The sequence below is a fragment of the Amblyomma mixtum genome, chromosome 3, assembly GCF_055824585.1.
Source record: "Amblyomma mixtum isolate Tamu chromosome 3, ASM5582458v1, whole genome shotgun sequence".
NCBI lineage: Eukaryota > Metazoa > Arthropoda > Arachnida > Ixodida > Ixodidae > Amblyomma > Amblyomma mixtum.
This window is the reverse complement of record NC_143014.1, coordinates 344703742-344847920: the sequence shown is the minus strand read 5'-3', so window position 1 is coordinate 344847920 and position 144179 is coordinate 344703742. Positions and strand designations below refer to the sequence as shown.

At 46.4% G+C, this 144179-nt stretch overlaps 2 protein-coding genes and 3 pseudogenes across 2 annotated transcripts; 2 read left to right on the top strand and 3 right to left on the bottom strand.

The window, feature by feature from the left end:
- Positions 1-6514: 6514 nt before the first annotated feature.
- LOC149356210 (uncharacterized) lies at positions 6515-11839 on the top strand. Its single transcript, XM_089576280.1, has 8 exons — positions 6515-6530; positions 7560-7616; positions 7742-7843; positions 8148-8309; positions 8398-8445; positions 8614-8790; positions 9525-9644; positions 11823-11839. Exons 1-8 carry the CDS (start codon positions 6515-6517, stop codon positions 11837-11839), a joined length of 699 nt encoding a protein of 232 aa, XP_089432406.1.
- Positions 11840-27197: 15358 nt separating this feature from the next.
- Positions 27198-28826, bottom strand: LOC149356209 (calsyntenin-1-like; annotated as a pseudogene).
- Positions 28827-29298: 472 nt separating this feature from the next.
- On the bottom strand, positions 29299-79504 carry LOC149356208 (calsyntenin-1-like). The gene is made up of 4 exons (XM_089576278.1): positions 79292-79504; positions 31909-32048; positions 30961-31151; positions 29299-29531 (listed from the first exon to the last, which is right to left on the bottom strand). Exons 2-4 carry the CDS (start codon positions 31914-31916, stop codon positions 29299-29301), a joined length of 432 nt encoding a protein of 143 aa, XP_089432404.1. The 5' UTR covers positions 31917-32048; positions 79292-79504.
- Positions 79505-88433: 8929 nt separating this feature from the next.
- Positions 88434-89960, bottom strand: LOC149356207 (uncharacterized; annotated as a pseudogene).
- Positions 89961-129491: 39531 nt separating this feature from the next.
- LOC149356206 (uncharacterized) lies at positions 129492-138069 on the top strand (annotated as a pseudogene).
- The last annotated feature ends 6110 nt before the right edge of the window (positions 138070-144179 follow it).

Here is a 144179-nt window from a genome sequence, read left to right as displayed (position 1 = left end):
AGCTCTACTCAAAATTTTTTTTTCTCTTTCTCTCTACTGAGAATGCATTTTTCTTATAATTACAACCACTTATATTTCAGGGACCTTTTCTGCCAATATTTACTCGTTCTGTATATAGTACAGTTTCTTTTTCTCCTCATCTAGTTTGTGGTGCCCCCTGACATTTGAAGTGAGGGAGAAGGTGTAGGTTTACTGCATTGGTAACCTCCAATATTGTAGTCAGACAGTTGTGCTTTTTTCTTCCTATTTTTGCAAAACATTAAAATCGTTGTAAGCGTACACCGAGCATTATTTACTATTTTTATGTTGCCAGACTTTTAGATTGTCACAGGGTGGCCAGTATTTTCTGAAAAAAAAAACAAAATTGTGATGTAAGCTTTGGATCATATTTTGCTTATTTTGCAGTAAAAAACTAAAGGTACATTATTTTGTTTACTAGTTGTTGCAAATATTTGGAAATTAGGGACCAAAGGTACTTGTTGCCAGATGTTTACCGTAATTTCCGGTGTATAAGACGCGGTTTTTTTTCAAAAATTTTGCTGGTGCGTCCTATACAAGGGTGCGTCTTATATGCGAATTTTCCGGTTTTTTTTTGCGAGTTCAGAAATTACTCAGGTTCATGTTCAAGCTTCTTTCACCGAAAAAATATTACTACCAATAACGCGGTTGTAACATGGTTAATACTTCAATACGGGGACCGCCGTGCGCAACTTTTCTAGGTGAACTTTATCATGATGCGGCGGGGTTACCACTTCCGGGATCTTAAACACGCGGCTAGGGACGCGGCCGTTTAGGAGGCCACAAGCAAAGGCAATGTGAAATGCCAAAAGATGGCGACAGTCGCGCTTCTCGCCATTGTCAAGACAAGCTAAGAGAAGCCGATGTTTTTCTTAGTCACCCTTTGCAAGTACGTAGTGCGAAGAGAATGCTTCAGCCGCGTTGCCTTTTCGATAGCGCATCCGAAGATGAAGACTTTGAAGGTTTTATGTAAAAATAAATTGTTATGGACATAAAGAGAGTTCTTTCGCTCTTTTTTCTTTTGTGCTAAAACGTGGGCGGGTATGACGTAGTGTTGACTTTTTCGATCACTTAGCGTTGCTTAAGAACTTCTCACACGTACGGTGCATTTTGCGATGGCCGTATAAGCATGTTTAATTAAGCCTCACTAGCCTAACTGGGTAAATTGGGGTGCGTCTTATACATGGGTGCGTCTTATATACCAATTTTTTCAATGACAGCCTGCATATATGGCGGGTGCGTCTTATACAAAGGTGCGTGTTGTACACCGGAAAATACGGTATGTCAAATTTAGCCTAGTTTCCCAAGCTTGCAATAAAATGTCGAATGCGTTGAATGCTTATTTAAGACGCTTCGTTGGAAATCACGAAGAAAAGTGCACTGCATAGAGCTATCCAAAAAGGTTGTGTTTAACTTTATGCTAGCTTATGCTACGAATTGTCTAGTTAAAGGTGCCACTGCAGAACGGACCATCAAGCGTCGACTATAGTAACTGCAGCACAGTGAGCACATTTTTGCATGTGAGAACTGTGGACTCGAAGGACACATGAGCTAGAAAAACAATGGCTGTGGAGTAAATAGGGCCAACTGCCACACCCCGTAGCAGCAGTGGCAGACAGCACCATACTTCTTGATGCGACTAATTCTGAGACATGTCATGTGTGTGCAACTGCAGGGGTGGTGGGCATTTTCTCAAGTAAAAAATCTGGATGTTTCAAAAAGTAGTATAATCTGTCATTCATGTGGGAAATCCAGATGAATGGACAGTCTAATGTGAAATGCTATTCTCATCTCTGTTTGCATCGTTCAACCATTCGTCTATCTTCTCGATATATGGCTCTGTACAGTGCTCTCCTGGTGTAAGCAGAAATAATTAATATTGCGTCAAAATATTTTTGGCAAATTTTTTTATTGTTTGAGCACGTTTTATAGTTGCCCTCAATATGACCTAATTATCTGATGTCGTTCTCATATTTTTCCCTCGTATTATTGTGATTTGTACAAATGTGACAGCCTGTACATCTAAAAGAGCTAATTACAAGCCGAACTTACCATTTCGTTTCTGGGTACAATTTTTGGCAATGTTTTGTGCTAGTTATTTCATGGTTTGCCAGTGTGTATATCTTTTACATTTTTTTAGACTTGCAGACGAGGCAGGAAAAATATGCCTTTTAGTTTGGGGCACCACAAAGCTAAGATCATGCGGGAAACAAATCTAGCCAGTTTCAGTTAGTCCCAGACTGGAAGTGGTGGAAGGTACGGCTCTTTAACCAAAAGTGACATTGCTTCAACTTAAATCCGGGCAGTTCTGATTTTACCCGGGTACTCACAGTGATGATTGTTATGATGTGTCTTTCCTATAAGACATTCATTAATAGGATTCTGGGCAAGGGCTATGTCATGTTGAAGTCAACTGACAAATATTTCATATTAATCTCTATAATTCTAGCCAAAAGAGAGGTTTGGCAAGGGTGCAGAACAGCTACTGGTTTGCACACAAAGTTTAATGTTCTCTGAAAGAACAAAAAATGGTGCTAACATTCCTAGCTATCCTTCACTTCTCACCAGAGGAAATTGATTAAGAAGGCTCTTAAATCTAACTGCCAGTAAGAAGTGTTACAGAAATATGTGCCACCCCGTTATTTACATTAGCATACATCTTTTTAAACTAAATGAGTCGCTCTATCTCAAGCTAATGTAATATTCATTTTAGTAGGCACGTCAAATGATATCAGATCTGTGAACCAGCAAAAGAAGTTCTTACCCTCATGTCCTTCAAAATGCACTGCACTTTAGTGCCTTGGACAATATGGCGATCATTCATGGCACATGTAGTGATCGTCTTGTGTTACCCACTCCATTATTATATATATGAAAAAGTAGAAGCACACAGAGGAAGCTAAAACAGAATACGATCAATGCCAGCGAATCTACAGCATGGAATCTATATCAATCTTGCAAAAAAGGAAATTAACAAAGAGGGGGAGTACACTCTGGGGAAATGATCTTACGTGTATTAGTCTGCAGTTGGGAGATCTGTTCAAATGAGAAATGCAGTAAAGACAAATGAAATGACAAACAAATAGCACTAATGGCAGCAGGCAGAGAAGATGCAAGTGAGAAATGCCTCATAAAAAGTGGGATTATAATCAGTTAAAGCTATTCATCAGTACTAAAATGAAACAAGTAAAAGGAGCAATGCACAGGAGAGGAAAGAGGAAGCTATGAGCCGGTGAATAAGGAAATTAAGGAGGCCATCGAACATTGATGGGTGGCTTCAAGGGAACACAGTGAAGCAAAGAAAGCGCAGTTATCTCAAGAGGAAATACACCGAAAATGGGAATCTGATCAACAAATGAAGCAGCAAGTGCAGGTCCTCGTCCAGGCTAAAGTAAAGGACTCCACTGACCGCTGGCTGGCTGGAGTGCATGATGCAACTAAACAAGGGCCAAGAAAATTCTGGAACCATATCAGCTAACTGTGTAAAATGAATCAAGGAAAGCAGGAACAGATTCAAGATGCTGAGGGAGGTTTCTGAGAGGAAGACAATGCTGCGAACTACATTACATCATTTATAGTTGTGTCATTTTAGAGCGACGATAGTGTAATCTCCACAAATGAGAGAGGAACACAGGACAGCATAATAGAAAACAGCTTAGAACTGACCAGTACTAACAGGAAAAATGTGGAAGCAAATACAGGGTCTGTTCTGAAAGTAGCAGGACTTGTTTTTTCCTGGGAGAACGGGCAGACGAAAGGTTGTCTGCGAGTGCAGGATCGGTGAAGGGGGATATTGGGAACACTGGAGAAAATCAGCAGTCTGCTCTCGGCCGTTGAAGAGAGCAGATCGCTTGTACTGTGCACCCCTGTTGAAACGCCTCGTCACGCAGAATCATGGAGTGTTTACTGGATCAGCGATACGCGATCAAATTTTGTGTAAAGCTTAGTAAAACGGACCAAGAGACTCACGACATGATTAAGCAGGCCTACGGGGATGCTGCCATGGGTAGATCAGGTGTTTTTGATTGGCACAAGCTGTTCCAAGAAGGTAGGGAAAGAGTGAAAGACGACGACCACTCCGGACGCTCATCGACCAGCAAGACCAACGAAAATGTGTCGCAATGAAAAATGTACCTATCAGTGATCGCAGGATGAGTATCAGAATGATTGCAGATGACTGTAGCATTCCTCAAACCCAAGTTTTGAGATCCTGACAGAAAACTTAACCATGAGGAAAGTGTGTGTGAAGTTGGTGCCGCGAGTGTTGTCAGAGGAACAAAAGGCCAGCCGGAAAGTGATCTGCCAGGATTTTCTTCATCGCGCGAATGAGAACCCCGATTTTGTGGATAACGTAGTGACCTGTGGCGAGATGTGGGTGTTTGAATATGACCCAGAGAGCAAGTGGCAGAGCTCAGAATGGCCCACCCCTTTTTCCCCAACCCCAAGAAAGCACAAAAGAGCAAATCCAAGGAAAAGTACATGCTCATTTGATTTTTTGATCGACATGGAGTCACCCATAAAGAGTTCGTACCACCCGGACAAACAGTTTATGCAGTTTTTTACGTGGAAGTCCTCAGAAGACTGCGAAAATGCATTGTTCGTGTCCGCCCAGCCATCGCCAACAAATGGCGGCTGCACCATGACAACGCGCCGAGCCAGACAGGGTTCCTCGTAATGTAGTATCTTGCCTAGTACAAGGTGGCAACGCTGCCTCGCCCCCCCTAGAGCCCCGAGTTGACTCTGCCAGACTTTTTTCTATTTCCGAGAATAAAGTCGACGCTCAAGGAGAAGCATCACGGATAGGTAGAGGTGGTTCAACAGGCCGTGATGAGGGAGCTAAACAGCATTCTGGTCCAGGCGTTCCTGGAGGCGTATGAAAGCTGGAAAACTCATTGGCAGCAGTGTGTAGATGCGGAAGGGTGCTCCTTTGAAAAATTCTAATCATTTGTACTATTATCATGAATAAAATTTTGAAAAAGAAATCAGTCCTACTACTTTCAGAACAGACCGTGTATTCCTAAATGCATATCCGAAGTAGGATACGAAATCAATGAGTTTGGCCCTAGAAGCAAGGAAACATTTTTAAAAGCATTGGAGACCATCCCAACAAATAAGCAAAGTCCACACAGCTGGCAACAGGAAAAATGAATGTTATTTATAAAGGAAAAGGAGATATAATGCGAATAAATTATTTCACACCGATTACAACTGAATGTTATTTATAAAAGAAAAGGTGATAGGTAGCGCATAAAATATTTCACACTGATTATGACATCATCCGGAGTATACAAGATGGCAATCTAAGCGGTGAAAACAAAAATGCACTCATGGGTAGAATTACATAAGATACTTGGAGAACCTCAGAACAGGTTCAGAAGGAAAGGCGCTTGTATGATAGCCTGCTGTTCCTGCTTACCGAAGGCATAGATATAGCTAAGACAGAAAACAGACCTGTGTAGTCAGCCTTTTTGGACATAAGCAGTGCATACGACAATGTGAGCAGAGAACTCCGCTGAAACGTGTTAAAAAATGAAGGTATCAGTAACGAGGCAGCTGATTTCCTGCAGGAAATACAGCGAGATAATAAAATTTTTAAGATAGGGAAAGGTGTAAAAGAAAAACTGTTGAGGTACGTAAATAATTAAGGCAAGGTTGTGCTCCATCATTGCTAATGATTATGCTTTATGCAAAAAATATGGAAAGAATGCTACAAGAAAGTAATCTAGGTTATAATCTGGCGCACAGATTAAGCGAACAGGTTCTTGAGCAACCTCTCCATGATATTCTACTGTTAGCAGATAGCCACGAAGATTTCCAAACTCTGGTTTGTTGTAGTGAGGTCAAAAGAGGCAGTCTCCTCGTCTAGTTTGTGGTAAAGTCCCTGTATGAGCTTTTCTAAAAAAAGCTAAGTACCGAAAACGTTTGCGGCGCCGCCGACGCACACGATTGGACAGTGCCCACTTCCGGTTGGGAACTGGTTCCGTTCCGCCATGTTCTTCCTAAGTCGTCCGGCTGCATAGTTCGACGGCGCTTGCACGCTACTCGTATAGTTGTGCTGGCGACGGACATTCATCGGAGGTGACTTTTTTATATTTGTCGCTGTGTGCTGGAAGTAACTTTCGCTGTGCGCTGGAAGTAACTTGAGTTTTTCGGGCACTTTTTTGTGCCCGAGCAGCAGCCGAAATGCTGGGTTGTTGCGCCTTCGGGTGCTCAACCCAGTCAGGAAAAGCGCTGGCATTGTTTTCAGTGCCGCTTGCAAAAAACGACATTGCGCGACAGAAAGCGTGGCTCCACAGGATTGGGAGAAAAAATTTCAAGCCGACGAAGTCAAGCAAGCTATGTGAGGTAAGTTCAATTCCGGCTTTCTATCGTTGAGATTCGATGCTCTAGTAGCAAACTTCGCCTGGCGTGTAAGAATTGGTAAAGCTCCCAGCTCGCACTGTGTTTGCCGATTGTTTGATTATGCGCTGCTGACCGCCTTTGTCGTTTCGTAAACATGCATGTCAGTGCAAGTATGCACGCGTATTTCAGCCTACAGCCCCACTCCGGCACCCACTGCAGCTGGTCCATTGAGATTAAGTAGCCAAAACCTTTTAGCTCAGTAATGCGCACTGAAACCGTTGCCTCTTGCGAAGTGTTCTGCTGTACGCCCAGCCAATTCTTTAACAGTATAGTGCGACTGTCAACCAGCCTGCTTGTCAGCGCCTGATGACGGCGCAGAGCGGCAAAATGAGCGAGAATCTGTTCATCTGAAACTAATGCGCTTATTCTCGCTTGATTCGCGCTCTGCGCCGTCGGCTGGTCAACGGTTGCGCGATACTGCTAAAAAATTGGCGGTGTGTACATAACTTGCGCTCAAATTAGATGAATTTACTTGTGTTCGCTCTCGCGCATAGCATGTGTGAATTATTGGAGTGTTAGCTGTGCAAGTGCTCTACGTGCCAAAAGTTTGTGTGACGCGGGCGCAAAGGAATTTTATTGCTGTGCGAAACCAACGGCCAGTCTCAGCGTCCACTGCCCATAATATTCCTTTCATTATATTCCCGCCATACAAATAATCCGAAAGGCAGCACCGTAATTATTTCGTGCCTACCAGCCACCCGCAGACATCAGCTTCCCAATCTGTCCTAGAAACCCATCAAGGGACTTCAGTGTGTTCACCTGCACAGCTGGGTTTTTGTATTTTTCATTTTCATATATATTACTAATACGATTGCCCTTCTTTACAGCTCCATTATACTGAAGACCAATTCGAGCCCATAATTCTGAGGAAGCTTGGCATAAAGAAACTGAAATGCACTGCTGTCCCATCAATATTCTCTCACCGGCCAGCAAAGCTGCCCCGCAAACCACCACATCCTCGTGGTACTGTCCACGCCTCGGGTAAGTGGGGCCTCATTGTTAAGCGTTTTGAAAAATGACACCTAGCATGTTACCGAATTTCTTCATATTTTTATTCTGACTTCTGCATTACCTTATTGTCTAAGGCCAACATTACATAAGACCTAAACTAGACTGCACTGTTTGTTGCCGACACACAGCTATTCCTGCTGCTTGTTCTTCAGGGCCATCTGCTGAAGGCGTGCCGAATGTATCAGGTGAGAGAGCTGTGCATTATCAGTGTCCCGTCGAAACACTTTTAGTTCAATGCTTCATTTCTTAATGAGTCTATCGTTTTATGTGAATTGCCAAACTTAGAAGTGCATTTTGCCTTTCCTTGTAGCACTGGAAAACATTCCCAGCTGTTCTGAGCTAGGCTCTACAGCTGAGCGTGCTCCTGAACCTCCATCATATGTTCTACCTTCCCTGCAGTCATGCTCAGAAGGTATGCCATTCTTTATGTCAGTATCAACTTCATGCTATACAGGGGGTTTTGTATTGAAAATAATGTTTGTTGAACTTGAATTCACTAGAAAACAGCAAAGAATATCGGTCTTGCACTGGTTTATAATTAGCTGTCATTACTGGTTTTCAGCAGAAAGACACTATTGACCAGGGCAGAGAGTTTAAATCTGGCACTCTAAATCTTTCATCGTATCGTGTTGTGTGCTTTTTCCAAAGTTATAACACTAGCTTCTGCATACATGAAGAGACAGCCCTGGTGATGACATGTTTTTTCTTTTGTATAGAGGGAAACACATCACAGGAGGCTCCATGTGGCTTTGAGAATTCAAGCATTAATGCCCTGGCTGTGCAGCGTGTTATAATTGAGCATCCCAGGAAGACAGTGCTGATCTGTACATCTGAAAACGCAACATTTACAGTCGAGAAGTCTTCGTCACAAATGCAAGGTACATACTTATTACATTTAGTGTGCATTTCCTCACATGGGAAGACTCAGCAATGAGTAGAAGAGTCATAACTTGCTACTATTTGCAGGTACAGTCAGCCGTTCTCTTCTGAAATTCCAGAAGAAACCTGCCATGAGTAAGCACATTTTCCTTGGTCGGCCATTCTTCTCAGTTATCAGTAGTGGATGTGCCTGCTTTGCAGCGTAAGATAACTGCATAGTGCTATTTTCTTCACAGAAACCAGCTCTATTCTACCACCACAACTGCTAACCCCAAATGGCTGCAATTTATTTCTACTTTGCAGAAACTGACATTCACACGGGATCTAGTGACAAGCAGGCATGTGATAGTAGAGAATCGATGCCTAGCGCTGGTGCATGCGTGCAGAACTGCATCAGTCAGCCACCAAGCAAGAGGCGACGTATGGATACCCCTGGCAGCACAACAATGGCGTCCACGGCTATTTGTTCCTGCACACTTGGTTAGTGTTGATGAGTTTTGTTAAAATTAAATCTGCAATGTAGAGCCCTTGCCATGTGGCTCATGCAGTAAAGCTGTCTGTGCATCAATATGAAAAACATTTAATGACCTTCACAGGACCCACTCAAATATCAATTCCACAGCAATGTGTTGCAAGTAATGTTTGTCTTTTTACATAATGATCTTTGAATTTACATGAAATATAACCCTTTGACACCCAGGATTTCACATTGCTCCATGAGCTGACAACTTCCATTGTAATTGCCAGTGTATAACGAAGCAATAATATGGCACCAAAAATTGGCTAAATTCGCAACTGTACAATAAGACGATTCTACTGGGGTGTTTTTTTTTTGTTCCAGTCACGCTCAGAAGCCAATGCTGTACTGTGTTGATCACAATATTCAGCTTCCTTTTTACCCTCTTTTGATGTGACAGGAATAATATATTTATAGCTGTACAATGTTGTATTTTAACATTCATTTGCTGCTCAAATTTATTACCACTCTGTAATAGTTGGCCAACCTTCCTCATTCATGTTTCTTAATAAAAAAGTGAGACGTGCTGTCTCTTTTTACGTTATGAAGTTCAGAGGAGCTATTCTCAGAACAGATGTGAAAGATTTCAAACGAGGTAATATTGAAGAAAAATGTTCAGTTGTCATTCGTGTGAAATGTTGGGCTTTAAAGCATTAATGGCTGTTGTAAAGGTGATCAATTTCTAATTCTGTTTCAGATGATGCTGACCCTCAGGTTGAAAGTGTGCAGAAGGAGATGGAGACCTTAAAAAGAAAGCTTGCTGGATGTCAAAAGCGAGCAAGAACACTGGAAAGACAGAACCAGAAACTTGTGAAAGGTAATATCATTCCAATGGAGACATTAATATCAGTACACAAAAAAGGAAGGAGATTGCTAAAGGAATACAAAAGTTTTCCTTGCATGTTTTCTTCTTTCAAATGATGCATCAGACATTCGTATACACGAATCACAGTGTAACATTTGCATACGGCCGATAAATAATTTGATTGAATTCCTTGTTGATGCTGTTGCGATTTCATCTTGCTGAACGATGGCTGTGGCATGTAGTTGACCTTTAGATCACATAAGGCACAAAAAAGCAGGAATATATTGCTGACATATCATTTGTTGTCATTCCAGCTCCTGAAGCAAGCTGGTATGAGTGTTGTAGCGAATTGAAATTATGTAGCAGTGTTTATATCGCAGGTTTTTTCGTACCTCACTCAACCTAAAGGTCAACTACACGTCACAGCCATCGTTCGGTTCATAAAACCAGAATAGCATCAGAGTAAAAATACGGCTATAAATTATTTAATGGTCGTAGGTGAACACCACACGATGTTCCATCTATTCTAATATATAACCCATGATTTGCAGGAAGCATGCTACCAAAATTAGGTGTCTATAGTCCTTTAATACCACAGCATGTCTCCTGCATGGAAAACCTTCACTGATACACTCAGGTCTGTACTTAAAGAAGTGAAAATTCATATGTGGTAATTTCATATCTGTTCGAAGTGAGTTGTCCATATAAATGCCTGTTATCCATTCTACTTTGGTGTCGAAACAAAGCTTTGCTGTCTATTTAATGTGTGTACAGTGTTGAATAATAAATGAGCAGGCAGGTTAGCAAGGCTAAGGTGGAATATCATGCAGTAGCACTAGTTACTGTGGGCACCTAAGGTCCATATGCGCTGAAGGCATTTGACTTAGCCCTTGACCTAAAGTTGTTTGCCCTGAAAGCATTTTACTTTGAAGGACTTTGCCTAGGTGAAGTCATGCCAGGTGTGCACACCTAGCAGGTTGCCCACAACCCAGTGGGCAGGTGGGCTGCCTCATAAAGCCCAAAATCAGAAAATGTGCCTAGTAGTGCTGTCACACTAAAAGCAGAATGTTTTTATTATTTTGTACATTCACATTTGATCTCAAATGGCAGTGATGGAAGCTGATGGTGAAAATTGCCAGTGCAGGCCATGCGATTTTTGTTTCAAGCCCTCTTTGGGCATCCATCCGTATAGATACACCTCCGACTTTGCTGTGCCTTATATTCCCAATTATTGTCCTGTAGACATGCAGGCATCAGCAAATACTTCAATCAAGACCAGCTTCGAAGCCTCCAGATGAGCACGATGCAAGGCTCAACATGGAGCAACGATACTGTGGTGAAGGCATTGAAACTGAGGTTGGCTTGTGGATCGTGGGGCTACGATGTTGTACGGGAACTGGCCAGCCCGCTTCCCACAGAACGGACTTTACAATGAAGGATCGAAAGCTTCAAATTCAAGCCTGGGATCCTTGTGGAAATGATGGACCTGCTGAAAATAAAGGTTGGCAAACAAAAAAAAATTGTTTACGGAGAATGTTCACTAGCTCAAAGGTGTATGTATACCTTATATGAAAGTAGATTAGAGAAAGGAAAAGAGGGGCTTGTTATCACATTTATGATGGAAGCCAACAGTTACCAAAACGAAGGAGCATAGTGGGATATATATTTTTTAATAATTTGTGATGTTCATCAATGGAAGGCCAATAAGGTGATTACTTTTTTATTTTTGAAAAGATAATTGATTACAAACCAGAATAAAAAACAAGCACATGCCACTGGTGGGATCCAAACCAGTCATACTTAAGCGTACTACTTCCGCCACTACACATGAATTCCCCCGAAAGCAGAAGATTAGACAGCCATTGCCGTAGCCCAGTTGGCAGAGTACTGGACGTGGAATTCGAAGATTGTGGGTTCAGATCACACTGGCAACGTGTTTTTTTCTTTTGCTTTGTAATCAGTGATATTTAAAAAATAACCATTTTATTGACCTCCCTTTGATGAACACCACCAATTCCAAAAAAAGAACATCCCCTATGCTCCTTGGTTTCGATGACTGCTGGCTTCCGTCATTATTTAAAAGTAGTCTTTTATTGTAGCCATGCGCAGAAAATGTGTATATGGGTTCTAGTACCCTTTCTTTGTTCAGTGAGTGGCTTTCTAGACGTTCTTCCTATTGTTACTTTTCAGATCGGTCTTCTTTCTGAGGAAGAGAGGCATGCCGTACTCATGATTGATGAGCTCCAAATCACCAAAGGTCTGTCTGGATTTCGACCCATTGACCGGCCGGATCATCGGTGTGCCATCAGTTCCATTTGCGAATGGTACAGTTCCTGAAGACTGTGTGGCAACACATGGCCTTGTAATGATGCTTGGAGGGCTGTCAACACGATGGAAGCAGACAGTCGCATATGAATTTACTGAAAACAGCTTTCATGCTCCTACCATCAAAATGAAGATTGAAGCTGTGATAGCAGCATGTGAAAACATCTGCATAAAAGTGCATGCCATTGTTGGCGACATGGACCCTGCAACCAGGCACTATGGCAGTTTTGCCTTTCAGTGGGCAAATGTACTCAGCGGAAGTGTTATATAAATCATCCGCAGGATACTGCACAGCGCCTGTATTTCATAGCAGATGTGCCTCATCTGCTGAAAAACTTGAGAAGTCATCTCACAAGAGGCCAGAACATATATCTACCAGATGAAATTGTGGAGGCCAACAAACTTCCTACAAATGAAGTATGTCGCAAACCCATAGAAGAGCTGATAGAGCTTGAATCAGGGGCTGATTTTAAAGCAGCGCCAAGACTCAAAAAAGCATGCATCAGTCCAGGCCACTTTGACAAGATGAAAGTGGCGCCAGCATACACCTTCTTCCATCATGGTACTGCTGCAGCGCTCCGGTATCATGTGGAAATAGGGCACTTAGATGAGACAGCAGTCACAACTGCTTGGTTTGTTGACCAAATGGAAAAGTGGTTTGGTTTCATGACATCCAGAACAAAAAAGAAAGCCTTACTACACAGGAGACCAGATGGCATCCCAGTAAAAAAAACCATTGGAACCAATTGGATTTCCAATTGGTTCCAATTGGAATGGTGTTCCAATTGGATGGTCCAAATGGACTATGCAATTAGACAATTTGGTATTCCAATTGGTGAGCCCAATTGGTCTTACCCATTGCATCCAGTTGGTCAGCCGAACTGCACCCAATTTATCCAATGAATGTTGGCATGTTTGTCAAAAAGGTAGAACTAATATGGTACTTACAATAACAGTTATCAGCAGCTTAGCCTAATAAATTGTACTCATCACCTACACCACCACTGGAGCTGAAATTAAATTAAATATGTGCACTCAGTGGGCAAGCGCCACCGGCCCCAGCATAAGAGCCTAATAAATTGGGTATATAAGTTGGAGCAGAAGTGTGTTCTCTGGATGTACATATTGAGCTAATGTATGCTACTAGTGCCTGAATGTGCAGTGTTGCTTGAGTGTGATGTATATGTGTCTGTTTCCTTTGATATCCATAAAAGCATGTTAATTTCAATTCCGTAGAAAAATGTTGATTGGCACTAGGCAGAGTGTCTCCCTGCAGTCCTCATAAATCAGTTTTCTTTTTGCACATTACAATGTGTTAAGTTGTAGAAATATTCATCCAAGATCCTAGAGCATATTATTCAAACGTTTAGCTACCTTTCTCAATGAACGTAACATATTTTGTGAATATTTTCTGGGTCAAATAACTGCCTGGGCTAATGGGTCCAATTGGTTAGTCCTGTTAGATCCAATTGGTCGGGGGCTAGAAACACAGCTGGAACCAATTGGTTCCAATTGGGAAATCCAATTGGAAGCAATGGGAATGTCCATTTAGTTCCAACTGGAATGTTCAATTCGTTCCAATGGTTTTTTTGTGACTGGGCCCAGTAAAAAAAACCATTGGAACCAATTGGATTTCCAATGGGTTCCGATTGGTTCTAATTGGAATGGTGTTCCAATTCGATAGTCCACATGGACTATCCAATTGGACCATTTGGATTTCCAATTGGTGAGCCCAATTGGTCTTACCCATTGCATCCAATTGGTCCGCTGAACTGCACCCAATGTATCCAATGAATGTTTGCATGTTTGACGAAAAAGGTACAACTAATATGGTACTTACAATAGCAGCTATCAGCAGCTTAGCCTAATAAATTGTACTGCACCTACACCACCACTGGAGCTGAAATTAAATTAAATATTTGTGCTCAGTGGGCAAGCGCCACCGGCCCCAGCATGAGAGCCTCATGAACTGGGTATATAAGTTGGAGCAGAAGTGTGTTCTCTGGATGTACATATTGAGCTAATGTATGCTACCAGTGCCTGAATGTGCAGTGTTGCTTGCGTGTGATGCACGTGTGTCTGTTGGGTTTAATTTCCATAAAAGCATTTTAATTTAAATTCCGTAGAAAAATGTTGATTGGCACTAGGCAGAGTGTCTCCCCGCAGTCCTCATAAATCAGTTTTCCTTTTGCACGTTACAATGTGTTAAGCTGTAGAAATATTCATCCAAGATTCTAGAGCATATTATTCAAACGTTTAGCTACCTTTCTCAATGAACGTAACATATTTTGTGAATATTTTCTGGGTCAAATAACTGCCTGGGCTAATGGGTCCAATTGGTTAGTCCAGTTAGATCCAATTGGTCGGGGGCTAAAAACACAACTGGAACCAATTGGTTCTAATTGGGAAATCCAATTGGAAGCAATGGGAATGTCCATTTAGTTCCAACTGGAATGTCCAATTCGTTCCAATAGTTTTTTTTGACTGGGGTATGCCCCTGGTTGTCCTGACAGAAGATGCTTTCAGGCTATTGAAAACAATGGAAGCATTTTTTCTGAGCAACAGAGAAGCACTTCTTCAGAATTGCGCACGTATTATTGCTGTGAAGAAGGCGGTGCTTAAAGTTGTGCCTACCAGCATACCTGTGTGCCACAACGTTCCAAACAAGCTGCTCCATTGTTTTGTGCACTCACGGGTGTACTTGTTATTAAGGAAAGAGAATAGCCGTATTTCTGCCGACAAGCAGTCTGCCAGGTGTGGCAGCAAAAGCATCGGGATGCGAAAAGCAGCGGAGTCCATTGCTTAGATGTAGCAACAGCAAGTTCACTGGATGAAACTTGAGTGGTATTGCAAAGTTAGCAAAGCCATGCAGTGTGCAGATGGTTTCTGATTTGTGGGGTTCAACGTCACGAAGCGACTCAAGCTATGAGGGACACCATATATGTAGACTGGAAAAACGTTCACCACCTGGGGTTCGGTGTACACCGACGTCACACAATACACTGACCACTTGCATTTGCCTCAATGAAAGTGCAGCTGCTGCAGCTGAAATTAAATCTGCGATCATGGAGCCAGCAACCAAGTGCCATAACCATTAAGCCACTGCTGCAGGGCAATGTGCGAAAGTAGTGAAGTTTGGTGCTGAGGACGAAAGTGCAGTGAAAGACAATAGGGAACTATTTTTTCTACTTTGGAACGTGATAGCTGTTGCTTCACAAACCATTCGGGCCTTGTGAGGCACCCAAACTGAGAAGAAACTCCCAACACTGTGACAATTCTTCAGCATGGAATAGCACTACTAGCTGCAGTTAATTTCATGTTTGTTGCAGGTATTAACATTAATGTGTCTAGGACTTGTGCACATTAAAAACTGTCCAGCAGGAAGCAGCAGGTCAGTGTAATTGGCCCACTGGAGGTGTCGTTTTGGTCTGTATTCTAAGCAAAAGAATTGTTCTTGGTGTATTTATTTGTTAAAAAAAAATAAACATTGATGTGACCCTCACCACCTTGTGTGCTGTGTGAAATAATTATGTTGCAAGCAGGAACATTGCCTAACAATTACATGTGCTGCTTCTGCACTGCAGTAAGAGCTTGAGCCAGGTTGGCCAAACTGAGGCCCCTAAATGAGCTTTGCTTTTTTAGAAAAACTTAAGAAAGGACATTAAGTGAAACAGGGGTATAAAAACAGCTATTTGGCATTTAATGCAGCTTCTCAGCTGCTGAAGCAAGGCACATAATGCATCAGGCCTTTCTTGATTAATTGAATACCGTGGCAGGAATGAGTCCCACAAGTTCTTCGCAAGGTGGCCATACGAAAGAACAGCAGCCAAATATGTAAACTTGCAATACACTCTGGTTTCCACTGAAACCAGCTGACTGAAGCCAGCAAAATTTTAATGTGCATCTTTTTATTTGTGTGAAATAAACTGGTTGTGAAGCCTTGAATTTTTTCATCATGTTTTTCTTTGACCTCTAACTTCGGCAATACTGGTTATGTTATATTGTAGGTTCACCTCGAACTATGATTTATGCAAATTAGAGCCACATGTAGCACAAATCTGTGTGCAATGCACGCTTCGAAAGGCCCTGCATCAGAGTCTTTTTGAAAAGCGTGAAACAGATTCCCCTACCGACGGCAAATTTTATTTCGTGATAGTACGTGAATTTGACTGAGCGCGAGTGACGCTTCTGTAATCGTGCATTGTGGCATACTATTCAAAACCACGTAGTGGGGATGCTGTGTTGAAACAGCAGCATATAAGAGGTGCTGTAGCGGTAATAGTTTCATTGCAATAAAAAACAAAAAGATGCTTCCGGTTGCGGCAATTCCTACCTGATGTCTTGCGCAAATGAGCTGCGGCCGGTGGAAATAAAAGCAAAAGGGAGAACTCGGCAAGGGGTGAGCGAGAATGGACAGGGAAGAGCAATTACACTATTTATCAGGTACAAAAGTTCGCACCGTTCGGGCATGACTCTCCAGGCGCAGTTATGAATTCTACTATGTGCGAGTGACTGTTGGTAGTATTTAAAATAATACGCCATATATAAAGCTGCGCGCATGTCCGTGTTCTCTCGCGAACTTGGCCGCTGCACTACGACTGCAGTTTCACCGCACTCGCCGTCTCCGACAAAACTCAATGCAAATCACATTCGGAGCGCATTACTGGCATGACTCCCTTCTCCTCATACCAAGCTCATTTGCTACATTCTTTACTGCCCCTTACAGCAAAGCCGCGACTCTGCAAGGTCCGCCGTTCCAGTGCATACGACCGCGCCGCCGGAGCGCGTTGGGAAGAACATGGCGGACGACGCGAGCCGCAGGGGAAAGGGCGTTAGAAGAGGAGGGACTTGTCGCTACTTAGCAAAGCTGATCTAGGGACTTTAGTTTGTGGTGGCCCAGACATTTGAAGTGAGGGAGAAGGTGTAGGTTTACTCTGTAGGTAACCTCCAATATTGTAGTCATAGGCAATCGTGGTTTTTTTTTCCTTTTTTTGCAAAACATTAAAATGGTTGTAAGCACACACCGAGCTTTATTTATTATTTTTATGTTGCCAGACTTTTAGATTGTCCCAGGGTGGCCAGTATTTTCTGAAAACAAACAAAAATTGTGATGTTAAGCTTTGGATCATATTTTGCTTATTTTGCAGTAAAAAATTAAAGGCATTTTGTTTTCTTTACAAATAGTTGCAAATATTTAGAAATTACTGACCAAAAGTTCTTGTTGCCAGATGTTTATATCAAATTTAGCACAGTTTCCTGAGCTTGCAATAAATGTTGAATGCGTTGAATGCTTATTAAGACACTTTATTGCAAATCTCAAAGAAAAGTGTACTGCATAGATGATCCAAATAGGTTGTGTTTAGATTTACGCTAGTTTATGCTCCGGATTGTCTGGTTTAAGGTGCCGCTTCAGAATGCAGCGTCAAGCGTCGACTGTATTAACTGCAGCAGAGTGAGCACAATTTTGCATGTGAGAACTGTGGACTCGAAGGACACACAAGCTAGTAGCGCGGTGGCTGTGGAGCAAATAGTGAACGCCAACTGGCACGCACCGTAGCAGCAGTGGCAGACAGCACCTTCTCGACGTGACCGTTTCTGAGACGTGTCAAGGAAGGGAATTGAGCTGACATTGCGACTTGAAAATTAAAATGGTTTATTTTCATGGCCGCTTGTTTCTGATGTTGCTGGACATTCTTGTTGTGCAACATGTCATCTGATTTGCTGAACTGTGTGTTTTAAATGATGTGCTTGTAATGGATAATTCATTCTATATCAAATTAAAAATGATAATCATACAGGTACACAAAGCACTAAACCTGCCATGTGAGAGCATATTTATTGCAGGAATTAACATTGGCGATGACCAAAGTAAAATCACAGTACACTATACTGATTGGCGACTTCAATGCGAAGGTAGGCAAGAAGCAAGCTGGAGACCAGGCAGTAGGTGACTATGGCATAGGTTCTAGGAATATCAGGGGAGAGTTATTAGTAGAGTTCGCAGATAGAAATAATTTACGGATCAAGAATACCTTCTTCCGCAAACGAGCCAACAGGAAGTGGACGTGGAAGAGCCCCAATGGTGAGACTAAAAATGAAATAGTCTTCATAAAGTGCGCTCAGCCTGGCATCGTAGAGGATGTGGAGGTCCTCGGAAATGTCCGTTGTAGCGACCACAGAATGGTAAGATCTCGCATTAGCTTAGATTTGCAAAGGCAGCGCAGGAAATTAGTGAAGCGGAAGTCTATTAACGAGTCAGCATTAAGAGGGAAAGGAGAGGAATTCAGGATTTTGCTGCAGAACAGATTTTCCGTTTAACTGAAGATGACGACTGTAATGTTGAAATAATGAACAATCGTCTCACAGATATCATAACGGAGTGCGCCGTAGAAGTAGCTGTAGGATGGTTCGACAGGATATTGGGAAGCTATCTCAGGAGACTAAGGATCTGATTAAGAAACGGCAAAGCTTGAGGACGTCTAACTCCATAGATAGAATAGAACTATTAGAGCTGTCGAAGTTAATAAATAAGTGCAAGGTAGCCGACATCAGGAAGTTTAACATGGAGAAAATCGCGCATGCTCTAATGAGCAGAGGCAGCCTAAAAGCAGAGAAGAGAAAACTAGGCATAGGTAAAATCCAGATGCATGCAATAAGAGACAAAGAGGGCAATGTCATTAGAAATATGGATAAGATAGTTAAAGGTGCCAAAGAATTTTACACAAATCTCTACAGTAGCGATTGCAATCAGAATGTTACTGAGAGAGGCAGTGGAACACAGCAATGGGCCATCCCACCAGTAACGAAGGAGGAAGTAAAGAAAGCCTTGGGAGCAATGCAGAGAGGGAAAGCAGCTGGTGAGGATCAGATAACAGCAGATTTGTTGAAGGATGGAGGTGAGTTTGTGCTCGAAAAACTAGCCACCCTGTATACGTAATGCCTTGTGACCTCAAGCGTACCTAGAGCTTGGAAAAATGGTAATATTAGCTTAATTCATAAGAAAGGAGACGCCAAGGACTTGAAGAATTACAGACCAATTAGCTTACTGTCTGTTGCCTACAAGGTATTTAATAAAGTAATCGCTAATAGGGTCAGGACAACCTTAGACTTCAATCAACCAAATGAGCAGGCAGGCTTTCGTAAAGGATGCTCGACAATGAACCATATTCGCGCAATCAATCAGGTGATAGAGAAATGCGTAGAATATAACCAGCCCCTATATATAGCATTCATAGATTATGAGAAAGCATTCGACTCAGTAGAATCCTCAGCAGTCATGCAGGCATTGCAAAATCAGGGCATAGAAGAGTGTTATATGAAAATATTGGAAGACATTTATAATGATTGCACAGCTACCATAGTTCTCCATAAAGTCAGCAATAAAATTCCGATAAGGAAAGGTGTCAGGCAGGGAGACACGATCTCGCCTATGCTATTCACTGCCTGTTTGCAGGAGGTATTCCGGGGCCTGAAATGGGGACAGTTGGGGATAAGAGTTAATGGAGAATACCTAAGTAATTTGCGATTCGCTGATGACATTGCCTTGCTAAGTCACTCAGGACATGAACTGCAAAGCATGATCAATGAATTGGACAGGCAGGGCAGAACGGTGGACTAAAAATTAATATGCAGAAAACTAAAGTAATGTTCAACAGCCTAGCAAGGGAACTGTGTTGGTCAAATGTTTAGGGGAATCCCCCAAGGTGGAGTAGATTTGTAATAAGGGAGTAATTACTCATTGACGTCCACCCGAGCACAGCCATACGGCTACAAAGGAAAGCTATACAGCTTTCTCAGAAACTTCGTAGTTAAAAAAAAACAGCAGTTCGCAGTTGGTAGCCAGGTGCTGGTAGTAGGAGAATATGTCTATTTAGGGCAGGTAGTGACAGCTGATCCAGATCATGAGAGGGAAATAACTAGAAGAATAAGAATGGGGTGGAGCGCATATGACAGGTTATCTCAGTTCATGAATGGCAGTTTACCAATATCTCTCAAGATAAAAGTATACAACAGGTGTATCTTACCGGTACGCACCTATGGGGCAGAAACGTGGAGGCTAACAAATAGGGTTCAGCTTAAGTTAAGGACAACGCAGCGAGCTATGGAAAGAAAAATGATAGGTTTAACGTTAAGAGATCGGAAGAGGGCGGAGTGGATGAGAGAACAAACGCGCGTTAATGATATCTTAGTTGAAATCAAGAGGAAGAAGTGGGCTTGGGCAGGGCATGTAATGCAAAGGCAAGATAACCGCTGGTCCTTAAGGGTAACGGAGGGGATTGCAAGAGAAGGCAAACGTAGCAGGGGCGGCAGAAAATTAGGTGGGCGGATGAGATTAAGAAATTTGCGGGAATAAGGTGGCCGCGGCTGGTGCAGAACAGGATTAATTGAAGAGACATGGGAGAGGCCTTTACCCTGCAGTGGGCGTAGTCAGGCTGATGATGATGATGATTGGAAATCTTGAAGAAAAGTGTACTGCATAGACTATCGAAATAGCTTGTGTTTAGCTTTAGGCTAGTTTATGGTACAAATTGTCTGGTTTAAGGAGCCGCTGCAGAACAGAACCTCAAGCGTCGACTATAGTAACTGCAGCACAGTGAGCACATTTTTGCATGTGAGAACTGTAGACTCGAAGGACACATGAGCTAGAAGTGCAGTGGCTGTGGAGCAAATAGTCAATGGCAACTGGCACGCCTCGTATCCACAGTGGCAGACAGCACCATACTTCTTGACGTGACTAATTCTGAGACATGTCATGTGTCTGCAAGTGCAGGGGTGGTGGGAGTTTTCTCAAGTAAAAAATCTGGATGTTTCAAAAAATGGTATATACTGTCATTCATGTGGGGGATCCAGATGAATGGGCGGTCTAATGTGAAATGCTATTCTCGACCCTGTTGGCGTTGTTCAACCATTCGTCTACTTTGCTGATTTATGGCTCTAAATAGTGCTCTCCTGGCGCAAATAAAAATATTATTCCGTCAAAATATTTCTGGCAATTTTTTTTATTGTTTCAGCACCTTTTAAAGTCGGCCTAATTATGATCTAATTATGTGATCTCGTTATCATATTTGTTTAACTCGTATTATTGTGATTTGTACAAATGTGACAGCCTATACATCTAAGAGAGCTAATTACAAGACAAACTTATCATTTCGTTTTTTGGTACAATTTTTGGCAATGTTTTGTGCTAGTTATTTCATGGTTTGCCAGTGTGTATATCTTTTACATTTTTTTAGTCATGCGAGACGAGGCGGAAAAAAATATGCATTTTGGTTTGGGGCACCACAAAGCTAAGAAACATGTGGGAAACAAATTTAGCCAGTTTCAGTTAGTCCCAGATTGGAAGTGGTGGACGGTACGGCTCTTTAACCAAAAGTGACATTGCTTCAACTTAAATCCGGGCAGTTCTGATTTTACCCGGGTACTCAAAGTGATGATTGTTATGATGTGTCTTTCCTATAAGACATTCATTAATATGATTCTGGACAAGGGCTATGTCATGTTGAAGTCAACTGACAAATATTTCATATTTATTTCTATAATTCTAGCCAAAAGAGAAGATTGGCAAGGGTGCAGAACAGCTACTGGTTTGCACACAAAGTTTGATGTTCTCTGAAAGGACAAAAAAATGGTGCTAACATTCATAGCTATTCCTCACTTCTCACCAGAGGAAAATGATTAAGAAGGCTCTTAAATCTAACTGCCAGCAAGACGTGTTACAGAAATATACGCCACCCTGTTATTTTCATTAGCATGCATCTTTGAAAATTAAATGAGTCGCTCTTTCTCATCCAATATAATATTCATTTTAGTAGGCACGTCAAATGATATCAGATCTGTGAACCAGCAAAAGAAGTTCTTACTCTCATGTCCTTCAAAATGCACTGCACTTAAGTGCCTTGGACGATATGGCAATCATCCTTGGCACTTGTAGTGAGCGTCTTGTGCTACCCACTTTGCTATTATATATATGAAAAAGTAGAAGCACACAGCGGAAGCTGAAACAGAACACGAGCTACGCCAGCGAATCTATAGCACGGAATCTATAGCAAGCTTGCAAAAATGGAAATTGACGAAGAGGGGGAATACACTCTGGGGAAATGATCTTACATGTATTAGTCTGCAGTTGGGAGATCTGTTGAAATGAGAAATGCAGTAAAGACAAATGAAATGACAAACAAATAGCACTAATGGCAGCAGGCAGAGAAGATGCAAGTGAGAAATGCCTCATGAAAAAGTGGGATTATAATCAGTTAAAGCTATTCATCAGTACTAAAATGAAACAAGTAAAAGGAGCAATGCACAGGAGACGAAAGAGGAAGCTATGAACCGGTGAATAAGGAAATTAAGGAGGCCATCGAACATTGATGGGTGGCTTCAAGGGAACACAGCGAAGCAAAGAAAGCGCAGTTATCTCAAGAGGAAATACACCGAAAATGGGAATCTGATCAACAAAAGAAACAGAAACTGTAGGTCCTCGTCCAGGCTAAAGTAAAGCAGTCCACTGACTGCTGGCTGGCTGGAGTGCGTGATGCAACTAAACAAGGGCCAAGAAATTCTGGAACCATAAAAGCTAACTGTGTAAAATGAATTGGAAATTGGAAAAAAAAATCCAGTTGGAAAAAACCAATTGGAACCCAATGATTGTCTTGATTGGGATCAGAATATTGCTCTCTATGAACACAAAACTGGGAAATAATGAGGTCTTAGTAAAAAGATGTGAGCTGCTTTATCTACTGCATTAATTTAACCATTTGAACTGTCACTTTAGGCATTAATCAATGAAATAACTTTTCTCAATGAACAAGCGCCACTGGCTCCAGGAGCAGTGCCTCATAAATGGGGTATTTAAGTTGGAGCAAAAGTATGCCTTATGCATATATATTGACTGTGTCTCTGTTCCTTCTATGTGATATCGCAGGCTCGTTTGTCTTCAGTTCCCTAAAGGCTTGGAATTATGATAATTTCAATTGCCATGAAAAAATGTTAGCACTAAACGCACATCGCCTTAAACTCCTGGGAGAAAATCCACCTAGTTCTATACCATTCGAATAAAACTGGCCGAGAAATGTCTACTGGATCAGACCAAATGAGGTCTTTCAATTGGGGTGGACCCCTTGGTGCATGCCCAATTGGAGCTGACCATTTGGTGTCAGCCAATTGGAGTGGTCCAAATGATATTTTCCAATTGGTATTCCCCAATGGTGTTGAAAACACATTTGAAAATATCCAATTGGTTCCAATTGGCAATCTGCAATTGGAACCCAATGGTTTTTTTGGCTGGGTTAATACAAGGCCATAAAGTACACTGAGCATCCGGACACAAATAAATTGGGATACGGATAAACAAAGGACAGATATGCACAGAAAAGCACGAGCAGTCTCTTAAGGCTAATGGCTTAAGGGATGCCGAAATAATGAAAGATGCAACATTATGGTTGTACAACAAATATAGTACTAAGAGGTATGCATTTGGAAAGGAATAATGGCGCCAGGTCTTCCTTTCGGAAATGTGATTTTGTGCTTAAGGGGAGAAGTTAAGTCGAGATTAGACGCAAATCAGATATTTTGGAAGATTAACGCTAGGTGCCCACGGCACAAACACTAATGAAGCAGTATGTGGGATACGTGCTGGACATCATTCGAGGCACGGAAAGCTCAAAGTAAAATATTATATGAAGAACACCTGAGAAAATTAAACAACAGAAGGTGCAGAGCTATATATGTATTTAAATACTTATAAAGGAGGGTTGACTTACCAAGGCTTTAGAAAAGAACAGGGAACCTAACCGGTAAGTATGCAGGACAGAATGATGCCGAAAGAAACAGCATTAAACGACAGGTAAAAAACCACAGAATGTAAAGCTGACTGAAATGTGTACGTAGGTGCGCACGTAGGGCTCTACTTCCTTTTTTAAGTATGCATAATAATGTCATGGCTAGTAGCGGCAATGTAAAAGCATGACTTGTTGGTAGACCATATTATGACCCCCTTAAGAGTGTTCAGTTGATCCTTCTGCACGACTGGTCTCAGTAAAGGTGAAGAGTTCTGTCAAGTTTATTGGTCAAGAGTTCTGTCAGGTTAATTAATACAGGGAAGAAATATGAAAGCAGTCGAGGCAGTGGTGCTAAAGGCACTTGTTCATGGCAGTAGCAACGGTGTTTACCTTGATTCTGTGTGGTACTTGCTTGTCAAGTTAAAAAGGATTGCCAATTGGACAGGTTCGTTGACACCTAACCAGCAGTCTCTGATATGTCAGCCCATTTTGTTGGTATGGAAGGCACATGACTGTGCCAAGTGGTGCAATAATACACAAAATCTAAAATCATTATTTAACTGGCACTCTTCTCTTTGAAACAAGGGGTGTGCAAGACCTATAGACTGTTTATAAGTGACAATGTTTTACAAGGGACAAGCTACACATGTACTGTGCTAGCTGCATGCCAGCCGCCTGAGACGTGCTTGTATGTCGACTCCTTTCAGTAAAAAATTCCAATGCAAAGTGACCTCTTCTTGTGCATGCAATAAGTCATGCAGCTGGCTTTAAGACTGAATACCTTAGCAGCCTTCAGGATGCAGAGAGTTCCATTGTTGCTACCTTTGAGAAGGATGAAGCCGTGCTGGCCTGTGTAGTGGTGGGATGCTCGCAGCCAACCGAGATGAAGACTGAGGCAAATAACTCGATGCCCTGCTTGAAAGGCTCGTACTCGCGTGCCAGGTTGGGTGTGCCATTAATGGTGATGCTTGGCAGTTCAGCATTCAAGATGGTTACCCATGACTCCACAGGTGGAACCTCCTGTGCTTTTCCATTGCTGCACCGGAGGGGGGGAGGGGTGGGGGGGGGAGGAATGATGATAAAAAAAAAATTAGAACCAATGCCATGAGAAGAGTTCGCACTTCGTACAGATAGAACTCGTCAGAGAAACATGCCAATAATCTCATGGAACGCAGCAAGGCTACCCTGAAGGAAAAGCTTATTCCCAGTGGTCCACACAACGCACAAAATGTGCAGCATTACATGAAAGGAATTAACACAATAAGAGAGGTGTGTTGGGTGCATGCAGGTGCATGATTTGTGTCACGGAGTTCACCCTTCCGGCACTGCACCTCACTACAGTGTTGACCGCAAAACAGACAAGCAGATATATACAGCATGTTCTCTAGAATAGACCCCTTTCAAAAGTCACTAAGTTGGCTTTGCCACATAGTGCATTAATCAGGAAATAGCATTGCTGGCCAGCAGTCAGAGGAAGACAAAGTGCTGAATGTCTTTGCCAGCACTTGACAACTGTGTGTGCTGCAGTCACAGGAACAGCGTCAACACCATTTATGTTACAAAACACATGACCACATGTGCATTTTCTGCATGAAAAGTTAGGTACTTCACCCTTACTTGGGCATTTGACACTACTGTGAAGCTGGCTCAATGTATTTTAGAACCCCATTAATATGTGTTGGAATGAGCCACTTCGCTTGTGACGCACGTGAAAGTGACAATTAGTCTTTTTGCCATTTTCTCTCCACTGTGGTCCAGAATGGAGAATGCTAAATGCAGAAAAGGCAGTGGCTGTATAGCACTGCTGCCATAGTTAGAGAAATATCACGTGTTTATCTTCCTCTGTTCCGGTGCTAATATTCAATCCATAGTGAAAACAGCAAAGAATGAAATTAACAGCACTCAATAAGTGCATCAAATTCGAAATGCCTTCATTTCAGTACAGAATAACAATGTTCCTTTAACATGCAATGACTAGGCTCCATTTAGGGCCTCTGATGTGCTGTCCTAGTCTACAATGACCTAGCTGCTGTTCAAGAGAAGTTCTGATTAACTTGATTAACTGCAACACTTTACCTGGACTAAGCACAGCTTGCGAGCTAAAAGCAGGTGCAATGTGCAAGTTATCTACTGCCACCTTTAGACTGTTTGCAGGCCCATGAGGCCTTCTGCTGGGTGAGCTCTATATGGCATGCCAGCCAATGAGAAACGTTTGAAATATGTTTGCGCCCCATACTGGCCGAACTCAAAAAGAGCAGCACAGTGAACATGCATTTATGTAGTTTGATCGAAAGGATCCAATATATTTTCAAACTACATGCACCAACTGCAAAATTTTGGCTTCAGAAAAAACATCCAGTGTTCCCGAAAACCCACACCCCACGTGCACATACTGGACATCAAGAAGGCACCGATTCTGGATATCCATGGATTATCCCTCAATACCTGCAGACTTCCCCTGCGTACCTATTTGACATACAATTTGGATATCGACAAAATACTTACATGACAGTAGTGGCCACAAGAAATGTATGACGACCAGGTGTGGGGAAGTCACGCAAATTGACATAAGCCACACGGAACACGAGATCATCGAGGGTGTCCTGGTCCCGAGCTGCCGCTGTGACTTTGCTGCTCGGAATCAGAGGTCACTTCCTGGAAGAACACTATGAAAAGAGCGGCCAGAAACATGCAATCACAAGAAAAGAATTGCCATTCTTGTTGCTAATGACAGATGCACAAGCATGAAATGCTTGCAGTTGGCAGCTTAATGTTATCTGGTGCTAATGAGAACATTACATGCCATAACAGTACCGCGCATGTGCCAATAATAGCTCTCACAGCTAGTCTGTTCTTCCAAGCCTCAAAGGAACGATGCATTCCAAAGGTATCACAAAAAATACCAGCTCAAACCAACAGGCAGAACTTCCTTTAATGCACAAAGAGTGACAATCCCAGGAGTCAGAATACTTCAAATTTCGCTCTTGAAGTTGACCACACTGAGCAGCAAACGCTGTGAATACCTGCCTCCAAAACAAAACAGTGCCAGTGTCCAATCAGTCTGTGTTCGTGTGGCTGCCAGTGACCTTTAATGGAGCTTGTTTCGGTTGCACAAACAGCAACCCGAGATCCTGACATTAGATCTGCAAGGACTGGCACAGTAAGTGCTGGGGATGTGAAATCAGCCCTGTTCCACCTTATCTTATTCAAGAAAGCAGAAAAGACCTAGGCCATAGCAAGGCATCCACTTTCTTGAAAATCTCACTGTTACATGAGCACCTTCTTTGTATGGCACTAGAAAAAAGCAGTTGGGCCTTTCGATGTATGCAAGTCAAACTATGTGACAATACCTTCTCTAACGACATCCAGATCTGAGTCCCCAATACACAGCAAGGAAGACATCTGCCATGAAGCCAGATCACTGAGCATAGGACACACCGTCTGCCACAGGCCATGGAAACCAACTCTATTTACTGGTAGAATTCATGGTGCTGACAGCAATAAAGAGGCCACATAAATATCTGCCACTTGCCATTTCTGCAGCCTGTGAATCAGCAGGGGGAATGTCAAGCCACTCCTTGCAGCGATGCAGGAAGGAGAGCACATCAGGAGATTCCGTACGCTCCCTCAACACATACAGGCCCATCAATAGCTGCGGAAATGGAATGCCATCTTGTTGTTCTTGGCTGCATGTGCGTAAAGTGAACGTAGTGGCTGCTGTATTCTGCCTGTTCAGTGACCTACAGCACGCTTCAAAGGCACACCAAGGCATGCATGTGGCTAGGCTCTGCATGACCAGCTGAATTTAGGAAGCAGAGCTGGCTTTACATCATGGGATTAGAAAACAGTGGCGCTGCTTATCACCAATTTTGCACCAAAGATTTGAAAACGCTCACCAACCTGTAGTGACTTCTGGTCCCACTAAACATACTAAATGGGTCAATGTGCAGAACCTCATTTTAGTTCTGGCCTAGAGGAAAATATTTCTCAAGATACAACTTTAGGAAGCATGCCAGATTAGCAAGCTTTAGATGTGGCTTTATTTTGTCAGAATGGTAACAACAACATCATTGCCATCATCATCAGCCTGACTATGCCCACTGCAAGACAAAGGCCTCTCTCCCATACCTCTCCAATTAGTCCTGTCCTGTGCCAGCAAGCTGGGTCCATCTTTTCCACGCGAACTTCTTAATCTTATCTGCCGACCTAATTTTCTGCCACCCCCTGCTGCGCTTCCCTTCTCTTGGAATCCACTCCAATACCCTTAAGGACCATCAGTTATCGTGCCTTTGCATTACATGCTCTGCCCAAGCCCTTTTCTTTCTCTTGATTTCGACTAGGATGTCATTAACAACATACTCCCTACCATAAGTAAGCTTATTTAGACCTCTTGATCTGTCAAGAATTCAATATAATAAAAAATTAATGAGTCAGCTCTTAAGCCAGAGATGTAAAGTGAATGCTGAGTTTTAAGGTTGCAGAGGACCGAAATGAAACATGCAACGCTACCTCAACGCATACACAAATGGCATGTTAGCAAAAGGCCAGCAGTAGTATGACTGCTCCTAGTTTACTGACATAGAACAAAGCAGCAAAAAATTCTACCAAACCAATCTGTAGTATATTGTTATACCTCACGTTATTTCAGGTAACTTTTTCTTTGTTTATATCCTTACACTTCAGCTCATGCAGGGAAATCTACAGCAAGTTGTAGAGAAGTTTTATTTCCTTCTGTGGGAGCACATAACATGTTCTTTACAGTAGATGCTGTTGGAAGCCGCTAAGGTCGTCAGTGTAAAACAGGCAGCATACCTTGCCAGCAGGCTCCTACAGCAAATGTGGTGTTGATGTTCTTGGTCTGGTGAAGAGGCCAGTAGTCTACAATTTCTGGGTTGTTAGCCGTCACCTTAAAGGGCCATCTGTCGACACAGAGTGAAGCCTGCATCACACAGAACCAAAATGATACTGCCATTCAGAAAGGAAGTGTAGGAAAACCCAAATGCCTGAACTAGTTCAGGAATTAAAAGGCATGAGCCATGTCCCACTGAAATACCCAAAGAATGCTTGTCCACAAAACCCAACTGACCACAGACATCTGTGGAATGTCCACATAACATCCAAAGCTACAGTAGATCAAGCTGTACCATGTTCATTCTGAACTCGTTAAGGGCTAATTGGGCACTGTTCAGTTCAAACTCAAGACATTTGATACTAAATGCAATGTTTCTAGTAATGATAAGCACTCCTTCACTCAGTACTAGCTGGGTACCAAGCAATCTACATGTACCAGCTTTATTTAAACCGTTCTTTAGAGTGAGTGCATTTGGAATTAGTGCTGTTCACTATTGCAATAATTGTTCTAAGAATACTGCAATAAACCAGTCTGAACTAATTAACTGCCAGCTTATCATCTTCCCCTGGACTGATCTGTTTGTGTGCCCTACCCAGTAGGAGATACTGTATCAACATGGAACATCTACTCCCAATTATAGGCACATTTCTATATTCCATGACCAGGTACTTGATGTGCTTATCAGCACACTTGACCCCCACAATGCAACGCTCAGCTAAAGGGATGGTACATGGATTGTGTAGTGCAGATTGCAGCCAAGGATGCTAGCCTCAAGGACGTTGACGAAGAACGCATAATGGTGCCACCTGTCGCAGCACACCTCGGGTGTCTTCCAAAGCCACTCAGCTGGTGTGAACTTGTTGGCCTGCTCCTGGGTGGGCTCTCGGTGCAGCAGCAGGATAAGCCTGCAGTTGTGGATGAAGAGCACTGGGTGATGCTGGCTCATACCTGCATGAATATTAGCCACACACATGAAAGCTCAATGAGGAGAGCTCATTTTCTTCTTTCATATTGTTCTCAACATAATGCAATGAGGCCAAGTGATCATGAAATGCATGAGGCCCAAGGAAAATGGAAGCAGCAGATACAATGCCTCTTTTTTAATAGTAGCTGAGTGCTATTTCTATTCCCTGAAACACTTTCATGTGTGTGCTTAAGTATGTAAACAACTTGGGCAAAGTGGAGGAATATGGGGCTTAGCATACCAAGCTGAATGCCCTTTTGCCTGACCAACTATGCACTGTAAACACCCTACTGAATCAGACTACAGGTCTGATGAATGTGAACGAATTGTAAGAAAAGAATACCAATTAGCAAAACACCTATTTTCAACTTGTTGATGAGGTCACTACAACACGTTAATGCCACAATGACAATTTTGCTAGACAGGTAGAGTCGCAAGCCAATTGGTCACTCTTATTCAAGGGAAGATAGCACAGAGGAAAGGACATAATAAGGAGAGGTAAATGCTTAAATGCATGAGCTGTTTTCGGTTGCATGAGCTGTCTTCATACCGAAGAGTTGTACCAAGGTAGCACCTTAATAGTTACATAGAACCATCTTTGGAAATATCACATTCGTTTTGGCAGGTCATTTCACCCAAAAGTATATGTCCACTTTGCACCCTTCTGCTCACATCTCGTACAATCATGCTGATGTCCTGTCCGTGAATGATGCTGCTAGGTAGAAAAGTTTTCATAACAAGATATAGTTGAAGATGATTTTTTTTTCCAAAAATGTGCATATTCAAGAGCATGCAATAAGCATTTAGTGAGAAGCAGGGAAGCGACTTGGACTAAGTGGATGTGACAGCGCACTTACGGTGGCCATCAGAGCTGCACAGGACATGCTCTTTGAGGTGGCTGGCGTTGTGGGCTGTGGGTGCGCGGGGACATATCCAAGCCCACAGTGAAAACATTGGTTAAGTTGTGCGACACAGTACAGTCGGGAATGACCACAGCATTTCTGGCACCATCAATTCATAGACCTGGTCACTCTCACGACCTTCGTCCGTCAGCAGAACTTGCGTCCACTCGGCTTCCATGTATGTGGCAAAGAAGGAGAATGCTCAGTGCGATTCCTCTGGGCACAGTCTGAAGAAAGCTTGTAAAGCAGAAACTGAGGGACATTAATAATTAATTTGTACACATCTTGGTGCACTAGGTAGCCTGAAGATGTTAGGATGAAATCTAACCATTCAGTGAAAAAATCCCGAAGAGCCAACAAATTTGTTCAAAACATCAGAAGGAACTATAAAGTTCCATTCCACCATTATGAAAGCAACCAAGCCATGATATTTTGTGCAGGAACCATGACACTGAGGTTAATGGTCACTGGAAAATGATGAAAAGTGTGCAACTTGCGACAGGCATGCTACCATAGAGCTTCCTTTGAGAATCGACCGAGTAGGTGTTCCAGTCACAACCCTTGTCCACGTGGCGAGTGGCCGGAGTCAGACGAGCCGACAGCTGTTCGGGTGCACAGGCCCCTTCACCCAGCTCCAGCAGGGCATCCGGGAACAGGGCCCGGCGACCGGAGCCTGGTTTGTACTCCACATGCTCCTGCATGCTGCAAGCACAAAACACGCCACTGTGTTGCAGCTAGTGCAGAAGCCACTACGACCATTATAGCTGTAACATCGGCACTCTTCCTAGTCTACAGGCATCGATAAACAAGAGCACAAAGAAGGGGAAATTAACACTGTGAAGATGCTTTTTCACAAAAGCTTTCAGCCAACCCAAGTCAGTTAGTTGCATGTGATGGCAGCATCTGGTACTTCAGAAGACAAACAGAAAAAAGGAATAAAGGGTTTCCACATGTCAATTGTTGTGGCTGATGTAATATTGACACATATGCACCAAAACATTTGGCTAACTTTTTTTAAGGATGTACAGCTACTTCAGCAGGTCAGCAGCAAATTTTGCCACAGTGACATTCCAAAATGTGTGTCTGTATGCATGCATGCATTTAAGTGTGTGTATTGTTTCCCTCTGTAGCCATAAACCTGTACTCAGGTGGATGGTAATCAGTAATTTCTGGCTTAAACCATACACGTTAGCAGCTTTGGTACCATCTACTGAGACCTGCACTGGTTGCTGTGGTGTGCAGTGCACCCCATCTACATTATTCCGCAGACACTGCAGCACGTGCCACAGATGTTTAAGTTAATGTTAAGAAAGCTAAAGAAGGATACATGCACTCTTAATATCTATAGTTGAGTTTACCTTTCCATCCAACTTTGAGCACATGCCACACATGTTGTAAGTTAATGTTAAGAAAGCTGAAGAAGGATACACGCAATCTTAATATCTATAGCTGAATTTACCTTTCCATCCAACCTTGCAGACCCTGTTGACCGTGGTGGTGACATTGACCGGATGGCTCTGTTTCTTGCTACAGTCGAAGGCGGTCACTTTGAAAATGTGGTTACTGCTTGCCTCCCAATCCAGGGGCTCCAGATAGTGCCTGGAGCACAGAAAAAGCAAGACATGCTTCTTCAAGCATTTGCATGGTGAAGGTGATGAAAATTTGAGAACAAGCCTTGATAACTGGGCAAGAAAAATTCAAGGAATGAAAGAATGCAACATAGCTTGACATTGCTTGCAAGGCACGCTGGGTAATCCCGACTTGCGGGTCATTCAGCAATAGGTGGTGTCCAATCTGAACGAGTCGCAAGACATGCTGGGTACTCGGACTTGTGGGTCGTTCGGCAAGATGCGCGTGCACGGTGCTTTGCTTGCAATGCGGAATTGTCAAGCTAAAATTCGGCTCTTAATATGTTTATAAGCGTTAATGAAGTCATAAAAAAGATCTCTATGCTCTATGTGCATTATTATGCCCACACTCGATGTGCCATATTTGAATTAAGGGTGCAAAAAGCGTTGTAAGTGCGAACGCTACAGCATGCGTTGTCTGTTTGTGCTGAGTTTAGGATGCTTCATTCACTCGCTTAAAGGTTCGCCTCTTGCTACTGTTACTGTGTGGCTGTTACATTGTTCTCTAATATAGTTTAGGATACATATTTCCTAGAGGTTCTGCATTTCCAAGAGGTGAATATATGAACTACCAACAACCGCAGTCTATTACATACTAGTGCACTGTGGCTGCGACAGCAAAGAGCTTGAACTGCTTGAACCATACAAATCCTCGGAGGACTTTTAGTACTCTTTCTATACATGCCGCAGTGGCCTAGTGGTTAGGGCGCTCGGCTACTGAGTCAGAGGACCCGATCCTGGACGCGCGGATGCGTTTCGATGGAGGCGAAGCGTGAAAAGCGCCCTTGTGCTGTGCGATGTCAGCACATGTTAAAGGACCCTTGGTAGCTTCAATTAATCCGGAGCCCTCTACTATGGTGTCCCTCATTGCCCACGTGTCGCTCCAAACCTCAAAAGTCTGCGTACTTACCAATGTTTTACAACCTTAGCAGGGGGCACAGTCTTTTCATGTTCTTGTAAGCTTAACTGCTTTTGTTGAATATTTGCTATGCTTTATGGAAGACTTACTGCAGAAGCTAGCATGCTTAACAACTCTCTCAAGTTAGTTAATTTTAGTTCAGCTGTAATGCAAAAATGCAACTGCAATAGAAATTTGTTGAATTTTCAGTACTACTGTGTAGTCTTTCTGCATGTACAGAATATGCCCCAACAAGCATGCACTGAGACATAGTGGCTGAAAACCTCTGTTAATGTGTGACAATATCCTGGATGGGCAAGTGACATAGCAGCTATTCCAGCAGTGAGAGGCATCCACTTACTCCAGCTTTGATGGATGCAATAAGAACTTTGCTCACAAACAAAATTAACCATGCAAAATTAACCATGCTACAGTGCATAAGCACTGTACCTGCACTGCATTGCATTTCACATCTTGCATGGTGGTGTGGCACATTACGTGCCATTTACACATAACTTACAGCTCTGAATGTTAAGGATTTCTGTATTTGATTTCCCAATGCTGGATTACGTAGATGGAAAAAATTTACAAAAAAATGCTTTGTTTTGTGTCATCTCTTGAACGTTCAGTAGCTTCAGAATGTAAAATCGATGTTGCTTCCCATCAATGCAGAAGAGAGCCTGTAGCCATTTTGCAGTCGTGTACTTTGTGCTCCGCGAGACTAGTCGAAGAAGAACCACCAGCCTGTGTACAAGCAGATGTCCCTAATGGTTCGCACCTCAGCTGCTGATGCCCAGCTATGTATAGAAATGTGGAAAGTATAACTTGTATGCATTGTATGCACAGTGCTCAAAGCAGTAGCAGCTAGGCAAAAGATGAGCTTGCCTCGTGTTTTTCTAGTTATTTCATGGTTTGGCAGTGTGTATATCTTTTACATTTTTTTAGACATGCAGACGAGGAAGAAAAAATATGCCTTTCGGTTTGGGGCACCACAAAGCTAAGAAACATGAGGGAAACAAATCTAGCCAGTTTCAGTTAGTCCCAGATTGGAAGTGGTGGAAGGTACGGCTCTTTAACCAAGAGTGACATTGCTTTAACCTAAGATCGGGCAGGTCTGACTTTACACGGGTACTCACCGTGATGAATGTTATGATGTGTCTTTCCTTTAAGACATTCATTAATATGAATCTGGACAAGGGCTATGTCATCCGAGTAAAAAAAACCATTGGAACCAATTGGACATTCCAGTTGGAACTGAATGGACACTCCCATTGCTTCCAATTGGATTTCCCAATTGGAACCAATTGGTTCCAGTTGTTTTTAGCCCCCGACCAATTGGATCAAACTGGACTAGCTAATTGGACCCATTAGCCCAGGCAGTTATTTGACCCAGAAAATATTCACAAAATATGTTACGTTCATTGAGAAAGGTAGCTAAACGTTTGAATAATATGCTCTAGGATCTTGGATGAATATTTCTACAACTTAACACATTGTAATATGCAAAAGGAAAACTGATTTATGAGCACTGTGGGGAGACACTCTGCCTTGTGCCAATCAACATTTTTCTACGGAATTGAAATTAACATGCTTTTATGGAAATCAAAGCCAACAGACACACATGCATCACACACAAGCAACACTGCACATTCAGGCACTAGTAGCATACATTAGCTCAATATGTACATCCAGAGAACACACTTCTGCTCCAACTTATATACCCAATTTATTAGGCTCTCATGCTGGGGCCGGTGGCGCTTGCCCACTGAGCGCACATATTTAATTTAATTTCAGCTCCAGTGGTGGTGTAGGTGATTAGTACAATTTATTAGGCTACGCTGCTGATAGCCCTTTTTTGTTAAGTACCATATTAGTTCTACCTTTTTCGTCAAACATGCAAGCATTCATTGGATAAATTCGGTGCAGTTCGGCAGACCAATTGGATGCAATGGGTAAGACCAATTGGGCTCACCGATTGGAAACCCAAATGGTCCATTTGGATAGTCCATTTGGACCATCCAATTGGAACACCATTCCAATTGGAACCAATTGGAAACTGAACTCGTCCAATTGGAACCAATTTGAACCCATTGGAAATCCACTTGGTTCCAATGGTTTTTTTTGACTGGGGTGCTGAAGTCAAGTGCCTAATATTTCATATTTATTTCTATAATTCTAGCCAGAAGAGAAGTTTAGCAAGGGTGCAGAAGAACTACTGGTTTGCACGGTCTCTGAAAGAACAAAAGAATGGTGCTAACATTCATAGCTATTCCTCACTTCCCACCAGAGGAAAATGATTAAGAAGGCTCTTAAATCTAACTGCCAGCAAAATGTGTTACAGAAATATGCACCATCCCCTTATTTTCATTAGCATGCATCTTTGAAAATTAAATGAGTCACTCTTTCTTAAGCTAATATAATATTCAGTTTAGTACACATGTCAAATGATATCAGACCTGTGAAGCAGCAAATGAAGTTCTTATTCTCATGTTCTTCAAAATGGACGACATGGCGATCATCCGTGGCACATGTAGTGAGCGTCTTGTGTTACCCACTTTGCTATTATATATATGAAAAAGTAGAAGCACACAGCGGAAGCTGAAACAGAACACGAGCTACGCCAGCGAATCTATAGCACGGAATCTATAGCAAGCTTGCAAAAATGGAAATTGACGAAGAGGGGGAATACACTCTGGGGAAATGATCTTACGTTGATTAGTCTGCAGTTGGGAGATCTGTTCAAATGAGAAATGCAGCAAAGACAAAAAATGACAAACAAATAGTGCTAACGGCAGCAGGCATAGAAGAAGCAATTGAGAAATGCCTCATGATAAAGTGGGATTATAATCAGTTAAAGCTATTCATCAGTACTAAAATGAAACAAGTAAAAAGGGTAACGCACAGGAGAGGAGAGAGGAAGCAATGAACCAGTGAATAAGGAAATTAAGGAGGCCATCGAACATTGATGGGTGGCTTCAAGGGAACACAGTGAAGCAAAGAAGGCACAGTTATCTCAAGAGGAAATACACCGAAAATGGGAATCTGATCAACAAATGAAGCAGCAAGTGCAGGTCCTCGTCCAGGCTAAAGTAAAGGACTCCACTGACCGCTGGCTGGCTGGAGTGCATGATGCAACTAAACAAGGGCCAAGAAAATTCTGGAACCATATCAGCTAACTGTGTAAAATGAATCAAGGAAAGCAGGAACAGATTCCGCATGGTGAGGGAATTTGCTTAGATCAAGACAACACTGCAATCTACATTACATCAGTTATAGTTGAGTCATTTAGGAGTGACAATACTGAAATCTCCCCAAATGAGAGAGAAACACAGGACAGCATAATAAAAAGCAGGTTATAAATGACCAGTACTAACAGGAAAAAGGTGGAAGCAAATTTTCTTAAATTCATATCCGAAGGGAGGAATGAAATCGCAATCAAGCTGAATGAGTTTGGTCCAAGAAGCAAGGAAACTTGGTTAAAAGCATTGGAGACAGTCACAACAAATAAGCAAACTCCACATAGCTCGCGATAGGAAAAATGTATGATATTCGAAAATGAGAAGGAGAAAGGATGCGCCTAAAATACTTCACATCAATTACGACATCATCTGCAGAATACAAGACGGTAATGCATGCAATGAAATTAAATATGCAGTCATGGGTAGAAAGTCATAAGATACTCGGAGAAACCCCGAACGGGTTCAGAAGGAAAAGCCGCTTGTATGACAGCCTGTTCCTGCTTACAGAATGCATAGATATAGCTAAGACAGAAAACCGACATATGTAGTCAGCCTTTTTTGACATAAGCAGTGCATACGACTATGTGAACAGGGAACTCCACTGGAACATGTTAAAAGATGAAGGTATGTGTAAAGAGGCAATTGATTTCCTGCAGGAAATATAGAGTGATAATAAAGTTGAAATTACAGCGAAAGGAGTAAAAGAACAACTGTTGAGGTACGTATGCAATTAAGGAAAGGTTCTGCTCTATCATCACTACTCATTATGCTTTAAGTGATAAAGATGGAAAGAAGGCTACAAGAGAGTAATCTAGGTTATAATCTGCTGTACAGTTTAGGCGAAAAGGTTCTTGAACAACGAATCCATGGTTTAATGTATGCAGATGATATTACTGTTAGCACATAGACACGAAGATTTCCAAACTCTGGTTACTTGTCGTGGAGAAAAAAGAGGCATGGTTTGAGTTTTCGCACAAATAATTCAGGTGTGGCGCTTTCCAATGATACAAGTGATTCATTTACAAGATAAGGCCATAAAGTACACTGAAATTCCAGACACAAATATCTTGGGATATGGATAAACAAGCGACAGACACGCACAAAAAAGCACGAGTAGTCTGTTGGGCCAAAAGGTTTAAGAGTTGCGATATAATGAAACATAGGGCATTATAGGTGTACAACAATGTAATACTAGGAGGTATGAATTTTGAAAGGAATAATGGCGCCGGGATTTACATTAGGAAATGCGATTCTGTGCTTAAGGGCAGAAGTTAAGTCGAGATTAAAAGCAAAGAGGGTTGACTCACAAAGGCAGAAAAGAACTAAGAACCTAACCTGTAAGAATCCAGGGTGCAAGGACGCAGAAATAAACAGCATTAAACGAGATGTAAAATCCGCAGATTGTAAAATCTAGATTAATTCAATAGAAAAGAACCATAGCATAGAACTACATCGATACTGTAAAAGGCAGATCAGGAAGGAATCATTCTATGATAATTCAAAAGGCAGTTCCCTATTCTTTGCAGGGTGTCTTAGAACGAGCAGCTACAAAAAGAAATATAATGAAGAAGGTCACATGTGCTGCACGCAGCAATGCAGAGCAGTTTTTTTGAGATTCCAACTGTCCCGGAGGATATTATGAGGACATTTTGAGGAGTTATTACATTTGTTGGCTTATGCTTATCAGCACCTGATGAGACCTGGGTAGAACCTCGAACACAAGTCCAAGTTGATGCCAAGGTGCTCAGCCATTTGTGGTTAGATACAGAAAAGCAGGTGATTAAAACGGTGTGGAAGGCATAAGGGATGACTTCAAGTGATTTTTGGAGAAGGGTAAGCGCACCTTCCACGAGCAGACATCTTCACTTCAAAATAAAAAGCAGAAACCAATTGAAAGCTCGCACAAAAGCAAGAAACAAAGCTAATTGCTCATTTATGTGTGATTTCGGCACTGCTGCTCTATGGCAAATTCTTAGCTACTCTCCTACTTTCTTTTATTAATCACCAAGGCCTTTTCTTCATGTCTACATCAAGGGTGAAACATTTGTGTATCAAATAAGGTGTACAATGCAAAAGAGCTTTTTAAATGAAGTGAACAAGGCCTTCACACTGTTTTAACTTTACCGCTGCTGCAAATCCTCTGGCAATGGCAGTACACTCAGTAAAAAGGGCGAGGGAGGCTAAAGGGAAAAATCGCTGGCATAGCCCAGGTTCTCTTCCAGCTTCCTGTGTGCTTGTACTTTTTCTATAGATCATGGCGGAGTGGGTAACACAAGACGCTCACTACAAGCGCCACGGATGATCGCCATGCCGTCCAAGGCACTTTAGTGCAATGCGTTTTGAACAACGTGAAAATAAGAACTTCATTTGCTGATAAATAGATCTGATATCATTTGACGTGCCCACTAAAATAATTACTATAGACGCTTGAGAAAGAGCACCTAAATTAATTTCCACAGATGTACACTAGCGAAAAAATTGAGGGGGGCGCTTTGTTGACATAAAGTATGGTGAGGCGAAAGCCTTAAGCACGGTGTTGCTGCTTGTGTCACTGATTTGTGGTCAATACATAAAACTTCGCCTCGAAGAGTGGAACACGACAGTGTCTTGCAATGCTGCCAGGGAGTCCACAGAACGCCACCGCCTGTTCGGCTCTCCGCCATGCTTGTTGGTTTATTGGTTTTTGAGGAAAGGAAATGTATCTGTCTCGCATATCTCGGCGGAAACCTGAACCTTGCCATAAGGGAGGGAGGAAGATGGTAGATAATGAAGTCACCATACTCACTAGACGCACCTTTGTTCATTCCATACCAACGAGCTGGCAAAGCGGAGTGGTTAGCGTGCTCGTCTCGCACTCCGGAGACCCTGGTTCGATTCCCCAACTCGAACAATTTCCTACTCAGATTTATTTATTTATTTATTTTACTTGGAGCATCACTATACCATCCCTTTAATTGGTTGGACGGTTACTAGCCAAAGTACAATTGGCCTCGTTTGAAATTTGCGCATTATGACGTCACGACCAATTGAAAAGCGTGACATTTCTGTCGACAACTCCTGCTTACAACGATGAGGCATCAAACGCATCCGCCTTAAAATACGGCGTAGCGCATATGTCAGTAACACCTGTCTTGATGGTAGTTACAATAAAGGTCCTTCTTAGTCCTTTTCCTCTGGCGAGAAGTGTAGAATACGCATGAATGTTAGGGCGATTTTTTGTTCTTTAAGAGAACTTAAAGCTATGTGCAAACCAGTAGCTGCCCAGTCAAAAAAAACCATTGGAACTAATTGGACATTCGAGTTGGAACTAAATGGACATTCCCATTGCTTCCAATTGGATTTCCCAATTGGAACCAATTGGTTCCAGTTGTGTTTTTAGCCCCCGACCAATTGGATCCAACTGGACTAGCGAATTGGACCCATTAGGCCAGGCAGTAATTTGACCCAGAAAATATTCACAAAATATGTTACATTCATTGAGAAAGGTAGCTAAATGTTTGAATAATATGCTCTAGGATCTTGGATGAATATTTCTACAACCTAACACATTGTAATGTCCAAAAGGAAAACTGATTTATGAGGACTGTGGGGAGACACTCTGCCTAGTGCCAATCAACATTTTTCTACGGAATTGAAATTAACATGCTTTTATGGAAATCAAAGCCAACAGACACACATGCATCACACACAAGCAACACTGCACATTGAGGCACTAGTAGCATACATTAGCTCAATATGTACATCCAGAGAACACACTTCTGCTCCAACTTATATACTCAATTTATTAGGCTCTCATGCTGGGGCCGGTGGCGCTTGCCCACTGAGCACAGATATTTAATTTAATTTCAGCTCCAGTGGTGGTGTAGATGATGAGTACAATTTATTTAGGCGAAAGCCTTTAATGTCTCATCGTTGTAAGCAGCAGTTGTCGACAGAAATGTCACGCTTTTCCGTTGGTCGAAACGGTCGTGACGTCACAGTGCGCCAATTTCAAACGGGGCCAACTGTACTTTGGCTAGTAACCATGCGACCAATTGAAGGGATCATGTAGTGATGCTCCAAGTAAGTGGGACTGAGCTTAGTTAATTGTTTAATTACCCAATTAGCCTAATTAACTTTTCTAGTCAGGCCATATAAATAAATAAAACCGAGTAGGAAATTGGTCGAGCTCGGAAATCGAACCCCGGTCTTCGGAGTGCGAGACGAGCATGCTATCCACTCCGCCATGCCAGCTCGATGGTTTGGTGGTTTGGAATGAACAAAAGCGCGTCTAGTGAATACGGTGTTTTCGCTCACTGCCAACCTCCTCCCTTCCCTTCCGGCGAGGTGTAGGTGTCCACCGAGATATTACAGACAGATACATTTCCTTTCCTCAAAAACCAATTTACCGACGAGCGAGGCGTAGAACCGAATGAGCGATGGCGTTCTATGGACTCCGTGGCAGCGTTGCAAGACGCTGTCGCGTTCCACTTTTAGAGGCGAAGCTTAACATCTTAACCACACATCAGTGACCGCACTTTAGGTCAAAAAAGTGCACCCCCCCCCCCTGAATTTTGACGGGTGTCCACCGAGATATGTGAGACAGTTACTGAGCAATTTCCTTTCCTCAAATACAATTTTCATTTTCTTCATTACGGGCCCTCTTTGTCTTTCTTCTTTCACTCCCACTTCCTCCCTTCCTCTACGGTGCGGTTCAGGTGTCCACCGAGACGACAGAGAATTACTGTGCCATTTCCTTTCCTCAAAAAGCGTTGCCTTCAAACGGCAAGGCATTGCACCGAAGGGGTGGTGGTGTTCCGTGGACTCCCTGGCAGCGCTACAACACGCTGTCGCGTTCCACTCCTAAAAGCGAAGCTTAAGCGGCATTAATTAGAAGTTAATTAGTAGTCAGGCATTAATCAGTAATTAACCATTAATTAGTGATTTGTCATCACTTAGTAATTAGTACTCAATTACATGTAGCGCCACCTGTGCCACAGAAGCAGTCAAAGTGGTGCGGAAAACGCTTTCACCTCTACACACTTTAGACAGTCAAAGTGCCCCCTGAATTTATTAGGCTAAGCTGCTGATAGCTCTTATTGTAAGTACTATATTAGTTCTACCTTTTTCGTCAAACATGCAAACATTCATTGGATAAATTGGGTGCAGTTCGGTGGACCAATAGACGATATGCGAAATTGCTTGGCGGCCTGGCAACAGCGCGCCCACAACTTCCGGTTTCCATCTTGGCTCGGTCGAGCTCGTCGAGCTGGTGCATCGTTTGCTATGCGTACTTTCTTCTTGCCAGTGGAATTTCAACAGGCAAGCTTCAGCTGCTGCGTTGTTTTCACAGCTGATCTTTGACCAAATGTAGGTGCTTTCAATAACCGCCAGCTTACTCCTACCGCGTCCTCAGCTTCGCTTGAAGTCTGGCGCTGATGATCGCAATAATCGGCACTCGAAAGTGGATTGGAAAGTCGAACCGTGACCGCACGTGTGTTGACAAACTTCTGTGACAGTGCGAACTTTCGTTCGCGCCGACGCCAGGAGCTTCGTGCATTGCAGTATAATCACACAAGACCCTCGACCAGCTGCGTAATTCGATTCGTTTACTGTAATGTGCAATGCGCATCCGCGGTTTTCAACGTCACCGTTTCAGAGCCCCGGCGTCGTTTGATTTTCGACACAATTAGTTGAAACCGCGTCCTGCTAAAGACGCAGTCAGTCAGTCGACATTAACAAGAGGAAAGTAGGCATGCACATATAATTCAAAACATTGTAAGCAAAGACGCAGCTTTTTTTTTCAGATAAGCACTGAGCCACCACGGCGGCTTGATTAGAGAAAGATGCTACAGCTGTAGGTGCATGCATGGACTTGATACGCTGGTAAAGTTGTGTGTGCAGGGGCAAAATTAGCATGTTCGGTTGCTTCCGAAACTTAATTAGCTTACTCCCAAACTTGGACAAATGGCTTTGTTGCGAAGCAAGCTGTTGGAGCTTGCCACAACTATAATAAAATCTGATGGCCCAATCGTTTTCAGCACACTGTTGCACGTACTTTCTAGCTTAGAAATGCGTCCCTCCTTCATAATAAAGTAGCTATATTATTCGATTCTTTTTTTAGAGATTCGTCGCCGCAGATATCGAAGGTATAGAAATCCTGAAGAAATAAAGCATTCGCACCTCAGTTTTTATACGTAGAGTGTATTGCTTCACAAAGACTCCTTAACGCGCATAACATATGAGTATGGTCCAGAGAGTTTGCTCGCCCTTCTAAAACTAATTGAACACGGGAAAAACTTAACTGAACACGTAGCAAACTAAGCAGTAATCGGCATATGGTTCTTCGAGTGAACATATTTCGGCAGGGCATGAGCGATTGGCCCGCTCAAAAAAATTACCTTCTCTGTTACGTTGTTCAAGTATGCGTCTTTATATATTCACGCCCGACCGGAGAGTTGATAAGTGCACAAAATCGGCTACTAATTTTGATCAGAGGTAACAAAGCCTGTGGTCCCTATCTTAATTTAAACGCAAATCACCTCGAGAGATTTGTCAAAAATCAGCGCAGAAAGCGAAAGCTGCGCACTGATCCGCGTGCTGACACATGATACCTGGCATGGCGTTTTGTGTTACTAAAACGTTGGGACGGAGTAAAAAATAGAAAAGCGAAAAGCTGGAACGCACCTAGTTCTGGCACGCATCGTGGTGTCTTTTCCTAGTGGTGAGGGTAGCGCAACACTGCATCGGCATTTTACTTTTCAAACGAAGCGCAGCCGTTTTCACCCAACGCTGGGCAGCCGTTTCGTTTTCTGTACCGTACCAACATGGAGGACTTAGTTCTCGGAGCGCCGAGAGATGGCGCTGCGCATTTCGCATATCGTCGATTGGATGCAATGGGTAAGACCAATTGGGCTCAGGAATAGATGATATGCGAAATTGCTTGGTGGTCTGGCAACACCGCGCCCACAACTTCCGGTTTCCATCTTGATTCGGGCGAGCTCGTCGAGCTGGTGCATCGTTTGCTATGCGTACATTCTTGATATCGGTATAGCTGTCATGAATCTTGCGTGTGAAATTTCAACAGGCACAAATTCAACAGGCACAAATGAAATTTCAATTGGCACAAATACCAGACCTACATCACATGTTCTATGCAGATGACATCACACTTTGGGTAACCACAGTATGCGAAGGCTACATAGAAGACACACTCCAAGAAGAAGTGGACATCATTGAGACATGCGCATGGGAATCCGGCCTCACTTGTTCAGAGCAAAAATCTGAACTCTTCGTGATCCGCCATAAACGAAGAAGTAGGAGTACTACGACTCCCCCCCCCCCCCCGCAAATAAATGTCTATGTCAATGGACGATCCATCAAAGAGGTACAAACCATGAAAATACTGGGGTTGTATTTACAAACAAATGGAAAGAATACTGACACACTCACTCAGCTAAAACGCACGGTAGAAGCGACGGCGCGATTAATCCGCCGCATAGCTAATCGAAGACAAGGGGTGAGGGAAAGATATTTATGCCAACTAGTGCAGGCCTTTGCGCTAAGCAGGATGCTCTATGCCACCCCTTATCTCAAATTTGCGAAAGCAGAAAAGGGCAAATTGGATAGCATGATACGGCAGGCCTACAAAGCTGCGTTAGGACTCCCACTAAATGCCTCAACCGAAAGGCTTATGAGGTTAGGAATACATAACACCTACAATGAAAGAAGCCCATTTTAATGGCTCAAACAGCGAGATTAGCCAATTCCAGAACTGGTAGGAGTATTCTTACCAGGTTTGGAATTAACCTTCAACCTACGAATACAGATGCCAAAGTAGACTCACCCCGCGGCTATAGGACGGCCCTATTAATCAAACCCCTCCCCAAAAACATCCACCCCTTACACCATGAGGGTAGAAGACAAGCACGAGCCAAAGCCTTGCATAATAGATACAAACAGTGCGCTGGAACACTTTATGTAGATGCGGCAGAATACAAACATACGAATGCATTTGCAATTGTGGCTGTGAACGAGAATGGTGACCTCATCGTCTCGGCAACAGTCAAAACGAAATCCTCTGAAACGGCAGAAGAGGCGGCTATAGCCCTCGCCCTAGCGCATACCCAAGACAGCATCATACTCAGTGACTCCAAAATGGGTATCAATAATTTCGCAAAAGGCCGAATTACAAACACCTCTCTTAAAATCCTTAATGCAACCAAATTCTCACCAAATTATTCCGAACTGATATGGGTCCCAGCCCATTCGGGGAATCCGGGGAAGGAGGCAGCCCACAATAAAGCCCGAGGTTTTGGCGACCGGGCAGTGGATGAGTCTGGCTCCCTGAATTTCGCGAAGGACTCCATGATCACATATCATGATCTCACCAATCATTTTAAACTAGAGAGGAGAATTTTCCCCCCTCCAGGCAAAACACTTACTAAAGAACAAGAGGCTACGTGGAGTTGTCTACAGACGAGATCGATACGCACCCCATCACTCCTCGCGCACATTTTTCCCGATCTTTCCAACCCAAACCGCAAGCACTGTGGCCAACGTGCCACCTACGATCACATCCTGTGGGACTGCAAAATAGAGCCACCTCCGGGTGATCTAGTTACAGCTCCTTCTCTCGAGCGGTGGGATACCGTGCTGGCTAGCTCTGACCCCAGAATGCAAGTTTTGGCGGTGGAGTGGGCTGACAAAGTCGTCGAGGGCTATCTACTCTCGACCACTTAACGCGACCTCTTACCAAGCTCTTTGCGGCGAATAAAATGTTTTACAATCAATTCTCGCACCACGATTGTGCTCCTCTCAACCGTGGCTTGAGTGAACGAAATCAGCTGCTGGCAAGGCGCGACGACCTCAATGCTCCAGCAGGCCGATATGTCAACGGTGGTTGCGGCGTTCGCGCGAGCCAGTCTGCAAGCGTGACGCTACAAATTGCAACGAACGCGCCGGGCATTGTGAGCTATGAAATGGCCAAAGGTGCCAAAAAAAATGCGATGAGTTTTATTCGCCACTGAGAGGCAAAAGGAGATAAGTAAAATACTTGCATATCTTCTTTTTCCTCTTAGTGGCGAATAAAGCTCGTCGCATTTGTGTTTGCCTATCTTCTTTTGCCTCTCTGTGGCGAATAAAACTCATCGCATTTGTGTTTGTCACTTTTGGTCCTTTCATAGCTTACAATGCCCGGCGCGTTCGCTGCAATTTGCAGCGTTACGCTTATAGACTTGCTCGCGCGAACGCCGCAACCACTATTGACATATCGGCCTGCTAGAGCATTGAGGTCGTCCCGACTTGCCAGCAGCTGATTTCGTTTACTCAAGCCACGGTTGAGAGCAGCACAATCGTGGCGCGCAAATGCGCTGGTCACGTGATTTTTCTTTTATTTCGCGGGCTTTCTTTGGAGCTCGGAAAAAAGATACACGTGAAGCTTTCTTTATCGCAAATCAATGGAATGGGGATTTCTGAAGGTGCTCTCCAACTTTGCGGTTCACATTTGCTGTCTAAAGTCAATATTTTCGCGTTTAGAAAAATTATCTTAATTGCTAATTAATTAATTGCGAAACAAAAATTGCCTATAATGCGCAAGCCGGATGATAGATGTATGTAAGTGGTTTCCCTGGTCTACCTCAAATATTTTATTTGTAACCCTTGGCTAAAGTTAGCGTGGACACCCTGTATAACAGGTGTATGTTACTGGTACACACCTATGGGGCAGAAATGTGGAATCTAAAGAAGAGGGTTCAACTGCAGTTAAGGACAGCGCAGCGAGCTATTGAAAGCAAAATGACCGGTCTAACGTTAAGAGACAGAAAGAGGGCAGAGTGGGCCATGGATCAAGCACAGATCAATGATAACCTAACCGAAATCAAAAGGAAGAAATGTACTTGGGTAGGACATGTAACGCGAAGGCAATATAACCGATGGTTTTAAACGGCAACTGCACCACTTAGTGAGAATGCCGTGACATTAACAGATTAAAATTTATACAGCCTTTAGGTAAAGCGTGCCAAGTTTACTTTAGCTAGCATTTTAAATGGGGACGTAATCCACGATTAAATTTGAGACTTCTCTTCATAGCGCCAAAGGACTGCGGAGAAGCTGGGTCTGACGTCACTGACAGAAATTTAAAATTGTTTTTTTTTATATTTTTTAGGACAGGAAATGACGCAGTAACTGTCTGACATATCTCGGTGGACACTCGAACCGAGCTGTAAGGGAAGTGTTAAAGGAGAGAGTGAAAGAAGAAAGGAAGTGGTGGTGGAAAATGTTTATTTGCTCTATTTTACAGTATTTATTGGCGGCTTCAGATGGAGCCTTCCATCTTCTCTTCAGGGTCGGTTCCCCTAGTCCAGGGCTCCGCCGAGGGTAGCTGCCATGCGTGCACGCCTTACTAGTCCTTGTTGGACTTTCAGGATGTCGCTGGATAGCATCCTCTCCCACTGTTCCGCACTCGGGTTTTCTATTATGGGTAGCTCGTCTATTTTCTGGCAAGCCCATGTGATATGGTATAGGGTTGGTTTGTCTCCACATCACGGACACTCGCTCTTGTAATGCGTGGGGTAGATTTTACTTAGCATGTCCCGTTTGTAACTGTCCGTAGTGGAGGTCTCCGAAATAATTACGACCACCTCGGGATCTTTAGCTTGCACTGACATCGCACAGGGGCGATTTCCCCTCCACCGAAACGCGGCTGCCGCAGTCAGGTTGAGGCCCGGGTACTGCGCTTCAGTAGACGGGCGCATTAAACCGCGGCGGGTAGACGGACGCTAGCATTTCGAAATTCCGCTGCGGTGCATCAAAGCCTGCCGTATGTCGCTGGATGTTGCCAAACATCACTAGGAGGACTTTGCATTCGGTGGTGTTGGTTGTTTTCCTTCAAAGCAACCATTTTCGAGTTCGAAATGCACTGGAATCGTAGATGACGTCATTGCGCAGCCCCCTCACCCCCCCACTCCTCGGCGCTGCGCGCTGCGAACAAGCTTGAAGGCCATCGCGCTTTTAATCTTCGATTACGTCACCATTTCAAATGCTAGTCCAAAAGGACTTACCTGCAACTTTCACACATTCCAAAACCCCACCCCATGACTCCCTCGACAATTATCATCATACACTTTGGACGCGGCTTCAAACACGCACCTTACCCTACCCTTATATACGCTCGCGCTATCACCAAGTCTTCACAAACCCCTCCTGTACCCTCTGCCGCCACCCCAAAGCCACTCTCGACCATATCCTTTTCCTCTGCCCGGCGGATCCTCCCCCGCGGGGCCTGGAGCACCTTACCAACTGGGAGGCTTGGGAGACCCTACTGCGGCCGCCGCGGTGGCTCACTGGTTACGGTGCTCGGCTGCTGACCCGAAAGACGCGGGTTCGATTCCGCTGCGGCGGTTGAATTTCTTTCGTCTTGAAAGAATGAAAGAATTCTTTCAAGAGGATGTACCAACTAACCCGTCAAAAAGTTCTACTACAGAATTTCTTTCGAGGAGAAATCCTTGAGGCCCGTGAACTGTGCGATGTCAGTGCACGTTAAAGAACCCCAGGTGGTCGAAATTTCCGAAGCTCTCTACTACGGCGTCTCTCATAGCCTGAGTCGCATTGGGACGTTAAACGCCATAAACCAAACCAACCTACTGCGCTCCGAGGACCCGCGGCCAAGCAAGCCATCGCCGCAGGCCGGGCTGCCAGCGTCATGAGCCTCCGGGACATGAACATTTGAGTGCAGTGGCGCCTTGCGGGGCCCCAAGGACCTACGTGTCCCAAACTCTCCTGTTCCAAATAAAGTTTTCACCAGAACCACACATTTACCTGTTTAAAGCTAGTAAATTTCTAAAAACTTCAGCTGCACTATGAAGGGTCCCTGAAAAGGGTGCTTGAGCACACCCAGCAATTCTGGACAACAGTATTTTCAACGGGAGCCAGTTTATGAACTCAATTTTTTCATGTATTGTAAGATTTCACTGTAACAATCAATATATTCACCAATCTCCCGTCGGCAGGCTTGCATTTTTTTTTCTATTAGCGTTTTTGTTATTGGCAAAAGCGTTCCCCATTGGTTTTCTACGGCAGTTCTAACTGCTCGATGCCAGCTATGGAAACAGTTTAAAAGAAAGCGTTTGCTGCACATCGGAGTATAACCATCAGTATTTCCATTACAGTCCCTTACAGTTTTCCAATTTTCAAAATTATTGTCCAATATATCTGGATGTGTATTATAGAGTACAGGCCCCCGAGCGTTCATACCGCGTAAAAGGCTTCAAAAATGAGCCGATCATTTACAATATGTTTTTTTTTTAAATGGCGCTTCTACCCCTCGGGGCGACCAGCCGTGCCGGGCTGCCGCCCGAATCCGCACGCAATGCGTCATGCAGCGCTCGTTATGTCAGCAGTGGAAGCGCAGCAGCGGAAGCGCATGCTCAGGAAGCGCACGCTAGAGAAGCTGTCGATTACTTCCACAAAATGAGCGCTGAAGACGCAGACAAAAGAGAGCATTCTTTCGAGTGTTATCTCTGCGGCTCTGACAAGCATTTTTCCCGCGCCTGTCCGCATATCGCAGATAAGTGATCCAGCAATATGCGTTGTGGGGCTAGTTGGTTCATACTCAGATTTCTTTTATGCGCACAGAAAGACGACACAATAAGACAAGGTAGACAGGACGGAGCGCATACTTTCAACTGTTTCATTCCATAAAAAGTACATGAGATTTTGGTATAAATGTCATGTACTTTTTCCGGAATAGGTTTGGTTTGGTTTATGGGGTTTAACGAGCCCTAGCTTCACTATGGCGTCCCTCATAGCCTGAGTGGCTTCGGGACGTTACCCCCCCCCCCCCCCCAAAAAAAAACAAAAACAAAAAAAGCTGTTCACTTGTTTACATATTCGTCTGTTTTAAATAGCTTGGCGCCATTGCTGCTGGTTTCCGCCGCCGCGGTGGCTTAGTGGCTACGGCGCTTGGCTACTGACCTGAAAAGGCGCGGGTGCGATCGTGGCCGCGGCGTTCGAATTGCGATGGAGGCGAAATTCTAGAGGCCCGTGTACTGTGCGATGTCAGTGCACGTTAAATAATTCCAGGTGGTCGAAATTTCCGGAACCCTCCACTACGGCGTCTCTCACAGCCTTAGTCGCTTTGGGACGTTAAACCCCATAAACCAAACCAAACCAAACACGTTCGCAAGCGAGCCGTGAACAAGTCGGCTAACCAACTCAACCCACAACTTCATGTCACACTGCACGAACGGCAGGGAAACGAGACAGGTTGCTGGGGTGTTGCCTCGGTATGACAGCTTCCGGGAACCGGAACAATAAACAAACAGCGTTCGTGGACCCGGTTGGCGTTGTTAGCCGGCCGGGCGCGAATTTCCCGGAGACACCGAACCAACCAAATAAAGCACTACGCGGTGATTCACCGGTTTTGTGCCTTTCGTGCTTGGAAACGTCGTTTTCAAAGTACAAAAAAGAGCGTTTCCTTTCGTGGTAATGTCGTCTGCTGCGGTACGGCGTCTTGCACGCGGGCGGGAAGGCTGCTGTGGCCACCGTCGGCTGTCGGATGCGGTCGCCGTGGAGAAGCACGTTCGATCTCTGTCGCATTCTTGTGAGCAAGCGTACACTTCTGACGAACGCGGCTCTGTAGGGAGCCAAAAGTAATGTCTTGCTCCAGGGACTGCCTCGGCCGCGAGCTCCAACAGTTTCTTGACGGGTTTGTGCGCGAGAACCACCCGAGCAGGAGCCGGCATACGAGTGTGCCAGTTGCTCGCGTGAACATGCCGCCGGGAAAGTGACCTGATCGCGATGATTGAAGAGAGGCGCTTTCCATGGGATATAACAGACCCAAAATATGAACGATGTGATCTGGTTTCAAGAGATCGCTAGTTGGGACCGTATTTCACAGGTTAGCGCGAGTTACCTGTCCTGCTATTTTTGAATTTGAGATGAACAAGAAAGCAGTGCTGCATTTTTTTCTTTGAGATAGCAATCAGAATAACTTTACTGGGCTCCCATTTGATTGCAAGAATGATGCGTACAATTTTAGGTTTTGTAAATACTCTGACAGTGGAACAAACTCGATGAATCTGCCGAGATTATGGCGTGATTTATAGTGACCGGCCGGGTTGATAATGCATTGTGGAACAGCAGCGCAAAATACGAAATTCGTAAAAGTAGACACAGGGCGCAGAAAGTAGAAGCGTGTAGCCCGTGTTTAATTCCCTCGTATGAGGTTTTCGAAAACGCTTTGCTCGGGCGCCCTTCGCATCCAGTCGATCATCCAGCGCGGTTTCCCTGTGGTGGCGGCTCGTCGTCCGAGTCAGAATCAAGCAAGGCTGCACCTCAGCCGCCGCGCACGGTCATAGTTTGTCCGATGTTCTGCAAAACTGCCAGTACCTACGGCAAGGCAAGGTGTCCCCAGTTTCCGCGGCTGTGCGCACGCACGGAGTAGAGTGCGCGAACAAGAGCAGAGAAGCGCCGGGGAACGCGATTGATGTAGTTTTCCTGGTGTGACAGAGAGTTTCTGAACAAGCGGCGCACATGTGGCCAACACAGGCTGGCGGGAGACAGCGACACGTTTCCCCTCTGTTCGTGTTGACGCGGTGTGACAGGATCGCCAACCCAACGAAAACACTGTTTTGTCGGACGGGTTGGCCGACAGTTTCCGCGGTGTGACTCGGCCTTAAGGTACAAGGATCAAGTAGGTGACCTTCCGTTGTACGTCGTAGACTACGGCGGTCCAGCGTCTTGCATGTCTAGAAAGCAGCCCAGATAGGGGCAACTGGCGCTGTGAAGGTCTGAGGATGACTGCGGCCTTGTTTCCCCTTTTATAGCCGCGCTTTACCTGAGCGAAGCACCCAGTGTCCCAAGATCTCCCTCCCTCACGTGTTTTTCCAGCGCCCGTCGCTTTTATTAAACTACCGCAAGCCGTTTGAAGGTCGAAGTAAATGCATAGACGCGCTCTTTCACACCATTTTGCTGTTTTCTGTCGAAAAGAAAAGGTTTCTCTGCATAGGCACAATACACGCCTAAGTCGACAAGCTTATTTGTTGAGCCCGCCATTTTGTGTTATTTACAACCTCGATTGACGGTTGTTTTCGTTACCTGGCTGTTTGCGGATGCTGTGCCAAACCTGGATGGTGCATCGCCAGTCAGTTTCGCACAATTCTTCATGACTGGCGCCAGGCAAGATCATCTGAGGTTCTTTGTCAAATCACGCATTTTTTCTAACATCCGCTCAAAACAGGACACATATATCTTTTAAAAAATGGCAAACCACACGAAGGCGCAGGCCACTTTCCTTAGCTTCTGTGGTAGTAAAGACGGCCCGATTGCCAAGTTATATTTGCCCCATCACGGGGCTTATTGTGCTTGATAGGAGGACGAATGACGGGAGATTTATATGAAAGGCTGATGTAAAGAAAATAGACGAGGAATTGTGTTGGGAGCGGCGATAAGAGGTTTATCGTAATGATCGGGTATACAGGAAAGAATGAAGCTGATGCGCGAAAACATGACATGCAGCACGGAATTCGGTCTATGAATGACCGTTATTTAGGACCATATCACGAGCGGAAGAAAAGTGCATTCGAAAGAGCTCATATAGATCATGGAAATATGGTGAAATTCTAAAGGTAATTAAGAGAGATAGATTTGGCACTTAAAGGGACCATGAAAAGAATTAAAAGCCGCTTGTAAATGTTAGAAGTGATGCTCAGAAGCATTGACACCAAGTATGAATCTTCGGAACTGAGCCGGCAATTTATTATGAATTTTTAAAAATCGTGTTTTTTAAAATTCGCGGGCCGCTTGGTGTCTTCGTAGGGAGCAATTCTGAAACCAAAATCGGGAAAACAGACGTCACTAGTCCCATGACGTCGGCAGGCCACCACACGCTGTCATTCGCTAAAGCCGCGGCAGCTTCGACGTCACGGGCACACTTCCGGTAGCGGTGAACATCGTCTGCTCGAGCGGCCGCGCGACCCCCTCGGGCAAGCGCGAGCGAGGGCATTGCCTTCGCGCATATGGTTTTAATTTACCTCTGCCGCCTCTTTCTGTCGCGAGTTCGGGAGCCAAGAAAGCGCAGAGACCGGAGAGACGCTGCCGACGCACGCTGCTCCTCGGGAGTGGGACAACCGGAAGTCGTAAACCGAACGTCAGCGAATGACGTGTTCATGGGCGGAGCCCAGTCCCGGAGCTGTTTTCTTTATTTTTTTATGGTACCCCGCGCGTACGAGTTGAGGGGGGAGAGGAGGAGCGTGATTTTTAATCGCCTATAACTTCGTTGTTATTGATGCTAGCTCAAAAATTCTTGTGCTGGAGTGACGAGTGATGGATTGCCTATCTTTACGTAATCTCAATAAATTTGTTTCATAGTCCCTTTAAGATAAACAGGTGGAGAGGCAAAAAGAAACCCAAATGTTGGTGGGACGCGGATATTAAAGATGCAATATCAAGCCGCCAAGCAGCTTACAGGGCACATAAGAAAGCAAAACAAGAAAATAGACCCTTGCCCGAAATTCAAGAGAAATGGGTGGAGTAGAAGAACAAAAAGGTATGCCCAAGCCTAGGAAAAGACTAAGGCTACAACCGATAAGTGGATGGCAGATAGAAAAAGAGATAAGCAGGCACTGAGAAAGCTTTGGAACAACCTGAAGGCACTAGCTACCAGTTCGAAGGAAACGCGTTGCCATATACAGGATGACGAGGGTAAGTTAATGGAAAATGAAGCAGCCCTGCAATTGATTTGCAAACACTTATCAGAGGCTTCTAAAGCGTGTGGTGGCATCAGCGGTACGCAGCCTGATGCAGGTTGCTACCAAGGGAAGGTTTTTGACGAAGACAGGCCGGATATAGTGGGAAAAAGCGGAGAAAATGGTCCTTTTGCAGACAGCAACAGGTTTGGACCAAATACCAATGAGCCTATAATTCCGTTGCTTGGTAAAAAAACAAGAAAGACTTCGTATGCTGCTTTTAGTTACGTATTGAGAACTAAGGAAATCCCAGCAAGCTGGCGAGAGAGTAGAACGGACTTGACGTGCAAAGGCAAAGGTTGAAAGATCGCATTAAGTACTATAGGCTTATAACGGCGACATCGGTACTGTATCGAATAACAATGCAAGTCATCAAGGATCAGCTGCAAGGTTGGACTGGAGATGTGCTTTTGGTAGAACTGCAGATTGGATTCAGACAAGTTTAGAAAACTTGTTCGCAGTCACCCAATGCATCGAAATTGCTGCAAGTGAAGAACGACCATTGCGGATGGCGTTTTTGGGCATAAAAGGGGCTTACGGCAATGTACCAGGTCTGTTAGAAAAGTATCCGACCTTTGACCGAAGAAACAAAAACTGGCATAACTGGAGTGTTGGAAACCTAGTAATCTTCAAAGTAGTCTCCTTGGGACTCCACACACTTCTCCCAGCGGTGCTGCCATTGTTAGAAGTATTCCGAAAAGGCCCCTTTCGGAAATGAGTTTATCTCCGCGGTCGTTGCAGCCATAATGTCCTCTCTTGTCTGAAATCGCGCTCCTTTCAATGGCCTCTTGATTTTGGAAAACAGCCAGAAATCGCAAGGGGCCATATCAGGAGAGTAAGGAGTCTGCTGAACTACAGGAGTCTGGTTTTTCGCCAAAAAAGTCTGAACCAAGTGCGAGGAATGCAATTGTTTGACCCTGTGGGGTGCGTACTCGTGGTGTGCCACACAGCGGGAGTCAAAGAAAGCAGTCAGCATCACTTTGACGTTGCTGTGCATTTGGCAGGCCATCTTTGGTCTTGGTGACGTGGAATGCTTCCACTGTGAGGACTGGGATTTGGTTTCCGGGTCGTACCCGTACACCCAAGACTCGTCACCAGTGATTATAGTGTTGGTGGAGTCGGGGTCACTGTTTGTGGAATCCAGTATGTCATGCGAGACTTCAACACAAAGCTGCTTTTGCTTCATCGTGAGCAGCTTCGGCACGAATTTCGCCGCAACTCTCTCCATGGCCAAATTTTCGGTGATAATGGAATGTGCAGAAAAATTGCTAATGTCCACCTCTTCCGCAATTTCTTGGACAGTCACACGAGGGTCCCGCATCACCACAGCGTTCACTTCGGCAATGACCTGGTCATTTCGGCATGTTGATGGTCGATCGGAGCGTGGCTCGCTCTCCACTGATGTGCGGCCGTACTGCTTAATCTGTGTGCTGCTCATAGCATAGTCACCGAAAGCCGTCTGAATATTCCGAATGGTTTCCACTTGGTTGTCGCCCAGTTTCTGGCAAAATTTGATGCAGTAGAGCGGCTGCTGTCGCACCGCAATTTTCCTTGCAATTAAAAACCGACGAGAGCACTGCGCACTGCCTCACTCACACACTGCGCCCCAGCGACTGGCACTCTCGGCAGGCGGGAAAAAATTCGTGCATGCGCACGAAGGTTCAAGGTCGGATCATGCAAGCGCGCTTGTTTCAAATCCATCAGGTGTTCGCAAAAAAAATTAAAGTTTGATACTTTTCTAACAGACCTCGTAAACCACGCCCCTGTTAGGCAAATTTTTGAAAAGTAAGTGTGGGCTGTGAAACAATTTGTTCATTACAAGAAAATTAGAAGAACAACCTAGCTGTGAATTGTCAGGAAATGGAAGCTGCTGAAAGATTTGCAGTTGAAAAACGACTTAAGACAGGATAGAAACGAGCGGATTAGGTTCTACTGGGTCGTGGTGGCGAAGGGGCCAACTGGTGACAAGTCGTACCGGGATGGACACATACAAATGACATCGTTCTTCTAACAGATTGAGCGAGAGGCCTTCAAAACTTGGCAGACCCTTGCGGAAAAGAGCCGGAGGCTCTAGGACTGAAATTAAACGCTGAAAAATCTGGAGTCATGGTTTATAATGATGAGCCTGGTACGATTACGCTACCGATCTTAGAGTTAGAGGCGTACAAATATATTGAAATGTGTATTAATGATAGCAGAGACTAGATGCAAGGCCAAAAGGAGGAAGTTAAGAAGAAAGCAAAAAGAAACGAGGCTGTCATGAAGAATTGCGCGTTCTGAGGATATAACAAATATTATTCGGGAAATCTGAATAGGTGCGATGCCACCGGGCTCGTCGTTTGTAAATGCTGTGGTGTGCTTATTGTGGCGACCCCACACACTGCGCGGGTCCACACGGGACGGAGAGGCACAGAGACTCCGTTTCACTTAGCTGGAACAAAACAGATATATTCAAGAATTACATATTGGCGAGTACATGATGCAGAGGTAGTGGTGTCGAAGCTTACATGCTGCTGCGTTGACGCCGGATTCGACAGAAGGAACGGAGGGCTGCGGAGTGAACCTTGTTCGTTCGCCGGTGGACAGACTGTTGTCTCGGGCTTTTCTCGGCACCAAAACCGACTGGATTTTTCTCGTTTTTTTTTAAAAATCCATTGAGGCCATCCGTCTTTACAGGCTGGAGCGCTTCCTTCGCCTTCCTCTCGGCGCTGGCGACTGCTGCATTCCCCGTCTTCCCCCGCATTTTCCCACCGAATCCTGCCTTTTCTTCTCTGGCCGGCGCCACTGCCACTCTTGCCAAAGGGTGTGCCCGACCAATTGAATGCTTACAGATGGCGACCAGGCTGTCAACCTCCGGACCTGTAGTGAGCCTTGGCCAGCGACACCCGGATATTCCTGGCGCCATGCAGTTTGTTGTTCAAGCGCGTCCGGGGTCAAACACAGGGAAGATGTCGCCGGATATAACGACCGTCCGGAGACACGCTGCGCACGCAACGCCAGCAGGCGAATTTGAGACTGAAATTAGCGGTGCGTTTGAGGCAAGAAAATGATAACGTTGAAGACACCACACAAAGAACATCGTAGTAAAAATAGCAGGCGAATTTCTCGAATGAGCATCTGAATCTTCACAGAACAATAAATTAACGGCAGAGAATTAATCCAAATTGGTTCCTATACAACCCAATTGCACATTAATTACCACAGCTTATCTGTCCATGCTTCCCTTCACGCTTTTTGCCTTGATGCAACGTTTGGACGCCGACCGCGGTTCGCCGGCTAGCGCTTTGTAAAAGCAATGAGCTTTAAACAAAAAAAATGGGCGGAAGCGCCTATCGCACGCATTACCGAGCTCTAACATTGTACTGTGAAATCTCGGACGCAAACAAGCATTCAGAAGGGAATTGCCAACTTGCACAGGATGACAACTTAATTGCTATGTTATTCCCTCAGGCGCCCTCTTTTTTTACACCCAGCAAGACTAATAGGGCAGATAAGACATGTGACCAATACTAACACTGGACGACAGTTACATACCCACATACAATATTTACAAATCGCAATAAACATAGCATTGAACCAACATGCGGCACTTGCACTGCAAAGACTAATAGGGCAGATAAGACATGTGACCAATACTAACACTGGACGACAGTTACATACCCACATACAATATTTACAAATCGCATAAACATAGCATTGAACCAACATGCGGCGTTTGCGCTGCAAACACGCGGCGAGTTGTTCGGTCACCACTTCTCGCGCTTGACCCGGACCAGACACACAAGTTTTTTGCGGGGCTGGGTCTCTTGGAAAATGAAACATCCTCAACCATTTCTCGAATGGTTTCTCGATTCCTGCCTTCGCGTGCATGTTCGCAAGAGGCTGAGTTACGTAACAAAGAAAAAAAGCCGGAGGGTTGCTGTACTTCATCACGAACGATGAGACGGATATATTCTTTTATATTTTTTGGCGTTAAAAGCAACTTAAGAGAGATCCCTCTCACGAAACTAGAAAGAGTATAAGACACCTATTGTCGCTTTCAATGGAAGGGACAGATTTCGAACACTTTATTTACACTGCTGATACCTTATAGCACGCACTGATTGTAGGCGAATTGATAGCAATGGCTCAGACAGCAATGGGGAGCAGTAAAGGTGAGCTGCAAATAGTGCAGACTCAACATTCGCAAGTTTTGTGCAAACTCTGCAAGTCATGTGTCATGTATGTACGAATTTTCTGATGCGGTATATCGCATCGATAGCGCAGAATAATATAAACAAGGAATTTCTTAACACATACATTGAGGTTAGATGTGCTGACACACATATCCGGATAGATTACTACAAACGTCAGGAACTGCAGTACTTGCCGGGAGAGGTTTGCCGACAATGCATTAAAGGGAATGGAAAACCATGTATATTCATTTACGGCATTGCATGGTTCTCCATAGAAGGAGAGAAAAATATTCCTATTATAGATTTATGCAAAAGAGATTCGGAGTATTGCCAAGCAACAGTTGAGATATTCTGTATGTTTTCATCGTTCGCTAAACTCCGTGGCTTGTGCTACGATATAACTATAGCGGAGCCTCATTTCCTTTCTGTGAACATGCATCATAAACATAACCAGGTAACAGCGTGCCTGTAAGGCCGACTGTAGCTGCATGTTTCGGTAGCAGAAAAGGAGCGTTTTCATTTTGCAGCCGGATTTGTTTTCGACAAAATGTAAACAATGCGCTCTGTTAGCACGACTCACTCAAAATGCAATGACGGGGTTTCAGAAAGGCAGAACAGAGTATAGCTCGCGAGCAGTTCTCAGTTCGCTGAAAACATTCTGAAATTTGGACATGCGGCGGCAAAGAAAAGCGGGAGCTATATGCTATGTATTCAAGCGATCGCGAAATATTACGTGGGGATAAGTGCAATAAAGCGCACAGGCTACTGAAATTGTGCGCATACTGTAAATAAACGTTTCCTGCAGTTAACCTCTGCAGATGTATTTTCCTTGACAACGTGGAGCATGGTTTTCTTATTTGGTGGCGTTCCAAAAAAAGCTTAGGTTCCGAGTTCTTTTACTGGTACTGAGTATTGAATTGAAAATCCTGTCATGTGCAATTTACCGTCACGTTGTAGCGGAGTTTTAAGCATGAAATGCTTTTAGCCCCCGTTGTCGGCAGTGTGGTGACGTCACACCGAGACCGAGAGCCATCATCCGGGCACTGAAATCCACTCATCCGGGCACTAAAATCCACTCATCCGGGCACTGAAATCCACTCATCCGGGCACTGAATTCCAGTCATCCGGGCATTGAATTCCAATCATCCGGGCACTGAATTCCAGTCATCCGGGCTCTGAAACGAGAACATCCGGGCACCGTACGAGACTTAACGAGATTTAACGAGACTCTGTAAGCCCTCCTACGCGGCCAGCATGCAAGCGCCGGTTGGTCTCCAAAGGAGTCACAAAAAATAACTGCTGCCAGTGCCTTCTCAATGTTTATCAAGATATCAGTCGCTGTGCGTTTGATAATGCACGGAATTATAATTTCCGATTTCTAATAACGCGTGCAAAAAGCACATAAATGCCACGATACACTTCGTCGTCATACGTGATCTCTTAGGGGCTTCGCGCATCGAAGCAAAGCCGCGCAGGCGCACAGGGGCCTGGGGGAGAAGCGCTGCGTTCAAAGGGCAAGGCATCGCGCCGAACGGGTGGTGGCGTTCCTCCCTTCCATTACGGTGTGGTTCGGGTGTCCACCGAGATGGCAGAGAATTACTGCGCATTTCCTTTCCTCAAAAAACCTTGCGTTCAAATGGCAAGGCATCGCGCTGAACGGGTGGTGGCGTTCCTCCCTTCCTGTACGGTGCGGTTCGGGTGTCCACCGAGATGACATTAGGCCCGTAAACATTTCATGCTTACTCTACTCTCAGTTACGGGAGAGGCAGAGATTTTTAGCCTGTTCTCTGCTGCTCAGCAAGAAAGAACAAAGGCCGACGCTGCCAGGATGCCTCGTGTCACGCATATATATATATATATATATATATATATATATATATATATATATATATATATATATATATATATATATATATCATCGTGGGACCCTAATATAAGAATAGCGGCAGAAATGATCATACGGTGCTGCGTGTACTACCAAAGTTTGATACATCTTACTGACGAGAATAAACCGAATAGTCGTCATATCCCAGCTCGCAAATGATTTTAAAAAAATTGCGCCCCTCCCGTAACCGAGAGTAGAGTAAGCATGAAATGTTTACGGGCCTAACATAGGCTCCATTGCTCGGCTTAAGCAGCTGTGACGGTGGCGGCATTGAAATCCAGGACGATACTGAAGCGTACGCGGACACGACGAGACGCAGGCCTGACACTATATGCAGCGCGTTCGAATACTCCGCGAGCGTGTATACTTCTGCCTGCCAGAGGGGGAAAGGGCTTGAAGGCCAAGCGGCTGTTCTTTTACATGCGTGAGTGTGGGACCGCAGCGCCATCCTTGGGGAGTGAGCGAAAGTTTTCCGCCGAAACCCCTTCTCGGCCTGGAGCTCCCCTCTTTCTCTAAGCGGCCTTCTCTCAAAGCCCCTAACAGATCACGTATGACAACGAAGTGTATTGTGGCATGTATGTGCTTTTTCCACACGTTATTAGAAATCGGAAATTATAATTCCTTGCATTATCAAATGCACAGCTCGACTGATATCTTCATAAACATTGAGAAGACACTGGCAGCAGTTATTTTTTGTGACTCGTTTGGCGAGCAACCGGCGCTTGTATGCCGGTCCCGTAGGAGAAACGTTTGCGGGTAGGCAGGCTGGAAACGCTGATTGGTCGATGAGATGCGCTTCTCCGTGACGTTTTTTGACTTCGCCCTCGTTCTCAACCGGACGTGGCGTCTGCGCGCCTTTCTCGACCTCTCCCTAGAGCGCCTGGGGAATCGCTAGGTGCACCCGCCGCGCCGCGCGTGCGTGGTGAGCGGGCATTCGTTTCGTGATCCATTCCTCGGCGCACGCGCTCGTTTCGAGGCGTGTGCAGCTATGGCGTTCGTGCGTGGTGCGCTCGTCGGCGACAGCTAGCTGAAATTTCTGTGCAGTTTTTGCTTGCGGCTTTCGTCGTTTCGCCAGGAGCACGTGGCTAGTGTCGTGCTCGTATTTAAAGTTTTTGCCGCGGCACTACAAGGATCCGCATCAGGCGCGCTTTGAGGACCGCCGTTTGACAGCTACGCTGACGCGCTTGTCGGGCGTGCGCATTCTCAACCCCGACGTAAGGACTGAACTACATTGTCGCAAGTTTTCTCGTGCATTGAGGGCTCACCAAATTTCGGTGCTTGTAACGAAACTTTTTTTTTTGCAGCATCGTTCCCTGGATATGCTTCTCGGAAGCCGATGTCATTGTTCGCCGCGGACGCTGGGCCTACTGCTCGCCGCCACGCCGCTGTAGGTTGACGTTGAAGAGCTGCTCCCAACGGCCCTTTTCAGGGCCGCTTCATTGCTTCCTGGGAGATTGCGGGCATCCAATCTCGCGGCCGTGTTCCCTCTCTTTGTCGAAATCGGCGCCAGACATCAGAACCCGCGCTAGGCCTCGTTGCAGGGTTAAACGAGTGCAGTGTGACTTTAGAGAAGTTATGACTTGCGCTTAGTCTAGCTATATCATTCACCCAGTGCAGTGTGCCTTTGCCTCTTTAGCGACTTCTAACGCCTTGTCGAAATCGGATTTAAAGCTCACGCCACGCCTCGTTGAATGGGTTAACCGAGTTCAGCGCCTAGCTTTGTTTTTTTGTGTTCTAACCTGTAAGCAGTGTACCTTTCTTCGCTCCTTACTTTTGTTCTTTTCAGTCGTTTCCTGAATCCGTCGAAAAAGCCGGGCTTGCCGGATGATTGTTCGCCGTGAATGGAACCACGAGGCGATCGCATCTGCATACACAGCACGACTTTGTTCCCTCGTGTTTTTTTTACCAAGGATTGCTTCGACAGCTCGGGCAAAACGAGGACTGCGCACGCAGTGTCGTCGCTGCTTAGTGAAGAGGCACAAAACAGATGTCGTCCTTACTAAAGGCCCTTCTCGGGCCACCTCAGTGTTTCCTGGGAGACCACGCGCTTTCCGCCGTGTGCACATGTTCCCCTCATTTCCAATCATTTGTAAGTTGCATATCAATGAATTAATAAATCAGTCAATGCACTTTATTTACCAGAAAAATCTGGCTGGTCACCCTAGGCTAAAAGCTGTGCACACAGCTTGACAAGGCCCAGGGGACCATTAGATGACAGTTTTGAACGTAGGAAAAAAAAGTTGGTACTTTAAAAGAACATGGAAAGTACACCAAACAGTATAAGAGATAAACATTACAATCGCGCATTACAGTAAAGAAAAGGAAAACACTTTGAAAGCAGACATATAGTATCAATTTACACTATAATACATACAAAAATTACGACATTTAGCACTATGGCACGAAATATAAGAACAGCGCATAAAGCAAAAAGAGAATGCAAGTTACAATAGTACAGATAGATTAGCTGTTTACATTTACATATGCATAAAATTAGTCCTCGGCTCCTTGGGCCTCCTTCAAATCCTGCAGAAGGCTTGAATTTGCAACTGCTAATATCAAAGAAGATTTAGAAGAACTTCAGTTTGGGGTACATGGTGCATAGTACTTGAGAAAATAAACAATAGCGCCTACAATGACACACACAGAAGAAGAACGATGCAGCACAAGCGCTATCCTGCGCTCTACAGTATGGAACTGTGACTGTGAAAAATGAACCTTCACGTCAGTGAAATATCAGTCTTTAGGCTGTCTACAAATCGTTATTACAGTAAGAAAGAAATATTAGTGAATGTTGTGTAAGAGGCTTGCATATTACTCTGTTTGTTCATTTATTTATGTTACCCCTCAAGGCCAGTGGCATTACACAGGGGGAATGGTAAATATACAAAAACTGAGAGAAAAATACAGTTGATTACATGAATATTAAACAGCGCCTGAATATACAATGTTAGCTAGTGCCACGCGGAACTGCTCATAATTTTCAGTGCCGGCAACTTCTGCGGGAAGGTGGTTCCAGTCTCATGAGGTTCGCGGCAGGAATGACTGCGAGCAGCATTTTCTGTTGCATGACATACTTCCGACTTTGTGATCATGATCAATGCGGCGGGATACAGAAATTGTATGGGGAATGAGGTGATCACGAAGAGCGGGATGATGGTACAGCTTGTGGAACAGGGTGATACGAAACAATTTTCTACGCGATGTCAGTTATGGGAGGCAGATATTAGACTTCACAGTAGTTATACTCGCTGCGCGGTTGTAGTTAACAAGGATTAAACGCACAGAGTTATTTTGCACCAGCTCAAGATCATTAATGAAGTTGTCATGAGCAGGGTGCCATACACGTGTTGCATGCTCGAGTTTTTATCGTATTAGTGTTTGATAAAGCAATAGTTTCAAATTGGAAGGAACGTTAAAGAAGTTGCGACGTAAGTAGCAAAGCATGCGATTAGCATTTTCAATTATGTTCTCGGTATGAAGAGACCAGCTAAGATATAAGTAATGTGGACGCCGATGCACTTATATGATGAGGCTGATTTCAACGAAATGTTATAGATGTAGTAGTGAGGTGGGACGGAAGTTTTTCTAGATACACGCATGACTTTGCATTTGTTCATATATAGCTGCATTCACCATTCTTCGCACTGAAGTCAGTGGCGGTCTCGTCAAGTAGTCCCCTGCTTTGTACGTTCACCTTGTTAGCGGCTGTCTTATTTCACACAAATCCACGTTCTACACGTTGATAGTTATACGAGCACAATTCGTTGTGATTGTCGAGGAATCGTGTTCCTGCCTTGCCGCCACCGTTGTCTTGCCATGCCGCCGGCGCGGCGGCGACGGCGGTGCCATTCACCTGCGGTTGCGGTGGCCAGCAACCTCGTCGGCGGGGGAGGGGGGTAGGGAGCCACACATTCATGTCTTTATCCCACCATGGGACACAGCGACGCCAGCGAGGGGACCATCCCTTTCTGGCTTGACAAGGAGCGCCGACCAGCCTCCTTGAAGGAGGGGAGGACTGAGGGCGGAACAAAGCCACTTCCCAGAACTGAGAAATGAAGGCCGCTAACCCCACTGGTGAAATGTCCGGGCAGGTGCTTTGACCTTAGTGGACATGTCGTGGCGGGATAACTCAGACGTCGACTCGTTTCCGCTGGTATCGAAATGAATATTGCTCGCGTAAACGTTAAAGGGCCACTGCCCAGGGTCCGGACATTTTTGAAAAACAAGCCCACTGCATAGATGAGGCATCGAAGATAACCTCTGCAAAATACTAGAGCCATGCGCGCCCTGAAAAGCTGCGAAAATTCAAATCAACACCCGTTCGTTCTTTCCTTCCTTCAAAAACGGGCCCGGCCCACTACTCTGCACCCCGCTGACGTCAAGGGGGGCTACTTTCGCTAAAGGCACTCCATTGGTGCATCGTTCTGACTGACGGGAGAAGGTTGGGCGTAGCCTTGGCGTCGCGTCGTCTGCACAAGGCTTTCCGCAGCGCCTTCTGTTCTGGCTCATGCCTACAAACCCGCATGAAGGAACAAAAAAAAAAACTGTGGAGGGAGCGTGCGGCGACAGCCTTGAACCCTAGCCATAAAAAGTAAAAAAATAGTAAAACTGAGGGAGTTGGTTCGCCCCCCCCCCCTCCCCCCCCCCGCCGTGATCACGTCACGAGACGCTCTGCGTGCGCGCTCCCTTCTCAGTTTCTTTTCTTCTATGCGAGCCCCCCAAAACAAGGTTTTAATTAGTAGTGCAGCAGAGCCTTTCCCTCGCTCGCCCACTTGACCGCTCCGCACACACACCGCTTATCTTTCGTGCATCTTGCGTACGCCTTGACTCCAATGAATGACATATGCTTTGGAGCGGAGAAAAGACACAAACACACAGAACACAAACACGCATGGAGAAAAGCAAACGGGCGGTTGCCGGGTCCGCGCTTCGCCGTGTGTTTCGAACACAACCGACTTCCGCCCCTCCGCTCGTGAAACGGTGGGGAGGCCTAAAAGAAAATGAAAAGGTGGCTCGTTAACTGGGAATGACAAACAGATGTATGAAAGGATGCGCTCGCTAAGAAGTCTAGGTGGTCGAGCCGATCGCGCCTCTCGATCGTTCAGTGTGCGGAGAAAATGCAAAAACCAAGAAAAGAATTCTATTGAAGGCGGGGCCATGACGTCGCCCTGTGACGCACTCCATAGACACCACGCCTCCGGCTTACACCGGAGAAAGAACGGGTGATTTTGCCTTGCCGAGCCTACTCGACAAGGAGCGGGAGAGAAGAATTTCGAGGAGGGAATGGAAGGAGAGGAGGCTCGCTCAAAGAGAGGTAGAGAGTGTCTGCTGCGCTGGGGTGGGCACGGGCCCTTTAACATTCAAAGATTGAGTAATGGTATAACGTCTATACCTTTCGCCATTTATTTTTTAATAACAAAGCGCAAAAAAAATGTTTGTGCAAATAAAATAAAAAATAGTTATTTCTATTTTTTCTTTTTTTATATACAGCAGTCTGTCCGCTCCCCCTAAAACCACTCTCTGTGACCGCCACTGACTGAAGTAATGTAAGGTTGTTAGTGTTGGTTATTTCTCTAAAAATGACGCAAACATCAGCGAATAGGTGAATATGAGAATCCATAAGAGAGCGGGGATCATTAATGTTAAATCAGGAACAGTAGCTAGGGTCCAAGAACTGAACAGTGTGGAACTCCGGAAGACACCTCTGTAAAACAGGTGTTATAACCGTTAGCAAAAACTAATTGTGAGCGATTAAGTAGACATTAAATCCATTTCAATAAGTTACAGTCAATATCCAGATGCTTTAGTTTGTGAGCCAAAAGGTTGTGACATACATCGTCGAAAGCCTTTGAAAAATTCAGAAATATACAGTCAGTTAGTGATGATAGATCTAGAATACAGTGCAATGCACGCGTAAACTATATTAACTGTGTTTCGCAAGAGTAAGGTTTTCGAAAACCATGTTGCGCTCACATAAAAAAAGTTGTTCAATGAAAGGAAGTTAACAAGGTTGGTGAATAGTATATGTTTGAACATTTTGGGTCAAGTATTGGTAAGGGATATGGGACGATAATTAATAGGGGATGCTTTGCTACCGGATTTGTAGTCTGTAACCACCTTTCCGATCTTCCACTCAGTAGCAGCGTTGACTGGTCAATGCTGGAAAAGTTTGGTTAGTATAATGGGCGAGTAAGCTGCAGTGCTTTTTAAGTAACGCAGTCATAACCCGGAGCGCAATGAACACTGAGTCCATCAATAAGCTTATTCACACCAGTAGGAGCAACAGTTACAGGTGGCATAAAAACATAGTTGAAGTGGTGAGTTGTAGGCATATGTATACATCAGATATGGGTGTAAAGTTGTCAGTGATTGCGCGGTTAAGAATCGTGACGCAAACGTCGGAAGGTATGGGGTCGCCTAACGGGTCAGATAACGCAAAACTATCATCGGTGGAAGGATTAATGACCCGCCAGAATTTTTGACATTGGTGGTTACATGTGAGTGGAAGTGCTTTTAGCGCTTTTGAGCGCCTGAACATACATGTTGGAAGCCGCTGAATACGAAGTCCGATCACTCACTAGTTGGCGAGAACTTTACGATGCGGTAGAGGCTTTCTTTTTGTTAGATAAACGTTTAATGTTATTATTACACCAGGGAGCTATTGAGTGGGTGGTAGCAGTGCGTTCAGGAGAGTATTCTTCTGTGAGTTGGGTGACTATAGCTGTGAACATGCTCCAGTTGGTTTGAATGCTGCGGACACCAAAGCTATGGGAAAGCATCGATAAAAAAAATAGTTCATTATTTATCGCCTGAAAATTTGCTCCGTTGTAGTCTGGTATTATTATTTTTTTCTTTTTGTTAGTGTTCGGAGTGGCTAGATTAATGTCAGAGTGCATTAGCTAGTGGTCGCTGATGCCTGGCAGGTATGTAATAGGTGAGACTATGACACATCGATTTGTCAGGATTAAATCTAGCGTATTCGCCGCGTTGGCTGTTATAGACCCTTGTGAGCACAAATGCACTAACGAGAATACTGAGCGCACATCTAAAAATTCGCGACTTCGAGACGAGAACGGGGACATTAAAGGGGAGTTGGGATTCCATGTTATCTTCGAAAAAATTAGATCGGCAAATAAAACAATACTGAAATAGATCATGGTGCTTTGTTTTTAAGTGTTTCCATAAAAAAGTATGGCAACAGATAAGGAAAGGCTTAGGTGATCGTGATCGAGGAGGTTAGACTGAATTATAGTGCAACAGCTTGAAACAGGTCTTCACATCATTCATATATACTAGAACATTGCAGGAGACCGGACAAAGCAAAACTACACAAATTACGTTTGAATAGAGATCATGGCAGGAAAGTGGATTAAATATATCTAAAAGAAGAATTGTGAACCGAAGCAAAGTATGTAATGAGCCAGAAATATGCCTATCAAAGAAGACACTGCACTGAGAAAATGGACAGCATGAAATAAATGAGCAGCACAAGTGCAGCGTACAGGCCTTTATCAAAGAATTTATTTTTTGTTTATTTACCACGTCCTGGTAGTGTTAGCTCCATAAAGCATTATCAAAATTATCGCAATTTTCAGTTTTATTTGCTTAGGAGAACTTAGAGCAATAAGAACTTGGTTCAAAAATGCACTTCAAATATTGCATAAATCATCGTACTCTTCGTCCTGGGCCACAAGAGCTGGGGCTTCATGAGATAATTATTACGGTGCATTAACGAAAATTTCAACATGCCGTCAGCAGCAAAGATTTTATACTGGCGCTGAAAAAACCGCATTTTTTAAATGTTCACTGGCATGAGGGAGCAACTTTCTTGACTGCGCTGCTTTCTTCCTAAGCAAATGAAAGACGTGTATGCCGACCTCTTATACCTGTTTTGCAGCAAAAACAATTCGAAAATATGTAGCATAAGATATAACACTAATGCACTGTGAAGCTTGATGCATTATTGGTCCAGTAGAGTGGAGAGCTGGGCGAGTTAATTGGTTCACGATTGTAGAAAGAAAACCAGCGCAAAAGACGGGGATACAGAACTGGGAACACAGAATACAGGAACACAGAACACAGCGTCGTCCTGTGTTCCTGTTGTGCGTCTCCGTCCTTTGCCCTTGTTTTTTTTTCCTTAATTGGCCATGCACTTGTGGCAATTTAAGTGCACTTCCTGTGAATTTTGCACAAAAGTAGTGTATTTTTGCATTCACCTTTTTCACACGCTGAGTTGTTTTATCTTTTGGTCACTTCAGAAGGGAGGAGTTAGTATAGAAGTAATTTACTTGGAGAATACAAGGAAATATATCTTGCGATGAATTTTCTCATATTTTAATTCTTCCTGATGGGAATGCATTACGCGCCATACGGTGTTACTCACAACCAAACGCCCAGGGCTCTAAGTTGGGCAAAGCATGTATCATATATGTGGAAGTGCGAATATGGCTGTGGTGCGCTGGGCGTCTTGCATGCACAGCAGGAAGTGATTTGTGTCTAGACCATCCAGGAGGGAATGTACAAGGAGGGGAGGATAGTACAAACGCTAAAAAAAGCTAGCTGGGGCTGGACACGCATTTTTCGTTCTAGCAAGTACCAACGTTGCGGCAAAGCAACCAGTTTTGGGCGCCTTGTAAGAAGAAAGGATGGTTCTGGGAAGCGGAGGCAGGGCTGCCTACGGCGCACGCGAGGTCGCGGGGTCACGGAGTCGCGCTGCAGCAGCACATCGGGAAAAGGTTAAATTCTTCCACTCGCCACTCGCAGCGCACCGCAGAGCCGGCAGCCTTCTCTCTTGTCCGCCTACCCGGCAGGAGCCACTCTCTCCGGTTCCGGCCGGGGAGACGGACAATAGTCGCGGGCGAGAGCGAAGGGGGGGGGGCCCACCACATGAATGGCATTAGAAGAATGTCACTGGCGCCTCCACTACAGCTCAGCTCGTACTATTCTGGCGCAGTGCTGCGTTTCGCCGTAATCGCTTGTCAGCGAAGTGAACACAGCACCGTGCCTTCCCGTGAATAGTAGAAGCAGGGACGTCGCGGCCACATCGGCATTCGCAGGATAGCGCCGCCATGTCGCTTATTTGCTCGCTTATCCTCTGACAAGTCAAAAAGTCTTCCTGTCGTGGCACGCCATCCTTGGCTTACGACACCACGTCTGTCGTTCCCCTTCGTACTTCAAGCGTTTCTCTTCTTGCTATGAAAGTATTAGCCGTTGCGGTCACCAATTCAAGCAGCGAGAAAAATTTCAGCGCCGCAGGATTCGTAATGAAAGAGCGCCGCTCTTGTTTCGATCAAGCCATCATCAATGAACAACTTGCATATTTAGAGTGATAAATCTATACCTTTATGCGTTGTGTCTTGTGTATAATCCCAAACTGTGATCTGGAATGCGAGGTCAAAATTTGAATGTCATTGAAATAAACTCATTTTCCTGAAATTCTCTTTTTGTGTCGTCGCCGCTTTGCAGGTCGGGCCGGGCCGAGCACGAGCGTGCTCAGGGTCCTTCAGTGTCGGGCCGGGCTTCCTGTCGCTAGGTTAAGTCCCGGGCAGGGCGCGGGTTCGAAATTGCAGCCCGTGCTCAGCTCTATTCAGCAACCTAATCACATTTCCTTTTGTGAAAAAAGAGCTATGTGCAGAGTTTAAATGGTGCAAGTATGAAGCTACAATGAAGTCAATTACAGACTTCTGTGCAACAGCTAGAGGAATTTCAAGAGCATGCTATACGTGATGCTAGTTTCCTCAGTCACAATTGATGCAGTCAAGTATTATTTCGTATATTTGTTTTTTACCCAACAGACATGAAATGTCTGAAGATGAATATGTACCAAGCACATCGAAACATCAGTTGTGATGCCTGAAAAAAGTTGTACTGCAACATATAAATGCTCAAGTCTCGATAAGCAGGAATACTGAAGGGGAATAAAAACAGTTTTCTTTTGTTCGGGCTCACGCACCTGCTACAAACATATTCTTTATACATAGCAATAAAACTTGAAATAACTGTTTAAGAAGCGTTTTGGTCAATAGTATAGCTAAGTATGACTGAAAGGAGTCCGCAAGAAATGCACAGAAGCAGGCATGCAGTGTGACAGCGCAGCGCGACAGGTGCGCTTTTTAATCTCGCGCGCGCTCTGAGGAACATGGGTTTATGGTTTATTGGGGTTTTAACGTCGCAAAACGACTCAGGCTGTGAGGGACGCCGTAGTGAAAGGGGTTCGGAAATTTCGACCACCTGGGGTTCTTTAACGTGCACTGACATCGCACAGTACACGGGCCTCTAGAATTTAGCCTCCATCGAAATTCGACCACCCCGACCGGGATCGAACCCGCGTCTTTCGGATCAGCGGCCGAGCGCTATTCGGTCGTTCCAGCGACGGTGGCGCCGCCACGCAGCCTCCTCCTGAAGCGGAAAGCCGGTGATCGCCCAGCGCGGCGCAAGCGATCCCAGTGGCTTGGAGCGTGAAGATACGCGTCAAAAACGAGAATATTCAGCTATTCTACGATGTGCGAACATTCGAAAAAGGAGACATGTTGTTTCTAAAACACGTAAAGAGTGCAAAAAGCATTGAATAAGTGCGTTCGGCAAATTGGCAAGGCGTTTCAGCCGCACGTACTTTGTTGACGTCTTGACACCGCGTCGCCACTGCATTCCTGTTTAGAGCTGCATGAAGGCAGTGCAGAGCTTAAACATCGAGCTGATGGGAAGTATATTGGTTATATTTTCAGGCTGACGTTTGCAGCAAATGAAGATTTTTCATCAAGCTTCAGTCCGTTCAGGTCTAGATTAAACACGGTGTTCTGGCCACAACGTGATTGCGAAATGGCGATATAAATACAAGAATTTCACAATGGTTTCTTCATTTTTCGAATATAATGCGCAAAGTAGCTGAATAATCGCAAACGTTTTTTGACAACTCGTCAGTTCATTCGGTCACTGCGCTTTTCATTCCGCTTGTCTAAAACAGATTTCAGCGCAAGAATGGGCTGTTCCATTAAGCAAACGGCCGTCTGGCTGCCGCTTGGAACAACAGTATACATTGCATTTTCTATTACCGTATATGGGAAGAAAGCACGCTGCAGATAAACTTAGTAGGATACAACTAAGTCTGCAGAGAAGCTACTGCCCACATTAAAGACTGCTGAACAGAAAAATTGTAGGCTGAAGGATGTTGGTGTATCTGGCTTGTTTGATACAGCCAAACATTAAAAAGCTGATTTTGTTCGAGCTGTAATTGGTAAGGGAAGTAGTACAGGATGCCGCGGGACCAATGCCATGGTGTTACTATGTTCTTTTTAATTGTGTCCTTAAAGATCAGCGCGAAATAAATACACATGTCGCATTTATGCGTGTAAGGGCCGCCCGCACTCATGTAGGCATCAAATATAGGGCCAGACTGTCTGGGTCATTAAAGTAGCTTCTTCAAACAATAGCTTAAAAACTGGACTGTAGAATTCCGCTTTCGGATTACCGCCGAAAACAACCAAAATTGCGAATAAAAGTCAGGCCCTTACCCGCGTATAGACAGTAATTGCCGCACATAAACGTGTCAAAAGAAAAAAAAATGAACGGTAAAATATTCAAAGTGTCTGTCGCACTTTACTGTGCAGAGTTTGGTTCGTGTGTGAACGCCGACGAAGTTTTTGCGGCACTTGCGAACTAGCAATTCCATGCTTATATAGAAATTTATTTCTAGCCTGCAATGCACCCAAACACAAGCATGAACTCTTATTATTGTCTGAAAATGACTTACAACTGCTTATGTAGGCGCTAAATCTCTCACGAAAGATGCCACAACGTCAAGAAGCCGCTTTGCTTCTAATATGTGCACGCCATGGCAGCGGCGTCATCGCCGCCTCGTCCGCCATGTTGTACTGCCGCCGCGCCACCTATAGGAGCTGGAATGGTCGAATAGCCACTGAGCCACCGCGGCGGGTCGAAAGACATGACGGGGACACGCCGAGGAGGCAACGCTGCAGTGCCAAAGCCACCTAGGCAGTGCACGCTGCCTCCTCGCCTCTCGGCTCCTCGCGAGCAGCCCCGTCCGCTGACGAGCGGTGGCGGGGAAAAATCTAGGGAAAACATGCCTGTCCCCAACCGGACATGACGTCATTAAATATCACGTCACCTATGACGTCACGCGTATGACGTCATATTTCTTTGACCAATCAGCGTTTCCAGCCTGCCTACCCGCAAACGCTTGTCAAACGCTTGTCCCGTAGGAGGGCTTAGAGAGTCTCGTTGAATCTCGTTAAGTCTCGTACGGTGCCCGGATGTTCTCGTTTCAGAGCCCGGATGAGTGGAATTCAGTGCCCGGATGAGTGGATTTCAGTGCCCGGATGATGGCTCTCGGTCTCGGCGTGACGTCACCACAATGCCGACAACGGGAGCTAAAAGCATTTCATGGTTAAAACACAACTTAGTGAATGCAAGAAACCTGCGCAGGCCTGCAACGCGGTCCCACAGCAAAAGCGTCAAGGCGCTTCCCACGCAGGCGGCCGCTCCGCCCGCGTTCCTCGAAGCCTTGGCTGCTTTTCCGTCGTCCATCATCATCACTGTCTCTGCTGCTTGACCGCCCAACCATGTGTCCGCGCCCTTGGAGGCTAGAGTTTCTTTTGTGAAGCCATACTCATTCGCATACTGGCACAATTCTTCCTTAAACTGATTGTCTGAGTTCCGCAACTCGTAAAAACCATCTATACATAGCATTGCTACAGCAATTGTCCACATACTTCGACAGCCTCGTTTCGCTCGCTTAATCTCAGAACAACACGATCAACAAACTATTTGCGCGGCGATAAATGTGAGTACGCAAATGAGATCCCTTAGAAGAAAACTGTTCAGACCACTTTCAAATACAGGCACTTCTCTTTTTTTTTCTTTTCGCGAGGCCTCACCTACAGTGCCGCAAGCGGGGGTACCACTCCGGCAGCGCGAATGCTGCCTTTTAGGCATTGTTCGCGCGAGCATTGTGCGCGATGCTCTTGTTCAAACAGCGCAGTGTAGGCATCGTCTGGAAGCTCAATGTGCACTGTCAATTGATGCACACCGCTGGAGCGTAACTGCATTAACAACTGCGCAAGAGGTGGCATTGCAGATGACCAATTCGGTAGTTTCTTCGACATGACCTACTTCAGAGAACTTTTCTGAAGAAACTACATAAATTAGGACAGTTTCGTTTGGACTACACGTAGAATAGACATTAGTCTGTTACTTTACATTTTGGCATGTGCACTCGTTGAATTTTTGTGATCGGCGGCCTTTTAAATACATGAAAACTTAGTTATTTTGGGCACAAATATCTGTCGCTTATCGGAGCGCGCAGCATCAATATTTTCACCATTTGGGGAGGAAAATATAGTAGTGCAGTGTGCGCAGTTTAATCAACGTATCTTCATTAGTCCGTTTTTAATTGCCTTTCCAATTTTAAGATTTCTGTAATACAGAAAGAAATAGAGACGGACAGGGCAACGCACGCCCGCGCTAAGATAACGCTTGTCTGCGTCGTCCTATCTTACTTTAATGATTCCTTCGCGCTACTTTTTAATCATGAACGTCCACCAACTCGCCCAACTTTCGCCTTTACACAGCAACATGCCATTGGTATCTCCACGAAGTTTGACACGCCCATGCATGTAAACTTCCTGCGTCGAAAGTGAGAAACAAAAGCAAACTCAACCTAATCGGTAGCCTTTCTTTAGTAGCCTTACGTGAAATAACAAAACGATATCGGCTACCAGAAATGGCCAAGTACAGGCACGATCTATGACAAAGGTGATTTCCCTCTGCCGCGCTCAAACAATGGCCTTTTCAGCCGCGCGCGTAGGGGCCACGGACTAACCACCTTTCAGCTACAGGGGCTTAGGGAGAGGAAGCCAACCCACTCTTTGCCTTCGCTAGCGTCTTTCCGCCCTTTCGACAAGAGTAGAGGTCTTTGGTAGCGCTTGCAAAGCCCATAATTGCTGTCGACAACAGGCTGCAACAAGTACTGTCCCGCTCCCCCTATCGCTTCGAGTCCCGACTCTTCGGCTGTGCTCCTGTCTGGCTGCTTCCCAAGAAAAATCCCGCACACGCGTCTTTCTCTCCTGGAGTGTTCGGGGAATCCGCATATATCCACGATAGTTTCCCCTCAAGTCACGCGCAAGGAAGCTCGCACAGCGATTTGCCTTTTCTCTTGCCGTCTTTGACCCAGGACAGCGCAATTTGATTCTTCTCGCGAACTGACGGATTTTCATGGGCTTCTGACATGCATGCCTGGAAAATTCGTTTTTAATTTCCTGCCATTGCGGTCAGCTTTTGAAGCACCAGTGCCTGTCGCCTGGCCAGGAACCCTGTCCGCGAGTTACAGTTGCGCACCGCGGGAAAACTTCGGGTTCTACCGCCTTCCGCTCTTTGCTCACATCAGCAGCTGTGAGCACAAATGAATCGATTTCTCTGTTTGCCCTTCGCCTTTGTCCGTTTTCCTATTCTGCGCATAGACTGCTGAGCGTGTGTCCCCAGATCAGAACTAGCTTCTAGTTCTTCCATCGCACCTCGGAAACCTTCATCCGGTTCAAAACTAGCCACTTTGGCTTCGCAGCATTTCCAGCTCCACACAGCTGACAGACGGACCTTCAGCTTCCCGCGAGTTGTGCCGTTTGCTCCACTGAAGGTAATTCTCTTCCGCCTCGCCTGCTTATCAGCCGTCATGAGTCTTCAAAAGCCAGCTCGCTGAAGTAGCCACACCGCTTTCTGTTTCACTGATGCTCTAGTGACGCCTTGACTCGCAGCTGCCTCGACTCACACAGACTGAACGGTTCCGCTTTGTTTCTCTTCTGAAACCTGCACCTTTGGAGAAATCTCCCTTTTCGCGGGCTTGTAGGTTCGACGCCTGTAGCCATGGGCGTCCAGAGGGGGGGGGGGGGGGGGGGGGGGGGGGGAAGGGGGGGCGGCTGCACCCCCCTGGAAAATCACTCACTCGAACCGTGAGTGATGGCCGCACGCCAGGGGCGGTGGTGCGCTCAGCCAAAAGGGTAAAAGCAGCCCCGCTTCCACGCTTTGGGTCACATCTGCGAAATGCCGCGTCCGGGCGGGCGTCGTTCCGCCGTTTTCAAACCACGCCATCGTTAGCTCTACTAAAGGGCGACCTGTTGCAGACATACAGCGGCACCGGCGAGCATGTGTTTCGAGCCGTCTTGAGATGGGTGTCTGTTTCTTTGATCTCTAGAGAGATAGCGACACGGAGGCAGACAGTGCATAGGGCATCTTGTTTTCGCCTTCATACGCTGGCCACCGATGAATTCTTCAGAAGGGAAGGACAAATCAGCCGTGTCCACCCCCGCTTTGTCGGGGTGCTCAGTGGCAAGGGCGATCAGCCGGCGCCGCCGCCGCTCGCTGTCTCCTCCGATCCTCGGGAGAGCGCAGTTCGGTAGAAGCGCTGCTTTCAGAATCTTCGGCAAAGGGGATTAGCTGCTTTTGTTCACGACGACGCAGTCTCCAGAGGCGCCCCACACCAGCGTTCCTTAAGTCTTCTCCGAAAACCAGCCCCTTTGGTCAACGCAGCCCGATGGCGCCTGCCTGGCTCGCCTGTCCCCTCTGGCTGGGCCTCAAATCACAACAGCGCCCATGTACTGTGCGATGTCAGTGCGTGGTAAAACGACCCAGGTGGTCGACATTATCCGGAACTCTGTACTACTCCGTCCCTCATAGCTGGGGCTCTGAACCCCATAAAAACACAAAAACAAATTTTCCGACCGGAGTGGCGAGTCACGAGTGTCCCTTCCCCTCGGAAGTCGCGCGGCGTTCCTTTCACCCCCAGAGTGCGCATTCGGGGATATTGCGGCAAGTAAGCCCTTGCACGTGTGCGCGCCTCTGTGTTTGTGCTTCGGTGTTTATAGTGGCCGGTTGTCAACGAAGCTGAGAACAACCAAAACAGCGGACGAGAAAACGACGAGCGGCGAGCAGTGTGTGTGCGGTTGCTCGGCTGTGCGGATGCGCGAGCAAGATGGAGCGAGGTGTATGAAGCTGCGAGCGTGCATTTATCTTGTAAATAAGTTTTCGTTGTATATATAGTCATCTTTTGTTTTCGACGTACGCGTTCAACCGTTTTTCCAATCAATATGTATGATGAGTGTGCACCGAGAGCGTGTAATGAAGCACTGAAATGAATTTATCACCCGTGTAATTACGCAATTCGCCCAGAAAAATCCGAGGCGCCTACAGTTGCTTTTCAAGGAAGACTGACTGAGTGAGTGAGTGACTGTAGTTGCGTGTTTGTGAACATATATTGTGCTGTGTGCTGGTCATCAATCCGGGTGAGTCGAGAACCCGTATGCAGCAAGGCTGAGCACACTTCTCCACGAAGTGATAGTATCTTTTTGCATTTTTTATTAGTTTTAATGGTTTCTTCGTTGATAAGCTCCAATGTATCTCTCCTAGCCGCGCTTTAATTTGCGACGCGGTCTGTGCGCACGACGTCGTGATCTTGAACCGGGAAAAGTATGCGCACGACGCGACCTTAGCGCCCTCAGCCGCGACGGCGCGCGCGCTCGATGTCGGAATGCCGGCTCGGCCGCCGCGCTAGCAGACAAAACTAACGAAATGCGATGTATCGCGACTCACAGATATAGACGTGGAGAGTGCCTTTTCGGCGCATTCAGACTACTGAAATCGGCAGCCGGACGTACTGCTCGTTGCGGCGTCGTGTGGTGCTGCTGCATGCTCACGCTAGAGTTACTGTATATGCTACCAAAGGTAGCATGTATACGCTCCCTGCGGGAGCATATACAGGAACTCTAGCTCACGCTGGCGTTGCAGTCTGTGAATAAAGCGATGCGCGGTGGCAATTCTATTCCGCTTTATTTGAAGTCCTTTTACGGGGGTATCCGAATTGCTGACAGCGAGATTCGTGGCAGCGCACAACGCCGTGCTCGTGCCGTATCGCTCCGAATCAGAACTGACAACAGTAAAACCCCGACCCTAATCATCGTCGGGCTGACCCGCGCGCGGGAATCGATTTTCGGTTGGTGCTCCTGATCACATATAACAACAAAGTCTACGACATACGTCACATTAAGTTCTAGTACAGTCTAGCCCGGTTATAACGAAGTCGGCGAGAATCGGAAATCACTTCGCTATATCCGCTATTTCGTAATATGCGGACTACGAAAAAAATGCAAACATCGGCATACCGATTTACTGCCGCTGAAAGAAGTCGTCCAGCGTCCCCTGAACACGTTTCGCGAGTGCGGACTTCAGGATTGCGGCTTCCATACCATCCAACTGCGAACCAAAGATCTGGTCGAACTCCGGACTTCCGAGGTACATCCATAGCGTGTCAACAGCTGCGATGGCCGCTGCGGAGGTGACCGGCTTAGGGGCACAACTAGGATCGTGGCGCGTTTCGTCTTCAAAGACAGCACCTTTCTCTTCCCCGTTGAAGTGCTGGGGCTCGCGAGGCTCGACATTGCAAATAAATGGAGTCAGTTCCGAGAAAGGGGACAGCTAAGTAGGTCCGCTGAGGCGAAGCGGTCACGAAATAGAAAAAGAAGCGGAACAAGACAGGAAACCGTGATGGCGTCAATGCGGGCAGAAAACAAGTGACAATGGCGTCACGCGCGATCTCAGTAGCGTTCGCCGTGCTCCCAACCTGGAACAGTGCGACACTGCGCTCAGTTGTCCGTTCACCAGCTAGATCAAGTCGAATAACTCTGTACTTATAAACAGCATACAACGATCCGCGATAACGATAAAAATGAGCCACGCTTCCAACATGCACAATGCTGCCGCGCTTTCTCCCTGCCTTGCGCACCGCGCCACCGACATAAAACAAAGCGCGCGCTGCCACACCTCCTGCAGACTGCAGTCCAGCCGTGGCGCCAACTGCCTGGGAGAAATAGAGAACCGCGATTGGCCAAAACGGCCGCTCTCTGGACGTCATCGAAAAAAAAAAAATCGTCTCTGTTCTTTTTTACATTTTCCCCTGCGCGGCGTGCTCTACCGCTCTACGCCGTGACGCCATTCAAGGACGGCGCAACACGAGACCGGCGTGCCATGCGATGCAGTGAAGCAACCTTTCGCTCCGCAGGAGAGCAGACGACGCCACGAAAGGACGCCGTCAGCCGAATTTTGCTATATTTTCGCGGAAAAAATCGCCTCAAGGACGGAAAAATGTGTTGATTGGCAGATTATTTTTCGGTTCGTATTAAATCTCTTCGTTATATCCGCTGACGCGCTCTTATTTACTTCGTTAAAACCGGACCCAAAATGTATTGAAAATGCAAAAATGGGAATGGGAAATTGAAATCCCTTCGTTATAACCGCTATTTAGCTATAAGTGGCTTCGTTATAAACGGGCTAGACTGTAGTTCACAATGAAAAAGCATAGCCAGGCATGCGAGGAAACAGTGGTAAAGTTACGTAGAACTAGTTTTCCGGCAATTTATCAGAAGGAACGAATTATTTCTTTCCATTGAGTAAAGGAAGGTTTATGGTTGGTTTATGGGGTTTAGCGTCCCAAAGCGACTAAGGCTATGAGAGACGCCTTTAACGTGCACTGACATCGCACAGTACACGGGCCTCGAATTTCTCCTCCAAAGAAATTCAGCCGCCGCGGCCGGGATCGAACCCGCGTCTTTCGGGCCAGCAGCCGAGCACCATAGCCACTGAGCCACCGCGGCGGCGGTCCATTGAGTAAAAAAGCATTGAGTAAAAGTGCAGTGTGTGGCATAATATTGTAACCAAAACTCCCGTGCCCGGTGGGCCCAAACTCAATTTGCATGTATCCGGCTTTTTTAAGTCCGCCGCTACTGCGGCCGAATATGTTTGCAACGGAATATTGGGTGACTAGTAGATCTACCGCAGAGAGCCATGCAGATAGCCGCAGATAGATAACCATGCAAGCCGACGTACGCGTGACATTTTGCGGTGAAATTATCTGAAGTGACATCTCTTACAAAGCAGGAAGGAGCAAATCTCTCATCCAAATCTATCGCGGATGGCGAGCGAAAAAATGTGGGAAACAAAGCAACGTCGCGCGTAGGAGACCGTCTGGCGCTGGAGTCGGTTTGCGGATGCTGCTCGCTCCGGGTCACATATCATTACGGTACCGTCGTCAGATCTATGCGGGAACACTTGGACAGGGCAACGTACCACAAGGAAGCGGGGGAGCATATAACCACGACGCTGACCGCACCCGCGATTGATTAGTATCACCGGCATGAGCAGCGGTAGCGGCACACAACGCCGCGCCGTCCGGCCGCCGATTTCAGTAGCGTTTAGAGGGAGACTTCGGCACCGGGGGGGGGGGGGGGGGGAGGTTGCGTAGCCACCGCCGCTGCGCCGCCGCGGCGCTGAGGTCGCGTCGTGCGCATACTTTTCCCCGTTCAAGATCACGACGTCGTGCGCACAGATCGCGTCTTAATTTGCTGTTTGTAATTTTTCTTTCATGTGTGTATTTTACTTATTTTTATATATATATATATATAAATAAATAAATTCACTCCGCAAATAGTGCCTTTTTGCTACGAATATACCCCCCCCCCCCCTCCGGCGCCAACACCAATGGGGTCCCCCCCCTGCAAAAAATTCTGCGGACGCCCTTGCCTGTAGCAATTCAATTGAAAGGGCTTCACTCTTAATTACCCGACTTACGGTCTCCGTTGCCACTCCTACCTTCATCGGAGGGGAATCCTCGCAGTCGGGTCGCGTAGGCCCCTTCTCTGAATGCTCTCTATCGGCATTGCGGCTGCCTAGCTCGAACACGGCCTCGGATACTGCGGCTTTCCTTGGAGCACCTACCGGTCGGACGCGTTCTCTGCCGCTTCCCTCGTGGTGTCGCAATTAACCAACTCGCCTACAGTCACAGACTTTGTGGATATAATCTGAGAAGTAGCCTCACTCCATTTCTCCAAGATTTTGCCTTTCCCGATGTGGGCTGCCCTTCGCTGCATCTCAAGCTGGAGTTTAAGCCGCTTCACTTCTGCGTGTTACCTTTCTCTGTCCTGGTCATTTACCCAACGTTGCACATTTTCCCAAGCAATCTCACAATCATCCTCTTACTCCGTTTAAGGATTCTTGATTACCTGAATAATACTTTTTATCTAGAGCGACGCGCAACTCATCGCACAAGAACAACAGCCCTGCCCTCGACAACCTCGTCATGTCTGTGGTCGCTGCATTTAAATGCTGGTCTTGCTCGCTCATCGTGATTCTGAGCTACTGTACCCCTGTGCTACAGACATCCTATCAACCAGCAGTTAAAACATCAACGCAGAATTTGAAGCCTCGAGGATGCAAACCAAAAACCAACACTCACCCGCAGATGCTGCACCTTGTTACCCGGTTCATCTCACCGCCTGGCAACAGTGTTGGATGGGGGTTTCGGTGTAGCGGCTCGACAGAATCTTGGTCAAAATGACGCTCTTTACACCAGGACAGTAGGGCCGCTGAGTGAAGGAGTTGTGTGATGGTGAAAGAACACGACTGGGTTTATTTACGTACACCGCCAAGAGCGGAGAGTCGGCCGCACTCGCTGACGGCGGCCTGAAACGTTCACTTTTGCGCACAACACTTCCCCTCCCTTGTGGACACGCCTCCGTCACGTGTTTGAGGGTGAGGAGGATGCCATCGAAGCAGCGCAGACTGCGGTAGGATCGCATGTGATAATCTCTCGGCACTCGTGGCGGCCCTCGTGTTGCCGACACCTGTTCGTCATCACCCGACGCGCGAGGAGGCACGCCAAAGGAGAACCACCGGGAACGAGACCCTGATCGCTGCGGCGGCGCTCGGCACGTGAGGAGACACCGGAAATTGGGCCCTTTCCTGCTCGATCTTAACTGGTCGAAGACGGCCGCACTCCGGTGGGGCAAAGCACGGTAATTGGAACCACATGACGTATGTGTCCTCTCCGTGTCTCTGTGTGGTGGTTCATTGCGTCAAGCTGGCTGCTTCCACAGGATACTTGCTGAGTAAACGTAAAGCGCGGTAAACACATGGACGTAAGAAAGACGACGGACGAGCGCAAACTTCCAACTAAATTTTATTACAAAGAGAGGTAAGAATATATAGCGACATGAAAAGGTAACAAAAAAGACACCATCACAAATAGCGTACAATGCGAAATGAAAGTCATTCTCGTAGTTTATTCTGAGATACATAACCTACTTTTTTCGGAAATGCGACTGATGGTGCACTTACGCAGCCACTCTATGTCCTGTCCATCTCCATAGATTCCGATGGCTGTCAACACAGAATGTGCGAAATCCGGAGCACAGTGGCTGCCACCCTCGAAGTCACAGTCGCGGCAATGAACTGAAAGTGTTCCACGCATCTCACGCACACTGTTGGCATGCTCTCGCAGACGTTCGTACTCAAATCGTCCGCTCTGGCCCACGGAGAAACAGCCGCATGACAACGGTACCTCATAGACGATACCCTCAACACATGTAGTAAACATACTTGTTGGCATGTCGTGTCTCGCAGCCTACATTTTCACTTTCTGAAGGGCTCGTCAGCCTGCAAAGCCTTCTTAGTTTTTGAGGTGCTGACAGGACGACTTTTACGTTCACTCTCCATGTTATCTTGATGATATTGTGAGACAAAGAATGGTTGTATGGCAAGGCTACAACACTTTTTTCTGTTTTTTTTTTTATCACGCTGTCACTGTCGACCATCTGTTTTTTGAAGATGCCCTCAGCTACAGCACAAAACAGATTGTTGGTATAGCCGCTCGACTTCTAATCTGCCTTGAGACACATTCGTTAATCAAGTGAGGCAAGACTTTCCAAGGACATTCGAAAGGCTGGTCTGCATGATGCGCCCTTTTTACGAGCTTCGTCGTCTTTCTTACATGTGTTTACCGCAGTTTACGTTTACTACCGATCACAAACTAGCCCGCACCCGCACCGCTGTTATCAACAGTAAGAAGGCGAGGTGGCGTTGTGCTTAGCTGTACCTTGCCCCAGTAGCGTTGCGGTTCCGCGTTGCAGACCGTGTGCCCAGCGGCGTCACGACGGAGGTGAGGTGCGCAGCCGGGTGCAAAGCTCAAGGGGGTGCAGCTCCAGCAGAGGAGGAGGATGGGCGGGAGCAGTGACCGTGGCGGGCACGCTGCGCTTCCCGAAGCGCCTTATTTAGCTCGGAATGAACTGAAGAGTTAAATTCCGAAACTCGCAGCCTTCTGTAGCTACAGTCCGAGAACGCACTTTTCGTCGAAATAACTTGCCTGCGGATACACCTCAAAAAAGGCATTGACCTCAAAGAGGCCAAGCATTGTTTCGCATAGTACTTCGTCACATTCATAACTCAGTGGGAATTTATTGCCTAACAGCGCCTTTTCACACGACCTGTAAATATTTCTGCCACCATTAGAGGGGGGGGGGGGAGGCATGCTGTACTTTGAAAACTACGAAAAACTTCTTGACATCAAAATGCAACAACGTTGAAAAACAATCTGCATCTTTGCGTTGTGTTGTGTTAGTGTCGCATAAGCATCTAAGGCTATCATGCGCCAAACACAAGGTATTGAAAATTCTTTTGTGCGGGATTTTATAAAAAGTGTAAAACAATGGTGGTTTAAAGCACCGCAAAAGTTTTGTGAGGCCTAACGTACCGAAGCTACAAAAGGGTACACATGGCACTATAACATCGCACACCGCAAGGGCGTTTTTGTATTTCGGCTTCATCGAAATGCAGCCGCCACGAACGATATCGAACCCGCGACCTTGAGATCAGCAGCCGAACGCCAAAGCCAGTGAGCCACCGTGGCAGGGTGTTTTCGCATTTAAAAAAGATCTTTTTTTCTGCCATACACAATCCGAGAAAGTGAATTCGTTTACCAAGTGCCCCCCCCCCCCCCTCCCCATCCATTCGTTCTTGATGAGGGTAATCAGCGGAGAGTTCAATTATCAAATTTTCTACCGTAATATGGAACCAAAATTTGCGGAGATAATTACAGCTTACTGCATATCAATGTAATGCTCTTGACATTAACAAATTAATTCCACTTCGCCGTTGCGGTTGCCATCACAACGGAAGGAAACTTTTCGTTGCCGCAGGGAGCCTGTTACCAATCCTTTGACAGCAATACGATAAGGAAATCGCCGCCCGCGCCGAAATTTCTTCGGGTTATGAAGGACATAAAATCCGTGGAGCCCAGGTCTGAACTGCGGGGTGAATGGTAAACCTCCATGGTGCGCGTTCCAAGATATCAACTTGTGATTTCCGAGCCATGTAATCTGGCGAATTGTGAATTATTTTATTTTTGTCGTCGACGTTATCAAAACCGTGTGACCATATGATTAACAAGAGCTTCAGTGAACAAGCTGAGAGACTAAGGGAAGCAGGTACAAAAAACGCTGGAGATGCCTTTTAAGTTGTCGCATGTTTCTGTGCGGCATCACTCCGCCTTATCATAAAAAGGTACGGTACGAAAAAACAAAACGGAAAGGTTAAATTATATCTTTGAAGAGGAGGCCGCCGCGGTTGCTCAGTGGTTATGGCGCCCGGCAGCTGACCCGAAAGACGCGGGTTCGATACCGGCCGTGGCGGTCGAATTTCGATGGAAGCGAAATCCTAGAGGTCCGTGTACGATGCGATGTCAGTGACCGTTAAAGAACCCCACGTGATCGAAATTTCCGGAGTCCTTCACTACGGCGTCCCTCATAGCCTGAGTCGCTATGAGACGTTAAACCCCCATAAGCCATAAGCCTTTGATGACGAGGAAACTTTTGCGAGCACAGACTTTGAAAAACGATGCTGCTAACCAGTGCTAAAGCGTTGCCGGACCTGATAACTCAGTCGCCCATATCGCCTCACTGCAGTGCAGTGACACGCAAGAAATCCTGGAACTGAGTGCCCAAGTTCCAGTTTACGAGAAATAATTGCCGAACGAATACATACAAAGATTTCTCGTAATACGCGGCTAATTTTTATCGACTGAAGGCTAAGCTAACTGGGCTCCCAGCCGCCGCAGTGGACTTGCAAGGAGGCATGAAAATGGTGGGATCACACACACACACACACACACACACACACACACACACACACACACACACACACACACACACACACACACACACACGCGCGCGCGGGTACAAAAAAGCCGGTAAAGAGAAAGGCTAATTCAAGGTGTTGCGGGTATTAAAAAGGGCTGTCCACCATGCAGGCAGTCGCAGACGCCTTAAACACGAATGGCGTGTGTGTCTTCGGCAGTGCTTGTGTGAGCGGTGCCGTTCGCTTCAGCCGCCCAAATTTGTTTCAACGCTCGACAGTGTGCGCGTGGCTCGTGTGTACTCGCCTGGAAATGCCCGCGCTTGGAAGACGCGATTGACTCCATGTAGCATCGCAGCGCAGCCGCACGTCTGATCCGGTGTCTCGGCAGTCGGCTGCGGGAGGTAACTTCTGCAGCAAGATCGTGCTTGCAGAGGGATGGAGACCTTGAGATCTTTTCCCGAGGGCCTTCTGCACCGCTTTGCCATTGAGAGCCCGTGCTTGACGAGTGAAGAAATGCTCGCCACTACAGGTACGGCAGAGGACGCCGACGCTCATCCAGAGCAGCCGCCGCCGGCTACGCAGCAGCAGGACACGCTGCAGTGGCTCCGCAATGACGACGCCTTGCCTCTAAGCATATCCATTTTCCTCAGGTTGGTGCTTTGCGGACGGACCTACGTATATTAAAAAAAAGAAAAGAATTAGAAACAACATTTTTTTTTCATTTTATTTGCACTACAATTTTGTGCGATTTTTTTGTTGAAAAATAAATGGCGAACGATGCTCTTCTCCTTCAAATGGTTAACCTCATAAGTAGCACAATTCGTAAATATTCACGCTGGTTGTAAGGTATCGGTAGTGCACGCGGGGTCATTGGGGCCGGTCGTTCTTTCTCAGCACCCCGTTGCTGCCGTCTTAGTGGACCCCCCCCCCCCCCCCCCTCCGCGACGGGACGGGACGGAGGGGTGCGCTCGAAGCGAAGAATGACATTTCTTGGAACGATGCGCGCGCGCGCGCGCGCAGGCGCCGGGCCGCTAGGGCGTCCATCGCCCTTTGGGGCTGATTCGCGTCGGCTAGGCAAAAGAGCGGTGGCAGCTTGAGACTGAAGAGCCACCACACGACGACACCCCCCCCTCAAGAGACACCAGCCGAGACACAAGCTCGCGACGAACGTCTCGTTCGAAAAGTCTACAGAATTCCTGAGGATTAAGCACTGCCGGACGGAACGGCGTCAGGGCGCCGTTGACGAGGGGGGCAGTAGAGATGTAGCCGCGAGCGGCGAAGGCCCGAGTTGGGTGACGCTACGGGTACCGGAGAGCCGCCGACTAAACAGCCTTGGGAAGCCTTGGAATGCGTTCTGCAGAAAATCCGGCCTCCTTATCGTCATCTTTTTCAGCGAAAAATGACCGCAGAAGCAACTCAGGTTGGCCACATTGGTCACCACCTTGTGGCGTCATGAGAATCTGCCCGCCGGATTCTGAGAAAACTGGCCACCGTGGCAGGTGGCAGCCAATGAAAGGTCGAGAAAGGCATCTTGGCAAGACCAACCCTGGTCTTCAATTTCAACCGATGGCAGCACCTTCCACCGCAGGACATTAGCGCATCGTTTAGCCGCGGCATCAGTGCGCCAGGATTGGAATGAGAACTGCCAGAGATCAGTGAATGTATGGAGAATGACCCATTACGCATTTATGAGCGGTAACACATTAACGCTATCGCTTCGCTACCTTAAAGAGTAGCTCTTGTGTCCTCTGTAATTGTATTGTCTTTGTCTTCTCCACAACCGAGCGCGTTGTTCGATGACAGTCGCGACTAGCTTCGGCTTTCTGTCCGGTCATGAGATCTGGTGGCGCCACCCCCTCCGCCATCGTCATCGCCGCTCAACCCACAAATGGGCTGGTAGCAGTTTCGCCGAAAAATGCTGCGACAACAGGCGTCTTCTGTCTTCTGAGTCAAATAGAAAAATAAAGGAGCACGCTTCAGCTTCGCCATAAAGGTGGCGGTTCCACTGCCGCCATCTTGCGAGTAGTTCAGATTCTGCCACCAGGCTACGACACTGATCCATGACTGGGAAAGTGTCTACCCGTTTTGCCCCTGAGCGACCCGAGACTGGTTCCGGTTGAGATGTTGAGATGTGTTTCCGGTCCTTTGTTGACCCGCGCGCTGCGTGAAGACTTTTCTTTTGTTGCTGCGCCTGCCTTCAGAGGGTTACAGATGAACCATGGCAAACCCGGCTGCTTGTCCCCGTCGTGCGTGGGGGGAGGTGTTGGCTGGGGGGATTCGGCATGCTTCTTTCTCTGCCTGCCCCTTGCTGGTTTTTCCACAACCACACGCGGTAGCCTTCTGCGGCTATGTAGCCAAGGCTAAGCATAGAGGGAAGAAGGGCCTTGCCGTCGCGAGTGGGGCTTCCTTTGTTCGGGTTATGGTTGTGGAAGGGTGAAGGGAAAAGTTGGAGAGCTGGGACAAAGAGGGTACCGTCTTTGCCCAAACGGCATCGGAGGGAGGATTTTCTTTGTTCGGGACAAGGATGCGCGGCAGGGGAACAAAGGACCGCTTCCCTCCCTCTCTTGTTTAGCCTTGCCTGCATAGCCACAGAGAGCTGTGCGGTCGACGTTACTGTCTGGAGGGCCTCATTTGAGGGTATGTGCCGCTACGTCCTTGCGTTGTACCCGACTATAGACTTTTCTATTTTCAATGTCGATACATATATTAGTGTTGGCAAAGGAAAAGAAAGAAAGAAAAATAATGCTGCCCAGCACGCAGTAAGCGAAAAGGGAAAGCGGACGACAAAAATAGAAAGGTGTGACATCATGCAAATTATATATGCTTTTTTATGTCCCAGGTATATACTTCTGGCGTTTTTTTTGTTTTTTTGCAATGAACCTTGTAGTTGAAGTCGGTGCCTTTCTTGTGTTCTTCTTTCTGCCCTCGTCTTTTGCGCGTACAATCACTTCGTCCCTGTTGATGCGTAGTAATATTAGTAGTAGTCGTAACACTCCTTATCTAGAGTGTAACCTGCCAACTCGAGCGCTGAAAAAAAAATATTTTCTATCAAATAATGTTACATCTATGATAACACAACTGTAACAAAGACAGCTAGACAACTTCAGACAACGCTCGACGGATGCCTGTCCAACCATAGAATCTAGGGTTGGTGAAGAACAAGGTTTAGAGAAGTGGGCAAATGTCAATTTCTGTTTACCGCTGAGATTAATCGATATTGCACAAGAGACGTGAAATTGCTACCGAGAGGGTTACCACCACAGCGTGTCGGAATAAAAAATATTCGTCGTACATGCGGCGGCATCTTGCAACCAATTCGGGACGGTCAGTTTGAACAGAATTTTGCCAAGGTTTACAAAAATGCAGTATAGATGCATATCATTCACGAAGCGGACTAAGTCTAAACACTGTACGAGGAAGGGGGGGAGGGGGGAGAAACGTTGTCAAAAAAGGGGCCGGCTATAAAGGGATAGTTCTGTAGGCACTTAGGGCGTCCCCCTCCCCTCTCCCGTTTGGATCCTGAACTGTGTGCTCTTATTTATGTTAGACGTACACCACCCGTCAAAAGTATACGGCCCAAGGGGTTTGCTTGTGAGGCCTGCTGCGTGCCTCGTTATGCATGCTCAGCGACCGTGACCTCTCGAGAGAGGAATAGCATCGCTTCCTCAACCCTCCCAATCTTTGGAGTGCTAGATGTGCTAGGGAGCCCCACTAAACAGCTTAGAAGCGAACCCCTGGGGCTGTATACTTTTGACGGGGACTGTACGTCTTTCTTCTTGCATCTTCATCATCAGCCTGACTACACCCACTGCAAGGCAGTGGGTGTAGTCATCTTCTTGCATCTAGTTTGCCTTATTTGGTTGCTTACTGCCTCTAGAATTTTCCATCGCGTGCTGAAATGTATATCTTACTCGCCTTGCGTCGATTTGCCCTGATTTGGGGTTGGTCAAAGATAGAAAAAGCGTGCGTGCGTGTGTGCGCGTTCACGCACGCGTACCTGGAAATTGAAGCGACAGCTGTTATTTTCACACCGTCTGTTGTCAGGCAACTATAACGTCCTTCTAATCATTTTTTGATATTTTTTTTCCCGCGATATTTTATTTGACACTGAAATGCGATGTCAAGAGCGGCACGCTATGGAAGAACGTTGGCAGCTGCTTCCTTGTCTTGCTTCAGCTTCCCGTAATAATGCACGCGCTAAAAGCAGAGTGCATACCTTTGTAGTTTTCGAACCAATATATTGGGCGGACTACTGTCCATTATTTCAATGTAACCGGAGTGTATTGTCATATTTATTGCACAGGGAACACGCAAGAAACGTGTGTAGTACAGTCATGAAATTTATGAGCGTGAACACGGGAGCGCATGGCAAGTATCCTCAAGACCTACTTGTGGCGACACGCGCCGGCTGCTTTCATGAACGTGGTGGAAAGGGCTATGCCGCCTTGCCTGCTTCCAGCAAGAAGAAGGACACACCTCCCTTTCCACTTTGTTTATGAAGGCGACCGCCGCGTATCGACAAGAGTAGGGCTCGAGGCTATCTGCCACGCGCTGCTGTGTTCACGCTCAACAATTTCATGACTGCACTTTCGTGTTGAGCCCGCCCTTTGGTTTCATGGGTTAGTAGCAAATCATTTTGAGATGGGCCAGTTGCCATGCATTCACACATTCGCAGCAAAATAATTCGCTTCTGATTTTTATTCCATACAACACCGTCCATTGCGTGCGAAGCAGTTCTTTTCAGCAAATACTGAATGATTAGACGCGCCGACCAGATCGCATTCTGTCGGATCTGGAATGCGCCAATTTTTCAATTAATTTATCAAGTAAAAAGAAGGCGAAAGCAATTACATGCACATTTTTTACTGGTCGAACCAGTTAGTTTACTGTAGACGGCATGCACTTTCATCGTAGTGGTTATTCGGCTCCCCATGGTAATTCATGAATAGGCAAATAGATGTCACAGAGGTAAGGTAAGTGGTTTTATTGCATGATAAATGGAAGGGAAAAGATTGTTGCTAGCCCCGGCAACTGCCACTGCTGCTGGAAGCACCTGAGCTGGGGCAGCGGAAAAAAAGGATAGCAGGCAGTGTCTAGAAGTGAAATGAAAGCGGTGAGGGGATAGTAGAAAGGTCAGGGGGAGAGGTACACTGGCAATAAATCTATTTACATATTAACATAATAACATATATACAGGTCGCACGCACGTGAAGGTCTTGTAGAGCACAGTGCAAACACACGCGCACGACATAAAACCAATACAGCTGGAGTGGGGGCGTCCAGCTGTTCATCGTCCAAGGTAGCACACGCGGAGCGTTCCCCGTCTGTTTGAGGAATGCACAGAGGCTCACCACTGTTCGCTCGAGGACGCGCGCACTGCCCTGCGGCCACAACAGCATCGTGAGAGCGTCTGGGAGAATGCCCGGAGCCCTGTAGGCTGCGAGCATGTCACGACGAGCATCGGCGAACGCGGTAGAGCGAAAGAGCAGGGGCTCTAGAGTTTCCGCCGCACCGCATCCGTCACAGAGGGCAGGGCATGTCAAGAGGCAAGGCAGTCATTCTAGCTGCTGGGCTGACTGCTGGTTACCTCAGGCAGTGCTTTCTTTTTTGCTTTTTCCCTGGCCTCTACAGCAATCCTGTTCCAGTCTGGGCGGCGCACTTCCATGGAGCGAGCAACGCGGGAGTCTACAATTTCTGGAAGAAGGCAGTCTCTATAAAAACGTACCAGAAATGGCTTCATTTTCGTTGCCCAGAAATTGTCATCTCGGCGTACCTCTTGCACGTGTATTCCCTTTGTTGTATACACTACGAAGTCACAGATATTCCTTCTGGTGACATGAAGCTGGCCCTGCACTTGGTAAGAATATCTGTGCGATCGTCTAAGCACTGGATCGCCTTCCTTTTGCTTCTTCTCTGAGAACTTTCGCGCTGCTTCCAGGGGCTCACCTTCCTTTGCAGTTAACGGGCATTTCACCTCTACAATTCGGTCCTCGTCAACCACCCCGTCAGGTGACGCTGCCATGCTCAAGGTCAACAAACAGCCCGCATGGTTGAACAACTCTGTTCATCTGTGCTCCGTATAACTGGAGTGCAACGCTCTCATGCTGCTTGCCGTGCTCCGTGGCAGAATTTGTGAAGCTCTTTGGATGAAGCAGGGCCTTTACCAGTGCGTCACAGGGTGTGCAGTCCCTTCTTATGCAGACAGCGTGGAAATTTGAAGCAGTGAGGCGGAGCCTCCTTTGCTCGAACCAATTCGAATTGTCTGCCTGTCCCCGTGTTTGCGCCTCAATCTGTTCGCATAGTTCCTTATCAACTTGGAGCTCCTGTAGCTGCCTTTCTGCTTTCTCAGCTAACTCATCAGGTGGCATGTCTGGCTTCATGCAATTGGCCCCATAGTGAGGTGATGAGGTGCAAGCGGCACGGATCTTCCGGTCATGCTGGCTGTCAAAAAGTCTTTTCCTAGGCAATCGCCGGTCTTTTGCAGCCATTTTCCTGTTAGCATACTTCTTGTAGACAGCACCGGGGCTCTCGCGAATCATTGCTTTGCTAGTTTTTGCGTGCCACTGGGGCCCCAGCTGGAAGCTTAGCCCAGCAGCTTGGCAGCGATGCTCATAGGAACCCTTCTGGCACCGGTTGATCTGCTTGCCGCCACAAAGCTTAGCAACAAGAGACATGAGGGCTTCCGCAAGGTTGCTTGTGTCATCATTGATGAGACGGTCAGCTTTTTCCGCAATACTGTTGGCTGCAGTCATTATCTTTGTTTTCAGCATGGTAGGAAGCGTCCCGTATAAGTCTTCACCCTTGGTGCGGTCACAGAAATAACTTTTGCAGCCATCATGACACCCAAACACATGTTTTGGGCCATTTCTCAAGTCAGTGGCCAAATCACGAACAAGCTGTCTTTCATCAGCAGGATCCTCTCGTAACATTTCGGCATAGTGACTGACAGCCTTGTGCGCACCGTTCTTTATGCGCTTTACCGTATTTACTCGCATAATAGGCACACTTTTTTTTCCAGAAAATCCGGCTCAAAGTTCGGGGTGCGCCTATTACGCGGGGTAAAATTTCCGGAAATTTTTCGACTCTCAAAATTGAACACACCGCGTAAACGCACTCGTGTACGGGCCGCACCCCGTTTTCCCGAAGAAAATATTAAAAAAAAAAGATCCGTGTAAGGGCCGCACCGAAACTTTCCACTATCCACGCGGGAATAGCCTTTGGAATGCACGCGCCGAGGCCTCTGCGATCGGCTCCGGCTACGCGCAACGGGCGCTTGATCGTGGAGGCCACACACGCGCACAGGAGCTTCCAGACGCCACCGTCCTGAGTCACCCGCGCAGCGACGGCGGCGGCGCGCCAGCTGTGCGCCTTGTGATGTCGCTGCTCCTCGCGCATGCGCAGTATGGACTTTCTTCAGCTCCTCGAAATGGCTCGGCGACTCGTGTAGTGTTGCTTTCGAAGCAAAACTTTATTGAGTAGAACGCGATTGTTATCGGGTGCCGTTTCAAAGTTCGCATACTCATAATTACTCATGTACGCATCAGTGCACAAAGACACTTTACGAAGTCACAGACCACAACGCATTCACTAAGTTCATTTTTAAGAGCGTTCGCTCGTCTACATCGCGTTTCTCGATTTCTTGAGGTCTGCTACCACCTCCCTTCGGTGTGAAATATTGTGTCCGAGGAATTTAAGAGGACGGCACTGTTGTGAACGTGAATTTCTAACACCGGAACGCTCCCAGTGTTGCGCGTTCGGCCGACAAGCCGGAGCAATGAAGAGACGGGGGGTTAAGGAGCAGCGTGAAAAAGGTATATGTATTTACATATTTACAAGTAGCGAGAAGCACGATACATGGCACGATGTATCTCAACAGGAAAAAGACACCGACACAGGAGACGGGAGCCCTTAAATAGAGTCGGCACAGACTCCCGCCCCTTTTTGTCCAATCAGGAGCGTCCTGTTGGCTGATTGGCCGGCAAGGCTTGAACGCCAACCCGGGTAGCGTTCCCGTAGCTGTCCGGCCCGAACGCACAACGCGCTCCACGATGACGACGCGCAGGCTCGGAGAGACGCCGGCTTGGACGCCGTCCTTGGGGAGCGTCTCTGTAGCTCACCGGCCGAACGCGCAACACTGGGAGCGTTCCGGTGTTAGAAATTCACGTTCACAACAGCTCGCCCCCGCCCGGAAAATCGTGCACGAAGGGAAGAGGTCCGCAGCCACTTCGCGAAGTGCCGAGGTCGGGGCTTAGTCTTTGTCCGCCGGCCGTCATCGGCTCGCCAACCGGTCTCGTCAGGTCTGGAAGGGAGGTGGTCTGGACCGAACACAACAGCAGCCAGCAAATGCCCTTCCATCTCCCCAGAGATCTGCCAGGCTTCTATACTACCAATACTTTCGCTGACAGGCGACAGGTTCAATCGCGAGTGCACTGTCGCATCACAGACTTCTTCGCGAGTAGAAAAATAAGACTACAAAACAGAAAAAAAAATTAACAGCCCATCCAAATCCCTTCTATTCCTTTCCCTTTTTAGAAGCATCGGCTTAAGCCATCTGCGTTGGCGTTTGCCTTTCCTTTTTTGTACTGAACCTCGAAGCTGAATTGCTGCAGAGCAAGGCTCCAGCGCAGGAGGCGACCATTTTTGCCCGACATGCGTTCTAGCCAGGTTAGAGGACAGTGGTTCGTTTGTACGATGAACTTCGTACCAGACACGTAGCAGGCAAGTTTTTGTATCACCCACACCAGGCACGCGCATTCCTTTTCAGAAGCTCTGTATGCTTCTTCCCTGGCAGTGAGCTTCCTGCTTACATAAAGGATTGGGTGTTCGTTCCCTTGATCATCGGTCTGGCAAAGCACAGCACCCATTCCCCTGTTGCTCGCGTCACACTGGATTATGAACTGTTTTGTATAATCCGGGGTCTTTAACACGGGATCCTTCCTCAGGGATTCCTTTAGAGTTAGAAAGGACTTTTCTTTCACGCAGTTCCAGGCGACGCGCTCTGGTTCAGTTTTGCGTAAAGCGTTGGTGAGAGCGCTAGCGATGTCCGAGTACCACGGGATGTATTGCGGGTAGTACCCTACAAGACTGAGAAAGGCTCTCACATCATCCTTTGTTTTCGGTGGAGGGCACGTTGAAATGGCGAGCAGCTTTACCTCAGAGCTACGCATGTCTGTCTCCCTGCGATTGTCTCTCCATTTTCTACGGGAGGAACAAGACGAGAACGATTTGCTTTCTCTTGCGGTCTTGTCCCTTTCCTTACGCCTTGCGCGCCAGACGCGACTTTCCATTTCGCGTGCGTAACGCTTCCGGTGGAACCGTCCTTTCTTTTTCTTTGTTCGTGGTGGCAAGTGACACCTTTCAGAAGTGTTTATTTTCTTGCGCACCCTTCCTTTTCGCTCGGTGTGAGGTTCGCACCTATCCGGTCTTTTGATTTTGCGTCTACTAAATGGAGCTATCTTAGCTCGGGGCTTTCTATGGCGATACCTATGCTTGTCCTGATAGCGACAAAACAACAGCCCCTTTCTTTTTAGCAGCGTGACACTCTTCAGCCGCGCCCTGCGCGGTCGCAGACCGACAGTAGCTTTAGCAAAACCGAAGGTCTTAAGTGCGCGTTGACCCCTGCGAGCTCCAGACGCCGCGCAACAATGATTCGTACCGCCCTCGGCCGCGCGTCTCCGACACCTGAGCAGTACTTTAAAAGTTGAATGCGAAGGGGGAAATATCGAATACGAAAAAAATGCCAGGGTGCCTTCCTTTCTCAGTTCCTGAACACCCTTCCTTTCCTTTTTTTCCCAGGCGCGCGTTCTGCTGCGTTCTTTCACGCGGTGGCAGTGCGCGCTTGTTAGTGGCCCACTGCGCGTTCCACTCCTCGTGCAAAAACTTCTGCAGTGTCGCCACAATGGGGCAGGTGGCTTTCGCGTTCTTTGAAACCATCTAGTCAATTTGGCCTGCGTGCGGTGCCTATCGCATCTGGAGTGCCGTGGTGAAAGTCTTGCATGATTACATTGTCGACGTGCCTTCACCCTTATGACGTTTTTGGCCCGTCCTTTGTCCTTTCTCTGTGGGCTACCCCTTGGCTTGGCTCTCCTTGCGCGAGGCCGCTTTCCGGAAACTGCTCTAGATGTTCTTTCTTGCACACCTCCCGTTATCGTGGTGCCTTCATCCTCCATATCTGCTTTTTGACTAAGCATCGAGCCGCCTTTCCCATCTGAATTTAAACTATCGGCTCGCGCTTTCGATGAATCACGGCACGTCGTAACCTCAAATTGTTCCGACTGCACTTTACTTTCCGCTGAGTCTAGCAACCTGCTCTCCTGAGGATTGCTATCCGACCCCATGAAACTAAGTACCTGGCCCGCAACTCTATCTGAACCACTCCCTTTGGATAACGTTGCGTTCTGGCCTGGCGTTTCAGCGACGCACTCAGGTGACTCACAGTCACTCTGATTACAGCAAAGCGCCTCCAATAATTGGCTACTGTTGCTCACCAGCCGCATCGAAGGAGCGTCTCCTTTCAATCCTTCACTGCGCTGGCCTGTGAGCTCACTACTCTCTTCCTGAGAGATAACAACTGACTCACTGTTAAAAGCAGCATCTGCTTCTGGGTTTAAACCTTCCCTGCCGTTACTTCCCTGAGCAACGGTTGTGTCCTCAGCTGACCAAGCGGGGTTCCTAGGCTGGTCGCTGACACACAGATGGGAGCGCTGCCCCCTTTTATCACTTCGGACTTTAGCGTCCGCCTCTCCTTTTGGACGGTCGTCCCCTTTTACTGCTCCGGCATTCTTAAAAACTGGCTTCGCGCCTGTTTCGTCTGCTCTATGCCTAGCGGGGTACCGTTGCTTGTACCTGTTGCTTGTGCCACGACTTTCAAGCAACACGCGGCGTGACGCATACTCTTCCGCGAGTTCAGCAGCCTTCTCAACAGTGTTTACCTCGGCCCTGTCGAGAATCCACCAACGCATTCGATCCGGAATTGTGTCATAAAACTGCTATAGACACATGCATTCCACGATCTTCCCTGCGTCCGCGTGAACGCCTGCGCTCTTTAACCATTCCACTAAGTTTGTTTTCAAGTTATAACCAAACTCGAGGTAAGATTCTTCTTTAGACTTAGCGGCGTTTCTGAAACGCTGTCGAAAAGCCTCGGCAGACAGGCGGTACTTCTTTAGGAGGCTTGCCTTCACGGCCTCATAGTCCTCCGATTCTTCCGCACTCAGTCTCCCGATCGCGTCCGCTACCTTACACGGCAACAGGCTCAATAGTTGCTGTGGCCACCCATCTTTCCCAAGATTGTTTTTTTGGCATGTCCTTTCAAAGTTCACCAAAAAAATACCAATGTCCTCGCCTGGCTGGAAGGGTTGCATGAAATCTTTAATTTTGATTGTTTCCCTTCCTCCTGGGCTGGGGTATGGTGGCGGAGCGACGCCGGCTTCGGCTCTTTTCGACTCCGCGTAAAGTTTCTTTAGGTCAATTTCCTGCTGTCGGCGTGCTAACTCGAGCTCCTTCTCTCGAAGCTGAAGCTCTCGATCGCGTTGCTTCTGTTCCAGCTCCCGCTGTTCCTTCTCAGCTGCTTCCCTTTCCTTCTCAGCCGCTTCCCTTTCCTTCTCAGCCGCTTCCCGTTTCTCTTCAGCTGCTTTCCTTTCCTTAATCAATTCCCATGTCTCGATAAGCTCTTCATCGTCCGCACCGCAAGATATTATTGCCTCTATGATTTGCGGTTTCCGCACGGCCTTCCCAAGTTCAACCCCTAATTCTTTGCTGATCAAAATTAGATCCGGCTTTTGCAAAGATTTCAGGTCCATGATGCGCTCAGACACTCGACCGGTCCCCTATCTCTTCTTAGCAATGCGTAACACAATCAGTACTCACAGCACTGCCAAAGAAAGCCTGCCAGCATTGACGCTAAATTCAAAAGCCTGGCAAAATACCTCAGGGAAGAAAGGTCGGACACTCACAGAGCCACGATCATGGGGTCCACCAACGTGGGAGCTCTTGCAACTGCGAACGCTGCTAGGCGATGCGAAGAGCTGACTTCGATCCCACCGCTGCCACCAGTTGTTGAGACGCGGGCTCTCAGTTGCCGTCGGGACGCGGGTCCGCTGTCGCCGACAAGCCGGAGCAATGAAGAGACGGGGGGTTAAGGAGCAGCGTGAAAAAGGTATATGTATTTACATATTTACAAGTAGCGAGAAGCACGATACATGGCACGATGTATCTCAACAGGAAAAAGACACCGACACAGGAGACGGGAGCCCTTAAATAGAGTCGGCACAGACTCCCGCCCCTTTTTGTCCAATCAGGAGCGTCCTGTTGGCTGATTGGCCGGCAAGGCTTGAACGCCAACCCGGGTAGCGTTCCCGTAGCTGTCCGGCCCGAACGCACAACGCGCTCCACGATGACGACGCGCAGGCTCGGAGAGACGCCGGCTTGGACGCCGTCCTTGGGGAGCGTCTCTGTAGCTCACCGGCCGAACGCGCAACACTGGGAGCGTTCCGGTGTTAGAAATTCACGTTCACAACAGCACCCATAGTAAATCAACATAGTAACCCAATTGGTGATTTATTGGTGACGTCATTCGAATATCCGATTGGTGACGTCACTTGTTTTGTGGCGTCATAATTAACTTGTCACGACTATGTTAAATCACTTTACACTCAGTAATTAATGAGGGATCATAAAACGAATTAGATACTTGGAATCCTCTACATGAGTAGAACATGTTAGACACCAAACTTGAGTAATAAGTTAATATTTTGTTATGGTTGTGCTTATATTTACTAGCTTATAATTCACCAACCGATAACGTCGTGATCTAACTAATGGATATTCGAAACGGGCTCAACGAGTAGGACGTGTTAGACACTAGTATTGTCTAATTAAGTTAATATTTACTTATGGTTCGGCTTAACATGACGGCCATGCTGTCAGCGCTCGGCAGCTCACAATTGCATACCCCATGCCGATCGGGCACCTATCGCCTTGAGGTAAGGAAAAGTAGCCCTCCAATGATTCGAAAAACTTTTTCGGCCCAAATTGGCCGAAGTCCTTAACACAACGATCTGCATCTGTGTCATACTTACGCCACATGTGTATCAGTCGAGGTGGCCAGCTAACAAATGCTCTTTATTGCTGAACATACAATGCTTTTATAGCCGAAGGGATGTGTCAACCAATGCGCATATCTAATCTAGGCGAGCACGTTGAATCGCCGCACTAGGCATGGCACGTGCGTCATTCCCGATACAACATGTAAGGAATAAAATGAAGTCCGTGTCACTTCAAGGGTTTTTTTTTCAAATGCGACAATGAATGATAAATTTTGCGGGAGAAGCGTAAAATTTTTGTTCACAGCCCGAGGTTCTTTAAGGTGAACGGAAGCTGCAGCGCACTGGAGTTTTTGCACACTCCGGTAAGCAAAGACACGCTGTACTCATGTATCATAGATGTGGATGCCTTGAAATATTTAGGATTCTATTCATATGTGCCTGTATTAGTTTGCAGGGTCTTTTGTTTTACATAGGCAGGAAGCGGCGTTTGCCTGCGGCTGCTCTCTGCGAATAGTACCGTCGATATGTGCTATAATTGTGTACGGGCACTGGCCGCTGAAAACACGAGCATGGTAAAATCGAGAATTATGCAGCCGCTATAGTGAAATGAAATAATGTTTGCCCTTGGGGCCAGGCATGGGTTGTAGCGCCGTGTGGTAGGGACTTAAAATAGAGTCGAAACCACTTTCTTCTTGCGATTACACGCCGGCTGTAACAGAAAACATGAAATGAAATACGTCTTTTGTACATAGTTGAAAGGCGCTTAGGTGCGGCGGCGATCCTACTGCCAAAGAATGCAATTCATGTCGGCCGATTATTCTGTACCTCGAAAACACCACCGCTATGAATGCCTCTGATCAACGCACGCGGCGGTCCAGTGTAAACCAGCAAGGTGCTGGCGCTCTGCCTTTTTCTCCGACTTTTTCCTCGACGGACCGCCGCGCATGCCAGTTACGACAATCCCATCATACCATTGATCTGGTACTAAGAGTCGCAGTAATATATGGCAATATTTACTCGATATTGCCCTTCAATTGTACAATTTGTTCACGTTAGTAGTTACGTGAGTGCATCGTTAAGCGAAAACAACAGAAAAATACTCACCTCAGGAGATACGTTTGGTAACGATCGAGCTGACCAAGCGACTGATGTTTTTAGGTGCTTAGAGCCAACTTTAACTTCAAATTTGTTTTTTGAGCCTAAAGTCAAAACAAGCATAATCGTTTGCACCTCGTGACGCAAGTGACGTTTGAAACATGTTCAGAATCTCCATTTCGCTAGCGGAAGATATATGCATACTTGCATGCGCTGCTTACATAATACATGCGTGGATACCTACACGTAGCCAAGCATTATTTCTCACTAAGCTTTGCAGTGCCACCTTCTGGTGGGATGAGCGCTTATGCCGACCGCGTCGGAGTTCTCCGCCTTTCGAGTTCGTTATTACGTCACCGCTAAATTACTGCACACGCACACAGACGACGATGATACAAGGGAAGGTGCGCTACAAAGGCAAATATGAGCCTCCCTATGAGTTGGCTCGGTAACAGCGGTGCCTTCAAGGTGGGTAGATTGACAGTCGATAGTTCGCCCCAAACTCTACTCGGATGAGCTTCGATGCCGGCAATGACGTAGGCGCGAATGTGCCCGTGAGCGCGTGCGTCCACGGAAAAAAATGGCTGAGGCTTAGCTAAGGTTAAGCCTAGTCAGATGCGAAGCATATTGATGGCTAGGCTTGGTAATACATGGCTTTCCTTGGTTGACGTTCATCCCGCTCTTCATCGGTCTCTGTGGCACGCTGAAGCTTTCGCTTCTCGTTCAAATCAGCCCTGCTTCTAGGCGGCATCCCAACACCTGGCCGCCTCGTAAGTGCCCGGAGAGCGAGGCAAGCTCAGCTTTATACCGCTGCTGTAGCGTCACGTGGTCAGCTGCAGCGCCTCTGATGTGGAGCCTCCACCGCCGCGGCCGACCGCGCGAGCCGGCAGCCCATCTCTCCTCTGCTGTGAAGTCAGTTGTCACGTGGTCAGCCGCCGCGCCTCTGATGTGGAGCCTCCACCGCCGCGGCCGACCGCGCGAGCCGGCAGCCCATCTCTCCTCTGCTGTGACGTCATGCTGTCACGTGGTGTCCCGTGGTCACGCTAAAGGTCAATGGTAGCTCCACCGCCGCGCTCGACGGGCTGTAGTGTAGCTCTAGTAATATGCTTCGCATAAAATACTTTGGGATACCTGTCTACGAAGAAGATGGGAAGCGGTGGCCGACAAAGCGATCCTGAAATACGATCCCGTAAAAGAACGTCCGCAGAGGCGCTCCGGTGTGAGTACAGTGATAACTCCTTCTATTCCCAGTGTTTCGTTCGCAACCAAATTGTGCAGCTACAATCACCTTGTACCACTCATCGAGAACCGTGAATCACTTCAGTCCACTTCACCCAGGCACAAGAGAGAAGCGAACCAATCGGGAGTTTGAACGTCAATTTTTAATGCGAAAGCGTTACTAGTCTATGTTCGTGGGCTCGTGTTTCCAAAGCGTGTCATCAAAACGTGTCGGCAGTAACTGTAGAAACTCTGAAGAGATAAATTCAAACGAGTGGCTTTATTCTAAAGAGGATGATGCGCGCTTGCTACGAAAAACAAGAATGTTTGAAATCAGATGAATGGTTCATAAATTACAGCCGAAAATATCCAAAAAGTAGACGGAGTTAGGCCAGCTTGTGGCGCCAAATTTGAACACGCGGAAGTGTGAGAGCATGTGCCCGGATGTGTGAGCGTAGCCAAACCCTAGCGCCAAATTTGAAAGCCCGAAATTACAGAACCTAAGAATAGAAATGAAACAAGCGACGGATTACGGGTGGAGTAAGATGATTTAAGAGTTAACTGAAGTGAGATAAGGAGAATTATGATAGATTAAAAGTGAAGTAAGATGAATTAAAGGTGATTTAGGGCGAATTAAAAAGAATTAAGGATGAAGTAAAGGGGAATTAAAATGTGATAGATCGGTGGCAAAGAGAAGCAACGAGAGGCAAAGAGGGGCGACTAATGCCGAGCAAGCTCCAATGCTTTCGCAATACTCCAAAGCTGCTTACCGCAGTGATCTCGAATGTTTTTTGTAACCCGTTCCAATTTGTGTGGCTGTACTTCGATTGGCGTTCAAGGATGGTGCGAATTGCAGCGTTAACTCTGCGCTTAACATACTCGGTGGTCACTGTCATTAGAGAGCGGCAGAGTTAGGCTTGTACTATCATCAAGAACAAAGCAACCTGGGGCTTCTCACTATCGCAATATGAAATTACAAATTTGCCTAAAGATGATGACGTTGCCCTATTCTTTCCTGATAAAAGGCGAGGTCTGGAGGCTTTGCGTGTAACTGAACATTTTTTTCAGCTCAGGTGCGTCTCTTAACCTTAATAGATGAAAGGGGTTCTGAGTAGGTAACTGGGGAACAAAACCAAGATATTTTTGGCGGCATCAGATGGGGCTCCAAAGCTTTAGAGTTTTTTGGGATTCACTTGCATCAGCATCGTAATATTGCGTCTCAGTGGGATTCTCAGATCTCGTTAGTTAGCCGACAAACCCAGGTTTGATTGGACAGGGATTTGTCTCTATTCGTACGAGCACATGTTTGCAATATCTTCATGGTTTCCAAGCTTATATATTTCATGCAGGTGTTGCATTGTCCAAAAAAAAGTACAGGCAATTCATAGAATTTTTTCGACTTTTGTGTGGAGCTCTCAACGGGAATCTATGCGTTGAGACAAGTAGTTTCTCCCTCTGGATGCTGCTGGAGGTGGTCTTCAGCATTTGCTTCTTCGTCAACTTCTTGCAAGGTTTTTCTTGCTGCACTTGCTGCGTGTCTGGTGGCAGCATCCAGATCACAGTTCCTTGGCAGCGCACTGCTTCGTGCAGATTTGGCAGTAGCACCCATGCGTAAAGACAGTAACTATGATGCAATTCGCAGTCAAGCGCGAAGTGGTCGCCTCGTTTGGACAACAGCTCCATCTGCCCCGTTATTTTCAAGATTCTGCGGACTTCTACAGCATAAAATCGGAAAAGAGCCAGTTTTTTCTCTTCTGCTCAATGTGTCACCGGTTTGGTTTGGCGCAGATTTGTGGAACGGAGTTCGATAATCAGTCGCTAATAAAAGTGATTATGTCTCAAGGCTGCACACGGGACACAAGAAGACTACATGAGAGACTTCTTGATTGCCAATGGAGTGAAAATTGCTTTTTCCCGGCGTGAAGAATTTACCGCGTAGAGGGTGAGGTGGGGGTGGCTTAATCAGGTCCAAAATTAAAATAAATTTTTGCGATAGACCAGTAATTAAAAAGGAGCACACGGCGTTGAGTACGTAACAAGAACAAGACAAAGGCTGATAAGGGGCATATACACAACAATAATGTAAAACATAAGCACCGTAGTTGTTTCAATTAAAAAAAAATTTCACAGGATCAGGGTATTTTCCTGTCACTATGCTGAGATGACAGCCCCTTAACCAAGAAAGCACCCCAAGTGATGACAATTACGCCGTGTCTTCAAAAGAAATTCAGAACAAGCAGAGAGCGGCGAATCACCACACTGAAAGAGGAAATGGAAAAAGGAGAAAAGACTGAAGGTTACGCAGCAAGTAGCCACTCAAATGGAGCGTTGGCCTTCATATTTGCAGATAAACTTTTAATTTCGGAATACAAAAGGAGAGCGCCAAGGATGAGACATGATGTAGGCTTAGTTGGGCGAGCTGAGCTGCCATGTGTTGTTGATAATTAGGCGGGAAAGTCAGCTTAGATTAAGGCTAACCGCAGCATTAGCCCGGACCTCGGATACATTGCCATAGAGAGTAAGATGGAGACATTAGAGCAGTTGAGAAATGCGTTAGCCAGCATTTCAGCAGGACCATTTTAGAAACTTCCGTACGTTGATACTCTAAATCAAAGAACTCAGCGCACATCTACGGTGTTGGAAGCAGGGTTCGGGCGTGGCAGGGCTCATCCTGCGCTCAGGTCGTTGACCATCCAGCCATGGCTGCCGTCATGAGAAGGAGGTTGATGATCTAGGGGTAACCGGTTTATGTACAGTCCCCGTAAAAAGTATACAGCACAAGGGGTTTGCTTCTAAACAGTTTAGCGCGGCTCCTCAGCACAGCTAGCAGTCCAAAGCTTCGCAGGATTGAGGACTCGAATGCATTTATGGTTCGACAGATTACGGTCGCTTAGGATGCATAACTGGGCACGCTGCAGGCCCCGTAAGCAAACACCTTGGGCGGTATACTTTTAATGGGGGCTATGGTAGAGAGAGGGTGCGGTAGATGGTCCTTGGCGATCACAAAATGAACAAGGGAGGGGAAAACCTCAGTTTGCTAGAGCCAACGTTTCGACAAGGGGACTTGTCTTCGTCTGGGCTGTACATCATGTACATAAGTTTTGCTTACGAGAAGGACCTACAAGTTCCCGCAACTTTCAATGGAGTCTTAAAGAGTGGCCATCTTGACAGTCCGCATAGGGAGGCGTTGCCTGTTGATGAGAGGGTATTTCGTGAAATACAGAGTGGCTTAGAATCACACGTACTCACACCTGTGCACATATCGTCCCTTAAGAAAAAATATAATGACTTTCTTTAGAAAGTCTAGTGACTTTTGACATTAGGATCTTATGCCTTTCTCATGACTTTCTGGTGATTTTCCTAATGAATTCCTAATGGCTTTCAAAAACGAATTGGCCACCGTTCTTAATGTATGCTCTTCTGATGATTTGTTCTTGACTATCTCATGTATTACCTGCCGTTTCAAAACCCGATCCAATTATGGGGATCAGTAATGCAAAATAACAGGCAAAACAAAAAAGTAGAGCAAAAAAAAAGAAAAAAAAGAGAAAAAACTGCACGCGGATTCGAACCGCCAATCTTGGACACGCTGTTTTACCACGCTAACCACTACACCACACCACTTTTTTTTCCTTTATTGCATATTCACAACGGGTACAAAAGAAGTAAAACATGTCAGTGCGTACCCTGTTCCTCTTCTCCAAGATACGGCATGTCATGAATGTGTTGAGCGCCTCGCGGATCAATATTGAAAGGATCCATCGGGTTTTTTTTTGTATTTATTTGGGCGTCAACATGGGAAAGAACTAGTCGAACAAACTTATTCTTGCCCGTGTAGAGAGGAGGTCTCGGTCTTATTCATTTATTTGTGCTACAAATCGTGTCGTGCTTTATGTTTCTTCGCGACCAGAACGATATTTTTCTTCGCACAGTTATGCAAGTTCGTTTATGTCGATTGCTACCAAGAGTTGTAGTATGCTTTGTTGAAAACATGCGTGGTACCGTGAGAGGTTATCTGCGTGAAGTTGTGCTTGCGTACAGAATGTTTCAAGTGCGATTTGCAATGCAGTACCTCTCCAATGTCACTAGGAAAAATCTGTATAAAGATTTAATTGAATCAATGCTAAATGTGTTGGATGATTAAATGTGTTGGATGACTTGGTTGAACTGAAAAAAATTTAACCTTCCGTGTCAGTGCAAGTGTTGCACTACACCACGCGACCAGACGTTAACTAGTCAACTTATGTGGCGTGATATGTGCAGCCACAGTTGTTTCCTGTTCTTTCCATTGCGTGTAAATGTAGCAGCAGCATCTTACATGCACGCACGGGAAAACAACGTTGTTCAGAAGGTCCTTTCAGGCCTCTTGGGGGTACCAACGTATTCCGAGCCTTGACATACAGCGCATTGGCCGTATCAAACCGCTTGGGAAACTACAAGTCTCAGAACGACAGCTGCCCGTTTTACTGTCTTAGCGCTCCTAATCCTTGGTACAGACCACAGCGTTGTGCAAAACTGCACTCCGGGGCATAAATTACTAGAATAATGCGCTAGGTAGCTTCAAAACCTGCGAGCATGGTAGCGACACACATCTTTCTAATCCATCCAAACGTTTGAATAATATAAACACGCATGATGAGGTGACTGAAGATCGAGAGACTGCGCTGTCTTCTTTTTTATCTTTTGCACTGGTACATCGCATGCTTGTCACGGGTTTTTTTTTCTTGTTGCGTTCCTTTCTGCACTGTTCGGAGTTATATTGACAACAGCGCGCGCTTACGCTTGCAACGTGACGCACTATATGGAGCCTGCGACTGAGTGAGCCTTTGATATTACGTTGTTCGTTGCTGTATCAATGTCTTCGAGCCTATATTAAGGCGGAAGCCTTTAATGTCTCATCGTTGTAAGCAGCAGTTGTCGACAGAAAATGTCACGCTTTTCAATTGGTGGAAACGGTCGTGACGTCACAGTGCGCGAATTTCAAACGGGGCCAATTGTACTTTGGCTAGTAACCATGCGAGAAGGATCGGACCCCAGAACGCAAGTTTTGGCGGTGGAGTGGGCTGACAAAGTCGTCGAGGGCTATGTACTCTCGACCACTTAACGCGACCTCTTGCCAAGCTCTTCCCGGCGAATAAAATGTTTTACAATCAATAGTAACCATGCGACCAATTGAAGGGATCGTATAGTGATGCTCCAAGTAAGTGGGACTGAGCTTAGTTAATTGCTTAATTACCCAATTAGCCTAATTAGCTTTACTAGTCAGGCCATATAAATAAATAAAACCGATTAAGAAATTGGTCGAGCTCAGGAATCGAACCCCGGTCTTCGGCGTGAGAGACGAGCATGCTATCCACTCCGCCATGCCAGCTCGATGGTTTGGAATGAACAAAGGCGCGTCTAGTGAATACGGTGTCTTCACTCACTCTCATCCTCCTCCATTCCCTTCCGGCGAGGTTTAGGTGTCCACCGACAAATGAGAGACAGATACATTTCTTTTCCTCAAAAACCAATTTACCGACGAGCGAGGCGTAGAACCGAATGGGCGATGGCGTTCTATGGACTCCTTGGCAGCGTTGCAAGACGCTGTCGCGTTCCACTCTTAGGGGCGAAGCTTAACATCTTAACCACACATCAGTGACCACACTTTAGGTCAAAAAAGTGCCCCCCTGAATTTTGTGACACAGTTACTGCGTAATTTCCTTTCCTCAAATACAATTTTCATTTTCTTCATTACGGCTCCTCTTTATCTATCTTCTTTCACTCCCACTTCCTCCCTTTCTCTACGGTGCGGTTCAGGTGTCCACCGAGATGACAGAGAATTACTGCGCCATTTCCTTTCCTCAAAAAGCTTGCGTCCAAAGGGCAAGGCATCGCGCCGAACGGGTGGTGGCGTTCCGTGGTCTCCCTGGCAGCGCTACAACGCGCTGTCGCGTTCCACTCCTAAAGGCGAAGCTTAAGCGTCATTAATTAGCAGTTAATTAGTATTCAGGCATTAATCAGTAATTAACCATTAATTAGTGATTTGTCATAACTTAGTAATTAGTACTCAATTACATGTGACGCCACCGGTGCCACAGAAAAAGCGAACGTGGTGCGGAAAACGCTTCCGCCTCTACCCACTTTAGACAGTCAAAGTGCCCCCTGATTTTTTTACACTTTGCAGACAAAAAGAAGTTCTTTCTTTCACACTTGCTGGTAGCACGTTTTTTGGTCACTCATATTAAGGCCACCGAGCGATACGTTCATCGCATTGAATAACGATCAGAGGTAACGCCACTAGTCTGGACACTAAAGAACAAAAAAAAATCCAATTTTCCGTGTAATGTTTCAATAGCTAGCTGTCGAGAAGCATACTGTTTTTTTTTTCAAGAAAATCTTCACTGGCCAGTAAACAACCTCTCTCTTTCTAGACTGCCGACGCTGTCATAAAAGCGTAAATTATAGCCCCCCCCCCCCCCCCCCGCCCCCCTCTTCCAAGTGCCTCCGGCGCTTGTTGCATTTATTTCATGCATGCCTTTGTGCGTACCACAAAGACAATGGCATGAGAGAAATTCGTGTGAAATAACATCTGAATATGTTGTGCTATATCTCTGCATGGAGGTTAACGACGAGAAAACTCACTTGAGTGGCTGATGGCTAATAACATAAGGAAATCTTCTGTTTTAACGCCAAAGAGTCTCTGCTGAGTTTTAATTGTCGAAAGACATGAGTACCTGCCTTCGTGGTGACCTTCTAATGTGTCACAAGGAATACATGAACATGACACCAGAAACTGAACGCTCATTTTTGTAAGGGGTAACGAGGAGGCGAGCTTCTGGGTTAGAAGCGCCACGATAAATATACACGAAAACGTAAATTTCCCACGCGAAGAACACGCGTACAAATGATTAGAACATGGCCCGCACAAAGATGTTACCCACAGACAGATGACACATGCCAGATTTTTTTTCTGTTTAAGTGAAAGTAGGCCCGTATTTCCTTTTAACTCTCATTGACCTACAGGTATAGCGTAACCCTGCATTCTTAACTGTGTGCCCAAGCAATTATATCGGCTAATAGGCAGAACGAGAACTGATGATGCGATGCGATTGAAGTTTAGCACACCATTTATTACCGCTTGAATAGTATGCAGCGAAGAATTTTTGAATTGTGGAGCACAAAAGACAGCGACAGGTTCTACGGCCTGGACCTGTGTCTTTTTTTTTTTTTTTTGTGGAGCCAGGATTGCGTCGATATATGTTAGGAGAAACCCTGCTTAAATAACAATGAGAAAGATAGGGATAATAGGTGCCAAAGGGAAACAGGTGCCATCAAGCTTGCCTTTCTAGTCGCTTGTGGTGGGTTCGAGGCATTTAGCAAGACATTTTGTGGTACAGCCAGCGAAATCTTTAGCTGGCGTGCGAGACGGCTGCTTTTTCCGCACTCGTGCATTTTGTGACGAAGCAATCTTGGAGAAAGCTCTTTTTTAAGCAGGAGTTTAGTGAGCCTCTGCTTAAATTTGAGATCATAGCAAGTTTGCGCAGTCACAAGCTGCAGGAGCACAGAAAACGCGGGCGTCGCGCACGCCAGCTAAGGATTTGGCTGGCTCCACATGCCTGAAGTGTTAAGGTTTCGTGCCCAAATAACAAAATAAACTCTGAAACATTTAAAAATCAAATATATTTGTTACTTGTAGTCTCTGCAGGCTCAATACCTTCTCCACAAAAAAAATTTGGCTGCCTGGGGCACTGCTTTTATACAGCTGCTCGAGTGTACAGGGCTTTCCCAAGTCCAGACAGAATCGTTCCTTCCGCACGAGGAAGAAAGGGGAGAAAAAAAAACGAAGAACAGCCCCGTGGCTTTCGTTCCGGCACGCGCACGGTGCCATTCCCTGCGTTTCTCTCATAGACATCCTGAGTGGCCCCCGCTACGACAGAGGCACTGCAGTGGCTACCGACTGCAACGTGCGTGTCTTGGCGAGTTTTTACAGGAAGTGGGGTGCTCACACGGCAAGAGAGGCCATGCTGCAGCCTGGGCGAATCGTTCACCTGGAACGACGCTGGTCGTCGAGCTCGCCCATCGCGACGTCACCGTGGTCCGGCGCTAGGACAACAAACTCGGAGAACAAGATGGCCGCCTGCACAGCCTTCCAGGTTGACGTCCACCGAGGCCGTATGCACGGGAAGTGCAACCCACTTGGCAGTGCTGTAAGGCGCCCTTCCAGCTACCACCACGGCGATGTGACGTCGAAAGGTTCTCTGGTGAGTTTTGCCGGCAGTCACGAGCGTCGACTAATATCGAGGTTTGTTTCGATTTTTTAGCATGGTCCCAACTTTCTTTCCCTTAGTGCGCGCCTCACGACTTGAAGCTGTTGGGCGGAAAAAACCGACTTAAAGGAACGTCTTCTTAAGTGGGTGGCGCCAGCTACCCTGATTTGTACTCAGATTTTTCACTGCGCCAAAATTCGCAACAAAGAACAAGGCCGTCTTAGGATGGCTATTGCTTGCTGCACACCAGAAGTCAATCAGGCCATCGCTTACGCGTTGAAGGGAAGCTTCGCTTGTGACAGCTTTTCCCCAGTTTGGCAAATTAGTTGTTATAGGGTTCACTTTAGCAGTATGTAGCATATGCAAACGGGCCTTGAATACCAGTTTGCAAATGGAGGTCTCGCCTATACGTTACTCAAAACCAAGTAACAAGCCACGCTCTGTTGACATGCGTTTCCATTGTCAAGACTTGACTATGAAGCTGCCGCTTAGTTGTTCAACAAGCATAAAGTATTTCGGTCATTTCACCCTTCTGTGCCTTAGCAAGCATTCTCTTGTCAACCTCATGCAAGCTTACACTGGATTCAGCAGAGGTCCTTTCTGCATCAAGAACTAAATCACGGATGCGCGCAGCTTCAGCCAGTGCCTCACGGTACCAAAATTGTTCCCGTGGTTGAAGCTTAAAGCCAATGAACCCGAACGTGCTCCGTGGTTCGTAGGGAAGGGACATCAAAGCGAGGAATTTGCACAGGACTTCGAACTGTGCACATTCGAACGCTTTCTTGGGCGCGAGACAGATCGCGCGCGCCTGTAAGTGCCAATCTACAAGCCCTACGGCTGCTTTTCATGCGTTGTCATGCACTACATCAAGATTGTGGACCGTGCTCCTTGACATATATTGATGAGAAAGCATTATATAGCTCAGTTTTGCCTGCAGATCTCTTCCGCAGAACTTGTCCGTAAAATGTGTCCTCACGATGACGTCCCTCGAGATGAATGAATGGGTAAAAGATTAATAATCTTGAGGAGTAAATGGATAGTGTTATACGCCGTGATGAAGAATGATGTCACATTGTTAATTAGTAACGAATTAAGAAAATAAATGCAATTAAGAAAAATTGATTTATTAAGTAGAAATCAAGGAAATTAGAATCCAAGATGTCATCAATATTTAGCGAGACTAATTGGGTAATTAGTGGGTCCCTTGGCACGACCAGTTTCAAATTGAAAGTCAGTTGCCAAGGTGATTACGTGATACAAAAGCCGCGTGAGAGGAATTACTTGCAAAAAAAATGAGTTACGTGTCAAGATAATGACGTCACACCAAAGTCTCGAGGCATAACGCAAAATTTGGAGTTATTACTTCACGCCAAAATCACGTTACAGGACCAGGCAAATTTAGATAGTGGTGACGTCGCACCAAAGGGATGAATTCACAGGCAAATTTAGTCCCAGTCGCTGCTACGTGCAGACAGGAGCGAGGAAGAATGATGGAAAGGGACGCGCAGCGCAAAAATGCGTCCACCGAAGGGACGACGTTAGTATATGCTACAGATATCGCAGGTACCGACGAAATCCCAGTGCTGTCTTCAATGGTTGACCTTAATGTGGCGGCAGTATTCCCGAATGCATTCACCAAAATTGTGAGTTACCGTTCGCCTTACAGCATTCTGGGTGGCGACATAGCATTTCTCTTTGCATATGGCTTACATGTCAAGTTGAGGGCAATCTTGCGACAGTGGTTCGGACCATTCGCATACGCACCTTCAATTGGATGTTTTCTGATACTTCATTTTCCCTTAGGGTGCGGTTGAGGTGTTCACCAAGTTGTAGAGATGTGAAATTGGAGGTTAACTAGCGGCAAGGGTTCGCAACGATGACATATACAGCTTCAGTTGCATGCTTTAAGGCGCGGTTGAAGTGTCCACCGACATGTCAAGATTTGGCAGCTACTGCGCCCTCTCCTCTCCTCAAAAACCGTTCCTTTCCTCAAAACCCGTGCCTTCGCATTCCTCCGCGTAATCAGACGTGAGTGTAATTTTTTTCTGCCTTTAACGCGAAGGAAGGCACCGTCGACTCCCATTCCGATGTTTAAGCACTAGTGCTTACTGTCCAGCATGTGACGCAGGATAGTTAAACTCAGCTACGTGCCGTTAGCGTACACACCCGGCCAATTCTTAAGAAGTATCGCGCGGCCCTAGGTGGACCAGGGGTGGCCCATTACTATAGCGGAAGGTGTCTTTGCGTACGACGACAACGAAGTTGTCATCCTGATTTTGTAGTAGGAAATGTAGCTTTTGTGGTGCGCCAAGTGCGGAAGCTATAGTGCCCAGTTTTATATTTCTGGAAGCCAGAAAGGTGCAAATAGTCAGCGCTATTTCTTGGTGAGAGGTGGAAACATTGCAAACAAAGGACGTTCAACACAGCACCAAAACATGTGTCTGGAAATAAAAGGTTGAATACCACAATAATGACAACCTGTGAGCGTTTAGAGAAAAAAGGAAAAAAAAAATGTGCAAACTCTTAATAACAGTCTAGCATCATGAACAGAGCAGCCCGTAAGCAATGGTAGTGAGATAAAGTTTACTTCTACTCTGTCAAACGGAACATACGACGCAATTTTTTTCAGCATTGCAGTGCGTAATCGAGGCGAAAAATTTGCGACTCAGGCTTAGTTGCGGTTTTGCATTGGAATTCTGCTCATCGACGCACTGCAATTTCTTTTACTTTCCTCTGAAAAATTTTGTGAGTGACACTATCAGCCAGCACACCGAAGAAACATATGCAATATTTGCTGATTATTGTTAAGTGTATGCTTTTCTTACTCTAATATTGCACATCCGATCAGTACCTTTCTGATAATTCAGAAAATGACGACAGCCTGCACCATATTTTTACCGCAAAACTGAAGTTCCACCTTTAGGAAGCGGGTGTTGTCTATCCGGGCGTTGCTTGTGTCTTCGCAGTTTTTTCAATACACGGGGTCTCGTAATATGTCTCGTGCCAAGCGGCCCAGGCTTTGCTCACCGGTGCACGGGGAGTCAGGCGTCTGCACTGCGCCGCCGCACGGATCTCCACCTGCTGCGTGGTGGTTCCGCATAAAGCAGCGTTGGCTCAGCCGACGAAAACGTGCACCTCACGCCTGGAGGTGCACGGGCACTGAGAACGCTCGGACGCAGCGCGCGGACCCGCGTCCGCGGCTGCCCTACTGCTGCTGCTGCTCACCTGCGCCTCGGTGAGCTTAGCGTCACGTACGCTCACCTTAATGGATACTGCTTCTCATTGTTTCAATACACACTCGCAGGAATCGTGACAGAGAACAACCCGGCAATGTGCGGCCACATGCAGCCTGCAAAACGTGTAGGGAGCACACGGAGTACTCTAGCTTGATTCCGTTCCCACGAAAGCACAGGAAGTGAATGCGCGCATCCCAGTCCAGGCGGGTGGTTTATCACACTTAGCCCCTTTTCTATCCTTTGAAGTTTTTTCTTAACCTCAAGGTGCAGGTCGCTTCGTGATTTAAGGCACCTTGATCATTTTCTAGACAGTAGTGCACTTCTTCATATTTATCATTATGTGATTTCTTCCTTTTTCTTTTCCTTCGCAATTACATGCCTTTTGTTGAAATTCAATACCTTTCGTATTGAATTTAATCACCTGGTACCCCCTCCCTTTTAGACGCTTTGTGTAACCTAGTGGCATATTGCATTCTGGTCTCCTGCAGACTTACCTGCAAGTTATTTAGTTCTTTTCCTCCTCTGCAATTTACCGCACATCTGTTTAACAGGTGCACCGCTTTCAACCCATCTTCGGCAGGCTTTTTCCCAGAATATTTTTCGTTGCGGTCAGCTTCCTTCAACAAGCGTCCGTCCCACACCTTCTGCACTGTTGTTTGTAGTTTCGCGTTGAGCACCTAAGCATGACTTCTAGAATTATTTTTACTACAATAGCACTTCTGTCCTTGAGCGAAATATCTCGTCCTCAAAAGTAAGCCCTGACACCACTACTCGTTCCCAGATAATCTGCACTCATTATCTGGAAACTGAGACAACTGGTAGCTAGGTACGCTAAGCCTTGCAGCCCATGCGGCTTCAAGAGAAAATTTGCGCATTTGGTACAACTGGTCGCGCAATTAAGAAAACGGATTTTGGTAGGAATTCAGCTTATAGTTGATTTCCAGCACGCGTTAGAGTCAGCGTCGTCTCCATGCCTCACTTAACGTATATTCCAAAACCCTTCAAAGCTTAAACATAGGACTCCTGTTAAACGGCGGAAATTTAGAGACCTTTGGGTTAGAAAAAAATGGCTTCGGCTTAGCTAAGGTTAAGCCTGGATATCTCGAAGCGAAAAGCTCTTGCTGCTTTTCAGCCAGCTCCCAAGCTACCACTTCTGGATCGGTGTTTCAGTGCCGTCCGACTGCTGCTTCTCCATCCATGGCAAGTGTCTGCGCCTGTTATATGGGCAAGCGCGCCTTATATACCCCTGCTTTCAAATGCGCACTGCGCACGGCTGCGGCGAAAGGTCAAACGGTGGCGAGGAGGACAAACGGGGGCGCACATGCGCAGTAGCGTGCGGCGGCGGCGGCGACGGCGGCCACCTGCTCCGTTCGTGACGTCGCTCGGTTTCGCGCATGCGCAGAAGTGGCAAATCGGGCCTCCGCCTCACGCGAAGCGCGGTGTTGAGTAGCCTAGTGATGCGTTTGGCTTCAAAAGAGAATTTTTGAAGAACACATAGCTTCAAACGTTTTGCAATGTGATTGCTTAGTAGGGTCATGGAGCCGAACATTGTCCGTCGGTGTCCTCGGCGTCGGCATCGGTATGAAGCATAAACTTCCTAGGAGGTGCTTAGGAGGGATTTTTCTCTCTCCACCTTCCAGCTACCAATCGTCTCCCTCTCCTGCTGCCGCTGTGCCCTTCCCCATCGCCACTTGTAGGGGAGGGAAGGGAGCCGCTTCATGAAAAATGATTCAGCAAAAATGAATCTGACTAAAAATAAAATCACTTTACGAATGACTAAACATAAAATGACACAACCAACAGCTAGACTACGTGCAAAACATCCTGTCTCTTGAAGAACTGTCCGGACAGAAATTGAAAGGGTGGTGAGACTATTTTTCAGACTCGAGCTGTTTATCGCATTTTTTTCGGTATGTATCTGAGAGAAACTCGGCAAAATATCACCTCTATTGATGCAGCGAGCAATTGGTAATTAAATTTTTAAAAGTTCCTCTGAACCGTGTGGCAGGCAAGCAACACTAGCGCGCTCGCGTTCCATAGCGGTCGCGTGAGGACTGAAGGACTGAAATGAGCACAGCGCGTAGTCACGTAGTCAGCGTAAGGGAGTGGGTTGTTGATTGTTCTAGCTAGTTGTGCGGAGGGTTCAAGGGGGTAGTCACGACAGGGGGACAAAGGCAACAAAGGCCCGTGTCCTTCCTTTTTCTGTCTATTGTCTGCCCGATTTTGGCGCCTTCACTAAAGTTTGTCACGGCCGGCCATCGCAACGACAAAATTGCGCGGCAGCTTTACAGGAGACGATGGTGCTGTCGTTTTACGACGCCACTCGGGCTGCTTTATAATGACCGTCTCTTACATTTCGAGGGGCTTAGAGCGGATAACTTCTAACTGCAATGTCTTGCTCAAATGTATGCGTACAGAGAGCCCTGCGTCTTTTTTAAAGTAGGCATAACAACGTGGTGGCTGCTATCCGGAACGTAAAACAACGATTTGCTGGGGGGTCATGTCGTGATCCCTTTTAATTTGAGCGAGCCATTCCTTTTCACATTGCTCCAGAAGAGCAACCTGGGTGTCACAAGCCCCACCGGTGGCTGCGTTTTTAAACAACCACCAGCCTGTGCAGTGGTGCGTCGCTTCACCGATACGCCAATGCACAGGTAGTGGTATCATGAATTCTAATAGCATAATCGGAATTGGAATAGAATTAGAATTGCAGTAGACTGCGAAGTTAACAACAAAGAACTCAGAAGTTAAATATAATAAGAACTGTAACAGATTCGCAAGTGAAAGAAGCATGGTATCGCATTTGCTTCGCACCAATCCAATTGATCGCCCGTAAATTATTTCCTAGCTTATTCACATAGAATAGTGACTGTGCTATATATATTTGTTGCTGTGTTTCCTCTTTACAAAGAGAAAAATTGCCCAAATTATCATTTTCACAACATGGTTAACTACGCTTGCGCTGCTGGGCTATATGGCAGGCTATCTGGCTAGTTCTTGGTGTGAAGCCCAGTGCCGGCATATTATTTTCTTTCTTGCGAACGCTTCCATTTGTTGTTTTTTTTTTGCAGTTCGTTCGTGGGGGCAAAGAAAGTACGAAGCGCCTCATTTGCTATCAGGTTGATGCACGGAAAGGTCTGAAAAGGGCGCACCACACGTGAAGCGCTATTATACCGCACGCGTGTCAGCCCACTATTCCTTGCGCCACGTGCTGCAAATGGCAGCCTTATGTCGTTGGTACAACTCCACTTCACGGTATAACTCCGCTTCAAGTAGACATATTGTTTAGCAAGGCGAGCAGCACGAAGGGTAAGGTGTATTAAATTTCATGATCGTGGACTGTTTGAAGAGAATGAGCACTTCCCGCAGGACACCTTAAATCCCCGTGGCTGCTGGTGAATGTTCAGTATACAAGGATCTGCGTGGTGTTAGCGACGCCAGTATGATAAGGAATGACATGTACAATTCCTCTCTGCCGCACAGAGTTCCCAAGCTGCTGGCGATGCAGCATTTTATTCATGTGGTTCAAAGCACCCTCTAGAAAGCAGAGTAACCAATTAAACTTCGATGCCACACGTTAGTGGTCTCTAGGCATTAAATCGCCGCTAGATGCGCTGTGACACGCAGCCTTTCCTTGTTAGGGCTCCGGCCCAAGAGTTTTGCAATCGAAACAGTCCGCGAAATCGCCCCCAATAAGTATGCGTCCAGGAGAGACCAGAGCGCATAAGAATAAGGCTGCGGAAAACTAATACCTGCTGCAATATTCTTTTTTTTTCATAACTATCGCCGGCATACCATTCAAGCGTTCAGTCAACAGGGGCACTGTATTTAGAGGTTGAACGTGTGGCAGACGCTACGTGTAAAAAAAAAAAGAAGAGGGATCCGAGGCTTAAGCTGCGCCTGTAAGAGCACGAAGCAATAGCGTTGATGTCTCCCTACAGCTGTTTCTCTTCACACACAGTGACTATTTTTTCTTCCGGTTCACACAATTGTCACAATTATCACAACTCCACGTTCTTTTCTTAGAGCCGCTGCAGTGCCTCAGTGTTTATGGCGCTCTGCTGCTGACCAGAAAGACGCGGGTTCTATCGCGGCCATGGCGGCCGAATTTCGACGGAGACGAACACTAGAGCCCCGTGTGCTGTGCGGTCGAAATTTCTGCAGCCCTTCTCTACGCTGTCCCTCATATCCTGAGTCTCTTTGGGACGTTAAACCCAGCTAAACTTTAGTAAAATTTCTTTTCTTAAATCTTTTCAACTCTGCAATTTACGCGAACAATGTTCCTTCTGCAGACAGACACATTGATTAGTGCTGACTTACTACAGAGGCCGTTAGAAGGCCACAAAACAGTGTTCCAAACGGACGCAGGTTCCACGCGGCTCGCGCCATCTTTTCTGGCGGCGGCACCCACCACACAGCCGGATTTTTCCTCTGGCTGCTGCATGCCGGCGCCACTATGGCACGTCAAACACAGATGATATAAAACGGTAACATGCACTTTGCTGCACGCTTAATTATTACTGCCCTAATTAGAGCTTTCCTAATCACGCACACACTTATTAGTACACAGCCATAAGATTTCACTTCACCTGAAAGGCCACACGACGTACATATCAATGGCCTTTATATCTCAGCCGTAAAAACGTGCCTTCGAGGCCTAATCGACAGCGAGCATTACTAGCGGCGAAAGAGTTAAGGGTTCATATCCCCAAAAAATCCTACCGAGATCTTAATTTGCGCAAAACCCTTTATTTTCCAAATTCTGTAGTTTCAGGCATTCCGTGGCTTGAGGCAAAGTTCTCTAGTAAACTCTTTTCATCCCAGACATCCACATACGACGTCTGTTCCTTGACAAGACGTAGACGCTGCCTTCTTCGGCTGAGCGGGATCCCTAAGTCTATCGCTTCTAACGCAAATCTTACAAATTGTACAATCTTCGACACATTTGCACCATCGTGTCCCTCATAGCCACTGTGTCGCTTCGTGATGTTAATACCTGCTACTGATAATTGTTTCAGTACTGAGCGATGTTAGTGCACGTTAAAGGACACCAGGCCATAAAAATTTCCTTAGGGCTTAACTACGGCGTCCCTCAGAGGCTGAATCCTTTTGAGGCGTTAAAGCCCAATCAACCATGAAATTTTTTCAGGAGCTGTTGCGGAAAGGGTTTTTTCTGCGTCCAGCCGCTTATGATTTTTGGCCGCAAACCGAATTTTACATTGATGAGCGCTCGTTCCTCTAAGGACCGCAGCCACTTTGGCTGCCGTGGATGAAGAATGCAACCATTCAGCAGCAATGTTCAAGAGCAAGCCTGATCGTCTACGGCGGGCGCTCCAAGGGTCGCATGGCGTTATTTCCGCAGGTCATTTCAGAATGTTATTTGAGTAACCACAGGGGCAATGACTGTGCATGTAACTATGCAGGCACCATTCTTGACGGTACTCCGGCAGCATTTGTAACCTGAGCGGCCTGTGTCCGACTGCTGCGACCTGTGTAAGACAAGTTGCTAATTCACCAACCAGTACTCCTCGTTCTTCTGTGTCTACTGCGCAGGAGGTCGATCGCCTGGCCGTTCTGATCGTTGCCGACGGGTCGTAGACTGCCGCCTTGGGTGAAGACGGTGTTCAGGGCATTTTTTTCCATTAATTTTTGTTATACGTAAAAGATTGTGAGTTTTCAATGCAAACCTAAGCGAATAAAATCGATGTGATCAGGCATTAACAGCTTTTGTGCTTTTATTCAAGGACGTAAGGGTATTTTGTGGAGACATAGTAACCGTGTTTTATTGGAATAGCGTCAATATATTTTGACCCTATTATTCCAAACCATCCTCTCTGCGGTAAAAGAAAAGCAAACTACATTTAAGAGTTTCGATCGCACCCTGTCGATAAAACAGTTCATAAAAAAGTGTTTCGCTTGAAAAGAAAACAGCACCTACGCCAATTTCTCCACCGAACGCCGCCATTGGTTATTCAGCTACTGACCGCAAATACTGTATGTGTGTATGTGTAGGGCATGAAATTCCCCGCCGTAGAGCATTGCTGCCATCTGCCGAGAGCCTTCTCCACTGCTATGGAGACCTCCACATCTATTCCGAGAAAGTGATTTCTGCGAAAGTGGGAAAGCGACAAAGGAAAGAAAATACCTAGACTTCACAAGCTGGTCTCATTCAAACGCTTCGCTCCCGAGCACGATGGCGCCGCCACACCTTGAATTTATGGCTTCAGTTTATCTCTTTTCAGCTTGTGCTTGCAACGTAAAAGAAAAAGCTGCTGGCTTTTCCCTGCTGTAAGGCGGCTCATAAACATCAAGGTTCGCACCATCGCTTGGCCTACGCAGCTGGACGTTATCGCTTGGCAAGTGATCTCGAACAACGGCTTGAAGCTACTCCTTTTCGAATACTAATGACTCAGTTGTGCCCGTCAGCTGATTTATTATTGACTTCTTGACTGCGGCTTCAATAATAATAAAAAAGGGCTACCGCTCTGGCTCAGTGGTAATGGGGCTTAGCTGCCGACCCGAAAAAAGCAGGTTCGATCCCGGGCGCGGCGGTTGCATTTCGATGACAGCAAAATGCTAGAGGCCTGTGTACTGTGTGATATCAATGCACGTTAAAGAACCCCAGGTGGTTGAATTTCTTGACGCCTTCACTACGGCGTTCCTCATAGCCTGATTAGCTCCGGGATGCTAAACACCCCAAATCGTCAAAAACAAAAATTGCCATCGTAGTAGGCTCATTCCTGCTTGCGCTTTTGGTTTTTCGTGTAATATTGTCCGAAAAGCATGCCCGTCACGCATATGTTTCCTGGAATTTGGGACGTCAGCTGCTTCAGCCACGAGTCACGTCAGTGAACTGGTGCTGAACATGATAAACACCTCTGTATGATTATATGTCAGGTCACCATGGTGAGGAGGGATGTCGTCAACACAGAACTGTTCTAAAGGAGAAAGTCCAGATTCATAGTCTGCCAACGGATAACACTTACCCAGTTTCAACATTAATTCCAACCTTTCATCGCACAACCACGCGCTGATTTCACCAAATAGAAGTGCCGCGGAAATTAAAGTTTGGTATGTAAAATGCGTCGGTCGTTGCGCTGGTTATATCGGCGCTGGTCGGCCGCGGAGGAAACAACCACCCTATGTTCTTTTTTTTTTGTATAAGTTACCCCTCATCAACCCAAAAGGTATTCGATAACACGGCTTGCTAAAAATGGTAGCGTAGTTCAGTTTATGGCAGCGGCTGGGACGGCAGTTGGCGTTTCGGAACTTATCAGGAACTGGCCGATTAATGGCAAAGAGTCGAATGATTGGAAAACAAAATCCTTTCAAACTACGGCGTCTGGAGTACAATAATACAGCCTGCGCATTCCAGAAGTTGCCTGCAATTAATTTAAGGGAAAAAACATTAGGAATAAAGAGTATTGAAGTGTCATCTAGCCCTAAAGTCATATCCATATAGTAAGTCACAGGTGCATGTGGATCCCATCAACATAGAAGGTATACATGGCCGAAGAGAGCAGCCAGTCTGAGCTCACGTAACCCAGGCCCAACTAAAGAGTCCACTTGCTCCAGTTGAGTCCTATAAACGGCAATCATTGTAAGAAACAACAGCCTCAAAAAGGGGTTTATACGCCTCTCAAAATATCGGGGCTATCTCATCAGCTTCCGCTGATTCGAGTACTTGCTGCGTGATCGCGGTAATGGAGTAATGGAGATGACAGTTCCAAGGATGCGTCAACGCTGTGTTCAGATAGGACCAAGTTGGTGAAACGCATTTTCAGACTGAAGTTTCCTTTTTAGTTTTCGTTTCTTTTACAATAAGCCACTGCGTATGCTTCGCAATTTGTGCAAGTGCGTTGTTGGTTATCGTTTATTCACATTTCATATGTATGAAGATTGAGAACATATGTCGATGGTCCGTGACTAATACGCTACGCTTCCGCCAAATGCAGCAGATTTTTCCCTTAAGTCTTGGCAAATTTCTGAAATTATTTCCGCCATTCTTTCCTTTATCTACGCTTTGGACCACTGATGCTGCGCTGAACCTGTTGCTATGTAAACCTTTAAAGAAGTGAACAGTGAGCAATACGAAAATTTTAGTCAGTGTTAGCCTCAGTTATTCGCTTAATATATATTTCGTGAACTCATAATATCCATGCAGACACCCACAGCTGCACATGAAAGTAGGCGAAGTCAGAGCGGAAAAACAGCGTGTTTATAGTGCAATCCGGTCCATTCATCTGTTTTGAAATTAATGGTCCTATACTGAAGGGCACGTGTGGTGTTCAAAGTACTGTGCGCAATGTATGAGGTTATGAGCATAAAGAGGAACTTAGCTGCGCTTTTCGTCATAGGGTTGTCTCAATCAGTTTATTCCGAGCGACATCTCTGCGAATCTCAAACAAATAACACCAGCGTATGAGGGCTGTTTTTTTTCACCTGGACTTCCACATATCGAGATGTTCATACACCGGGATAACGTATCGTGTTCATGGAGTAAGGGCTACAAGGGCGGGGCAACGACTTACGTTGGAAGCCTAGCACCCCGCGCGAATCAGGTCAGTTCAGAAGTCATTCCCACATAATGATAGCTTCGACTCCGTAGCCACAGAAAGTTGCCTCTAGCATAGACGGCAAGAAGAGGCACCTCTTTAAAAAGCTAACACCAACCAAGATAGCTCTGGCGTTCTTTGAAGCTGCTTGTATGTACGCAACAGACCGAGTGTAGGTGTGGGCGTGTTTGTCCATGTAATAGGGCTGTTTCGAGTAATTGTTGCGTGTAAATGCCGGGCGATGGCAATTTACTCCACCCGTAGTACCTACAGGCAGGTACCGAGGATTTTGGAGTATGCAGTACTGATGAAAAGAAGTCTTCTGCCTAGTTGTGAACGAAACAGTATGGAACAACAAATACTTTTTTTTTCGCAGAGTGGCAACGTTTCCAATATTCCTGCATCCTGCAAAGTATCTATCTGCCATGAGGACGTCCAGTTGTGTATCGGCGGCCGTAATGACAGCCAAAATGGCAGCCTCCAGCAGTTGGAACATCGTCGCCAATCACTCTGTCATTCGTTACCTGCTTTTGAAGATGTTAAGAGAGAGGGAGACCAGCATAGGAACAGTAAAAGAAAGTTGCAGGTTTGTGCAAGAGCATCAGTGCACAACTTGCTCTATGCTTGCGCAGTGTGTCGTCTCCGGTGTATGCGGTGAAGCCGAGTTCACAACGGAAGAGCCAACATTCGCTTCTGGAGCTTCACTTTTGCCTCGATATACCACAGGTGCTCTGTAAACAATCGAATGTTGTCAGACCCTGTTTTAATGAAGCTATCTAGACCAATTAAAAAATACACGTAAAATGCAAAACGAGCCCGCATAGGCGCCTGTACCTCAAAAGCAATACAAAGCTATGCAAATGAAATTGCTTTTTTTTTATAACTTAGACACACATTTTTCCATGTTCCCGATAGCAGAAGCTTACAAGCGGCTCCTTCTGGCTAGAGTCATTTCTTTCTCAATGTGCGCCTAGGGATGGAACGAAAATTATATGGCTCCTCAGCAGGAGTTCCAATGTTTGAGTCCGACCGTGACGGCCCTGTTTCGGGGAAAGCGAAACTCAGAAACGCGCGTCAGTTGCACGTTAAATCTCGCCAGGTGGTCAGAATTATTCCGGAGCCCTCCACAGCGAAACCTATTCCTCTCTTTTTTTTCTTTCACTCCCACCTTCCTCTCTTCCCATACTCCGCGGTTCGGATGTCCACCGGATGAGAGAAAACTACTGCGCCATTTCCTTGCCTCGAAAAGCAATTTTCATTTTTTTCTCTTATATCATTATTATTTTCAGTAGCTGAGTAATCTCAAGTGCTTCGATTAGAAAAGTGCATAATGTCGTCATTAGCAAACATGTTGGTTAGTTAGAGGGGAGCAGAGCAAGAAAGCGGGAAGTAAAAATGATGTCGTTCGTCCGTTCGTTTCGGTCTTTGCTACGGACGGCTGAACATTTAGTAACTGGGCTGCGCAGATGGCTTACTCGCCCGGAGTTAGTATTTTCGCTGATAAAACTTCGTCTCCGAGGTCTATAGGTCGCGGTTACTTCCGCAATGACGAAAAATGTCTCAGTGTATGCCGTCTATGGCATTCGCCCTCTGAGTTTATTTTCTTTGTCGTTCAATCGCGGTCGATCTTCAGCGTCTTAATCCAACTGGAGCAGCAGTGCGCTTTTCACAGTGATCGCAGTGCGCGTTCTTCCACATATGAAGTGAAGAGGAAGACGCGCGCAGAGAGAGTACGATGCGCTTGAGAGTGTGAAAGCTAAGGCTCCGGTTCAGGAGAATATGCAGCGTCGTCATCGTCAGTTTTGTGAGCGAAAATTCTCCTGAGAAACAACCTGGGTGGGCCACAGGGGTCTCGTCACCTATTGGCGTCATGAGGACCTGCCCGCCATATTCTGAGAAAACTGACCACCGTGGCGGATGGCACTTAATTTAATGAAGAGTCGTGAAAACTGTATTCGCAGCAGCAACTCTGGTCTGGAAGCCCCGCCGAATGGCACAACCTTCCACCGCAGGACATTGGCGCATCGCTTAACCGCTGCACCAGTGCGCCAGTATTGTTATGACAACTGTTGGGGATATCGCGTCGCATCACGACCGAATGCGTTGTTCGGTGACAGGCGCGAGTAGCTTCGGCTACTCGCGGAACTACGGCGCCACTTCCTCCGCCACCGTCACCGCCGCACAACCCCCAAAAGGGCTAGTAGCAGCTTCGCCGAAAAATGCTGCGACAACAGCCATCTTCTGTGTTTTGAGTCACATGTAAAAAAAAAATCGGAGCACGCTTCAGCTTCACCATTAAGCGTGAGGCGTCGCGTCGCGCAAGGCGTCGCGCGCCCGCTCGGCGCGACGCATTGCCCGTTGGTAAAATCATTCGGAGTCTCTAGAAGGCCTCTTAAAGCAGCCCATTCGCCGCCCGAAGAGTTCTCGAACGGGATGCAGTGACGCTCTTTCCCGAATTGGCCGCTGTGTATCTCCGTTGGGATTGTGACTTTAGAGGAAAGGAAAGGCGCAGTAACTATCTCACATATAGATGGAGAAAAAAACAGAAGTAGAGGCCGTAATGGACATCTACGTCTCTCCTGGCTTCGCATTCCTTGACCACAACAGCGCACAGACGCGTACGTCACATGCGCATGGGGCAGCACGGGTTCCATGACATCGCAGTTGTTGACATCCGCACAAAAATGACGCACACAGGTCCAGTCGCCGCTGCCTGCCCGTCTGAAGCCCCTATGGGTCGCGAAGGGTTGCACCCAGGCTGCCGCCCGCTGGGACGGAACCGTCGTGTTATCACCGGGCTCCGCGCTCGAACCAGTTCACGTCTTCAAAGGTTTCCTTCCGATATTGTAAATTAAAATCCACAACTCCTGTGGGGGCTTAGTGCAGGTTAGAGAACCCCAGGTCACCGAAAGCACCGAATCCCTCAACTACGTCGTCCCTCCATGATAGCCTGAGCCAAGTAGGAACGTAAAACTCCATAAATCCAAACTCAAACAGAATACGGTCACAATACACCCTTCGTACCTGAGCGCAAGCTATTCGCATTTATTTTAATTTCTACAACGTGGCAGCAAGTTTAAAATCTTTATCGAGTAGAACGCGATTGTTATCGGGTGTCGTTTCAAAGCTCGGATACATATAATCACTCATGTAAGCATCAGTGCACAAACACACTTTACGAAGTCAAAGACCACAACGCATTCAGTAAGTTCATTTTTATGAGCGTTAGCTCATATTCATCACGTTTCTCGATTTCTTGGGGTCTGCTACCATTTCCTTTCCGTGTGAAATACTCTGTCCGAGGAATTTAAGACGGCGGCCCCAATACTAAATCGATATAGCAACCCAATTGGGGATTGTTTGGGGACGTCATTAGTACATCGAATTGGGGATTATTGATGTTACTGTTTTTGTAGCGTCATAATTAACTGGTCACATGACCATGTTTAATCGATTTTAACTCAGTAACTAATGAGGGATCATAAAATGAGTAAGATATTTGGAATCCTCTATATGATTAGAACAGGTTAGACATCAAAATTAACTAATGAAGTTAACATTTTCTTTGGGTTATGCTTATATTAAATTGCTTATAATTAACCAATCGACAACGTCATGGTCTAACTAATGGATATTCGTAAGGGGATCGATGAGTAGGACCTGTTAGACACTAATATTGTCTAATTAGGTTAATATTTACTTACGGTTAGGCATAGCATGGCGGCCATGCCGTCAGCACTCGGCAGCTCACAATTCCATACCTAATGCCGACCGGGCACCTACCGCCTTGAGGTAAGGAAAAATAGCCCTCCAAAGAGTCGAAAAACTTTTTCAGGCGAAATTGGTCAGAAATATCCGTCTTCAAGGTGATAGGCGCCCGCTCGCTGTAAGGAATGGAAAAGTAGCCTAATCACGCGGCAATACATCACATGGATAATAGATGGCGCTACCGAACAGCTAACGCTCGTTACTTCAACGTCTTCCAGACGGTGGCGGCATTTTCATTCACTCCGAACCGACAAGCCTTCGTAGCGTATTCAATGCGTGCGCATCACGCAGTCTTAAAGATCTGGGTTCAATTCCCAGTATCTCAAAACGATTAATTATTCGGAGGTTCACGTGTTAAGACGCCAACGCCAACCCCACCGGCATCGCCTTTCTGCGATACGAGCTTCGTAACCCTGTCGCGTTAAAACTGATAGCCGCCTACATTCAAAACGGCAGATGCAATTCTGGTTATCACGAACAGCATTTCGGATGTTAACCGCCACGACTTAAATACAACGTCTTGGAAACACGCAGCCTGGGCGCATGCTAATCCATGACAACGCAACGTGCCACATGGCGCGCAGTTGTCCGGAAGCAATCGACGCCCGCCGCTTTGCACTGTTGCTGCACCTGCCTTAGATCAGTCTACGTTACCAAGAGGTCATAAACGCTAATTACACCCTGCGAAAAAAGAAAAGTGATGAAAAGTGGTGTGTAACAGTTCGCTCGAACGCCGCGCAGTTTCGCAGGAGAAGTCATAAATGACACAAGGGAGAAAGCTGACTCCTTGCGGGGAGCACGTGGTGCACTCTGTTGGCCAGGACAGAGTGCCGGCCGTCAGGCGCCGCCAACTTTTGTAGCCCTGGTCAGAAAAAGAGGAACGCGGACCACACTTGAAGAGACCTCCGCTTCCGTAGGCTGTCCTCATTACGGCACTGTGTCCTACTAGTTTTTTTTTTTCGTTCATTTTAGTTGCATATTTTGGTCTCATGTCAGACGGTGGCTGGAAGAAGCGATTCGGACAACAGCAATGGGCGTGTAGATCTGGTTCTTCCTTGCTCTATTCCGTATTTGTGCTCTTTACTCTCACGACAACCGCTAACCATCGCCAGACATCGCTGCGTCTAGAGTGTAATTTGGAAAATATATCTCTATCATTCGCCTAATCTGGCATGAACCCTGTTGTTTTTAAGAGTGTGGCAGAATTTGGGGTGCAAGCTTGTACATGCGCACCCACTACAGGACGTGTCGTTCGAAGGAAGTACCGATACCACTCCTGGCACGGCGGGCTCTCAAACGAACTAAACGTAAGTTTTCCGCATGTAGAAGTATTTAGAGACGCATTGTACAGTTACACGCCGTTCTCACTACTTTCACTGAACGCGGACTAATCTTAGTGTACTATGGAAGGACGAGTGCATTGGGCACATTTATTGTGCAACAAATATGAGCCATGGAAGCGCCCATCATATTGGCGAAATAAATCTTGATGCTGGAAAGACGACGTTTCTGTCGTTCGAAATATTGCTGGACACTCGCTATTTGCAAATTCCTTTGTCTTAAAAAACATTTGAATCGCTCGTAAATTTGTGTTTTAACTTCTCTTGTCATATTTCGGGCACCGTATCCTTCGCTTCGGGGATCACCCACAGCATGCATTCTGAAAAAACACAAAAAGGGGTTGGTTATTCATCGCTCTCCTGAGGTCGCACTGCAAAGCAGAGCTTCCAAAGTGTATAAAATTGGATGCTATGGGTTTAACGGCCCAAATCAACATGAGCTATTGGAGACGCCGTAGTGAAGGGCTCCGGAAATATCGACCACCACCGATTTTTCAACGTGCGCTGTCATCTCACAGTGCACCGGCCTGTACAATTTCTCCTACATATAAATACTGCCGCCGCGGCCAGGATCGAACCCGCGTCTTTCGGATCAGCAGCCAGCGCCGTAACCACTTAGCTACCGCGGCGGGGCAGATTTTACAAAACAAAAGTATTTCTGATCAACTAGAGTATATCGGACGCACAATATTAAAGATGTGTTCGAATGAATGAGCGTAAATAATGATTAACACAACAATCTGCATCTGTGTTATAATTACGCCTCATGTAAGGAGTAAAATGAAATGAATATCACTTGAACGGTTTTTTTCGTTTTAAATGCGACATTAACTGACAAATTTCGTGGCTGAAGCGTAAAATTCATGTTCACAGCCCGAGGTTCTTCAAGGTGCACGGAAGCTGCAGTGCACTGTAGTTTTTGAGCACTCCGGTAAGCAAAGACACGCTGTACTCATGTATCATTCATGTGGATCCCTTAAAATATTTAGGATTCTATTCATATCCGCCTTTATTAGTTTACACGGTCTTTTGTTTTACATAGGCAGGCGGCAGCGTCTGCCTGTGCCTGCTCTTTGCGAGTAGCACCGTCGATGTGTGCGATGAATGTGTACGGGCACTGGCCGCTGAAAACACCAGCATGGTAAAATCGGCAATTAAGCAGCCACTAGTGAATTCACATGTTGTTTGCTCTTAAAGGCAGGAATAGGTTTGAGCGACTAGTGGTAGGGACTTGAAATGGAGTCGAAACTATTTTCTTCTTGCGATTACACAACAGGTGTAACAGAAAACATGTAATGAAATAAGTCTTTTGTACACAGTTAAAAGAAGCTTAGGCCCAGCGGCGATCCTAGAGCCAAAGAATGCAATTTAAGAAGGCCGATTGTTCAGTATCTTGAAAACGCCACCGCTATGAATGCCTCTCATCAACGCGTGCAGTGGTCCAGTTTAAACCGGCACGGTGCTTGGGCTGAGCTTTATCGTGCAACCTATTCCTCGACGCGCTGCTCGCATGCCGGTTACGACGATCCCGTTATACAATTGATCTGCTACTAAGAATCGGAGTGATATAGGACGATTGGTACCCTGCGTTGTTCTTCAATTGTTTAATTTCTTCAAGTTGGTAAGTACGTGAGCGCATCCATAAGCGAAAGTAACAGAAAAATGCCCACCTCAGGGACAGGTTTTGGTGAGATGGGCGGTTATCCCGACCGCGCCGGGGTCCTCCGCCTTTCGGGATCGCAATTACTTGACCGCCAGGTTGCTGCACACACCCACGGACGACGATGATAGAAAGGGAGGTGGGCGACAAACGCAAAAATATTCCTCCCTCTGTGTTGGCTCGGTAACAGCGGCGCCGGCAAGCTGGGTTGATTGACCATTGCCAGGGGTGGTGGGTGGTGGTAGTGGTTTATTTAATAAATAAAAAGTGAAGCAAAAGAGTGTCGCCGGCCGCGGCAATTGCTATCTAATATCTTAAGCACCCGAGCTGCAGCCGGCGGAAACGAAAGGGAAAGGAAGAGGATAGTGAGGAGAAGTATAGAGGGGAGCGACAGCGAGAAAGGACAGGGTAGAGGCCGACAAAACGATCCTTAAATACGATCCAATAAAACAACGCCTACAGAGAAAGCGCTCCGATGTCTCTTCAGTGAAGTCGGTCTATTGCCAGCGTTCAGTTTCTAAAAAACTGTGATTTTTCAATAACCTCGTACCACTCACCAAGCACCGTTAATATTTCAGTCCACTTCAGCCAGACACAAGATACAGGCGAACCAGTCGGGAGTTTGAACTTAAATTTTTTGTACGCGTTCCAGTTCGTGTGGCTGTACTTCGATTGGCGTTCAAGAATGTTGCCAGTTGCAGTGTTAACTCTGCGCTTAACCTCCTCGGTGATCGCTGTCTTCACAGAGCGGCAGAGTTAGGCGCGTAGTATCCTCAAGAACACAGCAAATTGGGGCTTCTCTCTACCGCACTCTGAAATTAAGATGGTAGCTTATGCTTCTGATAAAAGAGTGTGCTAAAAGTTCTGCGTGTAACAGAGCATTTTTTATAGTTCAGGTGCGTCTCTTAACCTAAATAAATGAAAGGGGTTGTGTGTAGGCCACTGGGGAACAAAACCAACATTTTTTGCACCGCAGCAGGTGGGACTCCAAACTTTGCAGTACTTGGGGGTTCTTTTGCGTCAGTATCTGAATAGTCGGCCTCATTGGCATTCTCGGATCTCCTTACCTTGGCGACAATTTCAGGTTTGCATGGGCACGGAGGTGCCTCTATATGCACGAGCATAAGTTTGCAATATCTTCTTGGTTTCGAAGCTTATATATGTCATGCAGGTGTTGCATTGCGCAAGAGAAGAAGTACAGGCAATTCATAGAATTTTTGCGACTTTTGTGAGGCGCTCTCAACGAGAACCTATACGACGAGACAATTTGTTTCTCCCTGTGGAGGCTTGTGGAGCTGGTCTTCAGAAATTCTTTGTTCATCAGATTGCTCCAAGGTTTTACTTTTTTACGACAACAAATCATACATTCACATTACATTTTCTTACTGTACGGTTTTCCTTAGAATTCCTAACCAGTCTATCCTGAAGATTGATAAAAAAAATTCTGATTGAAAAGTTGTTTCCTGTACTGATGAATTGGCAGCCTTTCCTCTCCTTCCTGGACAACAGAGTATTAAAGCGAGTGCAACTGATATGCGTTCAGGCGACTGCAAAGACTTTCTGTTTTAAATTTATTGCGTCAACTTTACGTTTCAAATTGGGGCTTCGTGAAAAAGGGGCATTTGTACGATGGTCTCCCAACTGCCGCCACGAATTATGCCATGGTTGTGAAGAGCCGCATGACAGTTGGGCACTCAGAAATTCCACGTGCATGGAATTCTGTTCAGAGAGCAGTGTGCCACGGTGCGGGGGTATATACTGCGCAGGGGCGGAGTGCCGGCACTTGCTGCGCGTCCTGTGGCAGCATATCCAGCTCACAGTTCCTTGGCAGCGTACTGCGCCGTTTAGCTGTGGCAGGAGCGCTCATGCTTGAAGATAGTAACTCTAAGTGATGCCTTTAGAGTCAAGCGCGAAGTGGCCGCCTCTTTTGGAGGACATCTCCATCTGCTCCGTTATTTTCCAGGTCTCGTGGACTGCTGCGCCAAAAAAGCGGTAAAGAGCGAGTCCTTTCTCTTCTGTTCAATGTGTCACCGGTTTGGTTTGGCACGGATTTGTGGAACAGAGCTCGGTAATCAGTCGCACATAAACGTGATTGGCTCATTGGTTTATTGGAAGTTTAACATCCCAAAGCGACTCAGGCTCAGTGAAGTACTCCGGAAATTTTGACCACCTGAGAGTCTTTAACGTATACTGACATCGCAGAGCACATGGGCCCTTGAATTTCGCCTCCATCCAAATTCGGCCGCAGCTGCCGGAATCAAAACCCGCTTCTTTCGGGACAGCAGCCGAGCGCCGTAACCACTGAGCCACCGTGGCGTGTAAAGTAAAAGTGATTACGTCTAAAGAGCCCCAGGTTGTCGAAACTTCCGGAGCCCCTCATAGCCTGAGTCGCTTTGGGACGTTAAGCCCCAATAAACCAGAAAACCAAACCAAGAGTGCACGATGATACAGAAGAAGACTACACGATAGTCTTGTCTGCCAAAGAAGTGAAAATTCCTTTTTCCCTGCATGAAGAATTTACCACGGATAGGGTGGAGGGGAGATGGCTTAATTAACTACAAAAAAAAATTAATTTTAGGGGGATAGACCAGTAATGAAATAGGCGCAGAGGGCTTCGAGGACGTACCAGTAACAAGACAATAGCTGACAAGGGGCCATTAAGTTTATATACAAGAATAAAGTAAAACATTAGCAAGGTAGTTGTCGGAATACCAGGAGAAAAAAAATCTGTTAGGCGCATGTGATTTCCCTGTCTCTTTGTTGAGATGACAACACCAAACAAACATGCAATCTGAGTGATCAAAATTACGCCGTGTAGTTTAGCGTAATTCAGAACAACCACAGACCGGAGGAGGAAACGGAGAAAGGAGAGAAGACTGAAGGTTATGCAGCAAGTAGCCACTCAAAGGGAGCTTTAGCCTGCATCTCTGCAGGTAAACGTTTCATTTCTGGATAAAAAATGAGAGCACCATGATTCAGACATGATATAGGCCTAGCTGGTCGAGCTGCCGTGTGCTGTTCATAATGAGGCGAGTAAGTCAGCTCATATCAAGGCTAATTCTAGCATTAGACTGGACCTCTCATACATTGTAATATATATGTAAGATGAAGACATTATAGCAGTTAAGAAATGCTTTGGCCAGCGTTTCAGCAGGACTGTTTTTGTAACTGCTGAAAGTTCATATTGCAAATAAAAGTACTCAGCGCACATGTACTTTGTTAGAAGTAGGGTTCGGGCGTGGCTGGGCGCATCCTGCGGCCAGGTCGTTGAACGTCCTACCAGGGCTGCCGGTGTGTGAAGGAGGTGGATGGTCTGGAGTAATCGGTTTATTTACGTCTTGCAGATAATTATGATTTAAGAGAAGGATCTGGAAGTTCCCACATCATTCAATGGCGCTTTAAAGAGTGGGTGTCTTACGAGTCCACCGAGGGAGGCGTGGCTTAATTGTTGAGGAGAGAGTATTGGTAAAGTTCACACTGGCGCAAAATTACACGTGCTCACACTTGTGGGCACGTATTAACGACGAGGCGATTTTCTGGGTTAGAAGCCACTTGATACTTTGACGCGAAGAAGTTAAATTACCACGCGGACAGCACGCGCACAAATCATAAGTACGGCCCGCACAAAGACGTTTCCCGAAGTCGTATGTGTAATGCAAAATTTTTTGCAAGTGAATTTAAAGCCGTACTTCCTTTTAACTCTCATTGACCTGCAGGTACAGCGTAACCGCACGTTGTGTGCTCTGTGGTTATGCTGTTATATCAGCTAAAAGGTAGAACGAGAACTGGCGATGCGATGAGATCGCAGTTTGGCACACCATTTATTACGGCTTGCATAGTATGCGGCGAAGAATATTAAAATTTTGGCGCCCAAACAACTGGGACAAATTCCACGGCCTGTACCTGTTTCTTTTTTGTGAATCAAGGAATATATCGATACAATGTTAGGGAGATTCGCATCTTGAACACAATGATAAAGAAAGCGGCAATAGGCGCCCAGGAGAAACATGTGCGCATTAAGCTAGCCTTTCTTGTCGCTTGTGGTAGGTTCGAGGCATTTAGCCAACCATTTGCAGTACATGCTTGAAATGTTCACGATTCGTGCTAAGAAATTAAAATGAACGCGGACACATTCAAAAATCAAAGTTTTGTTACTTGTAGTCTCTGCTGGCTGATACCTTGTCCCCGCAGTATTTTCTGCCTGGGGCGCTGCGTTTATACAGCCGCTAAAAAATACTGGGCCTTCGCAAGTCCATCGAGCTTTGTTCCTTCTGCACGAGAAAGAAGAGAAGAAAAAACGAAGAATAGCCCCGTGGCTTTCGTTCCGGCACGCGCACGGCGCAGGTCCCTTCTTTTGCGATGAGCGGCCATGCCCTGCGTTTCTCGCATAGCCATCCTGAGTGGCCCTCCGCCCGCTACGACATAGGCACTGCCATGGCTACCGACTGCAACGTGCGTGGCTTCGCGCGTTTTTACAGGAAGTGGGGTGCTCACACGGCAAGAGAGGCCATGCTGCAGCCTGGGCGAATCGTTCACCTGGAAGGGCGCCGGTCGTCGAGCTCGCCCATCGCTCCGTCATCGTGGTCAGGCGCTAGGACAGCAAACTCGGAGAACAAGACGGCCGCCTGCTCAGCCCTTCAGGTTGCCGGCCACCGAGGCCGCATGCACGGGAAGTGCACCCTACTTGGCAGCGCTGCAAGGTGTCCTTCCAGCTACCACCACGGCGACCTGACGTCGAAAGCTTCTCTGGTGAGTTTTGCCGACAGTCACGAACGTCGACAAATATCGAGATTTGCTCTGATGTTTGTAGCATGGTCTGACCTTCGTTCCCTTAGTGCGCACCTCCCGACTTGAAGCTGTTGGGCGAAACAAACCCGACAAAACGCAGCGTCCTTCTCACCCGGCAGCTCCATCTACCCTGATCTCTACTCAGATTTTTCACTGCACTGGCCGTCTATGGGTGAATATTGCTTGCTACACACCAGAACCCAATGCGGCCGTTGCTAATGCTTTGAACTGAAGCTTGACTTGTGGCAACTTTTCTCCAGCCTGGCTTATTAGTAGTAATGTGGTTTGCTTGAGTAGTATGTGGCATGTGCAAACACATGCAAATGGACGTCTCGCATGTGCACTATTCAAAACCAATTAAGAAGCCATGCTCTGTGGAGATGCCTTTCCGCCGTCAAGACTTCGCCATGGAGCTGCCGCTTGGCCCTTCAACATGCGTAAAGCATGTCCGGAATTTCGCCATTCTAAGCCTTAGCAAGCAGTCTATCATCAACCTCCTGCAACCTTAGCGTGGATTCATTCCGCAAAGGTGGTTTCTGCGTGAAGAAACAAAATCACGGACGCCCGCTGGTTCAGCCAGTGGCTCACGTATCAAAAATTTTGCCATGGTTCCAGATGAAATTCAATGAACCCGAACGTGCTCAGTACTTATTACGGAAAGCATCTAAATACGAGGGATTCGCACAGGAGTGCCAGCTGTGCACATTCGAACGCTTTCTTGAGCTCGAGACAGATCACGCGCGCGTGTCAGTGGCGATCCACAACTCCTATGGCTGCTTCTCCTGCGTTGCGATGCAATACATCAAGACCATGGACCGTGCTTCTCTACAAATATTAACGCGAAAACATTGTATAGCTCAGTTGCATTCCCTGATCTTGCCCGCAGAACTTGTCCGCAAAACGTTTGCGCAAAATGTGTGAAAGTTTAACGAAAAGAAGTAATAAGTTACTGGTGTTATATGCCGTGATGAATAATGACCTCGTTGCACTGTTAATCAATAAAAACAGTTTAGATACAATGTAATTATTAAAAATAAGACGTTTAGCTATGTTCAAAATAACTAAACGAAAAACAACGACGTCATCACTAATTAGCGTCACCAATTAAATGAAGTAATGGGAGGGTGACATGAAAAGATTACTTTAAAAAATGATAGTCACAGAGTCAAGGTGATTACGTTATACGAAAGCATCATGATTAGATTACTTGCAAAAATGAATTATGTGTCAAGGTAATGACGTCACACGTAAGTCGCGTGATACGACTTGCAAAATTTAGACTTATGATGTGACGCCAAAGTCACGTTTACATGACGCAAATTTAGAGTGATGACATCACATAAAAGTGATCACTTCAGTCCCGAGCTGAATCACAATCGCTTCCATGTAAAGACGGGAGAGAGCATTCCCGCAATTCTTTTTACTTTCTCTTGAAAGGTTTTGTAAGCTCTTCTATCGGGTAGGACAGGGAAGAGTAATGTGCAACATTAGCTGATTATTGTTTAATGTGTACTTTTCTTCCTCTATTAATGCATGTCCTCGAACAGCACATTTCTGATAATTGAGAAAATGACGACTGCCTGCTAGTGATGCAAAACTATCGGAATTTTGACTATCGATAGTGTCGATAGTTTTTTTAACTATCTATAGTGCTACTATCGATATACTATCGATAGTATTGTTACGAAGAAGAAGAGGGCAGTGGCGCGGGACGGAGCGCTCGCGCTAGGCCCACTGCCATTAAATCATATCATCTGTCATCATGTCGTCCTTTTTCTAGGCTTGCCACCTCGTAACATTTGGTGGAGGTGCGGGGTACATCGTCATCCTGGTCCCTGGAGCATCGCCACCTTCTGCTCGCCTTCGTCGTTGGCCGAGGGGACCTGGACTCCGCCGCCGGCTCAACCCGAGCCCGACCAGACCAGAACCGACCAGCCGCTTTCCCCCGCCCCGTCCCCAGCCCCGACCACAAGACACGACGACCAGGACCAGACGCAGCATGACCCGACGACGACCCGAATCAACACGGCACCCCCGCCCAAGCTGTCCGGCGAGTCCTTAATCCCTGACCTTCGGCTGTGGCGAGCGACCGCTGGACCTGACGCTCCGGGGACAACCGTTCACCAGATCATCTCATCTTGGTGGCAAGCCTTTCATCTTCTTCTGTCCTTTGTGATCATGGTCATCGCCACCTCATCATTGAAAATTTAAGCAATCGATCGGGACGATCGCTCGGAAGACCCGGGTCATGTTACGAAGAAGAAGAGGGCAGTGGCGCGGGACGGAGCGCTCGCGCTAGGCCCACTGCCATTAAATCATATTATCATCTGTCATCATGTCGTCCTTTTTCTAGGCTTGCCACCTCGTAACAGTATTATCGTTAGTCTACTATCGATAGTAATACTATCGATTCTACTACCGATGGTATAACTATCGATAGTATCACTATCGATAGTATTACTATCGATAATGTTGCTATCGATAGTATTACTCGCGATAGTACCGCTATCGATAGTCTTGCTTTCGATAGCGGTACTATCGCTAGTAACACTATCTCTAGTAACACTATCAATAGTAACAATATTGATATTATGCATTTGTTGGCCAGCGATATAACCAAAACATTTGCGATAGCTGATTGGTTTCACGGTCTCATGAGTATTAACGGTCCTAAGCGACTCATGCTATGAGGGATGCTGTAGTGGCGGTCTCCGGGTAAATTTCGACCAGCTTTGGTTTTTTAACATGCTCACGGACAGTTCGGAAAAATGCCTGGAACTGCATCCGATGAAAGAACAAACAGCACAAGTTGTGCTGGCTTGCACGACACCATCGTGCACAGCAGATGTCGTCTTGTTGACGTAGCCCCTGCAGAATGCTTTTCGAACGCATGCTTTGCAACTAGGACATTCGCACGCTAACGTTTTATCCAGAAACTTTGTGTACGGAACGTCTCCAGAGTTCGATGACGAGTAGGCCGCGAAAATCGGCGAGTCCTATCAGATACTCATACCATCCCCTCCATACCACACACTCGGGAAACCAAGTTTAGGATGCAGTGGGTACGCGTGGTTCATTTTATAGAATCGATAGAACTATATATAACAAGGGGTACCGATACGGCTATCGATTGTACTATCAATAGAACTATCGAAAGTACTATCGATATTACTATCGATACTACTATCAAAAGTACTAACTATCGATAGTACTATCGATACTACTATCGAAAGTACTAACTATCGATAGTACTATCGATAGCGCATTATCGATAGTACTATCGAACTGTCTTTTTTACCATCGATGGTTCGATAGTAAATCAACTATCGATAGTATCACTACTGCCTGCACCCTATTTTTTGCCACGAAACTGAAGTTCCGCTTTTACGAAGTGGGTGTTAGCTACACGGGCATTGTTTCCGTCTTCCCAGTGTAACTATACACGTGGTCGCGTAACGTGTCTCATGCAGCCAGCGGCCCAGGCTCTGCTCACCGGTGTACGGGGAGTCAGGCGTCTGAACTGCGCCGCCGCACGGATCTCCACCTGCGGCGTGGTGGTTCCGCAGAAAGCAGCGTCGGCTCAGCCGACGACAACGTGCACCTCACGCCTGGAGGTGCACGGGCATTGAGGACGCTCGGATGCAGCACGCGGAACCGCGGGTCGCGGCTACCCTGCTGCTGCTGCTGCTCACCTGAGCCTCGGTGAGCTTAGCATCTCGTACGCTCACCTAAATGGATACTGCTTCCCATTGTTTTGATACACACTCGCAGGAATAGTGACAGGGAGCAACCCGACAAAATGCGGTCGCTTGCAGCCTGCGTATTTTATAGGGAGCATAGAGTGTAGCTCTTCCGTGATTCCGTTCCCATGAAGGCACATCGAGTGAGTGCGTGCATCGTGAGGGCATCCCAGATGAAGCCGGATGGTTTATCGTACTTAGCAACTTCTCTATCTTTTCAGCACATTTCTCTTAGCCTTAAGGTGCAGATCGCTCGTGTGTTTCATGGAACGCTGATCATTTGCCAGACAACAGGGGACGACTTCAATTTTTTGAGGAAGGCATCTCTTCATGCATGGTTCAATTCCTTCCCAATTCTATGGCTCTTCAAATCCAACACCTTTCGGGTAGGATTTACACACTTGGTGCCCCCTCCCATTCAGACTCTGCGTTTAACCTTCTTGCGCATCCCATCCTGGTTTCCTGCAGAATTACTGGTAAGTGTTTTTCCTCCTATGTGATACACCGCACATCTGCTTAGTAGTCCACCCTTTTCAGCGAATCTTCCTTAGGCTTTCTTCACATAAGATTTTTCTTTGGCCGTCGCTCACCCTCCTGCATTTTGTTTGTGGTTTTGCCTTGAGCATCGAAGCCTTCTCTCAAAAGCTGTTCGAAGAAATAAAAAATGGGTTTTGCTGAGAATTCATGTTATTGGTGATCTCCAATACGTCTTAAAGCAGCGTCGTCTCCATGCCTCACCTAACGTTTGTCACAAAACCATACAAAGTTCAAGCATTGGGCTCCAGTGCAAACGGCTTAAATTTAGAGCCCTTTGGCTAAATAAAGTCAGTTTTCCACGAATACATAGCTCTTTTAGTTTTGTAATGCCATTGCTAAGTAGAGTCATGGAGGTTAACATTGTCCGGCTGTGTTCTGTGCGGCGGCCACTGTAGGAGACATCCACCTACTAGTGTGTGCTTAGGGGGATTTTTCTCTCTCCACCTTCCACCTGTCAACCGTCTCCCTCTTCACCTGCCCCTCTACCCTTCCCCACTGCCAATTGCAGGGGAGAGGAGGGAGGCGCCGTATGTAGGATGACTCAGCAAAAATGAAGATGGCTAGGAAGAAAATGATTCAGCCAACAGCAGGCCTGCGACTAAATATGCAGTTTCTTAAAAACAATGTTGGCAGAAACTAAAGGGGGGTAACACTATTTTTCGGACTCAAGTTGTTCATGGAATTTTGTTCGCTATGTAACTGAGAGCAACTGGGCAAAATATTACCTCATTTAGAGCAGCGAGTAATTAATAACTAAACTATTAAAAGTTCCCCTGAACGTGTAGTAGTCGGGCAACACTAGCTTGCTCGCGTTCCATGAGGGTCGCATGCTTGCTCGCGACGGAGGACTGAACAACTGAACTGCTCACGACGCGTAGTTAGCGAAGCAAAGGGGAGTGGGTTCGTTGTTCGAGCTATAGGGGTGCGGAGGGGTGAGGGGTAGTCACAGCAGCGGGACAAAGGCAACAAAGGGCCATGCCCTTCCATTTCTGTCCAGTTTTTGCCTGATTTCGGTGGATTCACCAAAATGTGTCACGAACGGTCACCGCACCGACCGTGCACGCGCAGTTCTGCAGCAGACGACTGCGCTGTCGGTTTATGACGTCACTCAGGCTGCTTGAATATGGCCGTCATTGCGAAGGAGATGGGCTGTCTAGTTATCGATATCTCTCTAGTTATCGTTGTGGTGCTCCATGCCGGCCTGTTTTGTTTTCCTTTCGTGCGTTAACTTTTTCTTTTTCCGCAGTTGCGTGCGCGGGGGTAGAGAAAGTATGATGCGCTTCTTTTGCTTTCAGGTTGATGCGTAGAGAGGTCTGAAACACGTGCACCGTATTAGAGGCGCTCGAATACCACGCGCATCTCAACCCGCTCTCTCCTGCGACGCGTGCAGCCAAGGGGAGCATTACGTTGTCGATTCTACTCCGCTGACGTTAGTCATACGGCAGAGCATCTGTATTGATTGCAGATCGCGTATATGTTAGTATACGCTGGCATCTTGCTTAGATAGGCGAGCAGCATGAAGGATAGGTATTTTCAATTTCATTAAGATGGACTGCTTGAAGAGAATGCGAACTTTCCGACGGACACCCTAAAACGCTGAGGCTGCTGCTGAATGTTTATTACACAGCATCAGGTTCGTGTTAGTGATGTCCGTATGATTTGAATGAGTATGTTCACTTTTTCCCTTCCACACAGAGTTCCTGAGCTGTTGGCAATGCAGCATTTTATTCGTGTGGTCTAGGGCGCCCTCTAGAAAGCAGAGTAACCAGTTAGACTTCGGTGCCACACGTTACTGTAGTCTAGGCACTAGTTTGCCGCGAAATGCGCTCTCACAAATTCGCTTTCCTTGTTATGGCTCCTGCCAGAGTTTTTCGGGAACAGAAACAGAAAAATCGCCCAGAACAAGTGCTCTGTCCAGGACAAATCGCAGCGCATAAAAATAAGCCTGTGGAAGACTAATATATAGTGCAATATTTTTTTTTCATAGTCATCCCTGAAGAATGAGGGGCACCGAGGGGTACCGTAGTTAGAGATTGAACATGCAGCACAGGGTACGTGTAAAAAAAAAGAGGAGTGCTTGCGTTAAGCTCCGCCTATATAAAGGCACGAAGCGATAACGTTGATGGCTCCCTACAGCGGTATCTCTTCACACGCGGTCACTATTTTTGGTCGGGTTCACGCATTTGTCCCAATTATAAAAACTTCACGTTCTTTTCTTAGCGCCTCAGTTGTGGCTCAGGGAATATGGCGTTCTTTTGCTCACCCGAAAGACGCGGGTTCGATCGCGGAAGCGGTGGTCGATGTCCGTTGGAGGCGAAATTCTAGAGGCTCCGGTCCTGTGCGATGTCAGTGCGCGTTAAAGAACCTTAGGGGGAGAAAATTTCCGGAACCCTTCACTACGGCGTCCCTCATAGCCTGAGCCAGCCGCTTTGGGACATTAAGCCCACCTAAACTAACCATTGTTTTTCCTAGAACTATTCCACTTTGCAATTTATGCGCACGATGTTCCTTCTGTAGACACACACATCGATTAGTACTGACTGCACTACACTGGCAGTTACGAGGCCACAAGACAGGGTTCTACATGGACGCAGGTTTTTCGCCGCACGTGCACCATCATTTGGGGAGGCGGCGCAAATCATTTAGCGAGGGTTTTCCGGTGGCTGGTGCATGCAGGCACAACTATGGCACGTGAAGCGAAGAGGCTTTGAAAAGTTAACAAGCACTTTGCTGCTAGATTAATTACTACTTCCGTAATTAAAGCTTGCACACATACACACATACTGATCGCCATAGTCGTAAGATGTCACTTTACATTAAAGGCCACACGATATATATATATAAATCGCGCTTGTACCCAAGCTGTGGAAATATTTCTTTTTGGCCAAGTCGGTAGCGTGCTTTAGTGGAGACGGAAGTCGTTGATTCGAATCCGTACTAAAATACACGAAGATTTTTTTTTTACCCAAAACCAATTACGTTCTGAACATCCGTCGATCGAGGCATGCGCCGCGCCCTCTAATTCACGTTAAAAATTCGCTTCTATAGTGTTTTGATCTCAAACTTGAACATATGACATGCGTTACTCGTCACGGCACAGACGTGGCCTGCTCCCGCCGAAAGGGAGCCTTAAATCTACAATTTCTCAAATCTACAAATTCTATCAGCCCAGGAACATTTGCACCATCGTGGCCTTCACAGCCCTTGCCTTAATTCTGATGTTAAACCCTGCTTTGACTCTTTCTTCTGCGTGTTATGTCGGTGCACGTTAAAGAACTACAGACAGTCGTAACTTCCGGCGCCCTTCACTACGGCGTCCCTCATAGCTCGGATCGCTTTGGGAGGAACCCCCTCAAACCCTAAATTTCCTGAGTAAATATTCCGCAAAGGGTTCGTTTTCCTTCCTGGCACACTTATGAATTATAACCGCAGACCAAAATTTACCTAGATGAGCACTCGCACTTCTACGGAGCGCAACCACCGTGGCTGCCGCGGATGAAAAATGCAACCCGCCGGCTGCAATGTTCAGGAGCAAGCCTTATCGACTACTGCGGATGTTCCAAGGGCCGCAGGGTGTTATTTCCGCAGGTGATATTGATAAAGCTGTTTGAGTAACCACAGGGCATTGACTGTACATTTAACCATGCAGGCGCCATTCTTGACGGTACTCCGGCAGCCTTTGTAACCTGAGCGGCCAGTGTCCGCCTACTGCGATCTGTGTAGGGCGAGTCGTTAATACAGCAAAAAGTATTCTCCTTTCTTCTATGTGTACTGCGCAGGAGGTGGATGGGCTGGCCGTTCTCAGCGTTCCCGACGGGCCCTGGACTGGCGCCTTGGGTGAAGGCGGTACTCTGGGCGCCTTCTTTGATTAATTTTGGTTATTTGTTAAAAAATGTTAGTTTCGAATGGTAACCTAAGCGAATAAAATCTGTGTGATCTGACATAAACAGCATTTGTGCTTTTATTCAAGGATGTAAGGGCATTTTGTGGAGATATTGTAGCCGCGTTTTAATACAACAGCGTCAATATATTTCATCCCCATTTTTTTTAGACCATCCTGGTTGCGGCAACACAACATCAAAGTACATTTGAGAGCTTTGATCCGAACCTGTCGAGAAAAAAGTTCTCATAAAAGTGTTTTGTTTGCAAACAAAACTACACCTACGCCAATTTCTTCACAGAAAGTCGCCACTAGTTATTGAGTGAATGAGCGCAAGTACTGTATGAGTAGCGCATGGAATTCTCCGTTCTCGAACATTGCCAAAATTTGCCGAGAGCCTTGTCCACTGCTATGGATACTTCCGCATTCATTCCTAGAATTTCAGTTCTACAGAAGAGGGAAAACGATAAAGGAAAGAAAATGCTTAGGTTTCACAAGCTGGTCTCATTCAGACACTTCGCTCCCGAACACGACGGCGCCGCCACACCTTGGTATCGTGGCTTCAGTATATCTCTCTTGAACTTGCGCTTCTAATGGAGAAGAAAGAGCTGTTTTCTATTCTTCGCTGTGAGCCGGCAAATAAAGACCAAGGCATGGACCACCGCGTGGACCATGCTGGAGGACGTTAGCGTTTAGCAAGTGATCTTGAACACTGGCTTGCAACTACTCGTCCGCTGTTTTAGTACTGAGTTCTTGACTGCGCCTTCAATGAGGGCCACCGCGGTGGCTCAGTGGTTATGGTGATTGGCTACTGGCCCGAAAGACGCGGGTTCGATCCCGGCCGCGGCCGTTGCGTTTCGATGGAGGCAAAATGCTAGAGGCCCTTGTGCTGTGCGATGTAAGTGCACGTTAACGAAACCTAGGTGGTCGCAATTTCCTGGTCTTTACTATGGCGTTCCTCATAGCCTCAGTCGCTTTAGGACGTTAAGCTCCCATAAACAATAAATCATCAATAATAAAAAAATTCCCCTCTTAGTATGCTTTTTTCCGGCTTGAACTGTTGGTTTTTCTCGTAATGATGTCCGCAAAGCACAGCGGTCATGCATGTGTGTCCAAGAATCTGTGACGGTAGCTGCTTAACCCACGACTCTCTTAGTGAACTTGTTGAAAATGCGAAACACTTCTGCAGCGTTAAATACCACGTCTCTTTGGTGGGGAGGCCTGTCTTCAACACTAAATGGACTGCTCTATAAAAGAAAGTCCTAGTCTATAGGCTGAAAACGGATGACACTTGCCCAGGTTTTAACATTAACTCAACCATTTCATTGCACAACAACGCTCTGATTTCTTGAAATAGAAGTGGCGCCGGAAGGAACAACTTGGGATGCGAAATTCATCGTTGGGCCGGTCATTTCCGCGCCGGTCGGCGGTGAGGGAAGGAATCTTGCTATTTTCTATTCTTTTAGACTTCTTACCCTTCATCAACTCAAAATGTATTTTATAACACTGCTTGCTAAAAATCGTAGAGTAGCTGCGCTTGGCAATGGCTTCGACTGGAGTCGATAATTCCTAACTCATCAGGAACTGTACGAGAAATGGCACATTCAAATGACTGGAAAACGAAATCCTTTCAAATTACGGCCCCTGGACCACAGTACAGAAGACCGCGTTCTGGACATTGCCTGCAATTCATTTCAAGCAAAAAATATTAGTAATTAGGGGTACGGAAGCACTATCAACTCCGAAAGCCACATCCCTCATGATTCCACAGAGCACATATTGCACACATGACTGAAGAGAGCGGCCAGTCTGAGCTTACGAAACCCGTGACCACCTTAAGAGCCCACTTGCTCCAGTTTAGTCCTTAAACCGCAATCGATGCGAGAGAGAGCAGCCTAAAAAAGGGGATTGTACCACTCTTAAATTTCTGCGCCAGCCCATGAGCTTCCGCGGATTCGATTAGGAGGCCACGGAATGAATACTGCTGCTTGATCGCGCTAATGAAGATGACAGTTCTAAGGAGGTGCCAACGTTGACTTAAAGTATGACCAAGTTGTTGCAACGCATTTCACAAGGAATTGAGCATGCTTCGCCTTTAGTGCAAGTGCGTTCTTTGTCTTCGTTTATTCATGGTTAGAAAAGTTAGAACCTTGGTGCATATGTCGTTCGTCCGTGACCAATAAGCTACGCTTCCGCCAAATGCATTATTTTCCTTCATAAGCTGACTACTCCGGTAGTTATTTCCCGTAAGTCATGGCGCATTTATCAAATGCCTTCCTCTTGTTTTCCCTCTCGTGTCATTTATTTACGGATTAGGCCATGGATGCTGTGCTAAACTCGTCTCTGTCTAAACCTTTAAAAATGTGAACCGTGAGCAATACGAGATGTTTATTCCGTGTTTTCCGTCAGTTATTGGTTTATTTTATATTTCATGAACACTTTTAATAGCCATTCAGGCACCGACAGCCTCACATGGAAGTACAATATATATTCCTGCTACGCAAAGTCAGAGCGCGAAAATATTGTGGGTCATGGTGCACTTCGGTCCATCCGTCTGTTTAGAAATTAGCCGCTCTATACTGAAGCGCACGTGTGCTGTTCAAAGTACTCTGCGCTATTTAGGAGGCAGAAAGAGGATCGTAGCTGCGCCGCTCGTCACTGGGTTGCGTCAGGGAGTTCATTTAGGCGACATCTGTGTGGATTTCCCTCAAATAACAGCGAAGTATTAATGCTGTCTTTTTTTTTCACCTGAATTTGTACATATCGAGATGTTCATACATCAGGATAAATTTGCGTGTTTATGTTGTAAACGCTACAAGAACGGGGGGCAACGGCTTCCACCGGAAGTTAGCACCCCGCGCGAATCAGGTTAGCTCAGAAGTCATTGCCACATAATGATACCTTTTACTGCGTACCCACTACAAGTTGTCTCCAGCTTAGACAATAATAAGAGGCACTTCTTTAGAGCGTTAACTCCACCCTAGATAGCTCTGACGCTCTTTGAGCTTCCATGTATGTACACAAGAGACCGTGTATAGGTGTGAGCGTGTTTGTCCATGCATTAGGACTGTTCCGAGTAATTGTTGCGTACAGGGTCGGGCGATGCAAATTCACTATACACCTGCACTATTTGCAGGCACGTAGCGAGGATTTTTGCGTAGGAACTATACTGACGAAAGGAAGGTTTTGTGCCTAGTTGTGAAGGGCACTATATGGTACACCAAAACTTTTTTTTTCCTCAGAGTGGCAATGTTTTCAATATTTCTGCAAAGTTTCTTTCTCGCCTAACGACGTCCTGCTGTGTATCGGCGGCCGTGAATGAGAGCTAAATAGGCAGCCTCCAACAGTGACCAGCTCGTCGCGAATAACTATGTGACTCGTTACCTGTTTTTAAAGATATTAATGAAGAGGGAGATCAGTGTAAAGCAAAATTTCAGGTTCGTGCAGGAGCATCACTGCACAACTGGTTCTACTCATGCGCAGTACGGCGTCTCTGGTGTATGCGGCGACGCCGAATTCACAACGGAAGAGCCAACATTCGCTACTGCCGCTGCACTGCTCCCTCTATACACCACAGGTGTACTGGAAACAATCGAATATATTGAGGCCATATTTTACTGGCAAGCTATCAAGAGCACGGAAACAATGCGCGTAAAATGGAAAACGAGCCCTATACGGGCTCGGTTTCAAAATAAATACAATGTTGGGCAAGTGCTATTGCTTTTTTTTGCAAATTAGACAGATATTTTTCTATTATTTGTCCATATTCCCAATAGCAGACGCTTACGAACGGCTACTTGTCGCTTGAGTCCCTTCTTGCCCAAGGTGCGGCTACAGACGGAACGAAAATTATATGGCCGCTCAGCGGGAGCTCCAGGGCTTGAGTCCGACCGCGACGGCGGCGTTTTGGTGAAAGCGAAACGCTAAAAGTCCCCAATTTGCTGTTGATTGTCAGCGCACGTCAAAATATCACCTGGTGATCGAAATGGTTAAAGAGACCTTCACGACGACACCGCTTTCTCTTTCTTCTTTCACTCCCACCTTCTTCCGTTCCCATACTCCACGGTTTGGGTGCCCACCGAGATGTGAGGCAATTATGGCGCCATTTTTTTGCCTTAAAAACCTTGATTTCAATTTTTCCCTTCGGTGCCTCCTTGAGTTACGGAAGCATGAAGGGCTCTTCATTTCAGGCAAGGACATCATGTAAGCTAAGCGTCGTTCTGAAATTTCTCCCCAATAGAAAAGTGAAAGGTTCTGGGCCAAGCTCGGGAGGAAAGGGAAAAAACATAAACTCACTAGAACGAAAGGGAATTCCGTTTGTCCTTTACGTGCAGCACGCAAGTCGCCTTCATACACATTTATAATAGCGTCCGATACATGTTCCTGCTTTCTCAGTTACCGATCCTGCGATATCCTTAAGCCTGTCTTGAAGAAGCAGTTTTGGCCTGCGCACTTACAGCGAAGGTGCTCGTGTTCATCAACAACCTTATCTCATTTTTATTTTAACTTGCTGAGTACTATCGCATACATCGACTACAAAAGTGCATTGTTTCATCAGCAGCAAACATGACATCAAAGCTGGTCAGTTACAATGGAACAAAGCAATTAAGGGGGCAGTAAAAATTATGTCGTTCGTCCGTTCACTGCTGTCTTTGCTACGGACGGCTGAAGATTTAGTAATTAAGCTGCGCAGATGGCTTCCTCGCCCGCAGTTATGATTTTCGCTGACAAAACTTCGTCTCCGGGGTATAAAGGTTACTTCCGCAATGACGAATAATGTCTCAGTGTATGCGTGTAGCGCATTCGTCCTCTGGGTTTATTTTCTTTGTCGTTCAATCGCGGTCGATCTTCTGCGTCTTAATCCAACTGGAGCAGCAGTGCGGTTTTCGCAGCGGTCGCACTGTGCGTTGTTCCGCCTCTGAAGTGAAGAGGAAGACGCGCGTGGAGAAAGGACGATGCGCTCGAGAGCGCGAAAGCTAAGGCTCCCATTCTCCAGAATATACGACGTCGTCATGGTCAGCTTTGTAAGCGACAAATCTCCGGAGAAGCAACTCGGTGGGCCACAGGGGTCTCGTCACCTTTTGGCGTGACCAGAACCTGCCCGCCGGATTCTGAGAAAACTGGCCACCGTGGCAGGTGGCAGTTAACATAATGAAGGGTCGTGCAAATAATGCTGGCAGCACCAACTTGGGTCTGAAAGCCCCACCGAAGGCAGCACCTGCCACCCAGGACATTGGCGCACCGCTTAATCGCTACATCATTGTGCGAGGAGTGGTATGACGGCTGCCAGGGAGTCATAATGGTTTAAGAATAACTCTTATACGTTGTCACGTAGTAGTTGGTACAGGTAGCGCCGCGTCTAGACGGCACAGGAACGCCAACACCGAGAAGATGCGAACGTACACCGCGATGGCCAGGATGGAACGCCCAGTGTCGTCTTCATCAGCAGCGTACAGCGGGGCGCACGAGCTGCGTGCAGAACAGCCGCCGAGCGGCTATTGTTGCAGACGCGGCATTACCCGCCCTCTCGGAAAAAAGCATCGGCCCGATGCTTTAAGAAGAAAATAGGGAGAAAGAAAAAAAAACAAAGTAACGCGTAGCACTTAGTCACTAAATGTCTCGCGAAAAATAGGGCTTCATCCGCACCACATGAACAATCTCTGGTCTAGCTCAGCTGACGGCGAGTAGTCCGGGTAGCCCCATCCGGGCGAACTTCATAGGTTACGTCCCTTAGCTGACGGAGAACTCTGTAGGGGCCGAAATACTGCTTGAGCAGTTTTTCGGAAAAACCACAGCGCCGAATGGGCGTCCATACCCACACTTTGTCGCCCGGGGCGAACGTCATCAGTCTGTGGCGGCGGTCCAACTGGCTTGACAGGGGGCGTTTTTCGTCGTTGACAATTACGGCACGTGCGCACGTAGCGTCGTACAGTCGCCGCGAGCTTAGGCCACTAATAGCTCTTTTTGATCCGAGCCAGAGTGCGGGCGTAGCCGAGGTGACCGGCGGTGCGCTCGTCATGACACGCCTGCAAGATTTCTTCATGGAGATTCGCTGGAACAACGAGGAGGTAGTCGCTTCCGGTTGGAGAAAAGTTGGCTTTG

Coding starts and splice junctions, on each gene's coding strand:
- LOC149356210 (XM_089576280.1), top strand. Junction 7,844..8,147: donor CCTGCAGTCATGCTCAGAAG/GTATGCCATTCT, acceptor TCTTTTGTATAG/AGGGAAACACATCACAGGAG. Junction 8,310..8,397: donor GTCTTCGTCACAAATGCAAG/GTACATACTTAT, acceptor TACTATTTGCAG/GTACAGTCAGCCGTTCTCTT.
- LOC149356208 (XM_089576278.1), bottom strand. Junction 29,532..30,960: donor TTCTCAAAGGAAGCTCTATG/GTAGCATGCCTG, acceptor ATATTCATGCAG/GTATGAGCCAGCATCACCCA.